This window comes from Furipterus horrens, unplaced genomic scaffold (genome assembly GCF_987537825.1).
Source record: "Furipterus horrens unplaced genomic scaffold, mFurHor1.1.pri manual_scaffold_6, whole genome shotgun sequence".
NCBI lineage: Eukaryota > Metazoa > Chordata > Mammalia > Chiroptera > Furipteridae > Furipterus > Furipterus horrens.
The window spans coordinates 18,104,993-18,210,339 of record NW_028327176.1 but is presented as its reverse complement, the minus strand read 5'-3'; the positions used below and the strand labels follow the sequence as shown (position 1 = coordinate 18,210,339).

General features: G+C 44.6%; 1 protein-coding gene and 1 pseudogene across 3 annotated transcripts; one reads left to right on the top strand and one right to left on the bottom strand.

Moving 5' to 3' along the window:
• Positions 1 to 23,343: 23,343 nt before the first annotated feature.
• On the bottom strand, positions 23,344 to 26,332 carry LOC150005789 (LETM1 domain-containing protein LETM2, mitochondrial pseudogene; annotated as a pseudogene).
• Positions 25,509 to 104,897, top strand: CAPN13 (calpain 13). 3 transcript variants are annotated; one of them, XM_090280201.1, is made up of 24 exons: positions 25,509 to 25,626; positions 40,105 to 40,180; positions 44,241 to 44,470; positions 51,311 to 51,389; positions 53,201 to 53,316; positions 63,664 to 63,800; positions 68,058 to 68,232; positions 69,279 to 69,353; positions 73,790 to 73,875; positions 77,819 to 77,893; positions 78,999 to 79,144; positions 80,261 to 80,403; positions 82,769 to 82,780; positions 84,964 to 85,166; positions 85,673 to 85,709; positions 86,076 to 86,132; positions 89,047 to 89,104; positions 89,202 to 89,260; positions 90,787 to 90,855; positions 92,734 to 92,809; positions 93,781 to 93,909; positions 94,884 to 94,939; positions 95,503 to 95,560; positions 104,728 to 104,897. In XM_090280201.1, the coding sequence occupies exons 3-23, from the start codon at positions 44,273 to 44,275 to the stop codon at positions 95,527 to 95,529; spliced, it is 2,013 nt and encodes a 670-aa protein (XP_090136327.1). In that variant the 5' UTR covers positions 25,509 to 25,626; positions 40,105 to 40,180; positions 44,241 to 44,272; the 3' UTR covers positions 95,530 to 95,560; positions 104,728 to 104,897. The 3 variants fall into 3 exon arrangements, with proteins under 3 accessions (XP_090136327.1, XP_090136326.1, XP_090136328.1); XM_090280200.1 differs by lacking the exon at positions 40,105 to 40,180; XM_090280202.1 differs by lacking the exons at positions 40,105 to 40,180; positions 104,728 to 104,897 and adding an exon at positions 98,391 to 98,424.
• Positions 104,898 to 105,347: the final 450 nt, after the last annotated feature.

The window sequence follows — 105,347 nt, the reverse complement described above, 5'->3', positions numbered from 1 at the left end:
GGCAGCCAGGGGCTGGACCCAGACCCATCTGGACTCCACAGACTCATGAGCTAATTCAGTCTTTACTGTGTTATGCCACTGTGGTTTTGACATGGCAACAGCTATCTGATGCAGAGACTTGCCTTGCATGACCTCTTGTGCCCCCTCCTTGGGAAGGAATATGGAACAGGGGTGACATCCCCCATTTTATAGAGCTTATAGATGAGAACACTATGATTCATACAGGTTAAGGAGGTTGGCTTTATTTTCACAGCTGCTTTTGCGATGCCTGGCTCTCTGCTCATGCTTAAGTCATACAGACTCTCTGAAATACTTAGCCAACAGCATTAACCTAGAGGCCGAATCCATTTTTTTCTTTTAGATCAAAGAGACAGTTTTTCTAAGTTGAAAGCACAGAGGGAGCGCAGCTGTTTTAGAAGTTCTTGGGCCTGAAAGGCAGACGCGCGGCACAAGCATTGGGCTTCGCGGGCTCCTCTCACTCTCATGCTGGGGTACCGCCCTCCTTTCCTGGGTTCCTCTCTGCTTTGAAGAGATATGCGATTCAGTCCATGTCAGATGTATGTTCCTCTTGCCATCTCTCTGTGGCTGATTCCACTCACAGGCATTCTTCAAATGATTCATGGAAATCCCTGCCAGGCAGGAAAACCACTGGGGAGTTAGGAAGAAATGATCAAAATTAATTTTTTTGAACTCGCAACACTCAACTTAAAAATCTACTCTCAATTTACTCCCAATTTCCCCAACAAAAGCTCAAACTCATGCAGGACCCTTCATAATCTGGACAAACCTACAATTTAAGCATCACCACCACTTCTACCCCACCCCTCCCCAAATTTCTCTCTGTTTCAGAATCATAAATTCCTGCTCTTTATGGGTAAGTGGGCTGAAGACCACACATCTAGGCGATGGCCGAGCTGGAACTAGTTTACTCCCTAGTCCAGGTTTTGAACTTTTGCCTCTGCTCATACACCTCCATCTGCTCAGAAGTCTTTTCTCTCCCTTTTTCTTCACCTGGTAAACCTCCATCTTTTCTATAAGATCACACTCATGTCTTTAAATACTTTGAAGACTCACATACTTAGTTTTTTCTGCTTGAAGCTGGGAAGTGTAGAAGTCCCTGCCTCCAGAACCTCATGGCAGCCTGGTTCATGCAGAGTCCTCGAGAATTGGGGGAGGGGGAAAGTAGATGTCTTATTGACCCAGTCTGTTTTGTTTTGTTTTTTAATTTAATGGTCCAAACTAATGGAGAATATCAGAAGGGTGGGCAGGCATGCTCATGACCATGGCTGCAGCAAAGATGGGGGTAGGGAGAAGCTGGGAAGAGGCTTTCACTGGGTACTGAAAATCCAAAACAGAGGAATGGGTGCTGGCTGTGGAGCAGGAGACCAATAGGCCTGTCACCAGCCTGCAGGACAGAAGGCAAGCAGGGATGTTAACATCCAAAAGATGGCCCCCGAGAGGACATCCCAAGAGAACTGAGAGATGCTCAATCTCCTGAGCTCTGACATTGATTTAGCCAAAGTCCTCACCGTGTCTTTCTTGTACTATTGTAGGAGCTTCCCAGCTGGGCTCTGTACCATTCATTTGTGCTTACACGTAAGCATCTTCCCCACTACTACCACCAAAGAATCTTTTCCCCCTCTTTTCAATTGGTATATGATATAAATATATATATATATATACACACCAGAGAAGGAAAACTCTGACTCCAAAAAACCTCCGCTGCCTTGCGGCATACCTCTTCAGGGGAAAGGCTAAGGGAGTAAACCCTGACAGAAAATCCGGAGCCGGAGTCCCTAAGGCGGTTTGACGTTGTAGTCAACACCGGCAACTCCTGCGGCGCACCTGAAGCCAAGCTGTATTGACTCCGTCTTTCCCTTGGACCCTTCAGCTGCGAAGAGAGGGGGGGTCTGCTGCATGGGCAACAGCAGACCCTCCATATCACCCTGCCCAGGCTCTGTAGCTTCAGTTTCACTGGAGAGGACACTCCAGCGTCATCGCAAGATGTCGATTCAACACGGGAGGAGACAGATACCGTGTCACTCCCGAGTCGGACTGCACAGCCATTCTCGGCGGTGCAGATAGACTCTTGGGAAGCTACACCATCGTCTCTCGAGACGGACGGCTGCCGACGATTTACTCAAAAGAATGTCACAATTTGCTCACCCTATATATGTGTGTGTCTCTTTCTATCTGTGTCTGTGTCCTTAGAAACTACTCTTTTTATTTAAATAGGATAGATTCACAGGAGTGGAGTTGCTATGTCAAAGTATATATGTACTTTGAATATTAATAATTGTTGCTTGCTGGCTTCCAAAATAGCTGTAACTATTCACTATCCCAACCTGCAATATATAAGAACACTCTATTTCTGACATCTCTGCCAGCAATAGATATGATAGTCCTTTTAAATTTTTTCCAGTCTGATGGGTGCAAAATGATATCTTATTGTTATTTTAATTTAGATTTCTGAGACCATCCGTGAATTGAGTATATTTTTGTGCCATTTGCATATGCCCTTCTGTGAATTATATTTTGTTATAATTTGTTCTGTTTGTTGTGATTTAGTCTTTTAGTGAATTTATAATTTCCCTTTGCATAGTAGAGGAATTATCTACCATTTGAATTACAAACATTTTGGTGGATCCATTGAATGTCTATTATCTTTGTTATATCTTTTTTTGCCAATATGCATAAACTATGGTAAATTTTTTATTGAGATATAATTTAAATACCATAAATGTACCTTTTAAAGTGTACAATACATTGGTTTTGCAACCATCACTACTATCTAATTCCAGAACATATTCTTCACCTGGAGAAATGTATACCCTTTACTTGTTTCCCTCTTCCCCCAGTCCCTGACAACCACAAATGTGCTTTCTGTCTCTATGGATTTGCCTGTTATTGTCATTTTATATAAATGGGCTCATGTAATATGTGGCCTTTTGTATCTGCTTCATTCACTTTTAAGTCTTTAGGGCCCACCTATGTTGTAGAATGTATCAAAATGTCATTTCTTTTTATGGCTCAATATCCCATTGTATGGATACCATATTTTGTTTATCCATTAATAAGTTGATGGACATTTGGGTGGCTTCTACCCGTGGGCTATTGGGAACAGTGTTGCTATGAACATTCATTCATTTACAAGGTCTTTTTGCAAACATGAGTATTTGTTTCTCTTGGGTCTACACTTAGGAGTTTATTTGTGGGGTCATATGATGTATCTATGTCTAACTTTTGAAAAATTGCCAAACTAGTTGTTTTCCAAAGAAGCTGTATCATTTTCACATTCCTACCAGTAATGTATGAGGGTTCCAGTTTCCCTCCTCTTCTATATTTTTTAGAAGAATTTGTAAAATGATTAGTGTTAATTCTTCTCTAAAACATTGGTAGGATTCATCAGTGAAGCTGTTTGGTCCTGGGCTTTTCTTGGTCAGAAGTTTTTTGATTACTAAATCAATCTGTTTACATGTTTTAGATCTGTCAGATTTTCTATTTCTCCTTGAATCAATGTATGTCAAGAAACATGTCTATTTTATCTAGGTCATTTAGTTTGTTGGCCTGTAATTAGTTATAGCATTCCCTTATAATACTTTTTATTATAAAGTCAATAGTAATATCTCCTAATTTTAGTAATTTAAGTGTTCTTTCTCTTTTTTATCAATCTGGTTAGAGATTAATCAATTTTTTTCTTTTTTAAATATGCTTTATTGATTATGCTGTTACAGTTGTCCCAATTTCTTTTCCCTTTGTTCCCTCCACCCAGTGACATCCCTCCCTCCAATTGTCTCCCCTGCTTTGTCCATGCCCATTGGTTGTGCATATAGTTCTTCTCAACATCTTCCTGTCTACTCCACTCCCTCCTACTATGCTTCCTAATTCCTGTACCATCTCCCTCCCTTTCCCCCCTTCCCCCTCCCCACTGACCTCCCCCAAAAATGTTCCCCATACCTATAATTCTTTTTCCACTCCCGTTGCCTACTTAGTTTGCCTTTGTTTCGGTTCCCTAGCTTCTGTTGTTGGTTGTTGTGATACAGTTTTCATTTTAATGTTCATAGTTTTGATCCCCTTTCTCCAAAACAAGTCCCTTTAACATTTCATATAACAGTGGTTTGGATCTGATGAACTCCTTCAGTTTTACTTTGTCCTGGAAGCACTTTCTCTGCCCTTCTATTCTGAATGACAGCTTCATTGAATAGAGTAATCGTGGTTGTAGGTTTTTGCTTTTCATTACTTTGAATACTTCTTGCCAGTCCCTTCTTGCCTGCAGTCTCTTTTGAGAAATCAGCTGATAGTCTTATTGGGACTCCTTTGTACGTAATTCTCTTCTTCTCTCTTGCTGCTTTTAAGATTCTCTCTCTATCCTTAATTTTTGACATTTTTAAAAGTATATTTTATTGATTATGTTGTTACAGTAGTCCCAATATTTTTCCCCATTGCTCCCCTCTGCCAGTACCCCCCTACCCTCCAGCAATCCCACCCCCTTAGTTCATGTCCATGGGTCGTGCATATAAGTTCTTTGGCTTCACCCTTTCCTATATTATTCTTAACATCCCCTGTCTATTTTGTACCAACTGATTATGCTTCTTAGTCCCTGCACCATTTCCCCATTTCTCTCCCTCCCCCCTCCTAGCTGATAACCCTCCAAATGATCCCCATACCTATGATTCTGTTCCTATTCTGGTTTACTTAGTTGGATTTTGTTTTTATTTTTTAGATTCAGTTGTTGATAGTTGTGAGTTTGTTGTCATTTTAGTGTTCATAGTTTTGATCTTCTTTTGTTATATAAGTTCCTTTGACAATTCATATAATAATGGCTTGGTGACGGTGAACTCCTTTAACTTCACCTTGTCTGGGAAGCACTTCATCTGCCTTTCCATTCCAAATTATAGCTTTGCTGGATAGAGTAATCTTGGTTGTAGGTTGCTTTTCATCACATTGAATACTTCTTGCAAAGTCTCCTCTGAGAAATCAGCTGATAGTCCTACAGGCAACCCACTGAGGCAACCCTCCATCTCTCTCTTGCTGCCCCCAAGACTCTATCTTTATTTTTCACCTTTGGCATCTCATTCATGATGCATCCTGGTGTGGTCCACTCTGGGTCCAGCTCTCCCGGGACCCTCCATGCTTCCTGGACCTGTATGCCCATTTCCTTTGCAAATTTTGGAAAGTTTTCCTCATTTTTTTAAATTCTTGCTTCCTCATTCTGCACTGGTTGACTGTTATTTTTTTCCTTATGTTCCAAATCATTTATTTGAACCCCATTTTACTTCCCTTCACCATTGGTTTTGTGTGGATTTTCGTTTGTTTCACTTAGCATAGCCTTCACTTCTGTTATGCGTTTGCCGTACTCAAGCATATCTATCAAACCTGTGAGCATCTTTATCACCAGTGTTTTGAATTCTGCGTCTGTTAGGTTGTCTATCTCCTCATCGTTGAGGTTGGCTATCTCCTCGTCTCTTAATTCTCCCACTGGAAACTTGATCCGTTTCCCCTTTTGGGCCATACTTCTCTGTCTCCTCATTCTGACAGGCTCCAGTGTTTGTTAGCCTCCGCATCCCAGGAAGAGCTATTGCTCCTGTTATGTTGTAAGGGGTGGAGCCTTAGGGATTCATCAGTACAGGGAGACATGTTTCACCACGTTGTGGTGCTTTATGTGGGGGAAGGGCCCAAGAGGGAACAATGCTGCCCGCTCAGCACTCGCCCCTTTTCCAGGCACTTCTCCCTCTTCCACATCAGACCGGTGCCCCTCTAGCTGCTGCCCCAGCCATCATTCCCAGAGTGGGTGGGTCTGCAGACATTCTAAGACCGTGGGGGCCCTTTAAGCAAGCGGACTCTGCTGAGACTGGCAGTTTCTGCCTCCACCCAAACCCCCACTGGTCTGCACAGTCAGAAGCAATGAGTCTTGATTTTCTCCAGTGCTAGGACTGTGAGCTGTGAGGTCCAGTGAGGAACTGGGAACACTCCCCAGGTGTCCCTCCTGACTTTTTAAAACATGTGACTGTGCTTTCTGCCGGCCTGCCACTGCTGCCACCACCACACCGCTTCCTCTCCACCCCAGCTCCGCTCCTCCTACCTGTCTGGATGAGTATTTCTTCTTTATATCTTTGTTTGCTGGACTTCCATGCAGTTTGATTTTCTGGAACTTCTGGTTGTTTCTAGTTTTGAGGTAGTTGTATTCCTTCTTAGCTGTGGAGGGAGATGCAGCATGTCTGTCTACGCCTCCATCTTGGCCAGAAGTCTTGTTGATTCTTTTTAAAGAACCAACTTTTAATTTTATAGATTTTTGTCTATTTTAATCTATATTTCATTTATTTCCATTCTGATCTTTATTATTTCCTTCTTTCTGCTTGCTTAACGTTTGATTTACTCTTATTTTTCTGGTTTCTTTTTTTTTTCAGATTTAATGTGTTTTATTGATTAAAATATTACATTTGTGCCAATTTCCCTTCCCTCTGCTCCCCTCCACCCGCTGGCCCCCCTCCCTCCAGTTGTCCCCCCCTTTTAGATTATGTCCATTAGTTGTGCATACAGTTCCTCCCAACCTCTCTCCGTCTATTCCATTCCCTCCTACCTTGATCCCCAATTCCTATATCATCTCCCTCCCTCTCCCCACTCCCCCTCCCTGTTGACCTCCCCCCAATATGCTTCCCGTACCCACAGTTCCTTTTCCACTCTCGTTGCCTGTTTCGTTTGCCTTTGTTTCATCTCCCTAGCTTCTGTTTTTTAAACCAGTCCCTTTAACATCTCATATAACAGTGGTTTGGATCTAATGAACTCTTTCAGTTTTATTTTGTCCTGGAAACACTTTCTCTGTCCTTCTATTCTGAATGACAATTTCGCTGGATAGAGTATTCGTGGTTGTAGGTTTTGGATTTTCATTACTTTGAATATTTCTTGCCAGTCCCTTCTTGCCTGTAGGGTCTCCCTTGAGAAGTCAGCTGATAGTCTAATTGGGACCCCTTTGTACATAATTCTTTTCTTCTCTCTTGCTGCTTTTAAGATTCTCTCTTTATCTTTAATTTTTGACATTTTGATTATAATGTGTCTTGGAGTGGTTCTCCCTGGGTCCATTCTCTTGGGAACTCTCCTTGCTTCCTGGACCTGCAAGTCTATTCCCTTCCCCAAGTCTGGGAAGTTCTCCTTTATTATATTTTCACTCAATTTTTCAAGTTCTAGTTCATCTTCCTCACTCTCTAGCAAACCAATGATTCTTATGTTGGGCCTTTTATAGCTGTCCCAGAGGTTTCTGATCCTCTCATTGTTGCTTCCCATTTCCTCTCTCTGCATTGGTAGACTGCTTGTTCCTTCTCCATATTCCAGTTTGTTGAAATGAACTCTGGATTTTTTTTCCTCACCATCTGTCTCGTATGTGGTTTTGTTCCTTTCGTTATGAATGTTTTTCGCTTCTTTCTTATCTTTTTCCTGCTCTTTTGTGAATTCTGTAAGCCACCTGATAACAATGGCCCAGAACTGAGCTTCTGACAGGTTTCTTATCTGTTCATCTGTCAGGTTCTCTATCTGTTGCCTGGTGAGCTGCACCACCGGGATTTCTATAGTTGTCTGCCTCATTTTGACAGATGCGTTTTGTTTTCTTGGGCCGGCTGTAAGGGGCAGTGCCTGTGTACGCGTCACAATTCAGCGACCGGCGCCTGTCCGCGACCTATTTCGCAGCCCTGTGGTGCTTTCTTTGGGGGCGGGGGTCCAAGATGGATTCACACAGTTATTCAGCTAGGAGACCGGGATCCATCCTCCCGCCCCCCTGGGCCTCACTGTTCAAGGCGATGCGGTGGTTGCTTTCCCCAGCGCTGGGGTCGCGCGCTGCCAGGGGCTTGACTGCCGCTGGGATTTTTCGCCGCCCCAGGTGCGACTGCAAACAGCGCTGCCCTCTTTAACTCTTACCTGCCCAAATGGCACCGCTGGTTTATAACTTCATATGTTGGGCTTCCATGTAGTTTTATTTTCTGGAATTTCTAGTTATCCTTTGTTTTGAAGTAGTTGTATTCCTCTCTAGTTGTACAGGGAGACCTAGCGTGTCCGTCTAAGCCTCCATCTTGGCCGGAACTCTAGTTTCTTAATTAAGGTAGAAAGGTTAGGTTTTTCTTTTTAATTCTTTTTTATTTTTTAAATCTTTATTTTAAAAAATATACTTTATAGTTAATAAAATTTCCTCTAAGCGTTGCTTTTGCTGTATCCCATAAGTTTTTAAAAATATGTCTTCAATTTTGCTGTTCTCAAACTATTTTTTAATATTCCTTATGATTTCTTCTTTGACTTATTGGTTATTTAGGAGTATATTGGTTAATTCCCACAAATTTGTGAATTTCTCAAATTTCCTTCTAATTTTGTCCCACTGTGGATGGAAAATATACTTTGTATCATTTTAACTTTCTTAAATGTATTGATGCTTGTCTTATGAAATAACATATGGTCTATCCTGGAACATATCCCATGTGCATCTATTCTGCTGTTGTTGAGTAGAATATTATAAAAATATCTGTTAGATCTAGATGGTTTATAGTGTTGTTCTATATATAGAAGTCTTCTATTTCCTTATTGATCTTCTATCGAGTTGTTCTACCCATTATTAAATAGAATGTTGACTCCAACTATTATTATTAAATTATCTATTTTTCCCTTTAATTTGTCATGCATTTTGCTTCATGAATGTGGGGGCTCTGTTGTTAGGTGCATGTGTGTTTTTACTTGTTACATCTTCTTTGTCCTAGTAATATATTCTTCTTTGTCTCTAACAACAATTTTTTCTTAAAGTCTATTTTCTTTTATTAGTATAGCCACTCCAGCTCTTTTCTGGTTACTGTTTGCATGATATATTTCCCCTTTTTCTCTGGTTTTGGTTGGTCTTCAGGCAACATTTATCCTGTAAAGCCCCTTCACTTTTGTTTACTTGTTCCTTAAGTCTAGGACATCATTCTCTGAGTGTTTATTCTAAATTCCTTCACTTATCCCCTCCTGGATGAGTTTCATTAGTGTGACCTAGTCTTCTTCTCCATTCTTTCTCTGAGTGACCTCATGTATTCTCATGGCTTCAATTTATAAATCTAGATTGAAGATTCTCCAAGCACAAGCTCCAGGAGGACACTTCCAACTATCAACTTACTAGCTGCCCCATAGCACCCCAAATTCACCTGCATGATTCTCCTTTAGCTTCCTTTTTCCCCTGTATTTCTTATCTCCAAGAATGGTGTGAATATTTCCAGAATCACTCAGTCTGTAAATGGCCTCATCTTTACCTCTTTCTCGTTCACTGCTCATGTCACAAGATCTTGTTTGTGCCTCTGAAATGCTTTTCAAATCTATCCCCATGTCTTCATTCCCACAGATGTGGTCCTACATTTATTCTCATCATCTTTTTCTTAGATTATAGTAATAACATTGTATTTGCTTTCTCAGCATCCAGTTTCTTTCCCGCAAATGTATTCTTTACTTGGTTTAGTTCTAAAGCATAAATCTGGGATTATTTTTCCACTAAAAAATTCTTGTTAGTTTCCCACTACCTAAAGGATAAATACAAGTTCCTAAGCACTGCATGTATGACCCTCTACAATCTTTTAATTTAGTATCCTTTCAAGCTGATGTCCAGGTTTTCCTTGTCATGCACCGTGCACTTCATCACACAGGGTTGGCCATGTCCTAATACCACCTTATGCATTGATAAGTTCAGTACTGGTCCCTACTCTCTTGTCTGTAAGCTCTATGAAATCAGGGATTCTATCTGATTTACTATTGTATCTCTAGTGCCCCCAAACTATTCCTGGCATGTTGAAGGTGAATGAGTGCACTTCCATGCTTTTTTACCTTTGCTCTTCCCTTTACCTGGGGGACCTTTCCCCAGTTTTCTCAATGGTGAATGTCTGTTCATCCATCTTTAAATTTTAGCTCAAATATCAATTTCTGTGTTTAGTCTGACCTAAACACATCCTTCCCTAAATCAAAATTAGTGACCTTCCTTCTCTTTGCCCCTAAAACATTTTCCCTAGAATACCAGTTTAGTATTAACTCCTTGTAGTATAATTATTTAAATATGTGTCTTCTAGTTCACTAGATTTGAACTAGCAGGGAGGGGAATGAGTACAATCATGTACAATTTCAAACACTGAACTTCACACTGAATATGTAGGTGCTCAATAAAATTGAGCTGGAACAAGGTAGATTCAGACTTCTGCCTTTTGATGATGTCAGTAAGTCTCGTCTCCAGTTTGGCTGGGGTCCTCTTCTACTCAGCACCTTTTCTGCCTGTCTCTCTAGTTCACTTGCTATTCTCTTTGTTGAAGCATAGAACCACCGGACATCAGAACTGGAAGAGGAAACTGACGCCTCACAGTTGAAGTGACTTGTCCAAAGCCACACAGTAAAGATAAGAGCCAAGGCCAGGACCAGATCCAAAATCTTTTAGGCCAATATCTTTCCCATTTGACTGTCTCTCTGCTCCCTCTTTGCATCACCTTCAACCAGTTGCTTCCTTTGTGGGAGACAATGAGAAGCAACATGTTAGAGAGTGAGAAGAAATCCATGGTTCAAAGGGTAAATAATACCATGAAGAGTGTGTGTGTGTATGTGTGTGTGTGTGTGTGTGTGTGTGTTGTCTCCTTCTATTCTACCTACAGCCCTCTCTGTGCCTGCATTAGGCTCCTGGAATTGAGTAGAGAGCAGAGACAGGACCTGTGAGGAGAGGTCACCCCTCCTGACTCTTCCCAAATCACTTACCCCCTAGATGATGACCAAAGTCCTCCCAGCGTGGGCTATGGCATAGTCTACCACAGCAGAGATGAGCTTGAACAGGGAACCAGACACTTTGAAATGTCACCATCACCAGGAACCTAGATCCCTAAATGTCATGGAAAATGATAAGCCTGTGTCCCATATCTCACTCTACTGCCCTGGCAGACAGCAACCCAGAGACAGCCTCTGACCATTCTCCTGCCCTGGCCCCCTGTGGTCCAGACAGAAAACAAAAATAGCTCAAAGGAATGTCAGATCCCTGCATCCTCCAATGTAAAATTAAAAAAGCAACAAATGCATTACCCTCAATAGACATGGTTTTATTGTAATTGCTTGGAATTTGAATAGCATGCCATAACCATCCCCATAACTTGGACTTTAGATTTATTAAGCTATTTATTGAATGGTGGGTAATAAACATTCAGGATTAACAGCTCTGCCACAGCTCGGAGCCAGTTACATTTAGAGTTGCTAAACTCCCATAAAATAATTATGAATCAGTTACCATGCTGACAAACCACAATTGTCAAAAGTTCACTGCAGGCCCAGGGCCTTTTTTAAAAGTTTGTTCTTGTTTACAGCTTTGGATCTCATTCTCCTCTCTCTTGGCACTCTCTTGCTCTCCTCTCTTTTTCTACTTTCTTCCCATTCCCTTGTCTTCTCCTCTTCCACCATTCTTCCTCCTTTCTCTCATTTATAATACAGGGAAGTACATGGTATGAAGAAAAGAGCACAGATATGGGGTCAGAGACATCTGAGCTCAAGACAGCCTCTGCCGCCTGCCAGCTCTGGGACCCTGGCCAAGATATTAGGTGTGTATATCTGTTTAAGTCCCATCTTTCAACTCTTTTGAAGTGGAATTGCTAGAGCACATGGTTATTTAAATTATGAGGAACTACCTTTTTCCAAGCCAAAAATAATATTTTAAAATAAATTTTCAATAATTTTTTGATAATATATGTACTTGTGGATAATTTGGAAAATACATAAGTCTGAACAAGAAAATTAATTACTATGCATAATACCACCATTCAGAGATAACCAGTGTTTACATTGTGAAATATTTCTGTCTGGTTTTTTCCTCTTTGTAAATTTATATTAATGGGCTTGACCTGATTTTGTTTACTTATGTTTTTCAAGCAGAATAATTTAGATAGCACCATCTATAAAATTTTTATTTATTTTTTAGTCCACATTATTGTACTTCCCATTGTTGTTAAGTGTGTGTATGTTTGAATGGCTATATACATTTTCCAGTGAATAATGCAAACTATTATAGAACACAGCAAAATTAAATCAATGAAACTGTCTATTAAAATTCATTATTGTGTAAAATTATATTTTGTTCATAGAAGTGATAATTAAAAGTATATAAAATTAATCAGATACCTAAAATATTTTAAATTAGTTTTTTTTTTCTAAAACTCAAAGCTCTGCCCAGAGCCTGTATCCCTTACTTCTTTAATTTGAAAACAAATAAAATAGTTGTTTTCATCTTGAAGAAATATGTAATGAAAATGTAAAAACAAATAGGGAGGAAATATACCTTATCAGCCCAATGTCTATGGAAAAACTTATAGGTTTTGTTTTGCAGCTAATAAAATTGTTTTTTTTTTCATAATTGTTACCGAACTGTATGTGCATTTGCCATACTACAGCCTTAATAAAATTAATTGTAATGGCTGCATACTGTTACCCAGAGGGCATTTATCATATTTACCTACCAATCCTCTGCGGTTGAATGTTTTTACTGTTCCTAATTTGTTGCAATAAAACACCATATAACACATATCAAAGTTGAATATGAATTATGTGCACAATTTTTCTTTTTATTGTTGGGATGATTTTCTCGGCACAGAGGACTAGAAGTTAAAATATTAGCCAATTCATATGAGCATTTTTAAGACTTTCAATGTGTTTTCTAAATTGCTTTTTAAGACTCAGCTTATACATACAGTATTTGGGGTCAGTATCTGATGACTTTATATACATGCCAATAGGGATGCCATATGCTTATTTTTTTTATAGGCTGGAATCATAGTCTGTCAGGACCTCTGGAGACTGCTGAAGTTAAGTAATTCACAGGTTTTTATTCAGAAGACCTGAGCTCCAGTCCCAGCTACCCATTTTAGTTGGTGTATATAAGCCCCGCATCAGTGGTTTTGTGATAAATGACCTCTGAGAAGGGAAGGAAGAAACCCTGATTGTACTGTTTGCCAATGTCCATGGAGTAAATACTCCTTTCATGACTGATTTGAAGCTACCCTGTGATGTCACTGAATGTGGACTTAGGAAGAGGTGTACATAATTGGCTCCCCGGAGCTACAGAAGCAGTGTCTGGCACACCACTGCCCTGGGCTGATACATGACCTTCCTGGACCCAGGTGTCTCATTTAAAATGAAGGTCAGCCACTTCTGGTCAAGATGGCAGCATAGGCAGACATGGCTCGCCTCTTCACACGACCACATCAAAATTACAACTAAAATGTAGAACAACCATCACTCAGAACCATCAGAAATCAAGTTGAATGGAAGTCTGACATCTACGGAATTAAAGAAACCACATCCATCCAAACTAGTAAGAGAGGTACAGATGTGGAATGGGCTGATCCCTCACCCATGTGTCATGGATAAAAATTCAGGAGGGATATCTCAGGAGCAAGGGGTCTCAGCCCCACATGAGGCCCCAAGTTCAGAGTTTCAGAGTGATGCTCCTGATTCCCTTCAGGTTCCTCTGAGGTGCTTTAGTGCCCTTGCATCAAGGGTGGAGGACCAGGGTGTGGGGGCGGGGGTTGGGGGGCAGATACTGGATGGCCAGAGCAGTTTACCAATGAGGATCTGAGAAGAGCATGAGAATCCTCTTCAGCAAATTCTCTGTAGTTTGATTTTTTTCCTTTTAACAGCTGCGGTAAGCATCACTTGTAAATTGTCCCAAATATATATATATTTTGCATTGTGCAATTGAATTGACAGTTTTGCATAATACAAGGTTAATATGATGAGCGGCCCAGAAATGAATAAAGCTTGATTGTTCAGAGGAAGAGTTTGCAACTGAGCGCACTGTGCTTATGTTCACCCTTGGTCCATTGTTTAATGATTGTCCTTTCAAGATGTAAGTGCAGCTCTAAGATGGATAAACACAGATAGTAAGAGGCTTATGTGCACCTCCCCAGTAGCATTCTCTTATCCACGAAGCACAATATTTCCTCTGCCCACCCATGTTGCATTTTGTAATAACTGGCGTTTCTGAACTTAACTGAAGGCTGATCTCTCAGAGGCATCTCAGTGTATTCCGCACGCAGTAGTACTTGGCAGTTTTAACTTCCTCATTTAATTCCTTTGTGACTGTGCCTGTATCCATAGAAATGAAATTATTTGGATTCTCTTTCACCGTGTGTCAGTGGGCAATTAGCAGCCCTGTAAGGAGCCCCACAGGGTCCCCTGCTGGTCCCAGCCTAAGGGTTCCCCTTTCTTCTTTTTGCAGGCCCCTGCCTGCTCTCCTCTTTTCTTAGGAGGTTCATTTCTCTGCTCTGTCCCTTTGGACATCCCAAACTGTCTTAGATGAAAGCAATCTCCTCAGGACATCCATTTCTTTCTGCTCCCCATGCCCCAAAGAGCAGAGGCATCCTTTTAAACTGGCTTTCTTGTTTATAACATCAGGGAGAAGATAGAGAAGCCCCCAAATCCACAGCTGCACTGGTTTAACAGACTCTCCAAGATCATGTTCTTAGAGGGTCCCTGGAGGTCTCCCCCATCGGGACGGAGAGCCTCCTCAGGTGACTGACTCAGAACTGATTGTTCCCACTGCAACTCCTTGTGAATTTGGGTTGGCACTGCCCCCACATCTGGTGGCCTTCCAGCCCTGCAAGAACCTGCTTGCCAGTCTTCCATCCTGAGCACGCTGTCTCTTCCTCCCTCCCCAAGGCCTGCCCCACTCCAAGGTCAGTTATTGACATTTCTGGGCAAGTGAAAATTTCCTCCACCAATCTTCCAGCCATTACTCACCAACATTGAATATATCTTATCTGTACCTGCCTCTACCCATGCCTCACCTTTTGGGAAGAAGAAAGGATTTTCCCCTAGGACACCGGGTTAGCTAAAAAATGAAAGTAGGGAGTACCGCTTACTCCATCTCTCCCTAACCTACCATATGCAGTGCCTCAAATTCCTCAGAACTTGTTTTTTGGGGATGCAAAGAAGGGAGTACCGAGTCCCTTATCTGATCCCCTCATCCATTCATAGTCTCAGGACGGGATAGGGTCCTGGTCCGTGCAACCTCTCCAGGCTCAGTGACAATGACCACCCTTTGAGTGTGCTTTCACAGACCCAGGGAGTTCACTCTGAGGGATGCTGGGACATTGAGAGGGGGCAGAGCAAGCACCTAGTAACCTTCCCTGACAGACATTCATCTCAGAGCTGACCTCCTGTCCCTTCAGTACATGCAGGGCTTGGGTTTCTCCAGTCCCCTCCACCACAGCCACCACATAAGAAGGCAGGGAAGGGGTTCGTGGCCTTTCAGCCCACCCATGACTAAGGTTTCCATGTTAGTAAAGGAGCTCATTTCTCCTTGGCCAAACACTTCTTCCCCAGTTCAGCAACACGTGGCAACACGAGAAACGAAGGACGCCAGTCTCTGCTGGTTTCTTCAGGCAATACTTGCACTATGTGGCCTTATTTATGGAAAAGGAAATTTAACAAACAAGGGAAAATGATCTCCTGTTCTCTACCAGACTTTCTCTTGGTCATTGTGTCAGGCTCGAATTCCCTGGCATGGGAATTATCACTTTTGTCCTTTCCATAAGTGACTGTGGTTTCCACCAGCCTTTCTCCTAACCTGGTTCTCCTAAACCTCCACCAACCAGGTGTATGTCTGGGTTACTAAGTCACAGTCACCATTTATTGAACAATTACTAAGTACCAGACTTAGTATTAAGCAGTTTACCTGCCTTTGCTTTTTAATTCTCATGATGCCTGATGAGTTAGATCCTATTACACAGAGGAACAATTTTTAACATAATTCCTGTTGAGTTCGATTTTTCAGCTGTTTTAGACTTAAATAGGCATGCCGATTTCAAAACTGAGTTAGTTTTCTTCTATCACATCAATTTTTTTCTGTACAGCTTATCTTAATGCAACCACTCTAGGCTGGATCCAGCCTGGATGGAGGGAAGCACTAGTTCTCTCCTACTGGCTGAGAGCAAACCTCCCTCACATGGGGAGGGGTGGGGGAAGACCTTGGAGACCAGCGACAGGTTCATACTTGTCTAGGGTATTCAGTTACACATGAGACAGTGTGGTGAGAGGTTGTGTGCTGCTCTGTATAGTGAATCATAAGTGTAGTCCAAGTTCTTGTCTGTATACAAGGAGTTAGCAGAATTTATTTTTTTATTTACATACGTACTTATTTCCTTTCCTTCAGATCATGTCTGTCTCTACTATTTCTCGTCATAAGTGCCTAAACAACCCTGATCCGTTTTGTTGTATTTGTGGCAGTTTCACCATTCCCAGTCAAAGGACAAACATCAGCGTATTTGTCAGGCAAGACTATTTTGCATATTTTAAAGTAAAACTTGGTGATCAAGGTAAGTCTTGGGTCCCTCACAAGGTGTGCAAGCAGTGTGTCAAGAGTTTATGGATGTGGCTAAAGGGAACACATGATAAGCTGCCATTTGGTATATCTATGGTTTGTCAAGAGTCCAGAGATCATTCAAGTGACTGTTACTTTTGTATAGTGAAAACGTCAGGGTATAATAAGAAAAGTAAAGGTAAAATAGAATATCCTAGTCTACCACCAGCTATACACCCAGTGCCTCATTCAGCTGATCCCAGTGCCAGTTTTCATTGAACTACCCTCTTTTGAAACACAGGAGTATGGTGAAGAACTAAGTGACAGCAACGATGAAGATTTTGAAACTGAAGATGACTCAGTTTGTAAGGGATTTCATCAGCATGAGTTGAATGATTTGGCATGAGATTTGGGACTAACCAAAGAGGCTTCAGAACTCCTAGCATCAAAACTGCACAAGAAAAACTTTCTTGAAAAAGGAGCAAAGTTATCCTACTTTCAATCAAGAGAAAGTGCATTTCTGCAGTACTTTCGAAGTGATGGAAGCTTTGTGTATTGTCATAACATACATGGTTTAATGGAGGAATTAGGAATTCCAACCTAGAATGCAACTGAATGGCAACTGTTCATCGATAGCTCAAAGCAGAGCTTGAAGTGTGTCCTCCTCCACATGGCAATTGATTTGGTGCAGTCCCAGTTGGCCATCCAGTTTGTTTTTGTGAAGACTATGAAGACATAAAGAGAGTCATTGATCTGTTGCAATATCACAAGCACCATTGGATCATCTGTATTGACCTTAAAATGACCTGCTTCCTTCTTGGTCAGCAATGCAGATACACCAAGTATCCCTGTTTTCTGTGTATGTGGGACAGCAGAGCTCATGAAAAGCTTTGGGTGGAGTCAAATTGGCCTCCAAGATCTGACCTCAAACCTGGTGATCCAAACGTTCTACATGAGCCACTTATTGACAGAAAGAACATTATATTCCCACCTCTGGACATAAAACTGGGCCTCATGAAGCAATTTGTTAAAGCTTTGCCAGCTGAAGGAGATTGTTTCAGGTGTCTCATTTTGGAATTTCCGAGCCCATCATTTGAAAAGGTAAAATACCTTAATATGTATGTTTGGTAGCAGAACTTTACTACTTGTACACAATTTGACTTACAGTAACAATATATAGGCTTTATATGGATAAAATAACTCTAAATAAAGAGTATAGTCAGGTAATTTTTTCTTTGTTTTCCTTTGTATGTACATTTTGTATGATTTTTGGGACAAAGGGAGAGTATCCTGTACCTTAAAAAGTTGACGTGATAGAGGAAAACTGGGGTCATTTTTGGATTCAGATGCCAAAAGTTAGTCAAAAACAAGTGTCCGACCTAACTCAATGAAAACTGTGTTCCCCAGTGTTACCATGACCATTTTGGCATTGAGGAAACAGGCTGAGTCAAGTAACTTGTCCAGATTTCCACAGGGCACTTTGTTTGATTCGAAAACCTGAGAGATCGTAGTGCTTCCCCTGAAGGTAATGTTAGATTTGTCACCTATTGCTCTGAGTCTAAGAACGTGACTTGGACAGTTCATAATCCATCCAGAACATAGGCCATAGCACAGCAAACTCATGCCAGGTGAGCCTCCGGTCACCTCATACTTTTTGGCACTAACGAAAATCACCTCACTTTGTTGACTTTGCTGCTCCACCCACAGAGGAATGTAAAAACACATTAAATATGTTAGATGATCTGTTTACCTACGTGGCAGACACTCTGTATATCTGTTTGCTCTGACATAGTAGTCCCCTTTGTCATATTTTACAGGGACGTTTGGCTTAATCTCCTAAATCAACACTGGGTTTGGTTTCTTATAAGGAAGTACAGGATGGAGCTTATCAAAATGAACAGGGCTGGGGACAGTTTATGTTGGGGGCATCCTTGAGGATAGTGATGGGGAGGGATTCTCAAAGGGGCTTTAGGTACCCATGATGCTGTGTCTCTTAACCTGGGTGCTGGTAATAACTTGGGTTTCACTTCGTGAAAGTTCATCAAGCTGTCTGCTTGGGATGTGTTCTTTCTCGCCATTGTCATCCCTGCCTGGACCACCTCCACCACCCTCTTCTCTTGGTGGGCTCCCCTGCATCCGTCACTCCTCAGCAGGGCCTCCTGTGAGTCCTCCATCCTAACCTCCTGTGTTAGGTTCTCAAAGACCTATAAATCTGCTCCACAGCACTGACTCCAAGTGAAATCATCCATTCCTCTTGTGGTCATTGGTTTCATGTGTGTCTGTCACTAGACTCTAAGCAACCAGGGTTTCCGGTGTCCACTGGGTCTGCTGCTGTGTCTTCTGGGCTTCGCACAGATGGCCACTGTGAAATAGTTGGCAAAGGACTTGTGGAGGGGAGGGAAGAGAAGCAGATGGAGAGACAAAATAGAAAGGGAAAGGGAAGAAGGGAGGAAGGCGGGAAAGATATGTCTCCCAGGATCTGGTATTTTGAGGCATGGTTAGAGGTTGGCGAGTGGGGAGCACTTATGAGTGCACTAAATGAATGAGTACAGAGTCTCCTGAGAAGGAATCTTTCCTACGGGAGGTAGACTCACTGTGGGCAAGGACTATAGCCTAGTTTCATAGGGGAGGGCAGGGACCCTGAGCCCAGGCTATCTCAGATTTTCTTCTGGTTCAGAGGAAGTTGCTGTGGGTTGGAAGAAATTTCTTCTACCCTCAAGGTTCTTTTGATTGGTCTAATAATCAAATAAACATGAGACAGATTAACAAGAGAAAATAACTAGAGTTAATATATACAAATGTATGGGAACCCTGCATACATGAGAGAGTCAGAGACCCCATATGCAGAAGAGGTTCAGAGATAGAAAGAGGTTCAGAGAAAGAAAGAGTACATGAGTGTATAAGACATTCTGATCTAGGGAGGAGGTAAGGTGCCTTGAGAGCTTCAAAGAGTTCTTTCTCGTGATAAGAAGAGCAGATGTTTAGTAGGTAAGTTAAAAGAGGTTATCTCTGATAATATCTTATTATGGTTAAGACCCATAATTCAAGTCCTTCTTTGTAGTTAAGGGACAGCTGAAGTTTCTCTTGAGCTCTGACTCAAGCTGCATTTAGCTCAAAACAATCCACACACCACAGAGGCATATCTTGGGGTGACTCGTTCTGAACCCCCACATTGCAAAAAAGCTATTTCTCTGCTTCTGTAGGACACTGAGAGCATGAGGTGTGAGCCACTCATGGCAGGTGGCAGCCTTGGGGACAGCTATGATGCTGGCAGAAGAACATGGGGTGGCCACAGCACAGTGGTGATAACAGTGTTTTCTGCATCCAGTGAACACCTGCCGTGCGGCCCTGGTGGCCCATGCTTGCGTGGCCACAGTAAGTTCTGCACCTTTGGTGGTGAATGTGGAGGCCACAGTTGGCCTTGTGACACAGAGGCCATTTTAGGCAGTGAAGGCAATAGAGCCTAACTGGAAGAAGAAGTGAGTCCTCACACCTCAGAGCAGATGCGAACCACCCAGGGTGGGAAGGGTCTGGGGGCATGACACACTTCCTTCAGACCTGGAGGATGTCCAGCTAGAAAATGCCAGCTGGAGGTTACGTGGTTTATAGCCCAGGCTGGATTTCCCTGGAACACACAAACCACTGAGAGGTAGCTTCTAAGCAGCACATATGAATGAAGAGAGAAAACATCTGAGAGCCATTGGAGCCCCCAAAGCAGTCCATTGGGTTTATGAACAGGTCTTCCTTCCAGAGTCCCTCACCTAAGCCGTGCTTACAGCGTAACTATCACCCAAAGCCACGTGTCTCTTGCCTCCAAGAACACTCCTTTGAGAGAGATTTTCCTTTTTTAATTCAGCATTTCCGAAGATTGCTTAGGAGCAATAGCTCCTGCTCTAAGGGGAAGCTATTTTTTGTGAAATGAGAGAAGACAAAACCATCATCAGTAAGCAGGAAAACTCCCAGTTGTTCTTCCTTCGGCACTGTCTCCAGATACACCTATGTGGGTAGAGCACTTACACAGCCTTTTCTCTGAAACCAAGGCTTTCAAATGTTTATTCATTTGTTTTAATTGCCAGTCTGAAGCCTCATTTTATTCTCCAAGAAGTTTTTTTCTTTATATCTATTCCATCTCATAAGGCACTATTCCTACTGATGGATCACTCTGAAAAAGTTGGTCAAGTGCTCTTACAATGGTTTTTGGAGTTTTCAAGTTCTTACTCGAGAGTTATCTAAGGCACTGAAGGGTCCAATTATGAACACCATAAATGGAACCAAACAGAAGAAATCATCACAAGTCCTCAATAGCTTGTTCGGGCAATAGCTAAGACTATATTATAACTATAGAAGGTCATATTTATTTCTATTTATTTATTTTATTTCATTTCATCATTGTTGTTGTATTACAGTGGTCCTAATTTTTCCCCCGTTACTCTGCCCTGTACCACCAACCCCCTGCTCCCACAGTTAATCCCTACCCTGTTGCCCACATCCATGGGTCCTTTATATTTGTTCCTTGACTAGACCCTTCCCTTTCTTTCCCCTTATCTCCCTCACCCCTCCCCTCTAGTTGTTGTCACTCTGTTCCTTGTTTCCATGCCTCTGGTTCATTTGTTTGTTTAGTTCATTGGGTTCCTCTTGTTATAGAGCAGAATTCCCCTAAATTCTCCATAGCTTGTGGTTGGAGGATGAAGGAAGGTGGGGGGGTGGGCAGCTTTCAAGATGCCTTTGCATATCTATGGCTGGTAGCTAGTGTCTTAGTTATGCAAATGGCTTTGGTTCTTCTAAGGCCCCAAGGAGATGGGAGGGGTTTTGACCATAGAATGGTGAGGAAAGAGCATACAGGGCCTGCACAGATTTCTGTGAATGATCAGAACTGGTTACCCTGCCCACTGCGTCACAGGCCACAGTCAGGGATTTAAAAATAAGGCAGCTGCCATTTTGGAGAGTAGAGGGAGAACCACGTGGTTTGCAAGAAGATAGAAGAAGAGATCCATGCAGCTTTGAAAGAGCAGAGAGAATTATGCATGATCCAGTGCAACATGGCACATATTTTCCTGGACTGTTATACAGAGGCTGATGACATCGTGCCCCAGATCCTGAAGGAGACAGCTGACAGGTAAGGGATGGGGAACTTCTGGGCCTGTTTTTGGCCTCTAGCATTTTGGGGAGCAAGGGAAGTGCTGGGTCCCGTGAGAGAAAAGGACTCTGAGCTGCAGTGCTCACTGCCTTCCCCAGGTTGGAATATTGTAAATAAAGACCTGTTTTCCTCAACACTAGTTGTTGGGTTTTACACTAAGACGCCACGTGAAAGAACCCCCTTTTGCTCTGTAACACTCTTACAGGTGAGATCATATGATATTTGTCTTTTGCCACTTGACTTATTTCACTTAGTATAATACTCTCAAGTTCCATCCATGCTTCTTTCTTTCTGCTGTGTAGTACTCCATGTGCAAATGTACCACAGTATTTTGATCCACTCATCTACAGATGGGCACTTAGGCTGTTTTCAGCACTTGGCTATTATAAGTAACACTGCTATGAACATAGGGGTGCATAGGTTCTTTTGCATTTGTGTTTCAGGATTCTTAGTGTATAATCCCAGCAATGGAATCACTGAATCAAAAGGCAGTCCATTTTTAGTTTTTCAAGGAAATTCTGTACTATTTTCCATAGTGGCTGCACCAGTCTGCATTCCCACCAACAGTGCACTAGGGCTCCCTTTTCTCCACATCCTCACCAGCACTTGTTGTTTGTTGATTTGTTGATGATGGCCATTCTGACCAGTGTGAAGAGGTATCTCATTGTGGTTTTTACTGTATTTGCATCTCTCTGATGGCTATAGTGATGTTGAGCATTCTTTCATATGCCTATGGGCCCTCTGTATGACCTCCTTGGAGAAGTGTCTGTTCAGGTCCTTTGCCCATTTTTTAAATTGGATTGTTTATCTTCCTGTTGTTGAGTCATATGAGTTCTTTATATATTTTGGAAATCAGTCCCCTGTCTGTGATGTCATTGGCAAATATGTTTTCCCATATGGTTGGTTTCCTTTTCATTTTTATGATGTTTTCTTTAGCCATGCAGAAGCTTTTTAATTTGATATAGTCCTGTTTGTTTATTCTTTCATTTATTTCCCTTGCCCTAGAGGATATGTCGGGAAAATATTGCTGTGTGGGATATTTGAAATTTTACTGCCTATGTTTTTCTCTAGGACCTTTATGGTGTCACAGCTTATGTTTAGGTCTTTTATCCATTTTGAATTTATTCTGGTGTATGGTGTAAGTTGGTGGTCTAATTTCACTTTTTTTTTGCATGCACCATTCCAGTTCTCCCAACACCATTTGTTGAAGAGGCTCTTTTTACTCCATTTTATGCTTCTACCCTGTTTGTTAAATATTAATTGACCACAGAGACTTGAGTTTATTTCTGGGTTCTCTACGCTGTTCTATCGATTTATGTTCTGTTCTTATGACAGTGCCAGACTGACTTGATTACAGGGGCCTTGTAATATATTTTGATATCAGGTATTGTGATCCCTCCTACTTTGTTCTTCTTTCTCAAGATTGCTGAGGCTAATCAGGTTCATTTTTAGTTCCATATAAATTTTTGAAATATTTGTTCTAAATCTGTGAAATATGAAGTTTTGGAGTTTTCAAGTTCTTACTTGAGAGTTATCTAAGGCACCAAGCTGATTCCATAATGCAAAAACTTTCCTCCCTTCAAGGACATGGGCACAAATACGAAGCTGTTAAAGACAACACGGGGCAGGGGGGCTTTACACAAAGTTTAGAGTGCGATGACGTAATGGTACAGAGGAAATGGGCTTTGCAATTATATTTTTCTAAATGGCCTGAACTTGGTCTCACTGCTGACATCATCTGGAATGCTTACAAGGCCTCAAAGGACTGCCTCAAGGACTGAGTGGCTGGTCCTCTACTCACACTAGGCACAGTCTTAGCTGGGAGGTCCTTTATGAATGCCACTGCACAGGGCAGGAAGCTGGAGAGAGTGAGCTCATCCTCCAGTGGTCCTTATGCTCCTTTGGACCTAGGCTTGCTGTTCTGGGTTGTCCCTCGTTATTCAGACTGGAGCATAGCTTCTTTAGTAGAAGTGACACAGGCCTTTTAAGTAATGAAATAGGAGTTGATGGTGTCATAGGTGAAGTTGTAACCGGTGGCAGTTGCATAAATTTTTCATCCTTACCTCCCTTCAGTTGAAGTGCCAAGTCCACCATATTCTTTTTGGATTCAGGAGAAGTAGGTGATTGCATAGCAATATCCATCTTTGGAGCCTCATCACTTAGTGGGATCTCAATTGGCTGTGGCTTCACATCTATCAGGTAGAAGGTTCAGGACAGGAGCAAACGAGAAGGGGCAGAGGACATTTTCCTTCAGGTGGAGGTCCTGCTACTCTCTGAGCTATTGTCTCAGTTGTTCCTCATGAGACCCAGTGATCCCATCCCTTGGGCCCTACAGGTGGCTGGTAGTTCTGACACACACAAAACACTTACCCCTCCTTTGACAACTATTTCATACCTGTTCTATGTAGACTACAGTTTCATTAGGAGCTGAAAGCGGGGCAAATGGTTGGTTTCAAAAGACTGAAGTTCTAGCAGTTTGCAAAGGGCAACCAGCTGAGGTTGATCTAAATGCTCCAGGACTGGCTGATCCTCAAATAGTCTGGAAAGTGAACTATTTCCCCTGTGCTGGGCTTGTGGCCTGTCTGGACTTGCTTGACATAGGATGAGAACTGTATAGAGATGTCTCCCAGCTTGGCCCTTTTCCTGCTTGCCATTTCTGTAATTGTTTCTTGAAGAAATTTTGCTAGTTCCAATTTTGCAACCAATTTCTTTTTCTGTTTGTTTGTTTGCTTGTTTGTTTTTGATTCACTTTCAAAAGTTGATGGCAACGTTTCTGGGAAGAGTCTCAGAAACACTGGTAACAAGAAATCCAGGGAGGGTACAATGATGAACACCGTAAATGGAACCAAACAGAAGAAACCAACACAAGTCCTCAGTAGCTTGTTCGGGCAATAGCTAAGACTGCATTGTAACTGTAGAAGGTGATTTGTATTTGTCTCAACTTGTCAACATAGGGAGCCTCCCAATAGTGCAGTATGCCTGATAGTCACCATGGTAACCATCTCAAATGTTTATTAGTAAAATCATTTTGAGCACACGCCACAAATATACGAGTATGTGTATTTATTCATTAATTAAATTTATACAATAGTGTGTTTATTGCTTACTGTATTTATAGTTAAACTCCTATCATAGTGTGTCCCCTGGGATGTAAGCATCCCGGTAAATAAATATGAGGGAGATGAGGCTAGGATCATAATCCTCATTTTACAGATTAGTAAACTAAGCTTCAGAGGGGAGAGGGGCATGCTCAAGTCAGCCAAAAATTGTAGGACTGAGAAGAAAACCCAGTTTCAGTCCTTGAATGACCCTTCCTCACCCATGGTCCTGCCTCCCCGGGGCATGGGCTGAGCTACACTTCTCAAGGGCTCTGATTCTTCCTTCCATGTTCCAAAAACCATCTCTTCCCACCCATCACAGTTTGGGGCTGGGTCCAGTCTGGGTGATTTGCACATTCCTCTAGCTTACCTAATTTATCATTCTCTCTTATAACATAGGGTGAGCCTTGCTATTTAGAAATCAGGAAGCATCTGCTCTCCATGCCTCATTGCTTTCTCCCTGATCCGTTAAGTAGGGATGATGCCAAGACCTTCCCAGTCTCACCACACCCAGGGGTGAATGTATTCTGCAGTTATTTGTAAAAAGATGCTCTCTCTCTAGCAGAAAAACCAGGTGATGGGATTTACTCTAAGCGGCCCCTCTTGATGGGCAACACATGACAACAGCACTGCCATGTATGAGAATGAGGCATGGAGGGAGGTTACTCTTCCAAGTGGAAATTCCCTAAAGTAAAATAAAGAAACTGAATATCTAGAAACAATGAGAAACTCAAAACCCAGGCTTCCATGAAATCAGAAGCTGGGGGCTCCAGGAAGTGTGATGGGATGAAGGGGAGATTGCTTTGGGGTGGAGTAATGGAAAATCTTTCAGTTATATCCATATCCTCTCCAGAAAGCACCCAAATGTTTGCTGAATACTGTTTAACTAAGGTGGGGCACACCTGGTGTGCCATATAAGGAAGAGCCTGAGAGGAAGAAGCAAACTTCTCTAAAGAGACTGCCACTCTCCAGCCCACTGGCTGCAGCTGAGCACGTGGGACCTGCCCAGTCTGATTCCGATCCCTGCGGGAACACTGCTGACACCAAATGCTCAGATGCACCTGCCTAGGAAACAGGTAAGGTGTGAGTGGCGATCTCCCAGAGCTTTGGACCAAGAGAGTGCTCTGAACTTGAGTGAATGTGAATTTTCCTAGGAAGTGTCTTAAAAATAGATTCCTAGTCTTCACCCCCAGAAATATGTATTCAGTCATTCTGAAAACGGGGTATTTGTGATGCAGTGTCCAAGGATAAGCTTTAAGAAAACCCAGGGCAAAGGATGAGTTGGTGCTCTAAGAGAAGATAGTCTAAACTTTGCACATTTCATACAGTGAGTCTTTCTTAATCTTTTGTTACCGAGTAAAATGGGATTCTTTCACGTGGTCCCTTGGTGTAAAATCCAATAATTACTGTTGAGGAAAACAGGTCTTTATTTACAATATTCCAACATGAGGAAGGCGGTGAACACTTCAGCTCAGAGCCCTGTTCTCCAACAGGACCCAGCACTTCCCTTGCTCCCCAAAAGGCTAGAAGCCAAAACCATGCCCAGAAGTTCCCCACTCCTTGTCTGTCAGCTGTCTCCTTCAGGATCTGGGGCACGATGTTCTCAGCCTCCATATAACAGGCCAGGAAAACATGCACCCTGTCACACTGGATCCTGGTGAAGTCCAGAAAAGTTCAGAAAGTCCAAGTTTGCAAAGCGGAGTTCTCGGCAGCTTGGAGTTCGCTGAAGTCGGCACGATGAGAGCAGCAGCAGGCCGGCCTTCTTACTGGCCCAGGCCGCATGGCCCCACTTTCCTTCCTTCAGACTGCATGGCTCTGCACCCTTTCAGAACCACATGGTTCTCCCTGCTTAATGGCTGCCACCTTATTTTTAAATCTCTAACCGTGGCCTGTGACACAGTGGAGGTGGTAACCAGTTCTGGCTGTTAGCAGAACCTTGTGCAGGCCCCTTGTAAGCTCTTTGTCACCATTCTATGGCCAAAACCCCTCCCATCTCCTTAGTGCCTTGGAAGGACCTTAGCTATAAACATAACTAAGACACTAGCTATCCGCCATAGATACGCAAAGGCATCTCTTAGGGAAAATGGCTGTGCTCCACTGAGTCTCATCCCCCAAATTTTGGGGCTCCCTGTTTCCATCCTGTAACACTTTGAGTCACCTTTGCTTTGTGCTCGAAGTTGCAACCTTGATCCCACATTGACCATAACGGATACCCTGACGGCAGGTATTGTGTCATCTCTGTCCCCCAAAGCATAGTTTCTGACACATAGTATTTAATAAGTATTTGCTGAAGGGAGGAATGGAGCCCAGGCCTTGCCTTTTGTTTTCTAATGACCTAGGTTAATAATTACACCAACAAAGTTGGAAAATCTGGGTTAGTCATAGACTCATCACCACCACTTCAGAAGTTGATGGTTCCTATGGCCCTCCAGCTGCCTCAGAGTCAATGCATATACCTCGGTGGCTGCTAACGTTGCATCATCTGGGACATGTGATTTCATTCTCAGGGAGACAGAGCCCCAGCTGCTTTGCTTAAAGCCAAGCTAACCACATTAGAATAAGTGCAGGTCTTTTTCCTCTGTAGTTACAGTTGGGCCATGACCTGCCAACCGCCCTCTTTGCCCTGGAACACAAACAGAACCTTGCTGATCTCTAGGTGGCATTAACTGAATCTCCTGAATTGTCTTACCTGTACACTGCTGAACCCAAACTTTGTTTTTGTGGGCCATAGCTACAAGAGGAATCAATTATTAGCACACTGGTTGCTGACAATATAGTAATCCACCAATTATGTAATGGGGAAGAGTTATGTGTAATGGAAGTTCTTTATGCCCAATTTGCAGATGAAAAAAGTGAGGTACCTGGTGAGTGACTTGCTGCTGAGTACATACCAGATGCAGATGACAGAGCTGGAGTTATGCTGTCTTGTCCCCTGGTTAGTTGGTTGTATTCAGTGAATGACTTTCTTGAAAGAATGCTTAGAAGACGGGGTGCTATCAAGAAATTACAAATTAACGGCTCACCTACTAGCACCAAGGGCTTATTCTGCTAATGCAGTCCTTGCTCCTGCCCTGTGTGCTCTATGACAGTACCATTTGGGCATGTAACTTAATCTCTCTGGGTCCCGGTTTCCTTATCGCTAAAATGTGGTAACAACAGCATCTGTCTCAGGCAATTATCGAAACGATCAAATGAGATAATATAGGCAAAATACTAGGCAGCACCTGGCACATGGTTCATGTTCCAAACATTTTAGTTACTACTGTTGATATTATTATTAAGAAAGGGTGCAGGAAATATGTGCCTTCTGGAAACAAGTATAAGCAGTTGCCTGGAGCATGTAGTCTAGTCTCATGGTTTCATGTGCCCATGTCCCTGCAAACCAGTTGTTTTAGGGTAGGTGTCAATCACAACAAATAAGTCAGGTACTTGTTACAGGTAACAGACATTCCATTCCTTAATTAGGTAACTTGCCCCCTTCTTATCCTCACAGTTCTTTAGTCATCTTAAGTGTCTGTACTATAACAAGAGCAGGAACATCTCATTTATCTTTCTTTACCCTTTGCAGCACCATTTTTGTAGTTGAGATATAAATATTTGAGGGGAGGGAAGTATCTTAAGGGTATAAAAAACAATTTGGCTACTGTAGAAAATGGCCAGATCCACCTTAAGAAAGATGTGAACACCCTTCTTATGGGGGTGGAGGGGATGTTCATGTTTGGACTTTTTATAAAGTGTATAATAAAATAATAAAACATAAAAAAAAGAAAAGATCAAATGAGATAATATAGGCTAAATGCTAGGCAGCACCTGGCACATGGTTAATGTTCCAAACATTTTAGTTACTACTGTTGATATTACTTGAGTCTAGGTTCTCTACAAAGCAAAGCTTGAGGCAAAGCTTAAGTGCTAAGGCCTCACTGGGAGGTGCAATATTAGGGCAGTGAGGGCGAGGGAAATGAAAAAGGAGGAGAATGGGAAGAACTACAAAGAGATGTGTCACCTTCGCATAAAGACGCAGCTGGCCACTTGGCCAAAGCAGGACATCTGTGGACTAGCTGTGCAGCAACACAGGCACGTGGGATAGTCCACCGAGAGAGGCTGGGAGGAAATTTATGTGCTGGTTCTATTTTGTCTCCTGTCTTCCATTGCTCACATTTGCCCCATTGGGAGTGAATGCTCTTGAACTTCTGGTTTGTGTCATATGGCCCCTTTGGCAGCCACTGGGAAGTCCATATTCTATTCCTTGAACTTGATATTTCATCTGAGTCCAGAAATGGTCTGAGGACAAAAAAGGCACTAGGAGTCCCAGAGACAAATGACACAAAGAGAACCTGAGACAGCATGTAAGATTTGTCCAAAACAGATCAAATTATCTTTATAAATATTTGCTGGGCCTGTGCAAGGCACTAGTGTTCCCGGATCTTAGGGAGTCACCTCTTTTTCCCATGAGACCAACATGAAGGGGTCCTCAGGTGGAATGTCCATCCCATCTCTCCTCAATGTTTGGAAGAGGTCAGATTGCATGCAGCCTTTACTCTCTGAAACCTTCATAAGGCAGAGCATGCCACTGAATGACAGGACTCTATCTTTTGCACAACTGTTTCCTAAAGCATGGTATATGGAACACTATCTCTGGAAGCCTTTTTGGGATCTCTTTGATATAAGGGTTCGATGCTCAAGCACTTAGGTGACTGTTGCCTCCTACTCTCCCCTCCTTAGAGAGTCATGATTCAGATTTGCATATGAAGGTTCTGTGAAGAACAAAACAAAGAAACTTGTTGAACACCTGTTGGAAGCACCGCATCTGACCCTGGCAGCCCTGGGTTGGTCCTCTCTTCTGTCTGGATCCGCTGAATTCTCAGGGGACTCTTCTCTACCATGTACTATGTTTTGCTTTGCACAAATCTTTTTGAGTAAGAAATTCTGCAATATAATGTGAGGCCATGCATGCTCACCAATCTGCAAAACTGGCTCTCCCAATAAACAACCAGAAAGCTTGATCAAATGTTATTTCCTCTATTTAATACTTAAGACAGTTGAATGAAGTGATCACAAAGGGGCCTTCCAGCCCCTTGTAATCTGTGATACTCATATTGAAAGGCAGCTGAAGGTCATCTCTTCCAGCATCTGCATTGCCTCAGAGATGATCTACTTAGCTAATAAGCACAGGCACATTTTTTTTTTGAAAGATTTTATTTATTTATTTTTAGAGCGAGGGGAAGGGAGGGAGAAAGAGAGGGAGAAAAACATCGATGTGCAAGAGATACATTGATAGGCTCTTTCTCGCACACCCCCAACAGGGGACCTGGCCCACAACCCAACCTGGCCCTGACTGGGAATCAAACTGGTGACCTTCTGGTTCACAGGCTGGTGCTCAGCCAACTGAGCCACACCAGCCAGGGCACACATGCACATTTTTAAGAGATGGTGTAGGAGTGTGGAAGAGGTTTGCCCACTGCCACACCCTCTGGTAGATCTGTATTGAATGAGAGAAGTATCTTGTAAGGTGATGGGCTGCCTCCGAGTCCTTGGGCTGGAAGAGATCAGGCCCTGGGTTAACATTCTTGCTCTGTTACATCAGCCACAAGGGATCTTTAAAACTGAGAGTGGCCAGGACCACTGTTTGGTTTCTTTCTGAGAGGATGGTCCCTTGGGCAGTACTCTGACCTCTGTTCACTGGCTGGGTCAGCCCTTCTGTGCTCACCTCCCTGCAGAAAATCAAGGCTGACCAGGACCTTCCGTGCAGCTCAGAGAACGAGCAGCCCCCATCACAGCCTGTGGGCAGAGGCCCTGAGGGGCAAGTCTCCCTCAGAACCGACCACACACCTTCCTTCAGGAGATGTAACCAGTGACCCACATCTGGATCCAATGAGCACTCACGTACCTGAGGTAGGAGTGGTCATAGGAACATGTTCCTCGTTCTCAACCAAACATTGTCTTCTTCCCACTCTAATCCTTATCCAGAAGCCGCTGCCAACCAGCTGAGCTACACCATTCAGCACCATCTTGAAATTTCCAGCTTCCTTTCTGAAACTAGAGTTAAGAAACTTGCAAGCGGCATTGGCCGAGGAGAGATTCAGAGCAGAGGCATTCAGGATGGCTGGCTCCTGGGCCACCTCAGACATTTTCCTTCATCTCGGGGGCCGTCCTGATCCCCCATCACTGTCTCCTTCTGACACCATTCCCAAACTGCACACCGTCGTCTCCCTTCACCAGGTCACTCTATGCAGACGGACAAGGCTGCCCCAGGCAGCAGAAGGGAGGCAGAGGTTCTCTGCAGCAGCGTCCCTGCTGTTCCAGGCGGAGGCTCTGCAGGTGCACTTGTCCCCCACCTCATCCCGCCTGTCCTTCCCGCCACCTCCCCAAAGGCCCTCTCACAACCAGGCTCCCAGACTGGTTCTGCTGCTCCCTCTACTTTCTCTCCTCTTACCCTAGCCTGCACCTTCAGATGCTCTGGCCTCCTTGGAGACTTTAGGAGTGGGGGTGGGAAAGAAGGAAGGAAGGAGCACAAGAACCCTCAGAGGCTTAGAAGCCTCCTCCTGCTTCTCTCCACTTCACTCATCCCCCAACCACCCACGTGCATACACGGTCACACACATACTCATACACACTCACATACATTGTGCTCACACTCGCATGCTTGCACATGTGTGTACCTGCTTGCATGCATACGCACACGCTTATATACACACATGCACACTCACACACACTTGTGTTCTAAGTTTATCCTCTTTTGTGATGCTCTTTGACATACGTAATTCAGAAAGGTCTTGTTTTCAAAAGACTTTCCCCTCCCGCTGGCCCATGCCCTGTCCCTGACCCAGCCCCACAAGTGTGATCTCATTTGCTTTCCAAAATATCTCAGCAAGTAAGTTGGCCTGGGCCTCCTTGGGGCACGTCATCGTTGTATATCCCTAGTTGGTCAGAAAAGGGAGTGTGTCCCTTAACCAAAGTGCTTGGCTGCTGGCGCTGCCCTGGCTCTTCCCCACCCTGCCACCCCCCACCCCCACCGCAGTGGGGAGGGGCCGCTGGCAGAGCCAGGCCCAGGCTCAGTGCAGGGCTCTGCCCACTTGCCTCTGCAGCCCCCAAAGGCCAGAGGTCCAACTGCTGGTGTCCCTGTGCGTTTCTCTCCCTGTACTGCGGCCAGAGACAGTGCCTTCCCTCTCACCCCTATTGTAGCTGGAGGGAATAGCAGAGGGCCCCAGGAGGGGTCCCAACCTTTGCACCTTTTCCAGAGGTACCTTGAGTGCCCACACCTGAGAGGTCAGAAAGCTCGGTGATATTTGGACACAATTTCAGCACCATAGATGCTGGACTTGCACAAAAATGCCTTTCATTAGTGATTCTGTCCTTCCTACATCTCGACTCTCTCATTCCTCCCTTTCTTCCTGAAGCTCTCCATCGCCACCAACTCTTTCTGTCTTTCAGTCTCTCCTGCCCGTCTCTGCCTGGGTGTCTCTGTCTGTGTCTCTGTCTCATCCATTTCCTCCATTTCTCTTTGTCTCACTTCATTGAAAGCCTAAAAAGATAGGCCAAGAGGACATCCTTTAAGAATAAATTATCTAAATGTGATATCGATTTCCAAAAAAAACTTTTTTAAAAGGCCTTATCTCAATGCCCACAGTGCCTGCCTAAGCCCTCTCTGATTCATGCCTCTGGGGAGGGAGCAGTCTGGAGCCTGGGGCTACCCAGGGAGTATGGGTGGGAAACGCCATGTCTTAGACCCAGATCATAATTTGCCACATGACAGGTCCCAACTTCCTAAATCCCACTAACTTGCTTAAGAGGGAAACTTGAATCAGCTAAGTGGGAAGTACATCCTTTCTTTATGGATAGGGAAAAAACACCCATTCCCGGAAATCCAATATCACTTTTAATATTACACGGTATTTCTCAGACACATATAGTTATAGAGCCCAGAAAGAAGTCCTTGCCTTGTCCTCAGAATACATAGACCGTGCACTCAAAAACTTTCTAGGCCTCTCTTTATAAGTGAATAACACATATCAAAGAACCCTGGGACAGAAGAGGAGGACTTTCATGCAAAGACAAGTTTCATTTTTTTGTGTTTGTACAGGATGAATCCAAATTTAATTGAAAGGAATAATATATTCATTGGGTTCCTACTTCATTGTCTTCCCAACAATATCATTTAGGGTACATAAGAACCCACATTCTCAGTTCTACAAGCACAGAACATTATAGCTGAAGAGCACTTACAAGAGGATGTCCAACCTTCTTGGTGTTCCAAGTGGGGAAACTGAGACTAGCATTGAGCAGCAGCTTGCTCATTCATGGCTCACAAGGGTAGTGTAGCAGCACAGACTCATTTCTGCAGGGCAAAACTGCTCTTTTTTTTACTCCACAGGGTCCCCTGGGAGGGACCCCTTAGCGGAGCTCTGAGGCCCTGGTGCCCAGAGAGGCAGGGTTCACATAGTGACACCGCCAAGGAGAGAGGAGGGTGGGGTTGTCCTGTCTATGGGCCGCAGAAAGTCACCTTTGCTTTCTGTCTCCCTCGGGCCAGGCTGCTTGTTTCCCTGGCAGGGAGCCCCACTGCTGAACCCAGAGTCACCGGCAGGAGGTGGACAGCTCTCACCTGAGCACTCACTTCTCTGGCACCTGTTTCAGATCTGAGAAGCTTTGTAAATCTGAAGCCATGTGAGAGCCTTCTTGCCTTTCTCCCTCTCCCACATCACATGCTAGATTAGAGATGACCTCAGACTCCTCTCAACAGGAAGTCAGAGGTCCCTGGGCGGGGACAGCACCATGCTTCGTTTGCAGGCCAGATCACCACTCTTGAAGCTGGGGGCTGGACAGCAGTCTATTCTGGGCACTGTCTGTGATCTCAAGCCTCAGTTTCCCCTTCTGTAAAGTGAGCCCTGTATAGTCTTCCTCTGAGACCTACCTTTCTAGGGCCACAAACCTCACTGGTGACTTTCAAGTCACCAAGGCACAGAAACTTGCTGAGATGATTCTGAAGTTGGGGGGCGGGGGTGTGACCTGGCGAAAGCGCTGGTCTAGGCATTAAGTTCTATTTTAAAACCTAAAATTTACATACATTCTCACCCTTCCACTGCCTTGAGAAGTAGTCCTGTGCTCTTTCCATTTGCACAGGTGGAACATTGTCTTTGTCTCTTTCTTCCTCCCTCCCTCCCTCTCTTCTCTCCCTGCCTTCTTGTTTTTCCCTCTCCTTCCTTTGCTCTCTCTTCCTCTTCCTCCCTCTCTCTCCCTCTCACCCCTTTTCTCCCTTGAGCTGTCTCCCCACCCCCAACTCCCTCTCCTTAACTCTACCTCTCTTTTGCCCTGTTCCCCCTTCTCTCTCTCTCTCTCCAAAGCCCCGAGGTATGCCCAGGTGGCACATAATTAAAAGTGGTTTGCATGGGCCTTTTTTTTTTTTTTTCCACCAGAGAGCAGTTAAGTGCCTTATTTTCTTCACTCGGGTGGCTAAATTATTCTCAGTGTGTTAAACAGTGTAATTAAACACATGCACACGCGAGTGCGCAGGGCCCCTTCCCCCACCCATCCTTGCTCCTTGTCAGCAGAGAGAGTGTCGGCCCAGCCTTCAAGCTCTGTTAGTTTTAATTTGAGTTGTGGAATTAGTAATGGGTTTTGCCGGAACACTGCTGTGGGAAATAGATCGCTCCTCGTGCGGGGCTTGGGCACCATTTCAAATGAGTATTTGTTAAGGGGAAAACCATCCCTTGTCGTGTTCTGCTACATTACATCAGATTTATTTCCATTGTTCTGAAAAAACACCCACCAGGAGAGAGCTGTGAGCACTTCTCCTGGGCAGGGAGCAATTGAACGTGGCTTCCTGTTTCTTACCTGATTGAAAACAGAATGCAGGCAGAATCACCCTTTGTTGCTGGGATGTACTAAGCTCATCCTGGACACCCCAACAAGCCCTATACCTGTCACGTGAGGCCTGCGGGGCTACTGTTCTGGTCCTATCATATCACTGGCAGAAACTGACTTAGTGAGTTAGTGGCAAAAATATAATGTTGAAGAAAAGCAATTGAGTGGAAAGAACCCCTACAGGTGAAACTTGAAAGGGATCTGCCCAATTTAAGGATGTTTTGCACCCCCGTTTTTAATCATCCAACCTCAACTTGACTATTTCATGGAAGAGTACACATGCCCTCCTTGGTCTGTGGTCATTTGTGCTCTTTTTTTTGGCATTATCCAGTAAGGCAGCCACTAGCAAAGTCGATATTTACATTTCAATGGAAAGTAAGTAACATAAAATACAATTTAAAATTCAGTTCCTTACATGCACTTGCCATACTTCAAGTGCTCAGGAGCCACAGATGGCTGGTGGCCACTATATTGAACACAATTCTGGGGACCTAGAGAAACCTACTGTTGGAAGTCCAGGAGGTGACTAGCAGATGTCTGGGTGCTCTCCACCTGTTACAGGACCTTGGCCACCTGGGGAGACTGACAGGATGCTGGTCATGAAACCTACCACATAGCTTTTACTATGTCCCATGCCAAGTCCTTTACAAGAATCTTTTCTTTCAATCCCCACCTAATGCTACAAGGCTGATTTTGTTACCACCACCCAGTCTATATGATATGTAAGGAAAGGAGGCTTGGAGATATTAAAGTCATTGCTCAAGATCATTCGGTCACTAAGCAACATCTGGATTCAAACCAGTTTCCACCTGATCCCACACGCTCTTGACCACCATTCCATGATTTTTTTTTTAAGTCAGAGAAGCAGCAATGGGAGCCTAGCTGTGGGACCAGAGTTGGTTAATCTCTGCTCTCTCCTGAGTGCTGAGGAGCAGGACTCCAGGGCTGGGTCTCAGTTTGTCTTTCCCGTGTTAAACATTTCTAGATTCCCAGCTTCCCAGGAAGTGATCTCTAAGCTCCTGGTGTGTTTAGCTAATGGCATGTCTGTGCCAATTAGAAAAAGTCACCACCTCTCCAGGTGGAATATAACTGCATGCTAGGAAATTCTGCTGGTAAACAGACTGCTTCCTGCCCAGGTGCCACCTGCTACTCTAGTACTCTTCTTTGCCCACCATTCATAGTGCTGGAATGTGACCCCCATAACTGAACACAGTAGATTAGATGTCTGTCCATGTGGGGTCAAGAGCATCTTTATATAGGGAGCTGAACCTATCGTGTCCGGAGCAACACCTTACCGCTGTCACAGTAGTTCAGATTGTGTCAAATCTTTCACCATATTGCCTCATTTGAAATAGGAAGTTAAGTAAGCCATACAAAATATTTTTGAAATGAAATTTAGCCAAGGAAGACTCACTATTTACTTGCACAGTTAACTTTTAAATGTGAAGACAGATTTACAGTTTCCTTGATTAAATTCCATCTTTTTGGTTTTGAAATCTTTTTGAATTTTGATTTTGCCATCTGCTTGGTTAATTGGTCTTTTTTTCTATCATTAAAAAATGATGAAAGAATTGGGAAGTATCTTCATTTTTATTTGAACATCTTCATCCAGGACCAAGATAAAAGTATTAAACAGGACAGGACAAGGAATGGAGTTCTGTGACTATTACAGTACAATAATTCTAAGATAATCAAGAATCACTCATCAATAATCTCTGGTTCAAACTGTGAATTCTATTTACTCTACTCCACTGTACTATATATACTGTATTTCTGTACTCTACAATACTATAGGTCGTAGTCTACCCAGTCTAGCTGCCTTGTCTAGTTTTACCATTTTATATATAGGAAATAAAGAGAGAGGTCATCAACTACTTTTTAAAAATCAAGATATTATTTCTATAATATATATCATATAGTTTATGTTATCATATATATGATATGTATGTTAGTATATATGCACATATAAACACATATGACCATATATACCTATATGACATTCTTCTGTTCCTCCAAAATAGAAACAGTATTTTTGGGAAAATAGAAAAACAGAAAAAGGAAGGGAAAGTTAAGTAATTGGTTTTGGTAAGGCTATATTTGCTTCTAGAAATATGAACCTTATTTCCTAAGTACTCAAAGTGGTTTTTTTGCAAGTCCATTTCAGAATTTTTCTATTAATATTACACTTCTTAAAAGTATTATAGAGTTACAAAATGTTTAAAAATCAATGCTTTGGGAGAATGAATGTGGTTAGTGACAAATAAATTTCCTGTATTAAAAAGAGAATCACAAAGTCTCTTATGTTAAGTTCCCATAAGAATTAAGATTTGGCTCAATTTATAAAAAATAAACTTGTAAGCAAATATTCCTAACATATTTATATTTGTATAAATAAAGAATATATGTGTTCATCAAAGACACTGTCAAGAAACTAAAAAGATAAGCCACCAACTAGGAGAAGTTATTTGCCACACATATGACCAACAAAAGATGATTATCTAGAGTAAATAAAGAATTCCTACAAATGAAAAAAAAAAAAAAGACAGCCCAATAGACAAGTGGGCATAAGATATGAAAAATCATTTTGCATGAGAGGGACTATGAATGAAGAACGAACATATTGAAAGATGCTCTATCTTACCAAGGATCAGGGAAACATAAGTTAGGATTGCAGGGAGTTGTCACTTTACTCCCACCAGATGGGTACAAATGAGGAGCCTGCCAATATCAAGCATCTGTGAGGGTATATAGCATTGGGAACTCGTTAGCATTGCTAATTGAGATTATAAAGTGATACAACCTTGGAAAATAGCTTGGCATATTTAGTGAGGTTGAGTATGTGCCTACCCTAAACCTGCTTAGTGGTCATACCATTTTACATATCCACCAATAATATGAAAGTTCCTGTTCCATCTCCTCACCAACATGTAGTATGTATGGTCAGTATTTTTAATTTTAACCTTACCAGAGATTGTGTGGTGGTATCCCATTGTGGTATTAATTTTCATTTTTCCAATGATTTATAATGTAGAACAATTTTTCATGTTGCCTATTTTTATGCAATTGCATTTAAAATAGGCATAGCTATTGTCTACTTTTATGTTTTTGGTAAAGTATTTGTTCAAATCTTTTGACCATTTAATGGGTTATCTTTAAGTTGTTACTGATTTGTAAAGGTTCTTTGTATATTCTAGTTACAAGTCCTTTGTCTAATATATGTGTTATAAATTTACCCCAAGTTTGCAAGTATTTTCTCCTGTGTTTTCTTCTAAAAGTGTTTAATTTTTTATTTCTAGCTTTGTAATCTTTTTACTTGATTTTCATGTATAGTATGTAAGGGTTCTTGTGTTTGTATTTGTTTTCTATATGAATATCCTGTTGATCCAGCATCATTTTTAGAAAGCTGTCTCTATTCCCATTGAATTGCCTTGGAAACTTTGCCAAAATTAATTGACCATATATGTTTTGGTCTATTTATGGATTCTCTACTCTGCTCCATTGAGCTATTTGTCTATAGATATTTATTAATTTATCTTTTGCCAATATTATATCTTTATAAGAAGTAGTATAGTCAGGTTGAGTAAGTCCTCCAAATTTTTCTGTTTTTAAAAAAATTCTTTCCCTGGCCAGGTAGCTCAGTTGGTCAGAGCATCATCCAACTTTGCCAAGTTGGGCACATATAAGAAGCAACCAACGTATGCATAAAAAAGTGGATCTACAAAGTGATGTTTCTCTCTCTCTCATCAATAAGAAAAAATTAAATACTTTTATTAGTCTAGATTCTTTACATTTAGATGTAAATTTCAGACTTTGCTTGTCAATTCCTTTAAAAAATAATTTTGATTGGGATTGTATTGAATCTATGTATCAGTTTGGGGAGCATTGCCATCTTAGCAATACTAAGCCTTCTAATCAATGAACTTGATATATGTCTCCATTTATTTAGGTCTTCCTTAATTTCTCTCAGCCATGCTTTGTAGTTTTTGATGTAGAGATCATGATGTCCTTAGATTTTTTTTCCCAAGTATTTTTTCTGATGCTACTATTTTTCTATTGTTTGTTTCTAGTACATAATAATTCAATTGATTTTTATATTAACCTTGTATCTTGTGACTTCGCTAAGCTCAATTATTAGTTCTAATAGTTATCTCATAGATTTCCTAGCATTTTCTACAACCAAATATCAAAGACCATTTTTCTTCTTCTTCTGCTATTTTGGCAAAGTTTGAGTCTTGCTTCTTATCTACTTTCTCAATATCTTCCTTTTAATTAGAGTTAAATTAACATTTAATTTAATTATTGATATGGTTGTAGTCACGCCTTTTTTAGTTTTTTTATTCACTGTTTCCCCTTTAGTGACTTCTTCTGATTATTTGAATATGTTTTAGTATTGCATTTTAACATATCTATTGGTATTTTGACTATATTCTTTTTATTATTTTGTTAGTGGTTGTCCAGAGATTATATACACATACCTAACCTTTTACACTCTATTTTCACCACTTTGTATAAAATACAGAAACTTGCAACAAATTCCCTTTTACTGTTCTGTATGTTATAGTTGTTATATGAATCACATCTGCATACATTGAAACCTCTAGACAAAATGTTATAATTTTTGCTTTAAATGCATATATGTATTTTAAAGAATTTAAGAGGAAAAAATAGTTTTGTGTATTTACTCAGGTATTTACTATCTATCATTCCTGAAAATTCAATTTTCCCTGTTACGGTTGCCCTTTAAATTGAAGAACTTCCTTTATCATTTCTTCTGAAGCATGTCTTTGCATGATGAAGTCTCTTAGTTTTCCTTTGTTTGAAATGATGTTATTTCACTTCTATTCCTGAAATATATTTTCACTGTATATAGACTATCTGGTAATTTCTACATCTAGATCATTGCAGAGTTGGCACGGGCCAATTGTGTTTTCTCTTAAGAATGAGTCACCTTCTCTAAGTTCTTTTTATTTTGAATAGTTTGAGATTATATTGGGCAAAGTGAGTGTTATGCTATTTAGACTTTCTGTTATAATCCTCTGGAGAATATTGATGTAGAAAGGTGTAGGCAATTAGCTCAAGCTGTCCATGCATTGTAGCCCATCTTCTGTGGGCAGTGATCAAATCTCAGTTCATTTCTTAGCCTTTGCTACCCTGGTTCAGCTCTGACCCACACAGCCATAGTACAGATGGGTTAGGCTGAGTCTCATGCAACTTTATGCACAGAATTAGAGGATCCTATTCTCTGGGTCTCTCCCTTCTCACCCTCTTACTGCCCATTCCCAGGAGGAGTGTGGCTTTACACAAAGAGACAGAGAGAAATCTCTCACTCTCTCTGCCACGTGAGGACATGGCAAGGCTGTCTGTCTGCCAGAAAGAGAGTCCTCAGCAAAACCTGACCACATCGGCATCCTGAATCCTGGACGTCCAGCTTCTGGAACTGTCAGGAAATACATGGTTTTTGTTGAAGTTCCCAGTCTGTGGTACTTTTTTGCAGCCAAGCAGACTAAGACAGCCACCCAACCCAGCAGCAGACACAGGGAAGGCCCGAATCGTTTTGTAGACACTGAGGGGAGTAGAGGAAGAAGCTGCAGAGCCTCCAACCGCACCTCTCACCTGCTTCTCATCCTAGTTCTGAGTCTTCATTCATTAGTTCACAGAGCTTCTCACATTAAGACCTTTTTCCACTTTCTTTTTAGCTTTTCCTGTGTCATGTTTCTTCCTCGACCCAAGAGATAACCCAGCAGCAAGACACATTTTTATCCTGAATATCAGGTAGAACTTCCATCTTTTTTTAAACTAGGGCAGTTGAATCTTCTCCTGCCTTTGTTTATCTCGCAAAGTGAGACAAATGGGAAGAAAAGAAGAGAAATAAGCCAAAAAGCCTTCCCAAAAGTGACAGGCAGGAAAATTGGTTTGCCATGTCTGCCGCACACAAAAGTGAAATGTCTTCAAGTTCTGTAGATCCTTCGTGCCTGAGAAAGTGAGTGTGCTTAGACACAGAGAACAGACTGATGGTTGCCAGAGGGAAGGAGGCTTGGGAGGCTGGGTGAAAAGGTGACTGAATTAAGAAGTACAAATTGGTAGTCACAAAACAGTAGCAGGGATATAAAGTACAGCATAAAGAATATAGTCAATAATATTCCAATAACTATATACGGTGCTAGGTGGGTACTAGAATTATTGGGGGATCACTTTATAAATTATATAAATCTCTAACTACTATGCTGCATACCTGAAACTAATGTAAAATAATATTGAATGTCAACTGTAATTGAAAATTTGAGAAGATTTTTTAAAAAGTGAGTCTACAGGCTGTTCCCTGACAAAGCTATGAGCAATTCAGAGAATAGTGAATCTGGTAGGTGTGAGGTCTGCATGTGTGGGAGGCTCCCCTTTCTTCCTGACTTTTCTTTCCTGGAGATTCTTCTCCCTCCCGGAGCAGCCCACCTGCTCTAGCAGCAGGGACCTAGGCCTGCCGCCTGTCCCCCAGGGCCCTTCCAGTTCCACTCAGTGGGTGAAGAGCCGCAGCAGAGCTGAGAACATGGATCTATCTGATGCCTCACCCCTGGTTCTCACCCCTGCAGACCCCTCTGAGCCCAGCCTTTCACTCATAAGAGCAAGTCCTCATGCTAGAGGGGCAGGGCTTCTGCACAGTCCTTTTGTGGTCAGAATGATGATAATCATACTAATAACTATCATTCATTGACCACTTTCTATTTACCAGTCATAGTGCTAAATATTTGACAAGCATGGTCTCATGAGCCTCACAACTTTACACCGCGCACAGTATCACCATCTCCGTTTAACAAATGAGGAAAGTGAGTCTTAAAATGGCATTCCTAAAGTCAGCCAGTTCACTTACCCTGACAACAGTGGGCAGTCGGGGCCCTGCAGGTGGCCTGGGAACCGGTCCCCAAATGTAGGGCCTTTGCAAGATTCTGATGGAGAAGTCAAAGCAAATTCGTTAGACTCATTTTTGCAGACAGTTAAGGGCTGCTGCTTACTAGCAGTCCCATAATCGTGTAATTAAGGGTAACTGCCATTTAGTTTTCATAAACTAAAATGAGCTCATTGCTGGACTTTATCGCATATGTGAGTCCGGTATTTTACTGGCTTGGCAATGCTGTATTGGTTCCACTGTCCCCAGGCATGTGCAGAGTTTGAAGACTCACAAGTTTCACGGCCCTTCATTATCAGGCCTCATTGCCTTTGTCTCGAATTGACAATCAAACCTATTACTGTTTTCTTGCTCTTAAATGATACCTTACTGTTATTTCAGCTTTACCACTGTTTATATTATTTGTTGTGGGCTCTCTTCTTAACCCTATGGAGAGTAGTGCAATATACTGACATGTTTTCTCCTCTTATTTTTCAAGAACTACATGGAAATATCATATTAGGCTAAACCAAATGAAATTGCCTGTATTCAACCATTTCTGCCTTAGGTTAAACCATATGAAACTAACTCGAGTCAACCATTTTTGACCTACAAAAATGACAGTTTCATATGGTTCAACCTAATAGTTCAAACATAAATTCCTACCTCGTTTGCTGGACAATTGTGTGCATAAGTCTCTCCTACTATGTGGGTACAGTGTCACTTCAGAGCTGATATTCTGCCTACGAATTCGTGCTATTTAAATAATTTGCAACATATTAATGTTATTATAAGTTAACTGTAAGAAAATTGCTATTTAAAATTTGCACACTTTTTTCTATAAGTTGTTTATTTTTGTTCCTTTCTCGTTCTTTGTCATCACCTGCTTCCTTTTTCACTGTGAAGTGAGAATGGATAGAACATGTGGACCTTGGGGTCTTTTGTGCAACCTAAACAGACACAGGTCAAGGAAACTTAAAAAACACAGCTTGAAGGGCTAAATAGTTTTTCAAGTCCCCCAACTGGTAAGTATGGATTCAGGATTCAGATCGAAGTCAACTAGCCTTGCTGATGGAGGAATTGACACATATTTTCGTAAACGACATTGGTTACACCTTTATAGCTTCCTGAATGAAAAAACCCAGACTTTCTTGTTATCTCTTTAGGGAAATTAGGCCATAACGCTTACTGAGTGCCTGCTGTATGCCAGTCACTCTGCTTGGTATGTTAAGTCAAACCTCACTTAATACCACAACAAACCCTAGGAGGCTGGTGTTATTATTCTATACAAGCGGAGAAATAATTTCACAGGCTTCAATGCTAATTCAGTGTTGCAGAACAGGTGGTGAGTGCAGGAAGCAAACTTCAAAACCCATTTGAATGTTCACCACACTACTTTTCTTTTTTCTTCCCTATCCCTTGCCCCCATATTCAATTCATCAGCAAATGCTATTGGTTCTACCTATAAAATGACTCTGGAATCTGTTTCTCCACCATTTTCACTATTAATACTTGAACACTATCTCCCCCATGGACAAATGCAGCAGCCTCCCAGCATCCTTCCTGTTTCAGTCCCTACCCATCCCCGACATGTGGCCTCCAACTTGCTCCATAATTTTATACACAGATCTGATCACAACCCACCTCTTCAAGGGCCCTGCAGTACTTTGCCCGATGTAAAGCATTTCACAGTCCAGCTTTCCAGCCATGGGGGAGAGAATACTATTCCATGAGATGACCACTTTCCATCTTGCAAGCTGGATCTGAGCCACAAGGGAAGTTGCTTTCCACAAACCTGCCTTAGAGACTTCTGGTCATAACTGATGTTCGTTCTGATACAAATTCGTACCCCTCCACCTCTTCCTGTTATGTGCTGGTTCCTGGAACAGGTCGTTGTCTTAACCTGGTCAAGCATGTGATTTCTCATACCTGGTAGCAATCCCATACTAGTACTGTGACTATCCCCCTTTACCCTAGGTAATTCTTTGGCACCTGCCAAGTGGCATTCGGGTCAATTTTGTCTTGCAGCTGCCCAAGACATGCCTCATCTAAATTTCCCTTAAAAAACTCTATTAATTACCAGACTGGAGTGGTCTCTCTTCCATCTTTCCCTGCTCTCTGCTTACAGATGTAGATTTTCAGCCCCAGAAATTTTCTGTGGGCCTACATGTACTAATAACATCTGCCTACCTTCCTGACCACTTCTGCCAACAACTCTTATCCCCAGATCCCATCCACCCCCACCCTGATCCCTCCAGGCCCTCTCATTTCCTCTAACAACCATGACCTTTCCAATCCAACTCCTAAGTCTTCCTGTACTTTCTAGAAACTCAGGGCACCTGGGGGGCCTTTTTTTCTCTCCCTTTAACACTTACCATTTTTCACCTGGCAAATTCTTCTTCCTTCAAGGCCCAATTCAAAGGCCACTTCCTGTGGGAGAGTCCTCCCAGACTATCCTTGGCAGTTCACAACTCGTTTATGTCAACAGGATTTTGTACACATTTTTAATTAGACAGTTTCTTTTGAATGATAGCATGTTGAATGGTGTTGTTGAAATGTCTAATCTATCTTTACACTTGATAATGAGCCCCCAGAGGATAAAGATCATGGCATATTTACCTTTGGATTGCCAGCATTCATAAAAGTGCCTGGCACAAGGTCAGTACTCAATAAATATTCATTAATGTACAAATACCCCTGTAGTCTCTGGTGCCCATAGAGCATACTGAGAAGCTGTTCGGTACAGCGGATTGAAAATTGAACTGAGAGGAAGGATGACTGAATTCAAGGCTGGGCTCACCTACCAACTGGCAGTGTCACCAGCCAGTTGATCTGGGTCTCAGTCCTCTCACTTATAACAGGGGGGACATCTGAGTACCCCTCAGGATTCACATCCGATGCTGTGAAGGACTTGAGGGCTCATTCCTTAAAAATATCTTTTTTTCTCCCTAAAAGGAAAAGCCATTGGAGGTCTTCTAAGAAAAGTCATGGCACACAACCAGGAGCTTCTATCCAAGACCCCCATCATCAAGTTCAAGGGCCAGGACTTTAAGTCCTTGTTGGAGCATTGCCTGAGCAGAGGTCTGCTGTTTGAGGACGAGACATTCCCTGCTGAGATTTCTTCCATAGGTTTGGAGCTGCTCAAGGGAAAAGACCTCTTCAGCCTGAAGTGGGAGCGGCCCAAGGTGAGTGAGTCCCCCCAAGCACAAACTCACCACCTAGGTCCCCGGAGGCCCCTGCCATGGCCCCTCCCACTGAAAGGAGGATGGGCCTGAGACCTGGTTTTCAGGGGTGGCCAAAACCAAACTGGGAGGAGAGTGAAATTCAGCTGGTCCCTGGGCTACAGTGTTATATCCTAAATGGGATGGAAAGACCCCACACCAGGAACCAGGACCCCCGAGTTCTAACCTGGTTCTAACATTGAGCACATCACCAGATTACATGCCCTAGTGTCCTCATCTGAAAAATGGGCAGACATAGGTATAAGCTGGTTTCTGGCGTCTCTTCCATCTCCATAACTGAGCGCATCTATCATCACCCTTTATTCTCTTCAGGTGTCACTGTCTTTATCTTTCTGTCTTTTTTCTATTAGAATTTCTTCAAAGAAAAGATACCATGTCAGACATGCCATAGGATAAAGTTAAATAATTACCTTGCTTCTCTCACTTTTTTGTGTGTATTTTCAACCTTACAAAGGCTCAATTTCAAACATTAGCTATAAAATTAGGGAGATAGTTCAGGGCAACATTCTGACCCCCCTGAGCCCTCTGCCCCAAGCAGATGGCCACTAACTCCACCTTCCTCAAGGTGAGCCCTGCTGGTTTTTCTAGAACTACCTCACTGTCAGGGCGTGAAGCTCCATAGGCCATTTCTCAGCCCACTTCCCATTTTATAATCTCATCAGAGCTACTGTTGATGAAAAAGACCAAAAGAAGGACCACTTTGAGTGCCCTGATGCTCAAACCTTCTGTTCACGCTTCGAAAAGCAGCCAGCAGAACCTAAAACAAGAGAAAATAATATAATTGTTAGCTTACTAGACATTATAATATCATCAAGGATTACTGTATACATATTAAATGCCAAGCACTCTACTGGCACCATCAATAAGGTCAAATTAGATAATACAGAAAAGGTATTTTCTGATTACATATAACTGTGGAGGTACCAACTCTTGCCCTAACTCAGCCTTGGTCAAGAGGAAGGTTACCGGGGGTCAGGTGGGGTTTGTTTGTGGATTAAAGAAAGATGGGGTGCTTCAACATTCTAGGATCCATCTTACGAGCCACAGGTACCAAGTCCCCAATAATGACTGTCATCTGCTTCTGGCCTTCACCTCCGAAGGAGAGCTGAACAGAGAACTCTATTTAAAGTTTGGAAGAGATATATATCTTTCCCTCAGTTATTTTCAGAAGCTGAGATTCTTTTTGAAAGTGTTTGCTTTTTTCATAAGGTGCTAGGCAATAGATGTGAGACTATATTTCTAGTGTTTAAGAATTTATAACATCTATTTAGAAAAGGTTGAGAGTTTCTCATCTTAATTCCAGCAGCATCTCAACTTGGAAGTCTTTTGGGGTCAAGGAGAAGCTGAGGCAAACAGAAGTGAAATGACTTACACAGAATCATGCCAAGAACCCGAAATAGAGGCACCCGGGGCCAAATACAGTCTATTCCCATTCCAGTTCTACTGGGGTGTCATTTTTCATTTCCGCACTTCTTCTAAAATGTCTTTGTGGATGTGTCATATATCTTCGTGTCCCTTATCACAACCGGCAGCACCTGCATTTGTATAGTACTTTCTAGAGCTTTTCATGTGTCTTCTCTTACTTTGTTTCTTTTGTTCTTTTTATTTCATACATAATAATAGTAAATCACATTTATCAAATGTGTACATGTACTAGGTGTTAATCTAAGCACTTTACATGTAACATATCACTTAATTGCCATAGCAGTCCTGTGAGGTAGGTGATGTTACTATCTCCATTTAGTAGATTGGCACTATCCAATAGGCTTCGTCAGATGGTGGAAAGTTTCTTTCTGCACTGTTCAGTAGCAGTAGCCACTATCACATGTGGCTATTGGGCACTTGGAATGTGGATAGTGTGACTGAGGGTCTGAAGTTTTAATTTTATTCAATTTAAATTAATTTAATTTACTACGGCTTCTGGCTACCTTGTTGGAGAACACAACAGAGTCACCAGTGCATGTCAGATTGAGATATGAAAATTTTCATCCTTGTCCTCATTCTTTAGTGAAAAACATTTCACTTCTCAACTAAAGAATAGGGAGCGATGGGCCCCAACCATATTGTCAGATGGGCGTTTGGAGCTCAGCACCCAGCCCCACTGTGGATGCTGACCTGTGGCCATCTCAGAATGAAGCCTTGCCTACCCAGGCAACAACTTCCTTCTTCCCAGTAGCCAGAGCAGACTTCCTGAAAGGATCATTCACTAGAAACAATTCACCTTGGGACCAATATGAGTTCTTCAGAGAAGGAAGGTGTTAACAAAGTAGAGATATGAGCGTAGGTTGTGATAGCAACAAGTAACAGAAGGTGACAGAAAGTGGAAGTGCCAACAGCTGGTTGCCTTTGAGCCAAAGAACTTTGATGCCAATAAAGACAATCTCTGTAGTCAAAACAGAAAAGGCAGTGATGCTGCCACCTGGCCCAGCCTGAACTCTGGCCACCCTCTAAAAGGGCCTGTGTCTAACTGCCAGTGCTAAACCTGGCGTTCCCCCATGCAAGAGCAGCCCATGTCTGGGGAAGGGCATGAGCATCCTTCAGAAAGGATGCAGAATCACTGTCGAATTAGACCAAGTGATGTCGTGTTGGAAGAGACCCCTCTGGAAATGACATGGGAGAGCGCTGGCTTTGTTGCTGCTCCACAGGGAGTATTTCTAAGATTCCAGGGGCTCTTGCATTACCTGAGTTTCTGGTATACCTAATATAACAGAGATGGCTCCAGACTTTGCACTGAGAAAGCGCTCCACAATTCAGAACTAAGTTCCTAAGGTTATTTAGTTTGACTATTACTGATGGCTTCTGTATTAGTCAGGGTTCACCAGAGAAACAGAACTAATGGGAGGTGTATATATCCTGTAGCATATCACTAATAGGAAATGTATCAATATCTTCTGTTGATATGTGTACTATGAGGAACTGATCCACGTGGCAATGGAGACTGAAAAGCCCACAATCTGCCCTCTGCAAGCTGGAGACCCAGGAGAGCCAGTGGTGTGGTTTAGTCGGAGGGGGAAGGCCTGAGAACCAGGGGACCAGATGGTGTAACTCCCAATCTTAGAGCAGGAGAAGACACTTCCCAGCTCAGCGGTCAGTCAGAGGGGGGCAAATTCTCCCTTCCTCTACCTGTTGCTCTACTTTGTTCTATGAATTGGAAGAGGCTCATTCCCACTGGGGACAGCAATTGCTTTGCTGAGTCCACCTATTCGAATGCTGATGTCATCTGGAAACACTCTGACAGATTCACTTAGAAATAAGGTTCAGCCAACATCTGGGCACCCTGTGACCCCGTCAAGTTGATACACAAAATTGACCATCACAGATTCCTTGTCTCACTGACAGGGAAACATTGAATTGGAGAAGCCCCTGCCTGGGGGTGTGGGCCGTGGGGAAGGGCGAAGCACTGTGGAGGCAGATTGCCGGACGCTGGCCCGCTGCCTCTGGGGCCTGGAGCGCATCCTCGCTTCTCTGGATCTGCACCCTCTCCCTTGTTGGACCTTGCAGTCACGTGAGGAGATGTGTAAATCCTGAGCTCTACGTCTGGGTGACCTGCAAACTCCAAGTGGAAGGAGGTGGGACCTGGCAAGTCCACGACTGCGAAGCTCCTCGTGATTCAAGCCCCCCCCCTGGTGGATACTCGCCCCGTGCCAGTGACTTCACTGTGCGGTGTCTCTGCCCCACCTGGCGGAAAGGGAACTGCCTGGAACCAGAACATTACCATCTTCCTATCCATCTTTACCCACTTTCCCTGAGGGCCCGGCAGGTGAAACACTTCTGGGTATAATCCCATCTCTTTCTGCCTTGGAGACCCTCCAGCTCCCCATGAAAGCCCAGGGTGGGGAAGGGGCAGGCAGCTCAGAGGACAGGCGACTTAGATGCTGGTTTTGTGCCCCACTTTGATGGATGTTGACTATTGACTTTTGATTTGAAATAATTGCCATTTAAATTTCGTAACATTAAAATATCTTTCTGTTCCTAATTAGCTAAAATTCTGTTTGTTTTTATTTTTAATCTTCATTTTTATTACTTGGGTAAATCAGAGAAAGTTATGCATTTTTCAAATGCCTTCCCAGAAGGATATGAATTGTCTCCTCTTTGGCCCATGTAAATGCTATTTTACATTATTAGATATCCTGATAGGAAACCACCCTGGCATGCCTGGCTTCTATGGAAAGCCCCACTTGATAGTGTGTTAGTCTTATCATTTATTGTAGGTTCATTTGCTCGGTGTTTTATTTCAGTGTATTTCCATAATTGAAATCTGCAGAGTGTGTGTGCGTTTGTGTTTTCTCTCTCTCAGGTTGCGCCTCCAGGCTATGCTGGCTTCTTAAAATAAATGCTGGCAGGATTTTTTTTTCTTTCTTTTTTTTTTTTTTAACACTGAAACTATAAGTGACATTGGAATTGTCTATTTTCTGAAAGTTTGAGACAACTCAGCAAAAAAATTATGTATACTTAGAAGTCTTTACAGAGATAGTAGGGAGATGTTCTATGATCATTTTAGAACACTATTCCAAGGTTATTGATCTTTTCAGGTTATATACTAACTTGAATGATTTGGGGCAATGTTAATTTTCATCAGAAAATCATTAGTACTTGGATTAGTATAGAATCTTAACAACATGTTTTTATATTGCTAAAACCCTATTTTTACTTCTACTTTTATTTGGGCTTCTCTAGTACATTTGCCAAAGGTTGGGTCTATGTAAGCCTCCTCCTCCAAATAAAACAATTTTACTTTATTGATTTTTTTTTTCTATTTTATAATTTACTGATTGTGTTCTTTTATCACTTCCTTTCTCCTGTATTTGCCAGGCTCTTTTTTTCTGTTTCTATCTAACGGCTGTGAGTTGGCTACTTTATTCATGCTTTTATGTTGTTTAATAATGAATAGATTTGAGGTCCTGGGTTTGTCTATGAATATGGCTTTTTTAATTTTGGAAATACTGCAGAAGGAGGGAATCAATATTTATCGAGCATACACCCTGGCTGACGCTGTGCTAAGTATTTTACATCCTTCCTCATTTGTAAAATGGAAGAGCTCTTGCTTTGCAAGGCTGTCGGGAGACAGGCCCTGAATAAAGCCCTGAGCCCTCAGTAAGGGTTTGATACTGACAGCCAGGGCTTTGATCGCTTTATCATTGGAGTCTCCCAGTTCACACACGAGGAAACTGAGCCTCAGCAAAGGAAGTGAAGCCGCTCAGGGTCACCCAGGGAGCAATGCAGAGCAGGATTCCACCCCAGTCTGTTTGAATCAACTCTCAAGCATACATATACCCTTCCTCCACCGATCTCTGAGGGGGTGATCAGGAAGAAACAGTGAAGAACTGCTCTGGGGGTGGGTCAACAAAGCTGAACACCATTGACCTTGCTCCTGGTCTAATAACCCCATGGCCTCCACCCTCTTCTTTTATTCCCATGAGTGGAATCTCTAAGCATCTACTCACTGACAGCGGGCCTCCTTTGGGACCTTCCCTTTATTTTTCCAGCTGAAGGGGAGAGGTCCGTTAAAGTCATTGAAGTGCCCTAAGTTTTGAAACTGGAAGAGTTGCTCCCTCCATGGCTCTGGAGAGTTGGGAGAGACCCCCAAGTTCTGTCCAGCCATGGGGACAGCAGAGGGTTGGGTTTGGTGCCTTCACTCCTGGGCCTGGGCCCAGGTGTACCACTTCAGCCATCTGAGAGGGCCGATTACTTGTAGGAGGAGGTGCAGAGAGTGCTTGCCCCTCATGCCAGCTGGGTGACCGTGTTTGCAGACATGCACATCTTTGCTTGCCCCTTGGTGTCTCCACCAGGAAGCTGGTAGTTTACAAATGGCCAACAGGTCTCCCAAGGCACGGGGCTCCATACATCATGGCTGTTGAACACATGACTCTGTTTCCACTTTGCAGCCCTACTCTCTGGGGACTATTGGTCAACATGAAAAGAAATGATACAGGCACAGTTACCAAATTCTGCAAATGTATGCAATGGAAATCCAGGAAGAGCTGCATGAAGAGGATGATGAGGATAATCCCACAGGCCCCTAGTAGGGGGCAAACCTAGAGGCTGGTGGGGCTGTGGCCGGAGCCAGACAAAGGGCCTGGGGAGCCCCTTCAGGAACACTCACCATCCCCCTCTCTGCTGTGTGTTGCCGAAATTCTCCCAGACGTTGCAGCACTGCAGAATCCTCTATCAACCCCTTTTGAAGCCAGAAGGCGCTGTGTGTGTTGGAGGTTGGGGCAGAACTGGGCACTGAGAGATGAGGGGCCTGGGATCCTCCAGAATCAGTCTGGGAGTTAGCCAGGGAGCCAACAAAGATCTGAGTAATGCACTTCTGCATCCTGTATAGCACGTGGCTGGACTTGAACCTGGAATCCACGAGGCCTATACTGACTTCTAAGAGATGACATTTCGCAAGGAAAGCTTTATTATGTTTACAAAAGATTTCCTCTAATAAATGTATCTGTTTTTTTTTTTTTTTTTTTTTCTTGTTTAGAACCTTTTAATAAAATACTACTTGTTAGGTCCAGGAGAGCTGAATATCTGATGTAAGGATCCTGAGATCTTATATGTTATTTCTTCATGCAGTTTGCTTATGAATTTATTGCCTGTCTTATCAGTTACATACACACCCCTTTGACATTCACCTTCCTGGTAGCAATAAACCTGAAGAATGAGGGGAACTTTTAAGCACCTATTTAAGAATTAACCTCTACTTCTCAAAGTCAAAGTGAGTGATGTCTTGGGTACCACTCTGGGACATAGAGGAATGAAAGATGCTCATGGCTTTTCTCCCTCTTTCCTAAGGATTTATTAATGGGTAGACCAGAGCCTCACTTCATCCTGGAAGGTGCGAGCAGATTTGACATCCAACAGGGAGAAGCAGGTAAGAACACAACCTCTTCTCTTCCGGCCATGGATCAGAGTGGGCTGCTCCAAGTCAGCCTCTGGATAGAGAGGGGTGGAGAGTGGTGCCCACCCAGACCCTCAGAATTCCGCCCCAGCGGCAGAGAGGCAAGGGCCAGCCCCCTCAGTGCTGCTATGGATGGACTGCTCGTGCCCACTTCTGCAGCCTGCAAGTTGCCTCAGCCATGCATGTGCAGAGCCATTTAGGGTGAAGCATTATCGAAGAAAGGGAGAAAATTTACACAGGGTTTAGCCTGCGCACTGAGTAGAGAAAAGCATCAGGAAGATGGGAAAGAAAGAGGGACCAAGAAAGAGGCAAATATTCATTGAGCCCTGGCTGGTGTGGCTCAGTGGCTTGAGTGCCAGCCTGCAAACTGGAAGGTCACTGGTTTAATTCCCAGTCAGGGCACATGCCTGGGTTGCGGGCCAGGTCCCCAGTTGGGGGCATGTGAGAGGCAACCAATCAATGTATCTCCTGCACATTGATGTTTCTCTCCCTCTTTTTCCCTTCTTTCCCCTCTCTCTAAGAATAAGTAAATAAAATATTTTGAAAAAAAATTAATTGAGCTTCTGCAATAACGGTGCTGCTATACACTTTGCATGTGCTAGTTCCTTTACTCCTTGTAACATCCCCACCCTAAATGGGTGGAAACAAAGAGTCCAGGAAGTTAAATAATTTCCTTAATGTTCCATAAGCAATAAGTGACAGAATTGGGTTTGAATTTAGGGCTGTTTGACTCTCTCCCACCCACCAGGCAACCAAGAGCTAAGAACTGAGCAGTGTGGAGAGGAGAGGAGGGCTGGCCTTGAAGGAGGCCCATGGGCAGTGTCAGGAATGGCCAAGAGAAACACCTGAGCAAGAAGCCCAGGAATGGAGGGGTGGGACTTGCTGGGAGGGGAAAATGGACAGGAAGTTAGGAGATAGCAAAATCAGCAGCAACTCTTCTGAGAACAGACTCTATATCCTTAAAATGTCAATTTACAAGTTATGCCTGCCCTTGGACTTCACCTGATGGAGTCATGGTGTCTTGGGCTAAGTTGATAGAAGCCTCTGTGGCTGGTTGTCAGTGTTGGGGAGAGCCCCCAGCAGCCAATAATCCTCCTATTAGAGCTTCCCCTAACTGAAGACAGGACAGGACCTCTCCAAGGGTGTCTTTGTGGCTTCTGCACCCATCACAGTGACTGACATGAAATGACATTCAAATAATTGGTTGTGTCGAAGATTAAGGAGGGAAGACTCAGGAGAAGGGGATGATGCTCATGCTTAAAGGGCTCATCATGACATCCAAGGAGAAAGTCAAGGCCATGTGTCCCTCAAGGGGGAAGAGGAGAGAAGCCCTGTGCAGTCTAGAGGGGTGCAGACACAGGTAGTAGCTGAGCAAGTACAGTATTAGTAAATAAAAGCCCAAATCTGTTTTCTGACATTGTAGTGAGTACGTTGCCACCAATGCTGACAACAGATGCTGTAACGTTAGCTCTGGGCACCTCTGGCAAAATGAGAATCAGAAGGCAAGCTGGCCCACCAGCCCTGCCGAAGCCTGCGGGGCTCTCCTGACCGCCCTCAAACCACCATCCATCACCCACACTGTCACCACCAGCCCCTCCTCTATCTCACTCAGAACTGGCCCCAGTGAATCCTTCCTCCAATTCTCTCTCAGGTGGGAAAACAAATAATGCATCACTCAGAAGGATGTATGTGGTTGTTGGTAACAAAGACCCACGAAGTGCATGAGATGGGGCTTCCACGTGCGTCCAATGGGCCTCTCACCCTTGGCTGGTGTCCCCTCACAGGAGATTGCTGGTTCCTGGCAGCACTGGGCTCCTTGACACAGAACCCACAGCACCTGCGGAAGATCCTGATGAACCAAAGCTTCTCCCACCAGTATGCAGGCATTTTCTGTTTCAGGGTATGTGCACTGCTGGGGTACTCTCTGTGCTTTCCTCTGAGCGCAGGGGGGTGACTGTCTCGATCCCTCCCTTGGTCTGGTAGCCTGAGATGTGTTAATTACACTGTGTAGCTCCAGAAGAGGGTTTGAGCTCATGATCCTACAACACATGGGAAAGATGAGAGTTCAAGTGTTCTCATGTAAATTTTTTTGAATGACAGACACAATCAGAAAAAAAGTCACTTGTACATCATTGAGCTTATGCGTATGTCTATTTTTATGCTATATCTTGTTATTTTGATTACAGCAGCTTTAGAGTAAGTTGTAACATCTGGTAGGATAATTTCTCCGTTATTCGTTATTCTTTTCTCAAAAATATCTTGGTAATTCTTGTACTTTTATTCTTTGATGAGAATTTTAAAATTATTGTGTCTAATTAAAAAGAAAAGTCATTGTGAGGCGGAGTGGAGCAGAATTAAATTTACGTATTAATTTGGAAAAATTATACTTTTATTATGTTAATGATTATTTCCAGAAACACGGCCTATCTTTCCATTTATTCAGAACTAGTTTTATGCCCTCCAATAAAATGTTATGGTTATGTTTTTATATTGGTGCTGTATCCTTCTCGGTAAATGTAGTCTCAAATATTTTACAGTTTTGTATAGCTTGTGTGAATGAGATTTTCCCCCTCATTTTTAACTAGATGTTACTGAAAAGAGAAAAGCTGCTCCTTGTTATATATTAAAATGTATCTAGCCGCCTTACCAAATTCCTTTATTTGTTCTAACTTTTTTCTTCAGTACAGTCTGGATTTTTTAGTAACCTAATATCTGCAAATAAATGTATTTTGTCTCTTAATATTTATAGAGCTTATTTGCCCTTTTGCCTTGTCTTATTCATTAGAACCTCACAATTTTGAATGACAGTGATAAGAGCACAAAATCCTACCTTCTCTGGATTTTGGTAATATATTTTCTTGGTACTCTATTCTTTATTTATTTTAAGATTTTATTTATTTATTTTTAGAGAGAGGTGAAGGGAGGGAGAAAGAGAGGGAGAGAAACATCAATCCATGCCCTCTCACATGCCCCCAGCTGGGGACCTGGCCAGCAAGCCAAACATGTGCCACGACTGGGAATTGAACCGGCGACCCTTCGCCTTGCAGCAAGACACTCACCCACCGAACCACACAAGTCAGGACAGCACTCTGTTCTTTAAATGCACTGTTAGATTTAATTTGCTAAAAACTTGATTAGAATTATTGCATCTATATTATATGTAGGAGTCTAGTTGTTTTTTTATGATTGAGTTATGCTAACTTTTTAAAGGAAACACATTGAGCTTTACATATTGATCTGAAATAATTTGAGTAATGGCGTTAATCATCAGTTATCTTTTCTTTGAGAGTATAACAGATAATAGTTAAATCATCTGGATCTACTTCCTATTTAAATGTGATTTCTTAAACTCTTTCAATGTGTTCAGTAACAATTGATCTACTTGAGTCTCTTATTACTTCTGGAGTTAATTTTTGAAATTCATGTTTTTGCCAGGGAAACCAACTGTTTCTTCTATATTCCAAATTTATTGGCAAAAAGTTGCTTGTATGATTTTCTGAATATGTATTTCTTCTGATCAGTGGTTGAATCAACTATCAATCACAATGCTATATTTCTATTGTTCCTTTTTTCTTAATTGAAACAATCTATTGCATTGATTTTGAACAAATTAACTTTGAGTTTTCATTATTCTTTCTATTATTTTTCTCTTAGGGCTTCATTTATTTTTCTTTTTAAATTAATCTTTATTGTATTTTTTTACATTAGCTCTTAGTCCCCTTGTACCCGCCTCCCCCCAGCAATCACCACACCGCTGTCCACGTCCATGAGTCCTTATTTACTTTTTGCTCAATCCCTCTACACCTTAAACTCCACCCCCAGTAGCTGTCTTCCTGCTCTCCATCTATGAGTGTTTCCCCATTATCCGTGAGAATTCAGTTGTTCATTAGATTTCACGTATGAGTGAAATCATATGGAATTTGTCTTTCTTTGGCTGGCTTATTTCACTTAATATTCTCCAGGTCCATCCATACTGTAGCAAAGGGTAAATTTTTCTCCTTTTTACGGCCAAGTAGTATTCCATTTTGTAAATGCCCCCTAGTTGTTTTATTCACTCATCTATTGATGGACGCTTGGTCTGCTTCCACATCCTGATGATTGTAAATAATGCTGCAATGAACACAGAAGTGCTTATATTCTTTCAAATTAGTGTTTTGGGTTCCTTTGGATATATTCCCAGAAGTGGGATTGCTGGGTCAAAAGGTAGATCCATTTCTAATATATTTTTTTTAGGTATCTCCATATTCCACCAACAGTGCAGAAGAGTTCCCCTTTCTCCACTTCCTTGCCAGCACTTGTTTGTTGATTTATTGATGATAGCCATTCTGACAGATGTGAGATGACATCTCATTGTGATTTTAATTCACATTTGTCTGAAGATTAGTGACATCGAGCCTCTTTTCATATGTCTATTAGCCATCTGAATGTCCTCTTTGGAGAAATATCTATTCATGTCCTTTGCCCATTTTTAAATTGGGTTGTTTGTTTTTTTGGTGTTGAGTTTTGTAAGTACTTTATAAATTTTGGATATTAACCCCTTATCAGATAGATGTATGGGCAAATATGTTCTCCCATTCTATGGATTGTCTTTTTATTTTGTTGATGATTTCCTTTACTGTACAAAAACTATTTAGTTTGATGTTGTCCCACTTGTTTATTTTTTCTTTTGTTTCCCTTTCCTGAGGAGATATATTCAATAAAAAATTGAACAATGTCTGAGATTTTGCTGCCTATGTTTTCTTCTAGGATTTTTATGGTTTGGGGTTTAACAGTTAAGTCTTTATCCATTTTGAATTTATTCTTGTATGTGGTGTAAGAAGGTGGTCTACTTTCATTTTTCTACACGTATCTGTCCAATATTCCCAACACCATTTATTGAATAAGCTATCTTTAGCCCATTGTATGTGCTTGCTTCTTCTGTCGAATATTAATTGACTATAAAAGTGTGGGTATATTTCTGGGCTCTCTATTCTGTTTCATTAATCTGTGTCTGTTTCTATGCTAGTACCATGTTTTAATTATTACAGCTTTATAGTACAGTTTGATATTAAGTAGCGTGATTTCTCCAACTTTGTTCTTCTTTCTCAGGATCACCGTTGCTATGCAGGGCCATTTGTGGTTCCATATAAATTTTTGAAATATTTGCTCTAGTTCTGTAAAATATGTCATTGGAATCTTGATAGGAATTGCACTGAATCTATAGATTGCTTTGGGTAGTATGGACATTTTAATGATGTTAATTTTTTCTATCCATACCATGAACATGGTATGTACTTCCACTTATTTGTATTTTCTTCAATTTTGTTCTTCAGTGCCTTATAATTTTCTGAGTATAGGTCTTTTAAATCTTTGGTTAGGTTTATTCCTAGGCATTTTATTCTTTTTGAAGTAGTTGTGAATGGGATTATTTTTTTGATTTCTCCTTATGTTACTTCATTATTGGCAGATAATTTATCCATTTCATCCAAGTTGTCCAGTTTGTTAACATATAGTCGTTCATGATATTTTCTTACAATTCTTCGTATTTCTTTGGTGTCAGTTGTTATTTTTTCTCTTTCATTTCTGATTTTATTTGGGTCCTTTGTCTTTTTTTCTTGATGAGTCTGGTTATAGGTGTGTCAATCTTGTTTATCTTTTCAAAGAACCAGCTCTCTGATTCATTGACCTTTTGTATTACTTTTTTACTCTATTTCATTTATTTATGCTCTGATCTTTATTATCTCCTTCCGTCTACATACTTCGGGCTTTGTTTCTTTGTTCTTTTTCAAGTTTCTTTAAGTGTGAAGTTAGATTGTTTATTTGAGCTTTTTCTTGTTTTTTTTTTGAGATAGGCCTGTAATATTACAGATTTTCCTCTTAGGATTGCTTTTCCAGTGTCCCACAGATTTTGGATTGTTGTGTCCTCATTTTCATTTGTTTCAAGGAATCGTTTGATTTCTTCCTTAACCTCATTGCTGACCATTCATTATTTAATAACATGTTATTTACCTTCCGTGTCTTTGTGTGTTTTTCAGTGTTCTTGTAATTATTTTCTAGTTTCATAGCATTGTGGTCAGAGAAGATGCTTTCTATGATTTCAAGCTTCTTAAAATTATTGAGACTTGTTTTATATCCTAACATGCAGTCTATCCTAGAAAACGTTCCATGTACATTTAAAAAGTACATATATTCTGCTGTTTTAGGATGGAATGCTCTGAACATATAAATTAGGTCCACTTGATCTAGTGTGTCAGTTAAGGCCACTGTCTCCTTATTGATTTTCTTCCTGAAAGATCTATCCATCGAAGTAAATGGGGTGTTAAAATCCCTGACTCTGACTGTATTTCTGTCGATCTCTCTTTTTATATCCATCAAAATTTGCTTTACATATTTAGGTGCTCCTATGTTGAGTGTGTAAATGTTTACTAGGGTTATATTCTCTTGCTGAATTGTTCCCTTTATCATTATGTAGTGTCCTTCTTTGTTTCTTACTATAGCCTTGGTTTTAAGTCTATTTCATTGGATATAAGTACTGCTACCTCACCTTTATTTTGTTTTCCATTTGCATGAAATATCTTTTCCCATTTCTTTACTTTTAGTCTGTGTGTATCTTTTGATCTGAGTTGAGTCCTTGGAGGCAGCATATATATGGGTCTTGTTTTCTCATCCATTCAGCTATCTTATATCTTTTGGTTGGAACATTTAAGCCATTTATGTTTAAGGTGATTATTGATAGATACGTATGTTGTGCCATTTTATAGTTAAACTGTTTTCTTGCTATTTATTTTTATTTCTCTTTTTCTTCTTCTTCTTAAAGCAAGACCTTTAACATTTGCTGCAGTACTGGTTTGTTGTTAACAAACTTCTTTAGTTTTTTCTTATCTGGGAAGCTCCTTATTTCTCCTTTGATTTTAAATGATAGCCTTGCAGGGTAAGGTAGACTTGGTTGTTGGTCCTTGCTTTTCATCACCTTGAATATTTCATGCCACTCCCTTCTGGCCTGAAATGTTTCTGTTAAGTAATCGGATGCCAGTCTAATTTGTGCTCCCTTCTAGGTAACTACCTGCTTTCTTCTTGCAGCTTTTAGGATTCTTTCCTTGTATTTAAGCCTTGCCATTTTAATTATGATGTGTCTCAGCGTAGGCCTCTTTGGGTCCAACTTGTTTGGGACTCTCTGAGCTTTTTGGATTTGTGTGACCTTTTCCTTCATCAGATTAGGGAAGTTTTCAGTCGTTATTTCTTCAAATAGGTTCTCAATCCCTTGCTTGCTCTCTTCTCCTGGTGTCCCCATGATACAGATGTTGCTCTGCTTCATTTTGTCCAAAATGTTTTTTAAACTCTCCTCATTTTTTAAATTCTTTTTTCTTTTGGCTGCTCTACCTGGGAGTTTTTTCTACCTTGTCTTACAAATCACTGACCAATCCTCTGCATCATCTAACTTACTGTTTATTCCTTCCAGTGTATTTTTTATTTCAGATATTGCATTCTTTATTTCTGACTGGTCCTTTTTTATGGTTTGTGTGTCATTTTTCATGATTTTGAGTATCCTTATAATTATTATTCTAAACTCTGATAAATTGCTTGCCTCCATTTTATCCAGTTCTTCTTCTGGAGAATTCTCTTGTTCTTTCATTTGTGGTAATTTCAATGTGTCTTCCTGCTCTGGCTGCTTCTTCGTATTTTCCACCTTAGTTGTCAAACTTATCAAGCTATAATCAGCAGCTCAACAGCATGGTATAAGATCCAAAGGGTGGGGCAGAGTAATTCCCACAGGTCAGGCTCTTGCTTTCCCTCAGACTGATGCCATTCAGAAAAGAGTGCTCTGTCTGAGAAGGACGGCTCTTGCAATATGGGAAATGACTCAGCTCAAGGATCCTGGAAGCTGTTCCTTCAGTTGTCTCTCCAGAGCCACCAACCCCAGACTCTCCTCAAGCATCTCTATTCCACTCTGTACTCCCTCTGCTGGAGCCCAGCATAAGTGGCTGCAAACGAAATCTTGTCATTGACCCTTTAAGAAGCTCTCTTTTGTCACTATCCATCTCTCTTGGCAGACAGAAACCCTGTTGCTTTTCCCAGCTAGATGTTCTCTTGGTTCCTTTCCAGCTCTGGTGCTATAGTCTGTGGAGCCCAGCTTGGGGTCTAGACCCCACACTTCTCAGGGGAACTCCCCAGCCACTGAGTTATCCCTCCAGCACTTCAGCTGATGCCTGTGGGAGCTCAGCCAGCCCTCTCATGCCTCCTCCACACTTCCTACCAGTCTTCTTGTGGTGAAGTGGTTTCTTCTGTCTGTCCGTGGTTATAAGGCTTCTCTCCAGCTAATGTTCAATTGGTTTTTCAGGATCCTTTCTCTACAATTTTGTTATAATTCCAGATTGGTCCTCAGAGGAGGTTAGTGTAGCTTCTACTTAACTCCTCCACCATCTTGGATCTCTCCCAGGGCTTTGTTTTTTATATAATTACTTTTCATTTATTTTCATTCATTCCTGTTTACTTTCTCTTGATTAATTTTATTGGTTTTTAAAATTTTTCAGAATCTTCTCACTTAATATTCTTAGCCTTTTTATTATAAAAGCTTTAGGACTATAAAATTTCCTCAGATCTTATTTGTATTCATGGGTTTTGATAGAAAATATCTTACTTTTATTAATTTAAAGATATTTTTAGTTTTTATTAAGTTTTGTAATGGGTAATCTTTTGGCTATTAGAGTTCTAGATTTATTAAATTATGCTCAGAAAATAAAATTCATAAAATCTCTAGGTTTGGGGGAAATTATTAAAGGTTTATATATGGCCAAGTCCATCACAGTTTTGGTAAATGTTTCATGGACATACAAAACAAATATATATTATCCAGATGTTGTGAGTTTTATATATGGCTTCTTTTTTGTCTGTGATTTGTCAAATTCTAAAAGAGGCAAATTGAAGTTCTTCCCCAAAGTTAGAGTTTGGAGGGTTTCTCTTAGGTTTTCAGATGATCTGGCTCTATATTTTTCCTGCTATATTCATGGGTGCCCAAAAGTTTATGTTCTTGTTCTCTGGTTGTTTGAAGAAAGGTTACAAATATATCCCTATTTGTTACATGGAACGCTTTGGGCCTCAACGCTTCATCAGAAATTCATATTGCTATTCCATCTTCCGTTATACATTATTCCCTCACTTATCGCGGGTATTACATTCTAGGTGCCCCCTCCTCCCTGCAATAGGTGAAAATCCGCAAAGTAGGAACCTTACATTTATTTTAGTATTTATATATATTTTAAGGCTTTATAAACCCTTCCCACACACTTATAAACCATTCCCAGTCCCTTATTAACCTTTTTCACACTTTTATAAACACTACTTATGTTTTTAAACATATTCTGCACTCTTAAACCTACGTAACTTTAACAGCATACATATACAGTACCACAAAATCCCGTGATATAGCAAAAAATCCACAATAAATAATTAAATATAATGTTTTTTTTAAATCCTGCGATACAGTGAGGCCACAATAAGTGAACTGTGATATAGAGAGGGACTGCTGTATACATTTCCTTGTTATATCTTTGCTCATCCTTTCATTATCAATTTCATTTTCACTATTGGATGTTTCTTATACAAAGCATATTTGAAACTTATTGCTCACCATCGTTTCTTTCACCCTTCATTTCCCTTCATCTGAAGACTTTTGTTCTAATTTCAACCTCATTAGGTAGGAGTAGTTCCTTGGATAATTTCCTCAGATTACATGAGTGTTTTTCATTTGCTGTTTCTGAAGAATGATACTTCAGTTGGTTTAGGATTCTCGGATCACAATTGCCTTTCCTCAAGAGTCTGTAAACATTCCATTGTCTGATGTTGCAGAAGAAAAACCCAATGCTAATCTATGCTCTTATTTTGTATGTAACTGGTTCTTTCAAACTGCAGGTTTATAAGAGGCTCTTTCTCTCCTTGGTGTTCAGAAATTTCTCTGTAATGTGTCTAGGTTACACCTTTTTTAAATTAATCTTGCCTGGAATTCAGCAAGTCCTTTCATTCTGAAGACCTGCCCACTTTTTCTGCTCAGCAAAATAACCCTCCCTTATTTCTGGGCATCATTCTTTATCCGGTTCTCTCTTCCTGAAGTCCCAATTATTTGCACACTGAATCTTTTCTAATGGTGCCCAAGTGATGCTGATGGGGCTGGTCCAAGGACTACACTGAGGAATGAGCTAGAAGATGTGGAGTTCAGCTGTGTCTGAACTGCCTTGGGGCTGCAAGTGTTGGTGGCGTGACAGGAGGTTAGGACAACATGAGGCCTAGGCAGGACATGCTCTGCCCTTCCAGATGTTGAAGAAAGTCCCACCATTGCCCAGAAATAGCCATAGTACTGACCTCTGTACATCTCATCACTCTGAGCTTGGGCACTGCTCTTTAGAAAGGGCCCAGTGCCTGGGCAATTAGATACTTTGCCAAATGCTCTGACTTCCCCCGGGCACTTGGGTGTTCGTTCACAGAACGGCAGCAGAGTGTGCTTCCTGGAGGCTGCAGACATCATCATGATGCCAGTTGTCCACACCCAGAGAGGTGAATCTGGAAATACAGGTCTGTAGCCTCATTTTTGGTCATCAGTCAGGCCATTTGCATCCTCTCTGAGAACCATGGTCATATATAATGTTCCCTTTGTATAGGGAGAGCAAGTTCAGTCAACATCACCAGTGTGGGAGATGGGGTAAGGGTCACTTCTGAGGGGGAACCAGCCAGAGGAGCTCATTCAAGCCAGGACTTGCTCATTCTGGATGACCTGCTGTGCTCCAGGCACTATCTTAGGTGCTGAACGAAAAGGCTAATGAAAAACAGTTCCTACTTGCACAATTATGATCTCGTTGGCAATCTCATCTGATCCCAATCACAGCCCTATGAGGCAGTTCCTACTCTTACCCCCTTTTGACAGATGAGGAAACTGAGTCACAGAGAACTAAGTTTCTTACTCGATGTCTGTTGCTCAGATAACTAAAGACAAAACCAGGACTCAAGCACAATTCCACTGACTGGATACTGGCTACCACACTTTGCTATCCCATTAAACCCAAATCCAGAATGGGCTATCCTCCCAGTAACCCCTTCTAGGAGCTGGGATTAGCTTTTCTCGGTGCTTCAGCTGCATTTCATGATCTCCCTCTAATAACATTCCTGTTGTCTCTCCACCTCACCCGCCGATGCATCTTATTGCAATAGGGACACGAATCCACAGCTGTGCTGGAACCAGCTGCAGTGCACGGGTTCATTAGTGACTGCAAAACATCTTCTTTGCTTTGTCTCCACTGACATCTCTGCCTTGGTCTCCATCTCTCCTTTGCAAGTGCGTCCTCAGCTGGATGCAACAGCCCAACATCTGGGACGTCCAGCTGTGGAAAGGCATGTGGATGGCTTCCTGTCACTGCCAAGCAGATGATAGAGAGCGTCCACTCAGCTTTACATTGAGCCCACCTGTCAGAGATTTGCCTTCATCAAGGCCCTGCTGCTTCTCCAGCACAGAGGAGGCCAGAGAAGACACTCCAAGAGGCTGGCTTCATTATGAATTTTCCTCATTTGGCGATGTCCTGGGTGAACCATTAAGAGTTGAATGCCGAAGATTAAAACAGTCTGTTTTGGAGAGGAACATCTGCTTCATTTGGGCTCTCAGCAGCAGCAACGCCAGCCAGTTTCATTTCTGCTGCACTGATGGTGGGGCCAGGAGGAGCTGTCACTGCTCACTCCTGAGTCCTTCTCATCATTCGGCCTCCGGCCCTTTGCCCACGCTGCCCCCTCCATCTGGGACGCCTTCCCCACCTCTTCTCCACCTGCTCAAACCCTGCCTCCTCCGCCAGGCCTTCAGCTCCCAGTAGGCTGTCCTTCCCCATGACAGCATCTGATCTATCATTCTCCTCTGTCACTCAGCATCTGCTTCCACTACTGTCATTTTGTGCCCAGCTGTACCTGGAGAGCCTCATGTTTGGAGCTCACCAAGGACCTGCCGAAGCAAGGTCAGAGTTAGTAACAAAGTCGGACGAGAACCCAGGTCTCCTTCCTCTCTGCTTGTATTTTCCTTGACTAACTTGGTTTGTGATTCATTTTCTCCATCTGCCAGTGGAGATACATGCCCACCCCCTGTCTGTCAACACAGGCTGAAATTTGTTCTGCATGGAGTTATTTTTGCACTGTGGGGATCACGTGGTAACAATGGTTATCTCCCGGCACAGGCTGAGGGTCCAGGAGCCCCCTCCTGGCCTAACTCTACTGAACCATATAATGAACTCTCTTCCAGTTCTGGCAGTGTGGCCAGTGGGTGGAAGTGGTGGTTGATGACCGCCTGCCTGTCCTGAACAAGAAGTACCTCTTTGTGCACCCTCTCAACAACAACCAAGAGTTTTGGCCCTGCCTGCTGGAGAAAGCCTACGCCAAGTAAGATGGGTCCGCCCCTCAGCCCAGGACCTTGCTGCCGGGCCCTGTCCATGGAGCTGCTTTCCCTGATAGACACTTCCCACCAGCCGGCCCGAGACTTTGGGCGGCTTTGCTGAAGGCAAGCGATGGCCCTGGGGGCATCAGAGCCTTGGCCACCTAGCTGGGCATCCTTCATAAACATTCACTGTATGCAAGGCTGTGCTGGGGCCCTTGGGAGGGACCCAGAGGCACATAGCAAGCTGTGGGTAAACAGGGCTGGACGGAGATATGCATTACAATGATATTATTGCAAGGGCTGGTATAGGACCCAAATGAAATAAAATATCATGGTCATAGTCTGCTGAGAGGGCAGAGGAGAGAGAACAAACTTCTGACATTCAGGCTCACGGAGAGTCAGTCAGAGGCTATACAGAGGAGGTGGCATTGAGTGAGGACTTGAAGGGGGGGTAGAATTTTAGTGGGGAGGAGGGGGGATATATGAGGCAGGCATCCCCAACAATGGGAATGATACCAACAGAGAGCTAGGAGTGGGACAGTTCAAAGTGAGGTTGGGATGGTGGGGCCCTGGCGTAGCTGCTGTGATATTGCATTTATGTGTGGTTGAGGGGCGGGGAGAAGTTGTTAGTTGTTATATAGTCCAAACACCATGATTCACAGGCTATCTTCTGGTGCTGACAAACACCTCCATTTACAAGTTTTACTGAGATCCTTTTGAGTTAAATTTATTCGACAGATGGCCACTGAGCATTTAACCATAGGCCAGGCACTGTGCTTGGCACTGTGATAGAGACTCTCAGACTGGCTCACGTGACTGTGTGTAAGGATATGTGTGTACAAAGTCACTGTCCAAAGACCCACACAGGTGAGGGGCATATCAGAGCTATAAATTAACACTAGGGGACCAAAAGACAGAGGTCCATGCCTTTTAGGAGAAAAGGAAAAGTGGAGGGTATTACTCTGTCATGTCCCCTAAAGACCATCCTAACCAGCCCCTCATTTCACAAACGGGAACGCCATGGCTCTGAACAGGGTCGTGATGGCAGGTGTAAGCTGCTAGCCTGAATCTGTGGCAGTCCTCAGTCATTCGACAGAAGACATCTTTTAGCAAGACCGAAGACCCTGCCCATTCCTGTCCCGGGTCCTGAGGAGTGGTGACAACCCACCACCTATAGCTGAGCCCCTGTCCCCTTCTGGACAGCAAGACATCTCCAGATCTCTCTCTCTCTCTCTCTCTCTCTCTCTCTCTCTCCATTCTTCCTTTTGAGCCATCTTGTAAAACAGTAAAGCAGTCACTCTTGCCAGTGTCAAGAAAAGCTGTTCATTAGGATTTGAGAATGAAGCCCAAATCACAGTCAAGGTTGTTGAACCAGTTCCCATGTTTGGGGAGGTTAGTTCATGTCTAAGCTACTTCTACAAACACTGCCATTATGGTTCCAGGATGGAGTCAGGCCTCACCACTTCGGGGCCTGCTTTTTTTCCTTGTATGAAAGGGGAGGGGTGCCTGGCAATTCACTGGGAGAATTAGAAAGCTCATGAAATGAAATGATGACTCTTGACTCCATTTTGTTAACAGCTGACCTAAGGCAATCATTCAGCTTGAAAGGAAATGGGAAACTGGACCCAAAATCCACATTCCACTGCCTAGAGAAATCTAGCAGAGGATAAAATGCTTCAAACTATTAAGCGGTTTAAAAGCTTTTTCCTCCTTCCAAAGAAGGAAGTTAAAGAATGCAGGAGTGAATCAAATAGAATTGCAGCCCATCAGAGCTGAAAGGGAATGCTGTCAGCATGGAGCTCTACTTTCTTCTTTAAGAGATGAGGAAATAGGCTCAGAGAGGTGAAATGACTTGCCCAAGGTCACCAGGTGTTTCAGGCCAAGCTGGAATGAGAACTGTTCTCTCTAGTCACATGCTTTTCCATTATCCCATCATACTATCAGTCCTATAGGAAAAGGATGTCTTTTTTTTGCTTCTTTGGAACTTTGTGTTTGGCACACAGGGACAAATGAGGAGGACCCATCTGTCCAGCTGAAGGTGGACTTCTTTCCCTCCGAGGATGTGGGCACTGACAAGGGACTGTGTGGGCTCCAAACTTCTAACTGTCCTCATGGCTGGAGAGCCTGAAAATGCATTGGTCAAGGCAGCCAAAATTGGGGGTTGGGGGAATCTATGTTTTCAGAATTTTTCCCCTGGGGTCATAAAATAGAGAGGAGATTGGAGGCAAGATCAGGTAGGCTGCGTATCCTCCCTTCTAGACTCTCTGCAGTTAAGAATTACAGCATTTCAGCATCCTTTCTGGCTCTGACTTTGACATCTGAAATCTTCCCTCTTACATGTCATTTCCGGGAACATAGACGTGTCCCCAACACGAGGCTGAAGCAGAGGGAGGAGAACAAGGCTCTCAGAATTCCTGGGCTCAGGTGACGAGGCGTAGTGACAGGTGTGGTAAACACAGTTCTTGCTCTCTTTCCTTCCTTTTCTGTCTCCTGACAGCAAAGGGAGCTAAGAAGAGCTGCCATGATTCTGAAGCATCAGTAGGATTTGTGAGCACCTGTTTGTAAAACAGAGAGATAGCTCCTTGCCAAAACACCCCGTAGCTGTTGGGATTGGCTTTGTGGGCACTGCAGAGAGATAGAAAAGGCTATGAAAGACCCCAAGGAGGGGCAGCTGGCCGCAGGTCCTGTCCCTCGGGTGTCTCTGCGGTGACTGCAGAATAATGTGGGTACAAGGCATCAGACGACGCACTGAGGGCATGGGCCTGGAGTGACATGACAGAGCCCAGCAGCTGCTTCTCTGGAGTGACTCAGGAGTAGCCCCCTTGAAGTCAGGGAGGGCCCTTGAATGCATCACCAGGAAAGGACTTGTCATGCAGGAGGTCATGCTGGTGGGCTCAGAAAGGGGTTCCGGAATCCCAGTGTCTGTGAACTTCCAGTACCCGCAGCAAAGCCCTCTTAATCTAAGACCAGGAGCCAGAATAGCTGTGAGAAATCAGGAGAAGGAGACAGACATTCAGACCCAACAGGGCATAGTCATGATCAAAGGCAAGTTTGCGGTTCACCAAGGAAACACCCCAGAGATAAGAATCTAGTACCAGGCATAACCCTGGGTCAGAGAGTGAGAGAGAGAAGATTTAGAACCAGTCTGAGAACAAGTTGAGGTCAGTCACACAGTGGTTCCTGTAGAATGCCATCTTGTTCTGTGTATCCTTAGCTTTCTTTAATAAAAGGCTTCCTAAGCCATCCACAGCCTTTGTGCCTGGGACAGTGTCCTGCTTAGGGTGGCTGCTTGATATGTATTTGCTGAAGTGAATTTATGTGAATTCAGGGTGATACCCAGGAGGAGAGTGGCCGAGGTAGAAATAGGGTGAGAAGGGAGTGTCTGAGTAGCCCCCAGACCTGATGCAGTCAACTTGACCTTTTATAGGTGAAAGGCTGAGGACTGGGAGGGAAAGGGTCTTGTCCAAGGTCATGGGCCCCATTTCAGGCAGCCACAGTGGTGGACCCAGGCCCCTGCCCCCTGTGTGACTTTGCATTACCAGGAAGAAAGCTGTTGTGGCAATGTCTCCCCTGCCACTGACCTGTGAAGGGTGTGGCATCTTCACCTCTGTCACCTGTGTTATCTCCCTGCTGAGGCTGGGCCGATAGATATGAGGATGGGAATGGGAAACCTGGGTCAAGAGAGAGAACAGAGGCTGCCTGTGGCCACAGCAGGCATCAGGGTTGTTGACTGTGAGCTTTCTGAGGGTGGGTGTGGAGTCTCATTTATTTTTGAACACTCAGTACCTAGCATGAAACGCCGCACACAGCAAGCACCCACCAGTCTTATGAAACTGAACAGGAAACAGTGGATCCTAATTATAATAATATCTAATATCTATTAAGGGCTTGTCATGAGTGAGGCACCATGCTAAGTCCAGCCCCATGAGGCTACATAACCTGTCCAAGTTCAAGTAGCAACGTACGTGGTGAGATTGGGACCTGAGCCCTGGCCTGTGGCCCAGCACCTGCATTCCTGACCTCCACACAATCCTGCCCCTCACGGGGCTGCCCGGGCCCAGGAGACTGGGAAGAAGATGGGACCGTGGGTGGTACATGAGCTAGAATTTCCTTCCAGGCGAATGCAAGGTAGGTGGCCACAGTCCAGAAGGGTGGAGAGGCAGTCCTTCACCTGGGAAACACACAGAGGTCAGGTGCCCAGCTGCCTTTCTGGGGTGTCTCGCTGAAGGCACAACGGGGTTTGGTCTGGCTTCCCCTCCCAGATTTCACGGATCCTATCTCCACCTGCACTACGGCCACCTCCCTGATGCCCTGGTAGACCTCACAGGAGGGCTGGTCACCAGCATCGACCTGCACTCCTCCCCTTCTGACCTAGTGATGATGGTAAAGACAGCTGCCAAGGCAGGCTCGTTGGTGACTTGTGCCACGCCGGTCGGGGTGAGTAGACCAGGAACTCCTTGGCATGGGTTCGAGCCTCTCCTCAGCCTCGCCTGGGAGCATTCAGCCACTGGCTCCTTCAGCTAGGGAGGGGAATGATCGAAGCCAGTGGTCCCCCACCCTTTTGGAACCAAGGGACAGGTTTATCAGTTTTTCCACGGAGGAGTTGGGGGTGGGGAGGGGGGACAGGAGGCAGAGCTCAGGCAATCTTCCCTTGTGGCTGGGGGTTGGGGACCCCCTGTCAAAGCCATCAAGGAGTGCTGATGCTGTGCTTTACTGAGGTCACATCATTTAATCCTCAAGGCAGCCCTCCCTCTGAGATAACATTGCTGGATTCACTTAGAGCAGAGGAAATGGGCTCAGAGAGGCCAAGGGAAATGCCCCCCATCACATAGTCAGTAAGTGGCTGAGCAGTGATTCGGATGTGGCCATCTGACTCCAAAGCCTTTGCCTAGTACTTCCCTGTGACCAGCAGCAATGGGTCCAGAGTGACTGGCAGGATGGCCCTTTGATTCTCACTGTTTCCAAAGGCAGCGCATCCCTTTTTCAAGTCTGGACAACCCTCCAAATTATTTGAGTCTGTTCTGAGATGGCCAGCTCCCTACTCACGAAGTTGGTTTCTTCACTTGATAAACATGTGGGCTTTGAGTGACACATTCCTAATCCAAAATGTCACCAAAAGTGAAGATGCACTTGAAATCCCAATTACTCACAGCTGGGGGTGGGTATGCCCAGCAGACACATTTTGTGCTCTCATTGATGACAAGTAATTGGAGGAGCAAGCAGCCCAGGTCCTCAGGACTTGGTGGGGCTCTGTCAGAAATGGGGTGGTCTTTTGAGGTATGAAATGCCTCGGGTCTCAACAACCCAGCAGCCTTCAAACTCTGCCTTTCTGGGAAACAATTCCAGGAAGACATGCCATTCCAATGAGAGTCAGTGGGACACTTTTCATCCAGCCACAGCTCAGCCACCAATGAATTGTGCTTTTCTGTTTCTTTGAAGAACCTGCAAAAATGTAATGCATGGTCTGCTTTTCTCCTTTGAAGCCAACAGGGGAGGCCACACGAATGGAGAATGGCCTGGTGAGTCAGCATGCCTACACCGTTACTGGAGCAGAGAAGGTAAGACTCCCATGGGCTGGGCCCCTGTGTTCTTGCTCCTCAAAACGGGAGTCAGAATCACAGCCTTCAGCAAGCCCAGCAAAGATGAAACGAGTACTTACCACCCTTATCCCATGGTGGCACCCATCATGGACAGCACCCTTCTTTCCATTCATCCAGAAATTCTGGTGCCCAGTATCTTCATCCCCCAGGGGCCCACCAGGGATCCTGCTATCCTTGGAGTGATCTCAGACACCACAAGTCTCCAGCTAGGCTGGGAGATTACCTCCAAAAGAAAGCAAAATGAACTAGCCAGTTGACTCTAGGAGAAGTTTTGCCCTGGAAGGATTTTATTTGTAACATACCAACTAAACTGATGTCACACAGACACTCCAAAATACAGGGCTCAAACAAGATCAAATTCATTTTTCTCTCAGGTAAGCAGCTGATTTGAAAGCTAGTCGGTGGCTCTGCCATCCACAGCATTGAACTTCTACCAGTGAGCCCAGGGAAGCTGCTCCAGGTCCCCTCATCTCCTAGCCAGGGAAAGAGAAAAGAGGCCAGGGAAAACTTACACATCCTTTTGGAAGGAACACATCGGGAAAAGCACATTTCCTCTCAGATCCCATTAATCTGAACCTAAACATGTGGCCAACACAGAGGCCCAAGGGAGTCTGGGAAACACACCGGCTAGCTGAGCCACCACATGCCCAGCTAAAGCTTCGCTCCCATGGAAGAGGGGAGGACGGCCACTGAGGACAGTCTTTTCTCCATGACACAGAACTAACTTTGGGTGCACAAAAACATGTACAGTTGCTGTGTGCAATATTATTCAGTCTGGAAAACACTACTAATGTCCAGCTTCCTCCATTCACAAATGAAGAAGCTGAGGCCAGGGAGGGGAAGGTCTTTCTGAAGGTCACACAGCCACTTGAAATGGCTGGGCCGAGACACCGTGACTCCTCAGTTCCGTTTATGCTTATCACGCAGCTGTGTGGCGACAGTGCTTCCCGGCCTTGTGATGGCTTCCCACAAATGCTCCCTCATCTCTGTATTTCCCACAAATCTTGAGTCTAATAATGACTTCTAGGCTCTAAGAGATAGCATTCCAAACTCCAGGGAACATTTTTCACAGGCGTTTATGAGCCACGGGAGGCAGAGTACCAGGTTCTGTTCCTCTTGTGCTTTCTCCTGCTAGCTTCCCTCTCTGTATGAACCTGTCTCCTATCCATTGACCTAAGGCCAGTGGCTCCACTGTTTCATGTTTTGGTGAGCATTCCAACACACACAACAGAGACAATATCTTCTGTCTCCTACCTATCTCCCTGAAGAAATCAGTGAGAAAAACACTTCCTTTGCAGAGTCCCTGGGAGACAGTACGCACCTAAAATGCTTGTTAGAGCAATGGGTGGGTGCACTTGCATCCGTGAGTGAATGCATTTGTCCGTGGCCTCTGAAGATGACAGCACTGGTCCTTCATCATAGATATCATAGATCATATGTGATGAGCTCAAAGACATTTCCCACAAGCCAGGAAGAACTTGTCCTGATAAACCTAGGCCAGAGAGATCCCAGTCATAGTGGCTCCAGATTCTCTTCCTCTAGATTCTCCTAAGCCTTTCCCTGAATTCTCAGTGGGAACAGCCAGTACCATCATTATGTTTGGCCATGTACAGACCCTGCTCCCCACAGCTCCCCTGACCTAGGTGTGGACCAGTCTAGGCTAGAGACAGCATATTGGTTTTCTTGTGTGTCAGACTTGATTGGTGAGCAATGCCATCTGGATTGCTGCTTCCAGATGTGGGGGAAGAGAGCTGTGATCAGTGACTGGCGTCTGTGCCTGGCATGGAATGAAAGAGCCATAGCACCTACATGATGGATCTGCCATTCCTGGACAAGGCTTTATTCTGCATCGAGACAGCTTTTGTTTCTCCTCTGAACACAGGGCAGAAGAGCCTTATACATTGAGAGGTCCAGGTGGCCATGGGATGGGAGTCCCACAGAGGCTGGGCATGGAGATGGCAGTGACTGTCAGATGACAGAGTGGCCATGTAGACACCAAGGCCTCAGGGAATGGAGGTGAATTCAGGAACCAGGCTGTGGGCACCCCTGGTGTTTGGGTCCTGGTGACTCCTTTCACAACTTGAATGTTTGCTCCCCCACAGCACCCACCATGAGTTGTTCTTACAATACAGTAAGCGATCTGAACAGAACACCTCCCCCGTGATGGCAGGTGATCAGGACTTCATGTCCGCTGTGGTCTGTTTTGTCATTCTGTGGCTGCTGACACTCCCCAGCCTGCACTCTCTGGAGCACCAGCCTGGTGGGATCCTCTGTGAAGCTCACCACATCCCCTGCTTGGACATTCACATGTTAAAGTCTCCGAGAAGGCCTGTATTAACCAGACATGTACAATTTAGCTTTCATCAACCAGGAAAGCTTTTTTCTAGGACTAAGTATTAACAGCCTGTGGAATACCATCTGAGAGAAGACATTTAAGGAAGTGCTATCCTAGGATAGGTAATGTGGATTGCATCTCATCTCCAATGGGCCCCTGAGCCACCAGGCCATGGCCCATGGGATCACCAGTGGGGCACTGGCAGAAAAGGAGCGACCCGGTCAAACAAAGACCCAAGAGCTTGACTTGGTTAAAAATTTCTCCTCCAGAAAGAGGAGGTTATATCTCTCTGCAAGTGCTAAGATTAAACCAGCACATAAATGCCGTGTGCTTTTTAATCTGCTCATCCTCCCTCTGGGTGGGACACAGACAGGAAGATAAATGAAATTGGCATTTTTTATTATGTTCCTAGCTTGGGCCATGACTCCCCTGGGCAAGGGGGTGAGTGGTTGTCTGCCTGCCTCATTTAGCCCTCTTCCAGCACCCCCCCCAATCCCTGGCCACTCTTCTCCCCGTGCCCAGCTGAGCCCCAAACTTCCGTCAGGCACTGAGAGTGGTTCATTAAGCTCTTTGGGCCACCGGGCCACCATTACTCATGTCCTGCTTGTGGGCTCCACCAGATGCTGCTGGTTAATACACTGTGTGCAGAGCCTGGAGTGCTCTGGGGGCTGCGCACCGAGGGACGGGAGACCTGGGTTTGTGCCAGGAGCCCCCCCATTCCAGGTGGCATTTAAAATGAGAGTACGTTCCACTGCAGTGCCAGCCAAAGCTAGAAGCAGACAGGGAAAAGCCACCAGAAGAACCGTACCCAAGCCAGGCTCTTGGGCCCTCGTCTGACTGCACTGCTCCTCCATGGCAATGCCCTGTTGTGATCCCATGAGCCTTGGCCAGGTGGCTTAGGGTTGTATGTGGGGTTGGGTTCACAGCCACATTGAAGAACGGGCTGGACACTAAAGCAGCTGTTCCTTTATCCACCCCCAGGTCCAAAATTAAGAACCTGGGCTTTGGAGATTGACAGTGGCTAGGGTCAAAATTCTGCCTCTGCCAATTACTCTGGTGCCTCAGGAAAGTTGCATTACCTCTCTGATGCTCAATCCCCTCCTCTGCAGCACAGGGATTATGTAAAAAATCTCCCTCGGAGGACTGAAGGACACACTCACGCATGGCTTCAAGTTCTGCCTCCACACACTGTTACTCTTCCTTGTGATGATATTCCGCTCAGCCCCCTCCCACCGAGCGTCCCTGAACAAGTCCGCCCCCTCCCCGGCCCTCTGGGCCTCTGTCTCTGCAGCCCCCATTAGCGCAGATCAATATCACAGCTACAACTCCAGTCCTATTTTAATTCCTCTTGCCAGGCTGAGGGCTTCTGGATCCAGGACTGGAAATCAAGGGGCTGCCATTATTTCATTGTCATTTTTCAACAGTCCTGCTCTCTGGCCTTAATGGTCTGAAGGAGAAAATGTACCAACCCCGGGGGAGAGAAAGTCCAAGCCATCGAGGCACCCTGCTTGTCCGCAGAGGCTGGGGAGCAGGATGAGGAAGGCTAGCCCCAGATATCTGGATTCCCAGGTCGTCCCAGGCTTGCCGCAGTCAGCCCCCTTTCCTCAGGACAGCGCTGTGGAGCCCTGACACAGCTCGCACTAGGCGGCTGGCAGGGAAGTACTGTGTCTGGAACAGAGATGCCGGCTGTGACAGGGCCTGGAGGAGGCTAGAGACCCACAGAGTCTGCAGCCCGAGGCAACATCCTGTGTTATTTATCTTCTATTAAATCTCAGTTCGCCCAAGTTCTGGGATGCAGCAGTAGGGAATGATGAAGTTGCACCTGCTTGAGAAATGCTGAGCAGAAAGGGGCCATTTTCTTCTCTGTCTCATTCCAACTCCACACAGGCAGCAGACATTGATTTTTTTTCCAGGTTTTTTTTTTTTTCTGTCTGCAGCCAAATGAGGTCAGAAGTTAAATTAGTCCTTGGAGGTAAAAAGCAGCTGCATTCATATCCCCTCTTTCTGCTGACTTTTGCTGGAGAGCTCTGACAGTTTCCTTTTCCGTTCCTCTTTACAGATTCAGTACAGGAGGGGCAGGGAAGATCTTATCCGCCTGTGGAACCCCTGGGGCAGGACCGAGTGGCAAGGGCGCTGGAGGGACGGGTATGGTTTCTGAAAACCTCTCTGTCACTGAGACCCTGTCACAGAGACCCGTGTTCAGAGAATGCCCTACCCCAGGAGGGTGGCATCTGTCTCCCCGTCCGTGAATCTCACTGTAGGCCTTTCCAGTTCACACCTGTGTGTGTGTCTCTGCCTGTCTCACACTCCTATGATGCCATTCACCAAACATCTATCAGACAGCAACTGTGTACTCTCTGTACTAAGTACGCTGTGAGTGCTGTGGGGTATATACAGATGACAAGTCCTAGCGTCCGTACTCCAGAAGGTGAAAGTCTAGAGCTTTGAACCACCATACCCAGAATTAGTTTTTTAAAAAGTGGGGGTGGGGGCAGAGCAGGAGCCAAGTTCTACCTGGCAGAGAGATGAGAGAAGGTGTCTCATCTGATAAATGGATCTTATGGGATTCTGGTCCTTGATGAAGCCATGTCTTCAGATGGAATAGACTTCACTTGTTGGTGGGGGGTGGGGGGGGCATAGGGAAACTGAGGCAAAGTTCTGGATGATCAGTTTACTCAGTCCAGCTGGGACAATGTCATGCCCTCACGTGGGACCACTGTGTGGTCTAGCACCTGCTCGGAGTATGAGTGGGTAGAGCTAAGTGGGTCTCAGATGCTCCTGATGGCCGTCCCAGGAAGCTGCTCTCAGTCCCCGCTGACCAGTGGAGGCCCGGCTGTGAGATCAGAGGCTCCTGGGAGCTGGGCTGTCATTTTCCAGCTGCCAGGATGACTGGTCCCCGATCCCCACCCACTTGCTTACTGAGAATGAGGTGGCGGTCCCAAGAGGGACAGAGGGACAGGGACAGTTACTTGCTCCTCTGGGCAGCCAGTAGGGCCCAGCCCTGTCTCATTCCTCTGAGAGCTTATGTAGATCCGTAAAAAGTGTTGAGTCACAGAGGTGGCCACAACAGCATTGTCAGGGGTGAGGGGAGGGGGGGAAGGGGGGTCATGAGGGGAAAAGGTGGGAATGGGAACAAGAACATGATTTGCAAGGAAATGCAAAGCATTCGGACAAACAGGAGAACAGGACCCAATAAGCCACGAGACTCAGTACAGTGACATGTGAGTTCTAGAAAGCAAATGCAGAGCTGGCCAGCGTCCCAGCCCCAACTCTTGGCCACCCAGAATGTGGCCCAATGGCCCAGGCTAGGCTATGACAGGGACTTTTCTGATCTATGAGCCTGCACCAGTGGGCCCTCCGCAAGTGGGAGCTGGAAAGGCAATTGGGGTAGAGGGTAAGAGAGCAAGAGAGAGAGGGAAGAGGGAGAACACAAGTGAACCTGGGTGTGATCTCAAGTGCCCCCTGGGGAACTGGGTGGCTAAATCTCCTGCACAGAAGAGGAATGAATTTACAAAACCAGGAACCACTGAACAATGTTTTTACTCAGTGACCCTTTCGCCATTTTTCTTGCCTCTCTTCTTCCTTCCTTCCTTTCAATATAAATCTTAACAACCTCTGGCCTTTTCCAGTTCTCCTCAGTCACCACCCCAAGCCGCCAAATAAACCCCAGGGGCAATATAATTAGCCAGCATCCTGGATTCCAGGTTGGCTGTTGGGCTGGGACTAGAGGAGAAGCAAATGTCAATGACACGTTCCCCTGGGGTAGGAGAACAGGCCGCAAATTCACGAGCTGATGAGTCACCCAGTCTCCCATGGGAAATATCAGATGGCCAGGGAAGGCAACAAGGGACATTGGAGATCAGGGAAGAGAAGTCTCTGGCAGGCTGGCACACGTCCAGCAAAAGCTTCTTGGATGAGACTGAACTTGAGTTCAACTTCCAAAAAAAAGTGTGACTCACTTCAGAAGAGATCACTGTGTAGGTGGGGATGTGTGAGCCACTGTGCCGAGCCAGGAACATTTATAGTGTGTTCAAGGCCAACTAGCTGGCCTGAGGCAGAGGAACTAGGGAGACAGGTGTTGGGAGCTGGGGCCAAGCCCAATGCCACCTAGAAGTTTGGATTCACGGTCCCCAGAGCAGGGGAGAGAGGTGTGCACAGCGGGGACAGGGGTGTTTTAGCTGAATATTTTCCACCAGAAGCCAGGCTGGAAGGAAGTGATAGGGCTGCATAATCATTGTCCCCATGCAAGTGGTCGATGTCCTCTCTACTTTTTAAAGAATGGCGATGAATAGAGGGAGCCGGATGGTCTAATCTCACCCATAATTGAAATTTCAGTCGCACACACTTGAAGGCAAACTTGCATGAATCAATAGCTTATTGATTTACACTACATTTATTTTCCCTTACCCACTGCAGAAAATGTAATTATCGCTTAATTATAAAATTGCCATTTTACAATAGCACATCTGACTGGCTCAGCGTGCAGCCAGGAGCCTGCAGGGTGGTGGGTGGTCCCTGCCTTGCTCTCCCAACACAGAGGTGACCCAGACCTTCATGCAAGCCACTCACACAGGAAGATCACATTATACTTCTATATCTCTGGGGCCTGCTGCCTCTGAGCATGCCTCCCCTCTGAGGAGTGGGCTGAGGAGGGGGCACCTGTTCCCTTCTGCCCATGAGGGTCTCCTCCTTCACCACAGACCCTACGACTAGTTTCAGGAACACATTACCTCAATGAAGTGGATAATCTTAATTATTAACTAAGTGAGAAAAATATTATTGCATGCCTACTATGTGCCAAGGCATGGTGTTAAGTCCCTGTAACATCATCACCATGGTGAGCAAGGCTCATTGATCTCATGGACAACCAAACTGGGTTCTTTGGAAAAGACAATAATGCTGGGAAAATAGACGGCAGCAGGGAAAGGAGAAAGCCGAATACAAGAATGTTTTCCATAAAAGAAGCGTAGGCATGAGGCTACAGGAGCTGAGCAGGCTGTTGAGGACAAGGCATTGTGGACATCACTCATTCATAAGGTGGCCAGGAGCCAGCTGCCTCAATGGCAGGTAACACACACACAGTAACAAATAACCCAGGGTACCAAGTGCTGAGACAGGAGCGGTACAGGGTGCCATGAACTCAAAGGAGGGGCATTGCCTCTGGAGGCGGAGTGGGGGTGCCAGAGGCGAGCAGGCAAAGCTTCCCAGTGAGTGCCTTTTAGGAGGAAAGATGAGTAAAAGTTATCATGTTAGAGGGCTGAAAGGGGGAAGAATATTCTAGCAGATGGGACATCATGGTGAAGTCCAAGGGGTGTGGGGAAGGGAGAGGGCAGCAGTATTTCTGAGGAAGTGAAGACACTCATTATTGCTGGAGTGTAGCATTCAAGGGTGGGGACGGGGAAACAGGGAGCTGCTCTGTAAAGCTGGAGAGGTAGGTAGACACCAAGGTGCAGGTTCAGGACTTTGAACTTCACCCTGAGAGTAAAAGGGAACTACTAAGATGTTTTAAGCAGAGAAATGCCATAATCATCTTTCTAGTTCAGAAAGATTATTTTGATGTCAGTGTGGAGCGTGGATAGGAAAGTGGGCAAGGTGAGCTCAGGGAGACCCGTTAGAAGTCCAAGGGCGAGATGAGGATTCCTGAACTAGGAAAACAGCAACAGGGATGGAAATAAGTGGATGGCTTTGAGAGGGGCGTGGGAGCGGGAACCAACAGATCATCGTTGTGGATGATAGTTCGGATGTAGGAGTGTGCGAGAGAATGAATCTTGTGTTCTCCTTTGGGCAACAGGAGGAGGCGGAGGATTAGTGTGCTTTGGGATGGGTTGATTTCTGGGTCACTGGGGAAGACATGGGTGGACTGCAGCATGCATCCTCCTGAAGGTCAGGAAAGAGGACAGGCTGGGGGCAGCCTGGAAGCCATCAGCATGTAGAGAATGACTGAATCCTGTCACTAGGTAGAGGGACACTCTCCACGTGTGCCCAGGAACTAATGGAGGCCTGTGCAAAGTACCCCTGTGGGGCCAGATGTGGTGGTGATAGGATGCTCTGGGAGGTCTCATCCTCTGGTCTCTCTGTCCACGCTCAGGTCTCCGGAGTGGCAGGAAAGCCATGACCCACGGAAAAGCCAGCTGTATGAGAATAAAGAAGATGGCGAGTTTTGGTATTTGCTCTTCTTTTAAAATTACATTTTAAATCTTTAACAATTGCCCACACCCACAATCATCCCCCGTTCCCTAAAGTTTTGTGAGACTAGAGATTAGCTTTGCAGAACCCTGTGTAGCAAGAGCCTTTTTTCTCAACCAAGGCACTAAAGCTTTCAATGGGAAATTACTTGTGTGCTCTTTGTGTGAAAGATACTTCATCTCTGAAATACTGGAACTTCTAGGAAATGTTAATGGTAAAGGGAAATATTGGCACCAAAGCTTTGAAACCAAGTTTCCTGGGAGCTGGGATGCATGGTTTTCATGCCTGTGTCTTCCATGCCTCTTGTTGGGAGCTTGGAGCTGAATTCCAGAAGAGTAAGCTGGGTTCCTCTCCCCGGCCTGAGTCTAGAGTTCTCGGTGAGGCAATGCCGTCCTCACCCAGCAGCTAGGTAGGACTAGGTGTTTTGAAAACATACTTCTGGCCATATGCTCTCATCTTAAAGGATGAGATGGACATTTCTCTGAGGGTGACAGTTTAAATGAAATTGAACATAGGGGGAAAGGAAGCTGAGTCTAAGTAATTAAGAATTAGAAGAACAAATTAAATTAGAAGGAAAAATATTCCTGGTAGCTCCTTTCATCCCAGCATGAGGTGCGATTTTAGGTGTTGCATTATTTTTATTCTGATTAAAAAAACAAGCAACAACAAAACAAAACAAAAAAACAGCTCAGCAATGAAATTGGCAAAGAGCCCTAGGAAATGGCGAGTTTACTCGCCACGTGAAGGACTCATAGCGGAGAGAGACTGGCAGTCATCCCCAGGCCACAAGCAGACACAATTTGATCAGTTGGTCGAGGAGACAGTACTCAATGGTAAAGCCCTTGTCAAGTGACATGCACAGCCCACAATTTGACTGTCCTCGTCCTCCCAACCACTAGGAGAAATAGAAGTGTACTTGACAGCAGTTGACCCAGATGAAAACGAGGCTCTGTCTTTGAGTAGGACAGTGGTGAGTCAGTGAATACGGTAGCGGACAGGCAAAGGTACAGTGACGTGATGGGAACCCCCACCCTGGGGACAAAAGCAGTGCTCATTAAGTGATGTGTATGTACCTTTAACAGGATGTCATGTCGAGATTTCCAAGAGCACTTCTCCTGCCTCTATGTGTGTAACCAATTCCCAGTCAGCCTGGACCATGGAAACACGTCCCAGGAAAGATGGTCCCAAATGACGTTTAAGAGCCGTGCGACTCCAGGAAGTGCCACAGGTAGTGATGACATTGGTAGCGATTCTGCCAGATGGAAAGCCGCCAGCCCTAGCCCCGTGCTGGCTTCAGGTCTCAGTGGCTCTTGATTCTGGACGGAGAGGAATTTGTCAGTCTAAAGGGACAGCTGTAGCTCTCCACGGGAAATGGTTGCTAGTGGGTGTGGGCAGGAAATTCTCAAATGGGCCTCCCTGCTTCCTTATTCTCCTCCACTGTCCTAATGCTAGCCTCCACCCACTCCTAGGAGCAGAACAGGGTCACTGCTCTTCGGTAATTTCCAGGAAGGTGGGGGAGCATGGAAATAACACTGGACTAAGTCAGGGATGGGTTAAACCCTTGTCCTTGCCACATACTGGCTTTGTGACTCTGGGAATAGAGCTGGTCTCTGTTCTCAGCCTCCCCACATGTTAACAGTGGAAGTGGTGATCCCCTAGAAACCACAAGCACCACCCGGACACCAGGGAGAACATTCCTGCCCCCTGGTTGGTAGGTCTTGCAGGGTTGTGCTGAGACCCCAGATGAAGACCCTCAGAACCTGTCCTTGGGCTCCCCTGAAATAAATCATATGTGGCCTTGAGAGCGTCCACATTCTCACTGTGCCTCCCAATCCTGGTGTGTGACAAGGATGAGGGAAATAGCTCCCTGTGAAGATGAGCCTAAGGACGCTTACAGACCCTTGATAGGGGAAGCTGTGTAAACAACATGTGTGTGCATGAGTCCATGTGTGTGTTTGCACCTAGACATGTGTATTCCCTCTCCTTGGGACCTGCCTGTCTTGGATGGTTTGCTAGGTGACCCCATCCCCCAGGGTATCCTTCTTTTCAGCCTCCAGGTTCTTCACTCCTTCCTGCCCTCATTTTTATAGTTTAAGAAACATTTTCACCAAGTGATGAATATACTCCTCCTCCTTGCTTTTAAAAAGAGGAGACAGAGGCTTACAAAATAAAGAAGCTTGTTCCATAGCCAGTAACTGTGGGGAGTGGGACCCAGGCCTTACGTTCCCCCAAATCCGGCATTTCTAACCCCTCCACCCAGGGCTCCCTGAACTGGACATGGCCCCACCTGGAGTCCCAGGAAGCTGAGCTGAGCTCCAGTAACAGCTCTTTTTCTCTCTTGCAGGAAGACTTCAGAGGGACACACAGTACATCTTCTCTGTGCCAGAGAGCATAGAAGGCAACAATGTTGTCGTGACTGTCAACATCATGCCACAAAATTTAAAGGCGAATGATGACAAATTTCCACTAAACTTCCACATGTTCAAGGTAAGGTGACCTGCTTCTGACTTTGCCCTTTCGGGACATTCATATCTACCTTGTGGAGAGAGAGCAGTCAATCAGGCTAGGAGATGTCACTAAACCACAGCCTTGGAGATAAAACCCAAAGGGGCCATAGCGGTCATCTGGTCCAACTCTGCAGGAAAATCTGACTGAGACAGAGAGATTAGCCTTGGCGATGGGACACACCTCCGGCTCCAGTCAGTATTTTCTGGTGCGCTGCAGGCTCTCAGGCTGGTTACTGGAAATGTAATCTGGTCGGAGATCAGCTGTTGTAACAGTGCAGATTCCTGGGACCCCCCAAGCCTTCTGAATCTGAATCCCCACAGACAGAGTCTGGAAATCTGCATCGCAGTGAGCTCTCTGGGTGATGCGTGTGGAATGAAAGCTTGAGAATCCTTAGACAAACTTTGGGAGAAGTTTCAGGAAAAGAGTATAAAGCCAGGAGGTATGGTTTTCTCTTATGTTTAGACCAAAGTCCTGCTGTAGCTCAGTGGCTGACTTGCAAGGCCAGGTTTTCCTCCCCTCCCCTTCATGGCACTCTCAACCAGCTTTTCAGCCGTGGGGCAGGTGAGGGAGGGGCATTTCTCCTGCCTGTTAGCCTGCACATACTCCAACTGTGAGTAGGTAATCAGGGAATTTGTTTTCTAGAACGCCATTTAAAATGAGAGTTACAAAAGGAAACCTAATAATTCTGCTTCCCCCTCCTTCCCCAAATAATTTAATGTATCCCAAAGATAAAGTGAATGGTTCTTCAATTGTACACCCCACAGCCTCTGCAATAACTTGGATAAGGAAGTTCATGCAACCATCAAATGCTGGGATCCCCTCTCTTCACATTAAAGCTGAAGAAACTGAGGCCCAGTGGGGTAAAGTGACATGGTCAGAGTTAATGGCAGAACTAGGGACTGGGCACCAAATGTTCCCCAAGCCATCAAACACATCCATCACCTCTATGGCTGGAGCTCTGATTCCATCATCCATAGGAATCTCAGTTTCTGTTCAGTGAGACTAAGAACATTCACAACCATAGGTCTTAGCCGAAACATGGGCAGGCAGGGCTCTGTCTACGGCAAAACAGTCCTGTGTGCTGGTTGTAGTTCATGTTATTAAGTCCTCTGATGTAGTACTTCAGAGTTGCAAGCGTGTCCACATTTATTGTCTCAAAAACCCTAGTATCCCCACTTTTATCAATGTGGAAGCCGAAGCTGAGAGCGAGAATGGCCTGCCCAATGTGCAGCTAGGAGGTGCAGTGTCTGCTTGGTACCATTACTTCTGGGCTCAGGTCCAGGGCGCTCGGCAGGACTTAAGCGTTTATTTGCCTTTCTGGTGATGCTCACAGCCCGAAGGAAAACAATTCTGGCTCTAGAAGGAGAATCCTTTGGGTTCTGCTCTCTCTGAGCACATTTCCACTTCCTAGTTGCATGAAATCAATGCGCAAGGGTGGACAGCCATTTCATCTTCGCCTAAAAGCTCCTCCCCCAGGCTGGGACTCCCCATCTCCCTTCCAGCTCAGTCCTGCAGAGAAGTCAGCCTGGGCAAATCAAGTGGTTTGTACTCATAAGTGGGGCCCAGGAGCAGCAGTGGAAAAGAACTGAAACCCCTGCCAGCTATGCCAACCTCTGCCGGGTGGTGGGTCTTAATTACACAGGAAGCCACACCACTTCTTTATTTCCACCTCTGCTGCTTAGTCTGTTGGGGCAGTTTCCACATCCCTAAAATAAGGAGCCCAGCGTCTGCTGGTGGGATCACTGTGACAATCTCGTACACTACAGAGTGCTTTGCACACTGGGCTTAAAAATGGTCTGCGTGCTCAGTGCTTCCTTCTGCCACATGGAAAGAGGGGAACGTAGGTACTTCCCCATCCAAGTGCACACATCCCCTCTCTACGAGCCCCAGGGAGCCTGGAACAGATTCTCATCACATGTCACAGTGGATGGATGGGACAAAAGACGTTTACATCTCATTGGAGCTCTGATGTTGGAGAATTTACATTTGGTCCAGGTTCTGTCTTACCTCCAGGCCCCATCAACACCTCGCTTTCCTGCCAGGTTTTTCATCCTTGCTGTGACAAGTAATGACAGCTGGCTGAGCTGACACAGGATGAGTCTCCTGCTCTCAGGCACCTTCTTCCCCTCCTCCATGTCCTTCCCCTTCATGTGTTTGGCTTCTGTTTTCACAGCTCCACCCTGAGAGTGTGCAATGGTCCCTGTTCATGCCTGAGTGTGCCAGGGAACAGGCTGGCCCACACACAAAGAAGGAATGCAGGGCCCTGAGCCCAGCTGTGGGGATCTGCTTGCCTTTGCGCATTCGTTTGGGTTCCTGAACCTGCCTTTCTTCTTCTTCCCCACAGGTCGACGCTCAGGTATGGCTCCCAACTTCCTCACTGGGCTTCTGTTGCTGTCCATCAGCAAAGTGTTCAACAGCCCTGGCCTTGACACTGCTCGGGGCTGCAAATTCAGCCTTACTAAATCCCGTAACAGCTGCGATAATGAGGGACATATTTTAGCTGTGCTTCTCTAAAGGTTGGACCCCATGGGCTGTTCTCTGGTTTGACATTCAAGAGGGGCCGCCACTGTGAAATCATCCTCAGGCATTTGCCTTCTAATAGATAAGGCTGATGCAGCCAGTTCCTTTTTATTTAGGATGGGAGGCAGGGCTAATGGGGGTGCCTTGGGGGGATCTTTGCCAGCCCCTAAGTCCACCACAAACAGGACTCATGTTATGCAAATACAACTTCAAGGCATATCCTCTTGCTCCTCTTACAACCAAATTGCCACTGGTCCGAAGCAGATATTCTGGCTCGGCATTGGTGAAAGGTGGCTTAACATATGAGTAAAGATGGAGAAGGGCAGATGGAGTTTGGAAAACCTAGCTCCCAGGCACTCAGACCTTCTGAATGGATGTGGAGTCTGCAGTACTGTTACTGCCAGGGGTGCACGTGCCTGGGGGCTGAGGATGGAAGGGGGGTGGGGGAGAAGGATGTAGCCACAGCCAATAGGTAGTGACAGTATCAGGTCGGCAGGTCCAGGAAAGCCCCTCCAGGTCTCCCAGGTGTGTCCTAACAGGTAAACAGAGGCCAGAACAGGGCGTCTCTGAGCAGGGCCGGAACACAAAGCAAGCGGCCAGGGGGCTTGTCTCTCACTGTAGTGGTCCAGCCAGGAGCTGGGTTTAGGACCTGACTCTGATTCCCGGCACCCCAGGCAGAGAAGTGGAATTTCTGGACAGGCTTCAAGGGACGTACTCAGGTGCAAGGAACAAGTCCGTGTTCTAGTTTCTGGAGCTGGGGGATGGGGTGGGAACTTGATCCAGGAAAAGGCACAAGCCGCATCCCTGGAACTACAGGGTCGAGTCTCTGTGACTGGTGACTAGCCCTGTGTTGATTTGATGCTGGGTTCTCTGAGCGCTGAACTAAGAGCCCCTGTCATGCCCACCTGCACACTCACACTTCCGCTACCATTGAGCAAGTTCTGCAGGATCAGGAGCCTGGACAGGGCAATGTGGACCTGGGGGGAGGAGGAGGACGGGAGAGCAGGGAGACCTTATCTTGGAGATTAGAGGGAGCATGATGCCCACAGTGTACATGTGTGCACACACACACACACACACACACACACACACACAGCCATACGCACAGCCGCAGGTCAGTGCGGACTCCCTGGAGAAGAACTGCTCTCCTCATTGCTTTCGCCAGCGGTGCTCAACAAGCAAGTCAGGCTCCAGCCTCACTGAGGCTGCTGTGAATGCCCACAGAATCTCATAGGAGACTCCACCCAGAACACTGCTGAATTCCTGGGACAGTGGCCTAGCTCCTGTCTCATCTTGTAGCCCAGGCCTGTCCGCAGCCCCTCCGGAAAAAAACAAAAAAACAAAAACTCTTCCCTGCTCCCTGTTTTTCCCAAGGCAGAGCTCACAAATAATCATTTCATGCAGCATAACTATTCTAAATGGAATCCCCATGCTTGACTGTGTTGGGGAAAATTTATTTAGTAAGGGGTTTTTATTATGTAATATGTATGTGACACCCAGTAATAGGAACTGCATTAAATTTATTGTTTTATCTCTAAGAAAATATTGAAATAAAAGGAAAATGATCAGGGCCTATTATTCTCCAATGAGAAGAAATTCCAGGGCTCCGATGGAAATGTGAAGTGGAGGAAGTGGAAGGAGCCCGACTCAGCAGCACTGTGGCAACCCAGGCGCAGCTTTGCAACAAGTGCGGGATGGGAGGGGCTTTGGGGGTTCACAGAGTAATTCAATGTGAAAACAATCTCACTAGTTTTTACAGAATTCTTTATATGTAAGCAGAGAAGTAAACCCAGAAACTAGGATGCTGTTAGATTTCATGAGGTAAAGCTGGGGGTCATATTCCTTGGTATTCACTGTAGTGCTGGCATCTATATTAAATAGCAGTCTAAACCCTATTGCATTTTGGGTCTCCCTTTCTAGGGCCTGTTTTGGTAAATGGAGAGAGGTCTGGGAGGTGTCTCCTGGTGGCAGGGACATGTGCACACGGGGCCCTTCTCACCATCACCATTGTTCCTCCAGTTTCAGCACTTCCGGGAGAGATTGCCACCCACCTTTTTTTCCCAGTTCAGAAGCGCTGACAAGGGCGAAGTGACTAAAAGCAAATACAGTCTCACAAAGTGCTTCACTCTGAGCCCAGGGACCTATGTGGTGGCTGTGTCTGTGCACAAAGAAGCAGTTGAGTTCTTGCTCCGCATCTTCCTGAAAATGCCAAATACCGACAGGTAAGGACCTCTGGGATTCTAAATAAAAACTCTACCTAATTTTATAAAAACACATTGTGGAGGGTCAGCGGTCAAGACTGGGCACCTCATCCCCTCTTGGACCTGAGGCAGACATCTTTATAACCATGGCAGTCTTTACAGTGGAGCATGGATGAAGCCTTATCAGTCCAGCATGCCTGAGAGCCACTGTGCCACCAGTCAGAGTTGGAACATGAGGCAAAGCTTATCTGTCATCCTGGCAATGCGGGTTCTGTACACACATATCTGGTTGTGAAAGAAACCACTTACTGAATGGTTAAGGACCAGATGCTCCAAAACACTGGACACATGGTCATGATGCTCATCTGTCTGCTAACTGTCATGCTGCCCGCTTCACATTCGGCTGGGCTGAGGGCTCTCCACTCAGGTCCTTGGCATAAATACCCCCCAGGGTGTCCTCCATATGCAAGCCTCTTTTGAATAGTGAGCTGGTCATTCTTGTCACACTGTCCCCCCCGATTTTCTAGGAACCTGGACAGCAATTTCAACCTCAGAGCACTGAAGGTAGGTGTGTGGCAAGGTAGTTGGTAGGTTTCATTGGCCACATGCTGTCTTCAAGAGCTTCGATCTTCTTTCTTGCCTCACCACTGATCAGTGAAAACAGAAGCACCATAATGGGCCAATGGTGGCTCAAAGGGGCAGGGCAGACGGGAGAAGACCGGGCCTCCAAGGCCAGGCCGGACCCAGCCATCTTCTTTGCACAAGCTTCCATTTTCCCACTCCCCTAAAGGTTGTACCCGAGTGCTGGATGAAGCCTCTGTCTCAGACCCAAGTGGGGGGTGGTTGTGCCCTCCTTGCAAGGATCTCAGAACCAGACAGATGCCTTGTTTCCCCAGAAATTTGATGCTGGCTGTTCTCCCTTTGATCCAGGCAAGCCTTCCAGAAAATGGCTCCCAAAAAAGCATTTTCTACAAATACGCTCAGCAGGTATGGTACTTGCCTTGGGACAGGTGGCAGACGGGCCAGATAGAAGCAAACTCCCCCAGGCTTTTATCAGAATTTAGAGAGGAAAAGTGACATCTCCAGAATGGATTGAACTACCAAACCCTGGAGAGAAGGGACACCATACCTGGGTGACATCTGGGATGGAAAGTAGAGTTTGGAAGGGGGACTCATTATGGGGTGTGTGCGTGCTTTTTAAATCTTTAAACAAGCAATTGGCAACACTGCTTGAAATCTTTCCTTCTCCCACTCGGCCAGCTCCCACTGACCTTGGCAGCATTCCTCCCGGGAGCTGGCCAGCTGTAGAACACACGAACGGGGCTCTTTCTGCCAAGCAAGTCACCTATGTCCACAGGGGATTTTCTTAATGGTTTTATAAACTGTTATAAAGAACTCCTTGACTTGTCAGGATAAAAAACAGCTGCCAAGGGCTCTGCACAATGGGCTCTTTACAATTAATAATCATGTTGGTGTGGAAAGCAATACAGATGATCGTAGGCATGGGGCCAGCCTTGGGCCAGGCAGAGGCCAAGGACAGGAAGGATGCCAGGCATTTGGACAGCTGATGGGGCAGTGGTGACTAGGAGGCAGCCTGAAGGGAAATTATTCAGGTAGCCTGGGCTCAGAGGAGAACACAAGGAGAAATGAGAGACATGGCTGGGCATGCAGGGTACGTGTGGCAAGGAGCAGCTCAGTAGGGACCTCCTTGAAATCAATATGCCCCCAGGATTCAGGTCCACATCTGGGCTGATTCAAAAGGCTCTTCACTTGATACAAGATGATTGTCTCAGTCTATGAACTCCTGAAGACAGGGATGACATCATATGCATTTCTTGTCCCCAAGACCTATCACTGCCATTGGCACAGAAAAGGTGCTCAATCAATTTGCATTGAATGAAGACTGATTAGCTCCTCTGGAGCAGATGCCCAAGCTCAGGTCACTGCCCAAGGTGATCAGCAGGACCTGATTAGGATACCTGAGACCAAGCGGGTGGCAAAATCCTCAACATAGTCTATGAACCTGCACATCTGAAATAAAAAGTATAATTTGTGAGATGACAAATGACACAGATTCCCTAATTAGGACTTTTCCAAACAACAACTAAATGTCTTTCATAGCGGGTCACTGCAGCCCATATGGGGCCTTTGTAGAAAGGAGGCACAGATGCAGCATGGTGCCAAGGTGTGCGGCCAGGAAGTAGAACCCAGACTGGACTCCAGCCCCTTCTCATCCCTCACCTGGGCATCCTTGAATGGGACCAACCCAGCATCATTCTGCACAACCTTCAAAGTATACTCAGAGGTTGTTCCCTTCAAGAAAAGTTGAAAGCCAAACATTTGTCTATGCACCACTGTGTCCTTTCTCCTGATCTCTTGTATCCATTTAACTAGCCTTAAATGAACACAGGGACCTGATAGTACTGCTACCACTCCCACGAGTCCCCTTCATTGGCCACGGTAGTGGTAATGGTGCTATAACCCAGTGGCTGCCTGTGGGCAAGCAAGGGCACAGTTGGCCTCTAGGATAGGCCAGGTCCATCCATCCATCCATCATTTATTCAGTTGGCAAACACGTCCCAAATACCTAGGACATTCCAAGTACCACAATAAGCTTTGGGAATGCAGTGTTAGTCCTCAGGGATCTTGCGTTGAGGCTGTAGGGACAGAGCAATTCTTTGGAAATTTGTTGAGGCAAACTTCATTTCCATTCCTTTCTTCATCCCCTCAGACATGTTGGTGATTACTGGGTCCAGGGTCCCGGTCAAGGGCTGTGTCAGGAGGTTGTCAGACATGCAGAGGAAGGGGCTATGATCCATGCTTGCATTCTTGTTGATTAGAATTTGTCACCAACATGCCAACTGCTCTGCAAAGCCAGGCACCATGATTCTTTTGAAGAAAACACTCAGTTGATTGTGGGCATATGGCACCAACTTCCCTGACATAACTGACCCATGAGACACTGGAGGGATGACCTTGGGGACAGCATGTTTGTTATCTATGGGGTGCTGGTTCTCAGAAGACCCCAAAAAGGCACCTTCTTCCACCTGAGCTAGTGCCGCTCTACAAAGCCGCCTGCTGAGAGACCTCACTCCAAATCCTTCCCCCATGAAAAAGCTTTTCCAGGGTGTTGATGTCATATTGTCCCCTCAGCTTTTACCAGGCAGATGTAAAAAATGGCCACATATAGAACTGCTCTTCTTTTCTGTAAAGTCATCATGGAAGACACTGCCCGTAAAGCCGCTCAACATCCCCAGTTAATGCCTCCAGAAGTTCAGGCCAGAAAAAACATGTTTCTCTTCCCTTAACCTCAATTGCTTCCTGTTTTTAGTCCAAGGAAAACCATGATGTCTCCCTTTCTGATTCAGTGTCTGCGAAGACTAATGATAAATAATGTGCTCTATGAGAGCAGCTTCTCTGAGCCCAGATTCCCAGCATTTTCATTCCCTCCTCACCACACACACACACACACACACACACACACACACACACACACGTTCAATAGTCATATTTTCTTAGTTTCTTTCTGAAAGCAGATAGTGTGACACACCTACAGGGCTGAATTGGTTCATTCAGCAATACTCTTCCTGAGGGGCTCCCAAGTGCCAAGCATGGTGGGGAGGAAGCAAATGTTGTGTTCAGTCCAATAATGAATGAAGAGATAAATGCAAGGAACCCACACAAGGTATCAAATGTCAGGAGTAATCAGCACGACAGATGTGCGGGGGAGGGAGTTCTCACATGGCCTGGGGCCATCAGGAAAGGCTTCATGACAACAGGGAGATGGGCACTGGGTGGGAACTGAGACCAGAAATCTGAGTGCTTTCACGCAGCCAAGCAAGGGTGCCCCTCAGCTCCTGGGCACTGAATGATGCCTGCGTTCCTCCCTTGTTTGGACCAGGGACCATACATTGAGGCCACCCAGCTCCAGAGCCTTCTCAACCAGGAATTCCTGAAAGGTAAGGACCTGCTGTCCCCAACTTCATCCCCACTGCCAAGCCAGTCCAACATCACCATCCCTGACATTTCAGTCTCTCCTGTTCTTGCCCATCTCAGGACTTCCAGGGGACACATTCTCTCTGGACGAGTGTCGGAGCATCGTGGCGCTGATGGATGTATCCTTTGCAGTCACCTCCCACCCCTTCCCTATCTGCTCTGTGGGCTTCCCCAAGAGTCTGATTAGGGTGTCAGAGAACACTTTACTCTCAGTATTCTCTCTTCTTCTTACTTTTAAGAGCTCACCAAAGGGCCTAGGTTTCTGTCAATTCTAGACTAACTCCCTAACTCTCTGGAATAACCACAGCAACAATGATAGTAGTTACCATCTATCCACAACTACTGTATACCAAGAACTATACGGGTGTATATATGGTTTTTTCCTTGTAATTCTGTCACAGCCCCTGTGATAAGTATCACCACGCAATGGAAACGGGTTCAGAGAGACTGAGCAATTTGCCCAGATCACACAGCTAGTCAGAATTTGTGCCTGGATTTCTGCCTCCTGTAGCAGAAGTGGAAACCGTTCCACCCCTTCCTTCTCTTGCCACTGCAAGAGCCTTCATTATTTAAATATCTTACTCAATAACCTCCAAATGAAGATAATAATCACTGGAACTTGTAGAGAATCCTTAGTCTATACTGCAGTTGTACCCTCATGTACAGATGGGGAGATGGAGGTTGGGGGTGTTCAGTGACTTGTCCAAGTTCCAGGGCCACAGTGGCAGAGCTAGGACTCAAACCCAGGTCCCTAGCCTCCTAGCCTGGCTTCACTCTCTGATGAGCCATTTGGCCCCATCCCCTGATGGACAGGAACGATTAGCTCCATGTGTGCATAACCCCAGCTTCTACTTGTAACCCTTCGCTCAAAGTGGGCTGTCTCCAGAAGCAAGACAGTTCCCTGCTCTTTCATTCTTAACAAGACTTGATTGGGACTCTGAAGCCCGTCACTGTCCAACAAGAGGGCTTCTTGGTAAAATCATAAATCAGGCCCTGTCTCTGCCTGCAGTGGTTTGGAATCGCTAGGAGACACTGCGCATCTCCTCAGATGAATTGAAACGGCCACAGCAGCCCCCCAGCCTGGGGCAGGTAACCCAGGGGAGTCATTTCCCCTGCAAAGCAGACAGGGCTTCCCTACCTTCCCTCCTGTTCACCCTCCAGGTCCTCAGAGACCCATTCTTTTCATTAGTTCTCACAAAACCCATCGTATGGAGTGACCAGGGCTGGCTTTCATACATGACATGACTTCCATCCATTTGCACGCACAACTGTCCCACAGTCACTTCTCAGGCTGCTTCAGGAGTCACCGTGCCCCCTCAGGCTCCTGCCCACTGTCCCCTGCCAGGAGCTCCACTCCAGCTGGAGAAGGCTGTGTTTTGGCCTCTCTCTTCCCCTGAATACAAGAGATGTTTGCCCCCTTTCTCAGGACCTTTTCCTCCTTCCAACCCTCTGTTTTCCCTTGTAATGTAAACCTAAGCCAGGTCCCTTTCAGATGCAGCGGGAGCCAGCCCACATGAGGCCATGTCCCCATCCAGGCAATGTTGGACTGACCGTGTCACTAGCTGGTGGACCGAGGTCTTGTGGGGCGGACCTGCAGCCCCTCAGCTCACTGCACCTGGACTGGTTAACCCTTAACTCCCAGCAGCTGAAAGTGAACGGGCAGCTTGACCGAGAGGAGTTTTCACGGCTATGGAGCCGTCTCATCCGCTGCCAGGTACCAGCGTGTGTTCTCTGGACTGGCACTCTGTTCCATCTCATTGAGCTGATGTGACTGGTGCCCGGATTGCAGGGTACAAAAAAAAGGGGACCTCACCCAGGCACTCAAGGAGGCACGTGTGCACCACTCAAAGGCAGTCTCCAATCAAGTGGCAGGCCGAGGGTCGCTCTTGGAGGCTGGAGGAGAAGAAGGTCATCGTGGACAGTAGCTCAAACTGCCAACCAGCTTTGCCTCCCTCACTTCTCCCCTGGCCCCCTGCCACCTCACCTCATCCCCTTCCCCTTCATGTGCTAGAAGCTGCATCAAAACCACAGATGCGGCCTGCGGCCTCCCCCTTGCTCAGGACAAACTCAACTCGTCAGAGCTGTGCACGAGATCCTCTGAGCGGGGACCATCCTTGAGGGTCCAGGAGAGGCCCTTTCACTTGTCCCATGTACTTCTGCAGCCCCCGACTATGGGAGTCCTCGCCAGGCCCTCCCTGCACTCCCAGCCTGGCCAGTGCCCACCCAGCCCGAGAGCCCAGCCTCAAACACAGCCTCCCTGCAGAGCTTCTCCTGGGGGTCTTGCCCACCCCCAAGGCCCAGTTAGTCCTCCCCTCAGCTCCTAACACTTGAACTCACAATGAAAAAATGAAGTTCTTGTGTGTGTGGCTCTCCCAGAGTGTATCACCTAATCCCTGGCTTGCGGAATTTTGGTTTCTCCAGGGCACTGCAGTGGCTGACATGCCCCCCTCATTAGATTGTGGGGTCCCCCAGGGCAGGGGCTCCCTCATAGTCATCTTCCTTCCTCAGCACCTTCCTTAGTGTCTAGCACACAGCGGATGCTCAAAATGCTGAACAAATGACCGAACTAATGAATTAATGAATGAATGCGTGAATACCTCATTGGGAATTCTCTACATTTGGTGGTTATACTCACCGAAAACCAGATAAACCCAGAAAAAGTGCTTCAGCCACTATTCCGCAATAATTGTCTCCTGCAGTCAGCCTCAGTCGCACACCAGCTGGGGGCTCTTTTGCCTTGGAGCAGCTCCTGTGGGTATCTGTGCTCCGGCCAAATCAGGAGGCCCGCCATCAGTGCCACAGTGCTTATAGGCTTAATCCAAGGCAATCACTCCCCTGCTGAGCATCGTATCCTCACCTGCGAAGTGTGCTGATCATCAGGGTTTTCCTGCGAACCAGGGAGAGGTAGAAACTCGCTGGGCAGGTGGAGAGCCGCCCTGTACAAAACCGAGGTGTTAGGGTTGCTATGGCCCACAGCTGTGCGTGGTCCCAGATACAGCCCTCACCTGCCTCCCCAGCTTCCTGCACCGCACTCGCCCCAGCACTTTATAAATATCTGCTCATGCACTCCTTGCAGCAAACCTAGCAGCTAGGTTATTAGCCCGGCGCTACAGCCGGGGGAGCAGGCCTGGACAGATTAAGTAACTCACCCAGGGTTATGAAGCCCGGACGTAAACCTGGCAAAGCGATTTTGCAAAGTCTGTGCTCTTAAGCATCGTCCTATGCACACTCTTTAGAGAGCTCTCCACCTTCCTGGAAAGCTGCAGCTGCCTTGAGTGTGCATCAGGAGCCCAGTGAAGGGGGTGAGGAAGAGGAGAGAGCAGGTTGGGAGAGGGAAGGTGGGGAAGGAGAGGAACCCCCAGCCCTGCAGCTGGAGGGCAGAGTGGGAGGCTTTCTCGGGCAGCGCCCACCCTGCCTCCCCCCGGCTTCAGCTGGGCTGCCTGTCCTGTCTCTGAGCTGAGCCCACTCGAGTTTTAGCAAGGCAGCCTCCAGGGATGGAAATGGGGTTCTGGGAACCTATCTCTACCTAGGACATCCTCCTTAGTGTGGGCACTGGGACTCACAAGGGCTTCTTTCTTCTTTTCCATATCAGAGTGTTTACCTGAAGACCCAGGGGAACTCAGGCGTTTTCCTGAGCTCGGATCTGTGGAAGTCCATAAAGGACACAGGTAAAGCTGTGATGGTGGAGGGTGGCCGTGTGTGTGTGAGGCACACCCCTGGCACGCTGTAGGCAAGGCTGGTGCAGCGGTGTGGGATGTCAGGACAGAGTACAGCTGCGGCTTCCATGCCCCCCTCTCCCCTCCATGTACACCGGCCTCTGTGGGCCTCCAGGCTCTGGACTCAGACTCTTATCTTCCTTTGCCTGAGTTCTCAGGTGCAGTCAATGTTGCTGACTGCCCTTCTCTCCAGCACAGCTCTAGCTGTGAGAAAGGCACCCCATGCGATTGATACCCTACCAGAAACAAATTGCCCCCTTGGTGATGCTCCATCTCAGCATCTGGGCCTTCAGGGTCAAATCCCCACGGGCAGGCTGATACACTCCCTTTACAGAGGGTTTGGGGCTAAATGAAAGCAATAGCATCTGTCTGCTTCAAGGAGGCAAGAGCTTGTAGTCCTGGGCTAATGATAATAATACCTCAGGGTGCAGGAGCAGGTCCTAGTTCAGCAAGGACCTGTACTCGTGGTATCTCATCTGATGGTCTCCACCACTCTGGAACGGGGGAGGGCAGGAGTCAGTGTCTCCACTGTACCGATGGGGGAATGGACCACAAAAAGGTTAAATCGGGAAACTGCACCTTCCTTAATGAAATGTATAATCGGATTCCCCCAGGTTACAACAGTCTTCACAGGGCTCCCTCCTATGGCTCCTGGCCTGGAGAGAGGGCAGGAATATGGGCTGCTGCTGCCTGCGTTAGCACGTATCCTCCCCCTCGTTCTTTCTGAAAGAGAGCTGTGGTTCCCAGACTTGAGTGCATAGTTTGAGAGCTTCCACAGACTGTAAGGACCCTGGAGCCAGGCTGAGTGGGAAATGGTGCTAGCAGGTCACTGGGCCCTCAGAACAGCCTTCTCAGGCCTTGCAAGGCAGGGGACAACCCCACTCCAGGCCATCTCCCCGCTCATTGGCTCGCCCATGGCCCAGACTTCCTTGCAGGGATCTCCGTCAGCACCGAGCTGCTGGATCTCATGGCCCTCAGGTACAGCGACAGCACCGGCAGGGTCAGCTTCCCCAGTCTGGTCTGCTTCCTGATACGACTGGAAGCCATGGCAAGTAAGTCTCACCTGGGGGACATCCTGGAGATCTTCACAGGGACCAAGAACACAGGACAGGACCAGGGATGCACTCCTGCCCCAGCCTCGGCAAGGGGTAGCCTGGAATTCTGCCTAAGGAGCTGTTGCCCCAAGACACAGAGCCAGTTAGCCTGTGTAGTTGGTGTCATCGGCTTGTGTCCCCAGCCTCCCTTCTGCACTCCTTTCTCCCAGGAGATGCCCCTATCTCGGGTCTCTCATCTCCTCCTCCCCCTTTTTACCCAGTGTTTCTTCCAGGGTCAAAGTTAAATCACTGGGTTCCTCTCCAGGCTGTGTTTATAGTTTAAACCTACCCTTTCATCGTGCAGTGAATGGTTTGTATCTCTACTGATGAGTTGCACACATGAGTGGGGGCAGGAGGTCTTTCCTCAGGCTTCCTAAACTCAGCTATGTAGGCCATAGGTTTGAGACTTTTGAGCAGTCTACCCCTTTGTTGTAAGTGAAATCTTATGTGAAACCCCAAGCCATAGAACAGCTCCAAGTGGAGCTGCTGCGGTTGAGGCAGCAGTGGGATCTGGCCTTGGCTCTCACCCTTACGCCATCCCTGCCTGGTGGCAACTCTGAGCTGGGCCATTCATGGTATGATCTTGAGAACAGAGCCCTGGGAGGGTAAGCAAGACGCCTGAGGCATAAACCTTGCTCCAAAGAATTTTCAGTTGGACGAGAGACGTTCCCCAAACAGTGCCCCTGAAATACTTCCTAAGACAAGCCCACACCTCCCCACGGCCAAGTGTGGGGATGCGCAGTGCTGGGAGGCCAGGAGGGGAAGAGAGCATTGGGGCCAGAGCTGTCCGGGCGCCCTTTGGAAGACGTGAGCCCGGAGCTGTCCCGTGGCTACAAGGCGGAGCACTGTGGGGAGGGAGGCCTTTTTTACAGAACCGCCACATCTGCTTTTATGTTTGCCTGTCCTGATTTCTCTCCTCCTCTTTACTTTAGAGGCTTTCCAGAACCTCTCCAAGGATGGAAAAGGACTCTACCTGACAAAAATGGAGGTGAGCTGCCTTGCCCTCCCAGAGACAGGGTACAGCCCTGGGCATCCTCTCTGCCTCTGGTTCCAGGGGGCATTTTTCTCCCTGAGGGTATTGAACAGTCTGTCAAAGGCCAGCCAAGCTGCCAGCCCCTCCTGCCTCCAATTACTGTCTTTATATATTGCTGGCTGCCAAGGCTGCTTTAGGATCTTGGCAGACAGATTTTATTTTTTTTCCAATAGCTTAATAAAGCAGAGGATTATGTGGGAGTCATAAATCCAGGAGGGAACTGAAGAACACTTGCTGAGCTCACTGTACATTAAACTTACTCCCATTGAGTTTTAGAAGAGCTTCCTGGCCCAGCCAGCTGGTCGACCTCTGCTGTCCCTCCCGCTGCCTGGCTGTTCGGGGAGTAGCAAAAGATACACTGTGACAGAGGGCTGGGACCTCCTGCTTGGGTTGAAATTAACTGGAAAGGGTTGATGAACTAGACTGAGATCTTCAAGGGAAGAGGGTACCATTTGCCCTGATCTGTGTTAAGCTAATAAGTTTAAAGACTGGTCGTAATGATAATGCTTATTTCTTAGTGGATGAACCTGGTCATGTACAACTAAAGCAGGAAGTAAAGCAGATCCCAGAGTCGAGGTAAGACATGGCAGCTTTAGCATCATTTCTTCCTAGGGGCACAGTTTCCTTCACCTGCCACATAAGATTCTCTCCCTGTGAGCAGCCTCCCAAGAGGTTAGAGAGCCCTTCTGTGTGTGAGCCAAGGCTCAGCAGCTTCAGGGGTCCCTGAGTTTTAAGGCCAATGCTGCAGATTTCATCCAAGCCGTGGAGAGCAGTGGGCATTCATGAAAGAGAGTGGCCTGAGAGTCATGAGTGAGGGATTTAGAATTCTGCTTTTAAAATTAAATTATTTTTTATTGAGATATAATTGATAATTAACATTGTGTTGTTTTTAGGTATATAACAATGATTTGATATATGTATATATTCTGAAATGATCACCACAATAAGTTAAAATCTGGCACCACACATAGTTACACATTTTTTCTTATGATGAAACCTTGTATGACTTACTCTCCTAGCAACTTTCAAATACGCAATAAAGTATTGTTAACTATAGTCACCATACTATACATCCCCAGAACTTATTTGTCTTAGAACCAGAAGTTTGTACCCATTTTGGCAACCCCTCAACTCTTACCGCTGTATCTATGAGTTTGGTTTTCTTTTGCTTTGGACAAGGTGAGGGCAGGGGGTCGGGGGAGGGTAGCTTCCACATCTAAGTGAAGTCATATGGTATTTGTCTTTCTCTGACTGAGTTATTTTACTTAACATAATGCCCTCAAGGTCCATCCCTGTTGTCAAAAATGGCAGGACAGCCTTCTTTTCTATAAGTTAATAATATTCCATTGTATATATACACCGCATTTTCTTTATCCATTCATCTGTTGATGGCCACTTAAGTTGTTTTCATGCTTTGCCTATCGTAAGTAATGCTTCAGTGAACATGGGGTGCAGATATCTTTTCAAGTTATTGTTTTTGTTTTCTTCAGATAAGTATCCAGAAGTAGAATTGCTGAATCATATGGTAGTTCTATTGTATTTTTAATTTTCTGAGGAAACTCCATACTGGTTTTCATAGTGACTGCACCAATTTACATTCCCACCAACAATGCACAATGGTTCCCTTTTCTCTACATCCTCACCGACATTTATCTCCTGTCTTTTTGATAATAGCCATTCTAACAGGTGTGAGGTGATATCTCATTGTGGTTTTGATTTTCATTTCCATGATGATTAGTGATGTTGAGCAACTTTTCATGTACCCACTGGCCATCAGTATATCTTCTTTGGAAAAACGTCTATTCAGATTTTCTCCCCTTTTTAAATCTGATTGTTTTTTCTATGCAGTTGTATGAGTTTATATATATATTGGGGGGGGTATTAAACTCTTGTCAGATATATTATTTGCAAATATTCTTTCCATTCAATCGGTTGCCTTTTCATTTTGTTGATTTTCTTTTGCCTGTGCATAAGCATTTTAGTTTCATGTAGTCTCACTTGTTTATTTTTCCTTTTGTTGCTTTGGCTTTTGGTGTCAAATCCAACAACTCATTGTCAAGATCGATGTCAAGCAGATTACCTCATATATGTATTTTCTTCTAGGAGTTTTATGGTTAAGCACTTATGTTCAAGTCTTTAATCTATTGTGAGTTGACTTTTTTAGTGTGATGTAAAATAGGGGTCTAGTTTTATTCTAGCATTCCTAATTGAAGTTCCAAAAAGGAAAGGTAATCACTGATCACAGCAAAGGTGAATGTGTGGAGCAACCAAAATGATCAGACCTTGGGGAAATAAAAATTGGGTCCAGCCCCAGATCCTCCATTGCCCCACTGTGTAGCTTTGGACACATCACAAGCATCTGTGGGCATCAAAATCTATACCTATGAGTGTGCTGAAGAATTCATGTTCATGTAACATTTCTTCTACATCTTTACTTCCAGGGAACAGACCCTACAAATACATAGTCCACTCCCCACCCTATTATATCAGAAGCCTCTGCAGAGTCTGCTAGAATCTTCCAGGACTGGGGAGCTCAATATTTTGTGCTTCCATTGTTGGACATCTTTGGGTGTTGGGTGGTCTTTATCTACAAACAACAATCTACTTTATGGATCACTGTAGACAAAAAGACTGGACATGTTAGACCGTTAAATACTTGAGATAGCTTTGCTGCCTAACCCAAAGCCTCTCTTCTTTCGTTAGCCCTGGTGGTTCTCATCTAGGATCCATTGGTAACCATTCTCTACATGCCAGTGTTCCTTTGCAGTAGACAGTTCTCCAATGTAGCAGTTCTATGATCAACACGTTCTGGGGTCCTATTATTTTTATAAATATAATTTATTTAATCTCCTAATCACATACCTTGGAATCAAGACACAGGTACTGTCTCCATAAAGAAATAATATTTCCTGATAAACACTTAGGGCCTCCTAATGAACACAAATTGACAATCATTGCAGAGATTCAGGGTAATTAGATTCAACTATAGTTTCTTGAATTTCCCTCTGATTCCTTTTTAAAAGTAGAACATTTGATCATTCCCAATTTTCAATATGCCTGATTCCTATTTCAATCTGCATGATGTCTAATATCAGGAACAATTCTTCAATTGTATCTTTAAGCTAATTTTGCATATAGGACCTAAAACTAGAACTTTTGAAATAGCTGCACTCCCATTATCCCTCCTCGCATAAAGGGTCTCAGTTTCCTCTTTAATTTTTCCACACGTCCTGCTCCTTAAGCTTATCTCAGAAGGATGTATAGTGTAAGTGGTGTGGTTATGTGTGCTTCAGCCTCTTTCAGTAATGCCTGTCATCATCCTCAGAGTGCTCCCCTGACTTCCTCACGAGTCACCGCCCTCTGTCATCCCATTTTTAAAGCATATCCACTCACGCTTGGCTCACAGGTTGCTCTGCAGAACTGGAGGCAGGAGGATGAGTAAGTGCTGCCCCCAAATCCACAAACCCACTTTCACCTGTAATCATCTCCCACCTTCCTCCTGTTATGCTAGAGGGCTTATCCCTCTGAGGATGTGCTGGATCTAATTACCTCCCACCTCCGCAAGGACTTGATTGAATGAATTCTCTCCTCTAGCTTCTGAATACTAAACCTCTCTCTCTTCTGGAGCCTTCTAATCCCCATATAAACATCCTTACCCTTTAAATTTCCTCCATCTCAAATTCCCTTCCAGCTACAACTCCATCTCTCTCCTCTCTTTACAGCAAACCTTCATCAAGAGCTCCTTATCACCACATCTTTGCCTCCCACTTCCTCCTAGAATTACTTCAATTTGAATTTCTCAGACTTTTGCATTGGCTCCCTGTCTGATTTTCCTATATCCACCCATATCCCTCAAATCAATTTCCTGCAGTCTGAGCACACTTTAAAAAATTCAGATCTAAGCCCTGGCTGCTGTGGCTCAGTGGATTGAGCGTCGGCCTGCGAGCCAAGGGTCGCTGGTTCGATTCCCAGTCAGGGCACATGACTAGGTTGCACGTCAGGTCCCCAGTTGGGGGCGCGAGTGAGAGGCAACCACACAGTGATGTTTCTCTCTCTCTCTTTCTCCTTTCCCCTCTCTCTAAAAATAAATAAATAAACAAATAAATAAAATAAATTTAAAATATTTCAGATCTAATCATGGCACTCCCCAGGTGAAAATCCTTCAATGTCTTCCTGTTGATATTCAGGAAAAGTATGAAGTCATGAACATGGTCTGCATTGTCTTGCCGCTGCCCACCTGTCTAGCCATACCTGTCTCTCTCCTCCTTCCTGCACTCTACTCCCACTCCTCCAGCATTACCTTTATTTCCTTCTCTAATGTTTTATTCTTTTCCCAACCTTATGTCCTTTGCCCTTACTGTCTGCTCAGCCCTGGGGTTAGTTACCTAACTCCTGAGCACTCCTGTCTTAGCCCTATTGGGTGCCCATCTTACTTACTCACATATCACACCTCCCTAAGCATAACATTCAAAAAGTATTTTTGTTGTTTTTGCTGACTCCTTTCTTTTCTTTAGAGTTTTATTGAGATATAATTCACACACCACACAGTCTGCCCATTTAACATAGAGTGCAATGCTTTTCAGTATAGTCACGGAGTTATGCAACTATCACCACAATGTAATTTTAGAATATTTTAGAATATTTTTCATCACCACAAAAAGAATCCCCATGTCCATTAGCAGTCACTTCCTATTTCTGCCGGACCTCCCTAGTCATAGGCAACCTCTATGCTACTTTCCAAATCTATAGATTTGCCTAATCTTGATGTTGTACATAATTGGAATCATATCATATGGGGTCTTTTGTGACTGACTTCTTTCACTTAGCATGACATCTTCATAGTTTATCTATGTGGTAGCATGTATCAAGATGCCATTTCTTTTTAGTGCCAAATAATATTTTATTTTGTTGATATACCATGTTTTATTTATCCATTCATAATTTGATAGATATTCAGATTATTTTTACTTTTTGGCTATTGTGGACAATCCTGCTGTGAGTGTTTGTATACAAGCTTTTGCACAGATGTATGCTTTCATTGTGTTTGGGTATATAGGAATAGAATTTCTGGGTCCTATGGTGTCTCTATGTGTAATATGTTGAGGAACTGCCAAGCCGTCTTCCAAGGCCGCTGCACTGTTTCATATTCCCACCGACAGTGAGTGAGAGTTCTGATTTCTCCATGTCCTCCCCCAGTGCTTGTTGTCTGTCTTTTCTATTATAGCCATCCTAGAGGATGTGAAGTGATATCTCATTGTGGTTGTGATTTGCAGTTCCCTGGTGGTGGCTTGTGATGTTAAGTATCTTTTTGGTGCTTATTGGCCATTAGTATAACTTCTTTTTTTTTTTTAAGAAAAAAAAAAAAAGTGAGCGGAAAGGAGGGAGAGAAACATCAATGTATGGATGCCTCTTGAGTGCCCCCAACTGGGGACCTGGTCTGCAACCCAGGCATGTGCCCTGACCGGAAATTGAACTGGCGACCCTTTGGTTCACAGGCCGGTGCTCAATCCATTGAGCCACACCAGCCAGGGCTAGTATAAATTCTTTAAAGAAATGCCTACTTAAATCATTTGTCCATTATTAAATTGGGTTATTTGTCTTTTTGTTACTGAGTTATACAACATCCATACAAGGGTGGACAAAAGTGGGTTTGCGGTTGTGGATACATGAAACACTGAGTTTATTCTTGTATTATTATGTATTAATTATTGTATTATTTATTTGTATTACAATTATAAACCTACCTGTGCCCATCCCTGTATTCTAGTACAAGTCCCTTAATCATGTATGTGATTATGAACATTTTCTCCCATTTTTCAGGTTGTCATTTAAGTTCGTTGATGATATTGTTTCCAGAGCATGAATTTTTAATTTTGATGAAGTCCAAAATATGTGTGGTTTCTGTCGCTTATACTTTATGTGTTATATCTAAGAAATCATTGCCTAACCCAAGATCATGAATATTTACCTCTATTTTTTCCTAAAATTTTTATAGTTTAACTCTCACATTTACACGTTGATCCATTTTGATGTAATTTTTGTATATGATGTGACATAGAGATATAACTTTATTCTTTTGCATGTGCATATCCAGGTGTCCACTTTGGTTAAAAAGGCTGTCCTTTGCTCCATTTCGTCTTGACACCTTTTCCAAAATCAATTTAACATAATGTAGAGATTTATTTCTAAACTTTAAATCCTATTCCATCAATCTATGCCTACCCTTATGCCAGTAATATGCTGATTACTACGATTTTGTAGAAAGTTTTGAAATTAAAAAGTGTGAGTCTTCCAACTTGGTTTTCTTTTTCAAGATTGTTTTCATGAGTCTGGGTTCCTTGAATTTACATATATATTTAGAATCAGCTTGATAAATTCTCTATTTAAAAAAGGCAGTTTGGGGAGTATTGCCGTCTTCACAATTTGCAATATATGGTTTTCTGATCCATGAACATGAGATGTCCCTCTGTTGCTGTTTTTTAGATCTACTTTAATTTATGTCAAAAATGTTTTGTTGTTTATAGTGTAGAGATCCTGAACTTTTCTTTGTTAAATTTATTCCTAAGTATTGTGTTCTTTATGATGCTATTATTAATAAAATTGATTGGTGTATATTAATCTTATATTCAGCCACTTTGTTGAACTTATTTTTTAGTTCTAATAGTTTTCAGGGGATTCCTTAGAATTTTGCATATACAAAATTATGTCATCTGAAAATGGAGAGCTTTATTTCTTTCATCCCAATCTGGATGGCTTTTATTTATTTTTCTTGTCAAATGTCCTCGCTAGAACTTCTAGCATAATGCTGAAGAGAGGTGGAGAAAGCAGACATTCTTTTGTTCCTCATCTTGGGAGAAAATACCCAAGTCTTTCATCAATAAGTATAATGTTAGCTTTGGGTTTTGTGTAGATACCATTAGTCAAGTTAAGGAAGTTCCTCTCAGTTTATAGTTTGCTGAGTCAACACATTTTTAATTACTTGCTGATGTCTGTATTTCCTGCCACACTGCAAGCCCAGGTGTGTCTTATTTGCTGCTATCCCGTCAGCATGTAGCAAAGTGCCTGACACAGAGAAACCATTCAGGAATGACTCCCAAATAGCTGAAAGAAATCATTCCTTCAGATTTGCATCTTTCTTTGTTTTGTTCTCATCCCAACTTTTGTAATTATTGCCTTAAACCCAAGTCTTCCTGATATTCCACTATTTCTCTATTTTCTTCCCCATTGGGATTACTGGGGAGCAGTTAACATTATCTTGTTATAAACTCTCATACATCATGATCAATATTTTCTCACAAAGGCTATTGTCTGCCCTACAGACCTTCTCACCCCTTTGAAATCTGCTTTCCTAAGTCCAAGGCACATTTTACCTCTGTCCAACATCCTCTTACTTCACTGCTACCAAGTTCAAGTGGCAGGGTTTTCATCATACGCAGGTTATGGCCCTGCCGGCCAGCGTTCGGGCCACAGGAGAATTCCCTCTCCTTGCTCATGGGTCCTCTGTGCATTGAAGCAGCCACGGGAACACGTGGAGGCCTTGTCAGATGAGCTACATGAACTTCTTCCCAGAGACCGGGGTTGCTGAAGCCCCTCATCAGTCTACTCCCCTTCCAGGTCACTCCCTACAGACTGTATAACAGGGTTCTGTCTGCTCTTGGACTCCCGAGGCAAGGTGTAGGGTCCTACCTCTGTGAGCACATTTCCGTTTCTCTCATCTTCAGCCTGTCTGCTTGCCTCTGCCTCAGCAAGGTAGGGGAAACAAATGTGCAGCCAGACAACTCCTCTTCCTCCCTTCCCATCCTATCAGTTTCTTTTTAACAAAGCATGCACCTCCATCGCCACATTGTGGGCAATGTTTATGCTAAAAATCTTAAAAGATACCCAGGTCATACATTTAAAAAACAAAGCTGCTCAGTGCATTGATATATGGTCCTTGGGCATCTGAGACCATGCTGATCTTAATTGATTATGTCTAGAGGTTTAATACCCTGCAATTCATACCCTGTTGAGAGTTTGTCTAGCTAATATCATCCCCATTCATGTCACTCTACCGTCAATATGGCAGGAAAGTGTCTTATTCTAACGAAGTTAGTATTTATAAGAATTTCCCACTACCCAGAAATAAAGTGTGTGGCGGAATGGGCCAGTTTCTCCTTCTCTGCATGAAGGTAAAATATGGGCAGCTGTTCACCCTGATCCTGCTGATTAAGCAACAACCCGACAACAGTCCCACCAGAGTGGGTTCACGTCCGTGCGAATAAATCCATCTCTGTCCTTCAGATCAAAGAGATTCTTCTCAAGAGTCAAGAGTCTGTATTTGCCTCTGGCGACGTGAAAACTCCCAACCTCCTCTGGAAAACAAACACCTGTTGGTGACCAGGCACCATTCATACCCAGGGTGTCCAGCCTTCCAGAGCTGGCTCTGAAGGAGGAATGTATCCAACTAGGGAAATGACCTGGATATAAACCACGAAGGAGCAAGTTGGAATCCAGGAAAAAGATCTTATCTGTACAAGGACCAGAGCTGCGCAGCTGAACAAGAGGGCAGGAGGCCCAGTGGGAGCAGGAAAAGTGACTTGGGGTTGGGGGTGGAACGACAAGTAGTTTTACCTGATTGCTTAATCCTGGGACAAATGGTGTTCAGAAGGATTTTGAAATTCTGCTGGAGCATTTGGAAAACTTATTAGGATAATGACATAGACTAAGCAGATTTTTAAACTGAGGTAATTAGTAATTTCTGGGAGAACAAAGTGATAGAAGAAAGGAAATGTGATCCTAGAGTATTTCTCCACTCAGCATTGAACAGTACATACATGATTGTAATAAAATAAAAATTGAATATTGATTTAACAAAAAATATGTGACATAAATCTGTGAGAGAATATAGAACGTGAAGACAGAGGTGTCAAGGTGAGTTAGGAGCATCACAGCCCCATCTCCCCTCATAAGTCAATAGGCACTTTGTGTTAATAAGGCAAGGGTTAACCATGTGAGCATAGTATTTAGAAAAATGGAGGTCAGCATCAGGAGAAAGAGTTTGCCGAGAGGAATTTAGGTAGGAATGGAGCAGGGGACTGATGTTTTTCCTTCATGCCTTGTAATGCTAGTTGAATTTTTCAATTACATACTTGGGCTGGATTTTTATGAAAAATAAATCAGCAAACTAGCAAATCTCAAGAGAAGGAAGAGAAGAGTCAGGGCTGCTTTACCGTGTGGACAGGAAAGTTGACTGATTATAGTTGTAAAATATGTTTATACAAGGGTGTCATTTGAATCCAAGAAATGATTGCATGAAAAAAGCCACTCTTCCACAGAGCCCACAGTCAGCAGATCAGAGGTAAGCTGGGACAGAGCTGCTGTTACAGCTGCCTCTGTTCTCAGTCCTTCCAACCTGCCAGGGCTCAGGGAACACCTGCTCCCCAACTTTCTCTCCACTCTGCTGTGGGATCTTGGGTGGTCAATAGGCTGTGATCTGTATTCAGGGCAGAGTAGGTGGGTAGGGTGCCCCCAAGGAATTTTGAAGAACAAGATGGTGGAGACATTTCCATCCATTGGGGAGCCATGGACATGATGGAGCTGGCCCAGCCTTGCCGGCAGGTGGTACAGGTACTCCCTCTGCAGTCTGGGGGATCTGAGCAGTATTCATGGGAATGGGGCTGAGTCTCCCTAGTCACTCAAAGGAAGGAAAAGCTTCTTTACTCTCCCTGGGTCTTCTGCATTTGAGCATCTGTGTCTTTCTCTAGGACAAGCTCCCAGCGATTAGTCAAGAACCTGCTCTCAACCCAACGGGCTGTGTTCATACATGATTGTGATGCATATGACACTTGTCCTGCTGGAAATGTAATCAAAGCACCTTCTAGGAGCCTAAGCCAGGTCACCAACTGGGTCAGGCTCTGGTCATCCTGAGGTCACAGAGCAGCAGAGCATCTGGAAGCTTTGGGACACCAGCCTGGAATCTCCTGGAAAATGAAGCAGAAGATGTTTGTTCGCCTGTGGGAAAGAAGGGTCCCCTCCCACCACCAGTCCAATCCATTTCTCAGAAAAGCCAGAATGGGCCAGTGTGTCCACCCACACAGTGCAGTGGGTGACCTAGGAACAGTCCACTGAGTGTTTGCAGGACAATCATATTCTCCTATATCTGAATCCTGATCATTTTGTGGCCAAATGACAAAATAAAACATGGTTCCCCTAAAAGTCTTGGACTCCATGACAAGTAGATTCTTAGTTCTGGATGAAAAATACATTTGGGGAAGGAGAAATCCTGCCAGCAAGGCAGGCACTGCCCTCCCTCTTTATCCATCAAATTGTCATTGTGTCTCTCCAAAAGATTGCAGCCAACTAGAGTAGAGAAGAGGTTCTAGCC

Coding starts and splice junctions, on each gene's coding strand:
- CAPN13 (XM_090280200.1), top strand. CDS start 44,273: ATGGCACACAACCAGGAGCTTCTATCCAAGACCCCCATCATCAAGTTC. Junction 63,801..68,057: donor CTGGAGAAAGCCTACGCCAA/GTAAGATGGGTC, acceptor TTCCCCTCCCAG/ATTTCACGGATCCTATCTCC. Junction 69,354..73,789: donor CCGTTACTGGAGCAGAGAAG/GTAAGACTCCCA, acceptor TCCTCTTTACAG/ATTCAGTACAGGAGGGGCAG.